Genomic DNA, 139345 nt, shown 5'->3' with positions numbered 1-139345 from the left:
TCCTTTTTTGAAGTGGATTTATTTTGAGAGAGAGACAGCACAAGTGGGGGAGAAGCAGAAAGAATCCCAAGCAGGCTTTGCACGGTCAGCGTGGAGTCCGATGTGGGGCTTGATGTGGGGTTCAATGTAGGGCTCAAACTCATGAACCTCGAGATCATGACATGAGCTGAAGTCGGATGTTTAACCAACTGAGCCACCCAGGCGACCTCCTTTGTTTTTAATACTGAATAATATTCCTGTGTGTGTGTGTGTGTGTGTGTGTGTGTGTGTGTGTGTGTGTGTGTAGAGAGAAGCATAGAAGGGGCTCAAAGCCAGGTATGGAATAAGTCTAAGGATTCTTACAGAAACTACCGAATTTGTATCTTTGAATTCAACAAAAACTTATGATTTTAGATTATGTTTTTCCATTAATATAGATGATGGTAAATTATTATCCCTTCTGACAAGTGAAGAGAAACATCTGGGAGGGAATTATAATACCTCCCAGAATACTTTAATTTTACAATGATAAGAAAATCAGTCATGGTATCATTTCTCACCCAAACTCACACAATGAGAAACCTACAGCAGAATCAAGGACAGACTCCAAACTTAATGCTATACATTAGTGCTGTAACTCATCACACACTAGTTCTCAAGTTGCCATTATTTTAACAGTACCTTGGTATATCACCTTTCTTCTATGGATCTCAGATTCTTGTTATTACTCACTGATATTCCTTACACATGCATAAAACAAAGGGGATAACAAAATTATTCATATTTCACCACGATCAAAGAGAGGCCACAGAGAGGTAAGATCTTCCGATTAAATGCAGATAAGCCCACAGGAAGAAAGCCTGGATGCACAGATTACCTAACAAGGGTGATGATCACTTATCATATTTTCTCAAACTAGATCAGCTTCCTCTTAAAAATTGAAAAGTAGGGGCGCCTAGGTGACTCGGTTGGGTTGAATGTCTGACTCTTGATTCCGGCTCAGGTCATGCATGATCCCAGGGTCATGGGATTAAGCCCTGCATCAGGCTCCACACTGAGCATGAAGCCTGTTTGGGATTCTCTCTCTCTCCCCTCCACTGTCCCCTCCCCTGCTTGCATGATCACACACATACTCTCTAAAAAAAAAAAAAAAAAAAATCAAAAATTAAAAAAATTTAAAGGTAGACTCAAGAGTTTAAGTGTGAATTCTTACAGAAGTGTATCTCACGAACAGTTAAATAACCTAAAGTTCTCCTTTAGCCTGAACACAGCCTACATTCAATCACCTAAAAGAAAACAACCAGTGTCTTGAAATTTTTTTCTCATGCCAATTTTGAAAATAGTCCACGTATAAATCACCAATAAAATGGCAGATAGAGTTCAGTTTCTTCTTGTGCACTAATTACAAATATGGGAACAGGAATTATATTATATAAATGTGACTGCAAATAAAAGAAAGTAACTGTCACAGACATGACTAGCTATGAAGCGTAGGGTATATTCACAGCCTCGAAACTGAAGAGGACACCAACTTCAATTTCCTAGGTCAATTTTCTCTTCTGCCAATTTACCACCTAAGCTTGGAAGAATTATGACTGTTTTGGTAAGAAAAAAGGCATATATAAAAGATAAAGATGGGGCGCCTGGGTGGCTCAGTCAGTTAAGCGTCTGACTTGGGCTCAGGTCATGTTCTCGCAGTCTGTGAGTTTGAGCCCCACATCAGGCTCTGTGTTGACAGCTCAGAGCCTGGAGCCTGCTTTGGACTCTGTCTCTCACTCTCTCTCTCTCTCTCTCGCTCTCTCTTTCTCTCTCTCTGGCCCTGCCCTGCTTGTACTCTGTCTCTCTCTCAAAAATAAATAAACATTAAAAAAAAAAAAAAAGATAATGTGTAAGTGATGAAAAATCAAGCTTGGAAGAGGAGCAAATCCTAAATGGGAAATTTAGAAAAACAACTATGTCAAAATGCCATTTTTAAAGATGTCTAGTCTGCTTTAAGTAATTCTACTATGGAGTACTGTTATAGCCTTCTGGAATGCTAACACTTTTTTATATTTAGTTCTTTAAAAGTTATTTAAGAAACTTCCATCTCGGTTGTCAGTGGCCAAATACAAAAATCTTTGCAACCTGAACACAGTAGGTTGCAAGGATATAGACTTACAGTCTCATCAACTGGCCTTTCCAGGCATCTCAGATGACTACTGCTATGGTTTACAGGTTCTGAAAAATCCACACTTCAACTACCAGTCAATCTGCTAAGTGGGTCTTCAATGGAAGAAAGCAGCCTTATATTTCCCTATTTCTCCTTCATTTATCATATAGTCTTAACGACTGTTTAAATTTTTTTACTTTGTTCCTTTGAGTGCTTCTTCAACTACATTCTGAAGGATATTGTGCTGCTTCTTACAAGACAAAGAAATTACACTGGGAAATTTACAAACTTCTAGAATTAGTTTTGATTTTTCCAGGTAAAGCTTGCTAGAAAATCAGAGTTTTTATTAACGACACAAATGAATTAAATCCTACCTTATTCTTACCACTAGATTTTCCTAGGTTTCCATCAAGTGCAACAGAACAAGCTTCATTCATTCATTCATTCATTCAGAGAGAGGGAGTGGGGGCGCCTGGGTGGCTTAATCGGTTAAGCGTCCCACTTCAGCTCAGGTCATGAACTCACGGTTCGTGGGTTTGAGCCCCATGTCGGGCTCTGTGCAGACAGCTCAGAGCCTGAGCCTGCTTTGGATTCTGTGTCTCCCTCCCTCTCTGCCCCTCCCCTGCTTGTGTTCTGTCTCTCTCTGTCTCTCAAAAATAAATAAATGTAAAAAAAAATTTTTTTTAGAGAGAGGGAGCGCACACACCAAGCAGGCTCCCTGCTGTCAGCACAAAGCCCAACACAGGGCTCGAACTCACAATGAGATCATAACCAGAGCCAAAGTCAAGAATTGGATGCTTAACCAAATAAGCTACCCAGGCGCCCCTAGAATAAACTTCTATTTTTTAAGTTAACAAGGATTCTTGAGGTTCTCATTATTTAAAAGGTTTACTGGTTCTAATAATAATTCTGTCAATTTCTCTATGAATTGTGATTGAATAGGAAATTCTGTCCACCTTTCCAAAACCTTCTTAGTAATATACCCTAGAGAATAGCCAGGAGACGATGATATTTATTTTAATGCCCCACCTCTTCTGTCTCAATGCCACCTTTCATTAGTTTGGAATCAGTTCTCCCACATATGAAATGAAATGCATAGCTTTAAAAAAAGTTCTTTCCTGGGGCGCCTGGGTGGCGCAGTCAGTTAAGCGTCCGACTTCAGCCAGGTCATGATCTCGCGGTCCGTGAGTTCGAGCCCCGCGTCAGGCTCTGGGCTGATGGCTCAGAGCCTGGAGCCTGTTTCCGATTCTGTGTCTCCCTCTCTCTCTGCCCCTCCCCCGTTCATGCTCTGTCTCTCTCTGTCCCAAAAATAAATAAATGTTGAAAAAAAAAATTAAAAAAAAAAAGTTCTTTCCTACTCATTACTGCCCTACAGAGTCTGAGGAATTCTACAGCTTTTCCAGGAAAAAACCCTCAATTTCATAAATTAAAAGAATAAAGCATTTGAGAACTGTGATTTTTTTTTTTTTAAAGAACACAAACAGGGGCGCCTGAATGGCTCAGTTGGTTAAGTGTCTGACTCTTGATTTTGGCTCAGGTCATCATCCTAGGGTTGTGGCACCAAGCCCCACATTAGGCAGTGTGCTGAGCACGGAGCCTGCTTGGGATTCTCTCTCTCTCCTTCTGCCCCTCTCCTCCACTCGCTCTAAAAAAAAATATATTAAAAAAAAATTAAAAATAAAAGACACAAATCTTCGATTACTAAGATCAACTATACATTCTTTGCTGATTCTAGATCATCTCTGAGCTAATGTCTTATTCACAAAATCTTGTATGTAGTTCCAAGGTTTACATGAATTCAGTTACTTAGAAAATTATGAAGCCACATGATGACTACTATGACATCTTACAGCCAACTTTCAAACTTTTCAATGGAATGGGACACTAAAATAGAATAAAAATTAAATACTTAGTTAAATCTTTACTTCTCAGTAGTGAGAAAAACTGTCATGAGTTTTATGTTTCTATTGGCTAATCTCTCCTTGCCTTTGGGGAAAGGGAAAAATAAATTGTGATGTGGCTAAAAGATGGATAGCCAGTAAAAACAGGGGAAAAAAGAAATCAAGGAATCTGGATAATCTAAAAACCAGAAAATCAGTTTGCAAATGAATCAAGTTGTATAAAATGCCTCTGTGTGAGTTGTTCACTTAAGTCTGAAGAAAAACATAGTTTTAGCTACTAAGGGCATATTTTCAGTCTCTCTTACAAGTCAAACCCTCATTTGTAGATTTCAATAAAATTTCTCTAATAAGATTATTAACTCCTAGTTGTTATACAATATATGCCATAGTTCTGGGTTTAAAGTAGATTGGATGAACTGAATGCAGTATTTTATTTATTTATTTCGGGGGGGGGTGGGCAGGGGAGGGTAGGGCAGAGAAAGGGAATCCCAAGCAGGCTTTGCACTGTCAGCACAGAGCTGGATGCGGGGCTCAAACTTACAAACTGCGAGATCATGACCTGAGCTGAAATCAAGAGTCAGATGCTTAATCGACTGAGACACCCAGTGCACTATTTTTTTTTTTAATGTTTATTTATTTACTTATTTTAAGTGTGAGAGGGACAGAGAGAGAGAGAAAGAGAGAGAGAGACAGAGAGAGAGAGAGAGACAGAGAGAGAGAGAGTCCTAAGTAGGCTCCACACTGCCAACGCAGAGCCCAATGCACAGCCTGTTCCTATCAACCTCAAGATCATGACCTGAGCTGAAATCAAGAGTTGGATGCTTAACTGACTGAGCCACCCAGGCGCCCCTGAACGCACTATTTTTTTTTTTAAAATTAGTTCCTACTCCTCACTGTTCTTCAGATTCTCAAGAATTCTACCAGCTACCTCAGGAAAGAAACTCAATTCCAGTAAGTCAATGAAATCAAAACATTTAAGAACTATGATATTTAAAAGTCAAAGAAATCTTCAATTACTAAGCTCAGTACAGACTAGCTGGTAGAATTGCTGAATCTGAAGGAGAGTGAGAAGGAAATTTTTTTTTTAAACTGTGTGTTTCATTTCATATATAGAACTAAAGTTTATTTTTTTTTTATTTATTTTGAGGGAATGCACATAAGCACAAGCTGGGGAGGGGCAGAGAAAGAGGGAAAGAGAGAATCCTAAGCAGGCTCCATGCTGTGAGGCAGAGCCTGATGCAGGGCTTGATGTCACAAACCATGAGATCATGACATGAGCCCAAATCAAGGGCCAGATACTTAACCAACTGAGCCAATCAGGCACCCCTAATTTCAGTCTAAAAAAATTTTTTTTTAAATTCATGTTTATTCTTGAGAGCGACAGAGAGAGCGCGCGCACAAGTGGCAGAGGGGCAGAGAGAGAGGGGCAACACAGACTCCAGGCTCTGAGCTGTCAGCACAGAGCCCGACCCGGGTTTGAACCCACAAACCATGAGATCGTGACCTAAGCCGAAGTCAGATATTTAATCAACTCAGCCACCCAGGCGCCCCTCTAATTTCAGTTTAGATCTGAGAGATATTCTTTTGTCACTGTAAAAGACTTTGCTTTGGATGTTCCTTCTAGCACCATAGAACAATGAATTATCTTCCCTTTCCAGCGCAGCCCATCCCCTGTGCTTCAAGGTACAGAAATGAACAAGTAACCCTAATTTCATGCTCTGTCTCCAACAAAACAATATCCTTTCTCCTAAAACCACAGCACTGCAAATCTGTCACTCTTTACTCATTAACCTTTATGCAAATAAGAATTAAATGTTTCTTCTTTCCTAAACCGCAAAAATTATGAATCAATTATCTACTTTGATTATAAATATTTCTATATCCACATAATTGTTATAATTACCACAAGGTAGACACTAGCTTTTAAGTGTTATACTTGTGAAGGTTTAAGACACACATTACCTACATAACACACTTGTTTAGGCCCATTCTGTCCTAATAAAACATCTTTAAAAAATACTTTATTGTGAAATATAACACATTTACAGTGCACACACACACACATGAAGTATCACAGCTTGATAATTTATCACAAACACTCAAATACTACTACCCAGGTTAGAGAAATAAAACTGCCAGTACCCCAGAAGTTTTCCTTATGTATCCTTCCATTATTGTCTCTCACCATTCACCAAAGGCATGATTCTCCAAACTTTTCTTCATAGCTGGTATCACCGAAGAAGACACACCTAAATATTATTGTATAGTTTTATCTATAAAAGGAATAATTCTGTATTTTATTTTTGGTGCCGCGGGTTGTTTCGCTCAACACTGTGTTTGTAAGATTCATGCATGTTTTTGCAAACAAATGTAGTTTGTTCATTTTCCTTGAATATTTATTTCATTGTATGATTATGCCATTGTTGATTTATCTATTCCGCTAAACAACTGATGGACAAAATGGTGAACAGTTCGGCTGTTTACTAGACAAATGATAGACAATTGGCTTGCTGCTAGTTTTTGGCCAATACAAATAATGCTGTTTTGAATATTCTTGTACAAACCTCCTGGGGACCTGGGAATGAATTGCTGTTGAATACTCAAAAACAGAACTAAGTCATAAGGTATGCACATCTTCAATTCTAGTATATATGTCAAACAGCTTCTCAAAGTAGCTGTACCAATTTAAACTTCCACTAGCAGTTTTTGAAAGTTTCTATTACTCCACAGACTCACATTCTTGGTATTGTTAATCTTTTTTTTAATTGTAGCCATTCCAGTACAAAGAGAAGTAGTATCTTGTTTCAATTTTCATTTCATTTCTTTTTAGTTTATTTTTATTTCTTTTATGTTTATTTATTTTTGAGAGAGAGACAAAGTACGAGTGGGGGAGGAGCAGAGAAAGAGAGGGAGACACAGAATCTGAGGCAGGTTCCGGGCTCCATGCTGTCAGCACAGAGCCCGATGTGGGGCTCGAACTCACAAACTGTGAGATCATGACCTGAGCCGAAGTCAGACATTTAACTGACTGAGACACCCAGGCGCCCCATCTTTTTTTGTTTTTAATATTTTTTAATGTTTAATTATTTTTGACAGGAGAAAGAGATGGGGGGGAAGGAGGGAAGGAGGGAGATAGGGCGAGCAGGGGAGGGGAAGAGAGGGGACAGGGGATCCAAGGCAGGCTCTGTGCTGACAGCACAGAGCCTGATGCAGTGCCTGAACCCACAAACCATGAGATCATGACCTGAGCTGAAGTCAGATGCTTAACCAACTGAGCCACCCAGGTGCCCCTCACTTATTTCTAAAAAGAATGAGTGCCCTCACATATGTTATTAGCCATTTTGTTATTCTCTCTCCTGACAATGCCTACTAATGCCCTGTATTTGGAGGAAGAATGGTCTTTTTCTCTGTATCATGTTTAAATGATTTAAACATGATACAAATTTCTTCTCCCATTCTGTGTCTTGCCTGTTAGCTCTCCTAAATGCCCCTTTCAATGAATAGTTCTTAATTTTAATGTAATAATGCATTGACATTCTTTCCCTTTATGATTGTTTCATTGATTTACTTATTTATTTTTTAAAAATTTTTTAACATTTATTTTTGAGACAGAGAGAGAGAGACAGCATGAACAGGGGAGGGCTAGAGAAAGAGGGAGACACAGAATCCGAAACAGGCTCCAGGCTCTGAGCTGTCAGCACAGAGCCCGACGCGGGGCTCGAACCCACGGACCGCAAGATCATGACCTGAGCCGAAGTCGGACGCTTAACCGACTGAGCCACCCAGGCGCCACTCATTTATTTATTTTTATTTTTCTGATTTCAGGAGAATTTAGTGATTCATCCCTTATATATAACACCCAGTGCTCATCCCAACAAATGCCCTCCTTAGTACCCAGTTAGCCCATTCCTCCACCAACACCCTTCCAGCAACCCTCAGTTTATTCTCTGTATGTAAGAGTCTCTTATGGTTTGCCTCCTTCTCTCTTTTTATCTTATTCTTCCTTTCCTTCCCTTATGTTCATCTATTTTGTTTCTTTTTTCTTTTTTAATGTTTATTTTTGAGAGAGAGAGGGATACACGCAGAATGCAAGCAGGGAAGGGGCAAAGTGAAAGGGAGATGTGGAATCTGAAGCAGGCTCTAGGCTGTCCAACAGAGCCTTATGTGGGGCTTGAACTCATAAACAATGAGATCATGACCTGAGCCAAAGTCGGACGCTTAACCGACTGAGCTACCCAGGTGCCCCTCATCTGTTCTGTTTCTTAAATTCCACATATGATTGAAATCATATGATATCTTTCTCTTACTGATTTATTTAACTTAGCATAATACATTCTAGCTCTACCCACATTGTTGCAAATGGCAAGATTTCATTCTCTTTGATCACTGAGTAATATTCCATTGTATATTTATACCAAATCTTTATCCATTCATCAGTCGATGTACATCTGGGGCTCTTTCCATAATTTGGCTATTGTTGAAAGTGCTGCTATAAACAATGGGGTGCATATGCCCCTTCAAATCTGTATTTTTGTATCCTTTGGATAAATACCTAGTGGTGCAATTGCTGGGTCACAGGGTAGCTCTATCTAATTTTTTTGAGGAACCTCCATACTGTTTCCTAGAGTGGCAGCACCAGTTTGCATTCCCACCCACAGGGCAAAAAGGTTCCCCTTTCTCTGCATCCTCGTCAACATCTGTCGTTTCCTGAGTTGTTCATTTTAGCAACTCTGACACGTGTGAGGTGGCATCTCATTCACTGTGGTTTTGATTTGTATCTCCCTGATGATGAGTGATGTTAAGCAGTTTTTCATGTATGTTAGCTATCTGGATGTCGTCTTTGGAAAAGTGTCTGTTCATGTTTTTTGCCCATTTCTTCATTGGATTGTTTTTTGGCTGCTGAGTTTGATAAGTTCTTTACAGATTTTGTATACTAACCCTTTATTTGATATGTCATTTGCAAATACCTTCTCTCATTCCATCAGTTGCCTTTTAGTTTGGTTCACTGTTTCCTTCGCTGTGCAGAAGCTTTTTACCTTGGTGAGGTCTTAATACTTCATTTTTGCTTTTGTTTCTCTTGTCTCTGGAGACATGTCTAGTAAGAAGTTGCTGCAGCCAAGGTCATAGAGGTTGTTGTCTCTTTTCTCCTGTAGGATTTTGATAGTTTCCTGTCTTACCTTTAGGTCTTTCATCCATTTTGAGTTTATTTTTGTGTATGGAGTAAGAAAGTGGTCTAGGTTCATTCTTCTGCATGTTGCCGTCCAGTTTTCCCAACACCATTTGCTGATAAGACTGTTATTTTTTTCCAGTATTGGATATTCTTTTCTGCTCTGTCAAAGATTAGTTGGCCATACATTTGTGGGTCCATTTCTGGGTTTTCTATTCTGTTTCATTGATTTATGTGTCTGTTTTTATGCCAGTTATGATTAGTGCTTTTCAGGTCTATTTAAAAACTCTTTCCCTGAGATAATGTTTGAGACTTGCTTCAAAATAATCCACTGAGGGGGCATCTGGGTGGCTCACTCGGTTGGGGGGTCCAACTTCAACCCAGCTCATGATCCCATGCTTTGTGGGTTCGGGCCCCACTTCAGGCTCTGTGCTGACAGCTCAGAGCCTGGAGCCTGCTTCGGATTCTGTGTCTCCCTCTCTATCTGCCCCTCCCCTGCTTGCACTCTGTCTGTCTCCCAAAAATAAATAAACATAAAAAAAAATCCACTGAGGATGGGTGGAAGTACAGACAAAAAAGATTGGCCATGTGTTAATTACTGTACCTGAGTCATGAGTATTTGGGAGTTCACTGTATTAGTCTACTTTTATAAGCTTAAAAATTTCAAAAACAAATTAAAAGAAAATAAATGTCACTAAAAAGTCCTGGAACTTTTAAGTGATTATAGCAAGGTTGCAGGATACAAGGTCAATATACAAAAGTCAACTGCTTTCTCATATAAAAGCAATAAACAAGTTTTTTGAATGTGAAATTAAAAACACAATACCATTTATGTTACCACCCCCCAAAGTAAAATACTTACATATAAAACTAACAAAGTATGCATAAGACATATATGAGGAAAACAATAAAATCCTGAGGAAAAAAAAGAAAGAACTAAATAAAAGGAGAGCTATTCTATCTTTGTAGACAGGAAGACTCAACATTGATAAGATGTCAGTTCCTTCCAACTTGGTCTATAGATTATATACAATCCCAATCAAAATGCCAGCAATTTATTTTGTGGATATTGATAAAATGATTCTAAAGTTTATATGGAGAGGCAAAAGACAGAATAGTCAACACAATATTGAAGGAGAATAATGCTGAAGATATGACACTACATAAATTCAAAACATATTATAAAGCTACAATAATCAGGGAGCCTGGGTGGCTCAGTCAGTTAAGTGTCTGACTTCAGCTCAGGTCATGATCTCATGGTTTGTGAGTTCGAACCCCAAATCGGGCTCCCTGCTGTCAGTACAGAGGCTGCTTGGGATCCTCTGTCCCCCTCTCTTTCTGCCCCTCCCCCACTCATGCTCTCTCTCAAAAATAAACATTAAAAAAACAAAGCTACAGTAATCAAAGCAGTATAGTATTGGTGAAAGAAAACAGACAAACAAACAATGGAACAGAATATAGAGAGCCAGAAATAGACCAACATAGATTTTTTTTTTTTTCCAACGTTTATTTATTAAGACAGAGAGAGACAGAGCATGAACGGGGGAGGGGCAGAGAGAGAGGGAGACACAGAATCGGAAACAGGCTCCAGGCTCTGAGCCATCAGCCCAGAGCCCGACGCGGGGCTCGAACTCCCGGACCGCGAGATCGTGACCTGGCTGAAGTCGGACGCTTAACCGACTGCGCCACCCAGGCGCCCCCCAACATAGATTTTTGACAAGGGAGCAAAGGCAATACATTGGACCTTAAGGAAGTCTTTTCAACATGGTGCTAGAACCACCAGACATCCATATGCAAAAAAAAAAAAAAAAAAAAAAAATCTAGACACACTTTACATTCTTTACAAATATTAACACCAAATGGATCACAGACCTAAGTGTAAACTGTAATACTATAAAACTAGAAGATAATATAAGAGAAAGTCTAGATAACCTTGGGTGTTGCAGTGACTTTTTAGATGCAACACCAAAGGCACAATCCATGAAAGGAATAATTGATAAGCTGGACTTCATTAAAATTAAAACTTTCTGATCTGCAGAAGACATTGTCAAGAGAATGAAAAGACAAGCCACAGACTGGGAGAAAATATTTGCAGAAGACATCTGATAAAGTGCTGTTACTCAAAATATACAAAGAACTCTTAAAACTCAACAATAAGAAACAATACAATTTAAACATGGGCCAAGGCCTTAAGAGACACCTCACCAAAGAAGATATACAGATGGCAAACAAGCCAGATGGCAAAGATGCTCCTCATCACAGGTCATGAAGGAAATATAGATTAAAACAAGATGCTACTACACATCTCTTAGAATGGTCCAAATCCAGAACACCGACAACACCAAATGCTGGCAAGGATGTGGAACAACAGGAACTCCCATTCATTGCTGGTAAAAATGCAAAATGGTACAGGCACTTTGGAAAACAGTTTGGCAGTTTCTTTAAAAACTTACCATGCAATCCAGCAATCAATCTTTTTGGTATTTACTCAAAGGAGCTGAAAACATGCCCACATAAAAACCTGTATATGGATGTTTATAGCAACTCTATTCAAAATTGCCCAAAATTCCAAGAGGTCCTTGGATAAACTATGATGGTGAATGGATAAACTATGATAGATTCAGACAAAAGAATATTATTCAGTGCTAAAAAGAAATTAGCTAACAAGTCATGAAAAGACATGAAACAACCTTAAATGCATATTACTAAGTGAAATAAGTCAATGTGAAAAGGCTACATCCTGTATGATTACAGCTATATGACATTCTGGAAAAGGCAAAACTAGAGTGACAGTAAAAGGATCAGTAGCTGTCAGGGGTTAAGTGGAATGAAAGATTAAAAAGCAGAGCACACCGGATTTTTAGAGCAGTGAAACTACTCTATATGACCCTGTAATAGTGGATACAGGTCATTATTCATTTGTCCAAATCCAAAGAATATACTACACCAAGAGAGAATCCTAATGTAAACTACAGACTTTAGGTGACAATGATGTGTCTATGTAAGTTTACCAATTGTAACATATGTGTCACTGTGGTGGAGGATATGGATAATGGGGGAGGGTATGTGTGGGGGTAGGAGGTATAGGGGAAATCTGTACCTTCTGCTAACTTTGCTGTAAACCTAAACCTTCTCTAAAACACATAATCTATTAAAACATTTAAAAAACACTATTGAGGAAAAAAGTTTAAAAAGGAAAGAGTCCTTCCTTTTCTGAGCCCATGAAGATACTCTTCTAAATTACATTTATAAGCTTTATTGTTTTACCTTTCACATTTAGATCTATAATCTAAACCCTGGAATTGATTTACAGGCATGAAGTAAGTAAGGAACAGAGTTGTATTTTTTCCATATGGATTTCCAAATGTCTCAGATCTAATTGAAACAAGATCATCTTTTCCTCAAGGCCTACAGTACTACTTTTCAAATAAAATCTCCATATATGAATAGCTCTGTTTCTGGGCTCTCTGTTTCATTTGTCCATATTTCCATCTTACTGGTAATACCATATTGTCTTTTTTTTTTTTTTTTAATTTCAAATTTTAGTTAGTTAACATACAGTGCAATATTGGTTTCAGGAGTAGAATTCAGTGATTCATCACTTACATACAATACCCAGTGCTCGGGGGAACCTTCCGACTTCAGCTGAGGTCATGATCTCACAGTTCTTAAGGTTCAAGCCTGTGCTGGGCTCTATACTGACAGCTCAAAGCCTGTAGCCTGCTTAGGATTCTGTGTCTCCCTCTCTCTCTGACCCATCCTACTTGCACACAGTCTCTCTCTCTCTCTCTCTCAAAAATAAACAAACATTTAAAAATTTTTTTTTTCAACATTTATTTTTGGGACAGAGAGAGACAGAGCATGAACGGGGGAGGGGCAGAGAGAGAGGGAGACACAGAATCAGAAACAGGCTCCAGGCTCTGAGCCATCAGCCCAGAGCCCGACGCGGGGCTCGAACTCCCGGACTGCGAGATCGTGACCTGGCTGAAGTCGGACGCTTAACCGACTGTGCCACCCAGGCGTCCCCAAAAAATAAACAAACATTTAAAAAAACAGACAAATTCCTAGAAACTCACACACTACCAAAACTGAAACAAGAAGAAAGAGAAAAGTTGAACAGACCTAAGACCAGCAAAGAAATTGAATCAGTAATTAAAAATCTCCCAACAAACAAGAATCCTGGGCCAGATGGCTTCCCAAGGGAATTCTACCAGACATTTAAAGAAGAGTTAATAGCTATTCTTCTCAAACTGTTCCAAAAAACTAGAAATGTAAGGAAAACTTCCAAATGCATTCCATGAGGCCAGTGTTACCTTGATTCCAAAACCAGACAAAGACCCCACTAAAAAGGAGAATTACAGGCCAATATTCCCTGATAAACCTGTATGTAAAAATTCTCAACAAGATACTAACAAATCAAATTCAACAGTACATTAAAAGAATTATTCACCATGATCAAGTGGGATTTATTCCTGGGCTGCAGGGCTGGTTCAATATCCACAAATCAATCAACATGATACACCACATAAATTTAAAAAATGGGTAAGAATCATATGATCCTGTCAAAAGATGCAGTAAAAACATGTGGCAAAATACAGCATCCATTCTTGATAAAAACTCTCAACAAAGTAGGGATATATGGGACATAACTCAACATCATAAAGGCCATATAAGAAAGGCCCACAGCTAATATCATCCTCAATGGAGACAAACTAAGGGCCTTTCCCTACAGTGAGGAACAAGATTAGGATGCCCACTCTCACCATTACTATTTAACAGTACTGAAGTCTTAGCCTCAACAATCAGACAACAAAAAGAAATAAAGGGCATACAAATTGGCAAGGAAGAAATCAAACTTTCACTATTTGCAGATGACATGATACTCTATGTAGAAAACCCAAAAGACCACCAAAAAATAGTTACAACTAATACATGAACCCAGCAAAGTTGCAGGATATAAAATCAACATGCAGATATCTGTTGCATTTCTAAACACCAATAATGAAGGAGCAGAAAAAAGAAATCAAGGAATTAATCCCATTTACAACTGCACAAAAAAAAAATATCTAGGAATAAACCTAACTAAAGAGGTAAAAGATCTGTACTCTGAAAACCATACTGTCTTAATTACTGTAGCTTTACAGTAAGTCTTAATTGGATTCAGTGAGTTCTCTGACCTTGCTGTTAAGAATTCTTCAGTTATTCTTGGCCCTTTGTATTATCATATAAATTTCAGAATCACTTTGTCAAGCTGCATAAAAAATAATGTTGGGGGAGGGGCATCTGGCTGGTTCAGTTGGAAAAGCATGCAACTCTTGATCTTGGGGTTGTGAGTTCAAGCTCCACACTGGATATAGAGATTAAGAAAAAAAGTAAACTCAATAAAAATAATGTTGGGGCCTTTATAAGGATTGCATTAAATCTATGAATCCATTTTGAAGGACAGTTATCTTCAAAATATTGAGGCTTCCAATCCATAAATATGGTATACCCTTCTATTTAAGTGTTCTTTCATTTCTTCCAATGATGCTTTATCATTTTTTAAAAATGTTTATTTTAGAGAGACAGAGAAACAGAATGCAAGCAGGGGAGGGACAGAGGGAGAGGGAAACACAGAATCCAAAGCAGGCTCCAGGCTCTGAGCTGTCAGCACAGAACCTGGTGCGGAGCTCAAACCCACAAACCGTGAGATCATGACCTGAGCCAAAGTCGGACACTTAACTGACTGAACCACCCAGGTGCCCCAATGCTTTATCATTTTTTAATAGTGTTCTTATACATCCTTTATTAAATTTATTTCCATGTTATACTTTTGGTACAAGTGTAATTGCATCTGTTTTTAAATTTCACTTTCTAATGATTTATTGCTGGTATAAACAGGTGTGATCGATTTTTGTGGGATGATTTTATACCCAGCAACACTGTTCAAATCACTAATTCTAGTAGTTTAAGCTCTTGTGGGCTTTCTACATAGGGTATCTACAAAAAACATAGAGCAATCATCAACATAATGGTGAATACTAAGACCTTTTCCTTTGAGACCAGAAAACAAAACAAAAATGCTTGCTTTGTTACTTTTTTTCCTTCCAACCTCACAGAGAAATAATTGACAAATATGATTATATATAAAGTATACAACGTGATGAGCTGATATACATGTGTACTGTTGGAATAAGTGACCAAGATCAAAACAATTAACACATTCATCACCTCACATAGTTAACTCTTCTGCTTCATTACTTCTAGACAACTGGAGGTCTAATAACTACAACAAAGCAGGAAAAAGAGACAAATATCATAAATACTGGAACCCCATTATTCATGGATCATTTTATTTAGTTTCTTCTACATTTTGGAGGGGATTTAATTTTCTGTTCTTTTCCTAATTTCCTTAGAACTTAGCTCATTGATTTGTAGCCTATCTTCCTTTCTAATATATACATTTAAAGCTAAAAAAAATTAAAATTCCCTCTACGCATGATTTTAGCTGCATGTTACAGGTTTTTGTATACAAATTTCTATTATTGCTCTGTTTAAAGCATTTTCTAATTTCATTTTGATTTCTGTTTTGATCCAACTGTTATTTAGGAGTATATTTCTTAATACTCAAATATTTGAAGATTTTCTAACTAACTTTTGGATGACTAGCTTAAATGCACTGTAGTAAAAAAACAAGCTGTATGATTTTCTCTAAAAATTGTGGCAATTTGCTTTATGGCCAGTAGAATTTTTGAAAATGTTCTAAATGCACTTATAAAATAATAAATATATATATACTAAGCTGTTGGATACAATTTGTTCTAATTATGATAATTATGTCACATGTGCTAGTATATCAAATATTTTATATCCTTATTAATCCCTCACCTGATTGTTTTATCATTTACTAAGAAATCTGTGTTAAAATATCCTACTATAATTGTGTATTTCTCCTTTTAATTCTGTCAATTTTTTTAAAACCTATTAGAATTATTTTTTCTGTTAAATCAAATGCTTTATCATTATGAAGTGTCCCTCCTTTATCTCTAATCATGCTTTTTTGCTTTAAAGTCTACATTGGCTGAATATTAATACATAAACATTCAGAACAGTTTTCTTTTGTTAGTCTCTAATTCTTTTTTTTATTCTGGTAAAAAAAAAAGGCATAGCATAAAACTTACATGTTCTTTCTTAACCATTTCTTCTTAACCATTTCTTAGTGTATACAGTTCAGTAGTGTTAAGTATATTCACATTATTGTACAACTAATCTCTAGAACTTTTTCACCTTACAAAACTAAAACTCTGTATCTATTAAATAACAACTCCCCATGTCCCTTAATTCCCCATAAGCCCAACTCCTAATAACTACCATTCTACTGTTTCTGTGACTTTGACTATTGACGATACCTTCTATAAGTGGAATCATGTAATATTTACATTTTTATGACTAGCTTATTTCACTTAGCATAATGTCCTTTTATTTTAAAGTTTATTTTGAAAGAGAGAGAGAGAGTGAATGGGGGAGAGACAGAGAGGGAGAAAGAGAATCCCAAGCAGGCTCTCAACACTGAGGCAGATTCAGGGCTCGATCTCCCAACCATGAGATCATGACCTGAGTCAAAATCAGGAATTGGCTGCTTAACTGACTAAGCCACCCAGACACTCCATGTTTTTAAGGTTCATCCATATTGTAGTATGTAGTGACTATTTTAATAGCTTCCCTGGAGATTATAACATCAATTTTTGACTTGCAAAATTCTAACACTAATTGGCAGTTTTACCCTCTTCTTTGAAAAAGCAAGGGAGCTTATGCACCTCCCAATTTATAGGCCATGGCTACTATGCATGCTAATTCTCTATGTATTTTTAAATCCTAATAAAACATTCTTAGTCTTTTATACATCAATCTTCAGACTTGACCATGTATTTGTGGTCTGCATTGCTATTCATGCCTTCTTGCATCTCCAACTTTCCAATTGGTCTTCTATCTCAGAGTACCTTTAAATTTTTTTCAATGGGGTGAGGACTTTTGGTTTTGTTTGTTTTGTTGCTTTTTAAAACTGTTTATTTCCACTTTATTCTAGAAGGATATTTTCACTGTATATGAGGTGTGTAGAGTTGCAGACTGGCAGTTATTTTTATTCAGATCTTTAAAGATATCATCCCACTCTCCTGACTTCTTTCTGTTGAGAAGTTAGCTCTAGGTCTGACTGTGATCCTTTCAAAATTGCATAGTTTTTCTCTAGCTGCTTTTAAGATTCTCTGTCTTTGCTCCCTCAAAATTTTATTATGATGTTCCTAGGTGGATTTCTTTATTATATTTATTCTGCTAGTGATTTCTAGCACTTCTTGAATCTGTGGCTTGATGGTTTTCATGAATTTTGGAACGTTATCAACAATATCTCCTCAAATACTCTACATTATTCTCTTTCTTCTGGGGTTCCCATTACATGTATGGCATACCTATCCCTGTAGCCTCTATGTTTTTTACTTCCTCTTCTGTATTTCCTAATCTTTTGAATTTCCATATCATTTAGTTTCTTCTAACTTATCCTGCAATTAATTCACTGACTCTTCTCAGATACTATCAATCTGTTTTTAAAACCATACATTGAGTTCTTAGTTTCAATTACTACATTTCCCAGCTCTAAAATATGCATTACAAAATAGTTTTCCAGTTGGCTGCTGAACTTCTCCAAGTTGTCTTTATTTCCTTGAACATTTTAAGAATTTTTTTTTAAGAACAGTTATTTTGTTTATTTTAGAAAGAGAGAGTGAGCACAAGTGGGGGACAGGGAAGGAGGGAGGGAGAGGGAGAGGGAGAGGGAGAGGGAGAGGGAGAGGGAGAGGGAGAGGGAGAGGGAGAGAGAATATCTTAAGCAGGCTCCACACTAGTGTGTAGCCCAACACAGGGCTCTATCTCACCACCCTGGGATCATCACTTGAGCCAAAATCAAGGTCAGATGCTCAACCAACTGGGCCACCCAGGCTCCCCAAGAATAGTTATTTTAAATCTGGTAACTACAATATTTGGATCTCCTGTGAATTTGTTCTATTGTCTAATGTTTCTTATTCCGTATTTATTGTTTCATCCTCTTATGTTCTAACTATTTTTTGTGTGTGTGTGTACTAAATAATCTATTTAAAAACCTGATAGTGAAAATAATCTGTGAGGATTTCCAGAGAGGATCTGTTTGCTTTGTACCAAGGCACCCAGTTACCTCAAACCAATTTCAGGTACTGAAATAATTTGAAACTAAGTTGCAATTCCTACAAAGGTGAGTCTATTTCCACTCATTTTTACTACTAGGACTCAGTCTCTTGGGGTCCTATGCCAGAGCAAAGGGTGGGGGGTCACAAGTCCCCGCTTACAATCCAGAAGGCCCTTAACATCAATCACTGTCCTCTTGGCTCCAGGAGTTTGTCACCATTGGCTTCTCAACTGCTCTATCCTCTTTGCATCACCCAGGTAATTGCCTGTTACTCTCCCTTCAAAATGTTTATCTTCCCTGTCTTTAGTCTAATGGATTCTTGCATGCACCAAACCAACTCTCTTGGACTAATTTTGAAAATGATACATTAGAAAAACTTGGGAAGATTTTTTTTTTGTAGGAAGCATATAAATGAGAAGTGTAAGAAAAAACTTAAATTGATTCTAAGAATAACCTATTTTTTTAATTGCCGAGGGTAGAAAGACAAACCACATTTACTTACTTCTTTCCCACCTTATTATTAGATATTTTAGATATATTAGATATTTTACTCCTAAAAGGAAGGGAAAAAGAAATACATGGCCAATTATTTCCAGATACCTTTTGTAGAACAGTCAGCTAGAGCCTAAAATAAAATGTCCTCTTTATTGAATTTCTAAAAAGAGATGACATTAGAAAAGTATATTAAGAGTGAGTAAATGACTTTCAACAAAAAGAACTGTGTTGGGGCGCCTGGGTGGCTCAGTCAGTTAGGCATTCACCTTTGGCTCAGGTCATGATCTCACAGTTCGTGAGCTCGAGCCCTGCGTCAGACTCAGTGCTGAAAGCCTGGAGCCTGCTTCAGATTCTGTCTCTCCCTCTCTCTCTCTGCTCCTCCCCTGCTTGTACTCTCTCTCTCTCTCTCTCAAAAATAAACATTAAAGAAAAAAAGTTTAAAAAATAATAATAAATTAAAAAAAAAAAAAAGAACCGTGGTTGAACCCAATGAACTAAAAGACCCAAAGACGTGCTTCGGTTCTGTATTAGTTTCCCATGGCTGCTATAACAAATTACCACAAACTTGGTGGCTCAAACAATGGAAATTTACTCTTTCATAGTTCTGAAGCCCACAAGTCCAAAATCAGTTTCACTGGACTGAAATCAAAGTAACGGCAAGGCCACACTCCTCTGAAGGCTCTAGAGAAGAATCTGTCCCTTGCCTTTTCCAACTGCTGGTGGGTATATAGGCATTCCTTGGCTTATGGCCATATCACTCCAATCTCTACCCTCATAGTTATAATGCCTTCTCTTCTATCTGAAATCTCCTTCTGTCTCCCTCTTATAAGGATACTTGTGATTGCATTTAGGCCTTGCTTGGATGATCCAGGATAAGCTCTCCATCTGAAGATCTTTAATCACATCTGCCAAGTCTTGGCCATCCATACAGGTAACACCCACAGCATTTAGGATATGGGTATCTTGGAAACGGGGGAAGAAGAATTATTCAGCCTACCATAGGTTCCTAGCTCTGTAGTTAATTAACATTATAAATTACTTCCAGATATGAAATATATACGTCATGGGAATGAAAGGTATAGCACAGAGAATATAGACAATAGTATTGTTAACAGTGTTGCAGGGTGACAGATGGTAGCTACACCTGTGGTGAGCACAGAGCTGTATAATTTCAAATCACCATGTTATACACCTAAAACTAACATAATAATGAGTGTCAACCATAATTCAATAAAAAATTTGTAATTAAAAATTTTAAGAAATAATTTATTTAAAAAAGAAAAAAATCTGAAATATTTTTAAAATTTTAACAAAATTTGTTTCTAGATAGTCTACAGTGTACTAAGGTACTGAGCCAGGTGTCAGAAAGACAAACAAGAATAAAACCCAGTTATTATCCCAACAGGCTCAGAGTTTAACAGTGAATGTTTATAGGTATAGCAGATGAAGTGGGAGGCAGAAAGAATAAAGAAGTCAGTTCCAATAGTTATTATGACTTCAGGGGCACCTGGGTGGCTCAGTTGGTTGAGCGTCGGACTTCGGCTCAGGTCCTGATCTCATGGTTTGTGAGTTCAACCCCCTCATCGGATTAGCTGCTGTCAGTGCAGAGCCCACTTAGAATCCTGTCTCTCTCTCTCTCTCTCTCTCAGAAATATGGTTTTAATTAAAAAAAAATAAAAATACAAATTCTATGACTTTATAGTTTGTAGTACTCACATTGACAGCACATATACTAAGACTGGAATGTTACAGAGAAGATTAGTGTGGCCTCCACACAAGTAAGACATGCAAATCCATGAAGTGGTCCATAAAAAAAAAAAATGTTAAAAATAAATAATAAAAATTTCAAGATAAAAAATAAAAGCAGTTTTTACCTCTTCTCTTTTTTTCTCTTTTTTGAGTTTATTTATTTTGAGAGAGAAAGCGCACGCAGGAGAGCAGAGAGAGAGGGAGAGAATCCCAAGCAGGCTCCACACTGTGACAGCACAGAGCCCCATGTGGGGCTTGAGCCCAAAAACTGTGAGATCATGACCTGAGCTAAAACCAAGAGTCAGTCGCTTAAATGACTGAGCCACGCAGATGCCCCTGTAGATCTTCTCTTGAAAAGGAAGTCCTCACATCCATTAGGGAAGCTATTTAAAAAGCAAACAGAACACAACATGTGTTGGAGAAGATGTAGGTAAACCAGAACCCTTGTGCACCGCTGATGGGAATGTAAAATGGTACCTCTGCTACAGAAAACAAAATGGCAGTTCCTCCCCAAATCACAGAATTACTGTAAATCCAGCAATTCCCTTCTGGCTATATACCCAAAAGAAGTGAGATCAGGGATTTCAAAAGATATCTGTACACCCAAGTTCACAGCAGCATTATTTACAATAGTCAGAAAGTGGAAACAACTCAAGTGCCCATCTACAGATAAGCAAACAAAATATAATACATACATACAATGGAATATTATTCAGCTTTAAAAAGGAAGGAAATTCTGACACGTTACAACATGGATTAACTCTGACATTATCCTTAGTGAAATAAGCCAGTCATAAAAGGACAAATACTATGTGATTCCATTTGTATGAGTTATCAAGAGTAGTCAAATTCACAGAGACAGAAAGCAGAAAGTAGGACGGTGGTTTCCAGGGACTAGGATAAGGAGAGTAGGGAGTTATTGTTTAATGGATACAGGGTTTCAGTTTTGTGAAATGAAAAACAGTTGGGGAGGGAAGAGGAAAGAGAGAGACATTTAGGCAGTTCTGTATAAAACAAAAAGTAGTAAAGCGGGGCACCTAGGTGGCTCAGTTGGTTAAGTGTTTGACTTTGGCCCAGGTCATGATCTCATGATTTGTGGGTTCAAGCCCTGCATCAGGCTCTGTCCTGACCACTTAGAGCCTGGAGCTTGCTTCAGAGTCTGTGCCTCTGTCTCTCTCTCTCTGCCCCTCCCCTGTTCACGTGTGTGTACGTGCTCTCTCTCTCTCTCTCTCAAAAATAAACAAACCTTAAAAAAACTTTTTGTAAGTAGTGAAACAATTAAGCAATATTATAGTACTGGGATAGAGAAATTAATTGTTCATGCATGATCAACTATGAAATTCAAGTCAGCTATTTTAATGTTTCAGAGGTTTAACTATCAAATGTGAAGGTGTTTTGTAGCTGAATAGTTTTACAAGTGGGAAAAGAGGAAGAGAGAGAAGCAAAGTTAAGTGTGAAATGAAGTCAACAAAAAAAGTACAATACTTGTGAATCTGCTCTTATCACTGTAACTTGATAAATACAGTCACACATGGACAGGCAAACATGATTTTTAGGTCTAGAAAAATATTAGCAAATGTGATTGTTTAAAAGAGTCTAATGTACCATCCCCAGAGATAGTGATTCAAAAAAAATTTTTTTTAATTTCCAGAATGATTCTGAGATACACTCAAGTTATTATAATCGTTCAGTCTTATCCTTCTTTAGTCTCTGAAGGCTATTTATAGAGAAAATTAGGATCATAAGTAATCTGTGGGATTCAGAACTAAACCTACTCCCAACCTTGGATTACCCCAGAGTTGGCTTTCTTTCATCTAGTGCTGGATTCAGACATCAGTCAGATGTAAAGGTAAAAACTATGCTTATTTATCTCACTATAACTTCATATTATGAACCTAACAGGTTCTCAAATATTTGCTATGGGTTCTACCCAAAAGTTCTTTTATTTAGCTCATGATTTTCAACATTTGGTTGCCCAACAAACAGTTCAAGTAATCCAAGGGTAAGGCCCACAAGAGATTTTTGGCAGAAGCATTTTTTACCTAATTAACTAGTAGGCCACATGAACTAGTAGGCCACTTAGGGTCTAAAGACCTGCCCACTGTTGCCACTATTTAATTCAGAGCTATTCAAACCATCAGGGATAAAGAACTAGTTGTTGTTTTTATTTTGTTAATCTCTAATCTTTGAGGACCAATGCTTTTATAAAACAATAAAACTGCGCTTGAGAGTGGTGTGAAGAGATTGGCAAGTCCTCTCCTGAAAACACAAGTATTAAACTGAACAGGACTGTCAACAACAACCATTTCAGGGCTCTAGAATTCAACCAAAGGCACATGACAAATTGAGAAATTGCTAGAGCCTTAAGTAAGAACAATGAAGTCTGTATGCTTCTTGCCTAGGACTGATCCCATTCACCTATCTCCAGCTTTGTGGAGAACAACGGCTTTACCAGAGCAGGGCTGGCCATAAAAATCTGCAGTTTTATTGCCAAAGAAGGCTAACTAGAGAGGAAGGCAAAACTCCACAGCTCTGTCAAGCTCAAGTAGAGAACTCAGCTGGAAATGAATAAAAATAACTCATTGCTTTGTTAGCCTGAAGCTGGAGTCTTGGTTGAGTGAGTGGTAAATAAGTAGGATAGTTAACAGGGAAATCCTGGAAAAAAACACAGAAAAGCTAGATTAGCTCTTTACACATTCCTAGCTAAATGAGAAACTACGCACATGCACAGGGAAACCCAGGAGGCCAGTGGAAAGTAAAAGTGAAAACAAACTTAAGAACTGCCTGAACTTTGAACATCCTCCTCAACCCATATGGTTCAGTCAGCAGAGGATCAGAGCTTATGCATTTGAGATGTTTAGCAAAACCTCATTCCAAATCACTGGCTGACCAATAAACACTGCAGATGCAGGGACAACCCCTATATAAATATATAAAATATTTATATATTTTATATATTTAAATATATAAATATATTTTATAAATATATAAAATATATAAATATATTTTAATATATAAAATATATTTATATATAATTTATATATATTTATTTAAATATAAAAAATAAAAATTAGAATTAAAAAAAATGTGCAGATACATTTGTGACTGTACACATGGGACAGGCAGAGAGGTAGATGCCTCAATTTATGTCCAAGCTAATTATTTTTAAAATACCCTCAAGAATATAAAGAATCCAGAGTTAATACATTACCTTAACTATCCACTTAAAAAAATAAATAAATAAAAAGCTAAGGGGCGTGAGTGGCTCAGTTGGTTGAGCGTCCAGCTTCAGGTCAGATCATGATCTCACAGTTTGTGAGTTCGAGCCTTGCATTGGACTCTGCGCTGACACCTCAGAGCCTGGAGCCTGCTTTGCATTCTGTGTCTCCCTCTCTCTCTGCCCCTCCCCCACTCACGCTGGCTAGCTCTCTCTCTCTCTCTCTCAAAAAAAAAAAAAAAAAAGTAAATAAACATTAAAAAAAAAAAGGCTAAAAGAGGGGCACCTGGGTGGACTCCATTGGTTAAGCGACCAACTTTGGCTCAGGTCATGATCTCACAGTTCGTGAGTTCAAGCCCCACATCAGGCTCTGCTGTCAGCACGGAGCCCACTTCGGACCCTCTGTCCCCCTCTCTCTCTGCCCCTCTCCCACATTCTCTCTTTCTCTCTCTCTCTCTCTCAGAAATAAACATTAAAAAAAAAATTTTACTCTTTAAAAGAGATTATTAAGAAAACAGAAAGACAAGACCACAGGCTGGGAGAATATATTCAAAAATCATGTACCTGATAAAGAACTTGTATCCATAATATATAACTCTTACAACACAATAATAGTAAGACCAACAACTCAACGAAAAAGTGAGTAATGAATTTGGACAGACATTTCACCAGAAAGATAACACAATAGCTAATAATCACATGAAATGATAGTCAACATCATTAATCACTAAGGAAACCCAAATCAAAACCATAACGAGATACCATTCCACACCCAGTAAAATAGCTATAATAAAAAAGACTGACCATACCAAGTGTTGGCAAGGATATGGCACATCTGAAATCCATATATATTTTTGGTGGGACTGTAAATGGTATGAGCCATTTCGGAAAACAGTTTGGGCACTTTTCTTTGAAAATTACACATTTTTACTCTTAGGTACGTCTCCATGAGAAATGTAAACATATGCCTATATAAAGACTTGTGAGCAAACTTTATAATTATTTATAATAGCTAAAACCAGAAATAATCCAAATGAATAATCAACAGCTGAATGGATAAACAAAATGTGATATAATCTGTGATATTGTAACATAATCGGAAATAAATATTTTTATCTTCATCCCCAGCTCGTGGCTAGAGCTCCTAAAACCTTTGTAATTTCCTAGGCAATAAAGGTGCTAGGACCATCTTTTGTTCTAATATTTGGTCTTTGACTTCAACTCCTGACACAGAACTCCTAATTCCCTTGGAATTTCCTGGGTGATAGAAGCGTCTTTTATTCTGTTTTTATTATATTTTTTTTAAAGAGAATTGTTCTGGGTTTTTTACGTTTTTGTTTTTAATTTTTTATTTTTAGAAGGGGAGAGCACACATGCGAGCAGGGCAGAGGGGCAGAGGGAGAATGAAAGAGAGAATCCCAAGCAGGCTCCACACCTGGCTCAGAGCCCAATGCAGGGCCCAATCCCACGACCCTGGGATCATAACCTGAGCCAAAACCAAGAGTCGGACGCTCAACTGACTGAGCCATCCAGGCGCCCCAGGGACATCTTTTACTTTAATGAAGCAACTTTGGTAGGTTCCTGAATAGCTTCAGTATGGGACTGGTCACCAGAAAGATCAAACCATGATTAGAAGCTTGGAACTTTCAGCCTCACACACTTTACTCCAGGAGCGAAGCAGAGCTAGAGCTAGAGTTAATAATCATGCACAGGTGATAAAGCCTCCATTAAAATCCCTAAAGTATGGTGATTTCAGGAGCTTCTGGGTTGGGGAACACATCCACATGCCGGGAGAGGGGCACACCCCAACTTCACAGGGACAGAAAAACTCCTGTGTTTGGGAACTTTCCAGACCCCACCTACGTAGCTCTTCACCTGGCTTTTCATCTGGCTGTTCATCTGTATCTTTTATCATATCCTCTGCCATCTAATAAACCAGTGAATATAAGTGTTTCCTGGATTCTGTGAGCTACTGAACCTGAGGAGTCGTGAAAACTGCTCATTTGCAGCCAGGTTGGACCAAAGTGTCAGTAACGTGGGGACCTTCTTGCCATTGGCATCTGAAGTAAGGGAATCTTGTGGGACTGAGGCCTTAACCTGTGGGATCAAACACTAACTCCTGGTAGGTGGTACCAGAACTTAATCGAATTGTAGGACATCTGCTAGTATCAGAGAATTGGTCAGTGTGGGAAAAACACCCATCATCTGGTTACAAAAGTGTTATGAGTAGCAGACTGTAAAAGAAAAAAGTTTTTCCTTTTCATAACTTTAATATTACTTAGTAGTAAAAAGGAACAAACTACTGATATAGTCAACAACTGATGAAACTCAAAAACACTACACTAGGTAAAAGAAGGCAGACACAAAACTATATTGTATTAATTTGTTTATATGAAATCTATAGAAAAAGTAAAACTCAAGAGACAAAGTAGATCAGTGTTTGCCTGGAACTGGGGTTGGGAGCAAGAACTGATTGTAAGCAGGTAATAAAGAACTTTCTGGGGTTAGAAAAATATTTTACAACAGGATTGTAGTGATAGCTGCAAAGCTGCATAAATTTACTGAAAAATAATCAAATTGCACATTTATAAAAGGTGATTTTTATGGTATTTAAATTATACCTCAATAAAACTGTTTTGATAAGGGCTTGGATGTTGCAGACTGTCAAATCACCATAAGTTTCTAGACACTCTCCATTTCTAAATATTTCTCCAATGCACAGAGAGATATCAGTCCGTACTCTGAGAAGCACTAATCTAACTGATTTCTGCCAGGATGGCTAAAAGGAACAATCAATAGTTGTAAGTGAAATTGACCTTAATTTAATTTAAGCCATTCCAAGTTTAACTCCACTAAATATTTCATTAAATAAGAAATTTACATGTATCACTGACAAAAGGAAAATGTTTTCATTCCACAATAGACCATGTTTCCATAACTCATTATAAAATGACACTTTGTGGAGCGCCTGGGTGGCTCAGTCGGTTAAGTGTCTGACTCTTGATTTCAGCTCAGGTCATGATCTCACGGTTCATGAGTTTGAGCCCTGTGTCAAGCTCTGCACTAACAGTGCAGAGTTTGCTTGGGATTCTCTCTCTTACGCCCCCTCTGTCCCTCCCCCCACCAAGAATAAATAAACTTTAAAAAATAATAAATAAAATGACTCTTTGTAAATGAGTATCACTAGAAAACAAAAACTACCATATTAGCTCTCTTTTTGATGTTTTAAAAGCTAAGTTTATAGAGTCAGTATAATTATTTGGACTAACAAAGCCCACAACAATCAAATTTTAAATATATAAATGAATACATGAAATAAAATTATATAAATATTTTGTACTTTTTTTATTCAAATAGATTATACATACAGATTTACTTCAGAGAAAGTCCTAACAACAAATAAGCTTTCTTTTGTTTCCAACTAAGTTTTAATTCAGGCTACGTTCAATCAAAATTTGTTAGCACTTAATACCTATGATATGGTCAAAAATCTAAATTCATTTTATAGTAATTAGATAGCAATTACAAAAAAGCAATGAATCTTTCTTCCAGTTCTGGAAAAACACAGACATGAATTAAACAAAGACTCTAGTTTTAACAAGGTCAAAGCAATCTGCTGAAGTTAACTTTTTAAGGAAAAATTAAATGCTAAACTTTTTAGAAGAAATTGTTTTATTTTAAAGTCTAGAGTCCTATTTTTACTATTGTATTTCTCATTTGTCGGAGGAAAACAGATACTCCATGTTTCCAGCATAACTAGGAAGAAAGCAAACTGAATCATGATGATTAAGAAGAAACAAACTTTGATTATAAAAACTTTTCAGTGGATAATCTCACTGCGTAAAACAGTTCAGTTTCCTTAGTAATCTAACCATTCCTTAGAACTCAGATTTCCTTTATATAGATTTACTATACAATGAAACTACAGCTTTCACAAACACAAGCAGCTCTGGTACATTATTTTCTTAGAAATAGGTTTTTGAACTACCAGGTCAAAATTAAGTTTAAAAGCATTTCCTTCATAGGGGTGCCTGGGTGGCTCAGTCAGTCGGTTAAGCATCTGACTTCGGCTTAAGTCACAATCTCACAGTTCGTAGGTTCAAGCCCCATGTCAGGCTCTGTGCTGACAACTCAGAGCTGGAACCTACTTCGGATTCTGTGTCTCCCTCTCTCTCTGCCCTTCCCCTGCTCTGTCTCTCAAAAATAAATAAACCCATTAAAATAAATAAAATTAAAAAATAAAAGCATTTCCTTCATATTCAACACATGACACTTGAATCTATAGCTTTGTTTTGAATTAAAGAACATTAAATTTAAAATTGGGGCGCCTGGATGGCTCAGTTGGTTAAGCGTCCGACTTCAGCTCAGGTCATGATCTCACAGTTCGTGGGTTCGAGCCCCACATTGGGCTCTGTTCTGACAGCTCGGAGCCTGGAGCCTGTTTCAGATTCTGTGTCTCCCTCTCTCTCTCTGCCCCTCTCCTGTTCATGCTCTGTCTCTGTCTCAAAAATAAAAAATAAACAGTAAAAAAAAAATTTTTTTTAATAAATAAATAAATTTAAAATTAAATTGAATGAGGCGGAAAAAAGCCAGGATAGCTACGGTCATTCTTTTAACAAATATATTCCAGTTATGTATAATAAATAGTTCTAGTGCTATTGTTAAATTTGTTCCTTTGCATTTTTCCAGCTCTTCTAAAAAAGTTGAAAAAGTGATTTTATGGAGTCTCTATTGTCTTTCCCCTTCTCATAACTATTCTTGGTATTTCTGATTCTCTGAATCTTATATTTTACTTTAGACAAGAAGCTAGAGTAATAATCCTGGAAGGAAAGCTAAAGAAGGAATCTAAAACTGGAAGCACTTACTCTTGCTTCATTTCCTGTCTCCAATGAAAGAATCAACTCATCAGATATAGAATATCCTGCAGTAAGTTATCTCCCACCATGCCCCCTAACATGTGTTCATACTCCAGAGAGTGCATTTCCTAGACGCAGTTGGCTTTCTGGCAAATATATCCCAATTTAATATAAAAGTAGAAAAGCAATTGTTATATGAGTTAATTCCCAAACTAGTAACACACAAAACTATACTCTAATATCTACAAATACTTAAAGAGACAACAGATTAAGTTGTGAATGTTGTATACTCTTCTAAAATTAATGGCAGTCAAGACAAGGAGATAAGTTATACCTATCAGTAGTATTGCATTGGGTGAGGGAAAATATGACCATTCAAAACACATTAAGAGAACCTTTTAAAAATATATATACCATTATTTCATAACTATGCTTTTAACAATTTATGCCCACATGTAATCTTACCCTTCTGGTTTTGTTTCCTAGACATTGTGATTTCTTTGATCTCAAAAAATACAGATGAAAAATATCCTTTTGCCTTGTCTGGGTTCTGACTGTAGTTCTCTCTGATTTAAAAGTAGGCAATGGAAGTCTGTAGTTGGAGATGATAAATACTAAATCCTGGTTATCTGAAATTCTGCTCACTAGCTGTTGATCTCCTTTCCTTCTCTTCTATCAACTTGTCAGGAAATATCATCGCAGACATTCATGTCTCTTTTTCCAGGGAGATTCTGGAGGGAAAACACACAAACACATTCACTGTTACAGTAACAGCCATCTGTACAAAATTTCTAACCGATACCACAGAATTTAGTTTGTATTTTTTCTAAAGAAAACTGGCTATTAAAAGTACTCTAGGAGCACTTAGGTGGCTCAGTTGGTAAAGCATCTGACTCTTGGTTTCAGCTCAGTTCATGATCTCACAGTTCATGAGTTCAAGCCCCACATCAGGCTCTGTGCTGAAATCGTGGAGCCTGCTTGGGATTCTGTCTCCCTCTCACTTTACCCTTAACCCTGCTCACTTTCTACTCGTTCTCTCAAAAACAAACATTAAAAAAAAAAAAAAAAAAAAAAAAGAATAGTACTCTAGAAAGAATGTAGCCATAAAAAGCAATATTTTAGTCTGTGAGAAACTTTAATCTTGGAGAAAGAGACAAACCAAAAAATAGACTCGTAACTATAGAAAACAAACTGATGGTTACCAGAGGGGAGGTGGGCATGGATAGGTGAAATAGGGGATGGGGATTAAGGAGCGCGCTTGTCATGAGCACTGGATGATGTATGGAATTGTTGAATCACTATATTGTACACCTGAAACTAATACAACACTGTATGTTAACTATACTGGAATTAAAGAAAAAGAAACTTTAATCTTAGAATCAGAACATCTCCTTAGTTCAGGAAAAAAAGTTGTCTAACTCTTATCTTTTGTATCTATCTCAAAAGTCTTATCCTCATCTCTGCTTCACAAACTAAAATATTATCTCTTGTCACTCCCTAAGACCTTTCTCATCACCTGCTCTTCCTGCCCAAATCAAGGATCTTTTTCTGCCTCTAGGATTTCCTCTATCTAACTTCTCTTCAGGCATCCCAGCTCAAATACAGCTGCAAGAAAACTGGGGAAGGGGGTGGGTGAATGGGGAAAGAACAAAGCAATTTTAATAAAAACTGAAACATCAAAATTTGGATTATTCCATAGTGCAAGAAGCTTCTATAAGTTGTAAAGATACAAAATGCTATTTTCTTCTGTATTACTTAACTTTAAAAAATACATGCCTAAGATTTTGGGGTAAAGAAAGCATGATGAGGATCAAAGAACTCTTACACCTAGACACATGATAGGAAAAACATTTTACATAATGCAACCCAAGAAGGAAATGAGAGCAACCCTCTGTGAAATACTCTCCAATGTGGAAGGAGGAGAAGGAAGGAATAAGTAGACAGCTGTGGTAAAGTTTAAAAAAATCCACCAAAAGTAAGAGCCTCTGTGGACACAGAGAACAGATTAGTGGTTACCTGCGGCAGAGGGGGTGGGAAAATGTGTGAAGGGGGTCAAAAGGTACAAATTTCTAGTTAAAAGATGCATAAGTCACAGGGAAGTAACATACAGCAAGATGACTAGTTCATACCATATTCCATATTTGAAAGTAGCTAGAAGAGTGGATCTTGAAAGTTCTTATCACAAGAAGAAAATTTTCGTACAGTGACAGATATTAACTGGACTAATTGTGGTGATCAATTTGCAATATATATAAGTACTGCGTTATTAGACTGTACACCTACAACTAGTATGTCATGTCACTTACATCCCAAGAGTAAGATTCTCTACAAACCACTATAGGACTTGAGGAAAGATAGGGTGAACCTCAGGAGCTTACTATCTTTCAGAGAATTGAGTCAAATTGGGAGAATCAGTCAAAGCCTGTGAAAGTACGTGGAATTTACCACTGGATAGAGTGGGCCTGAGAGAAAACATTTTATGAGATTTTAGAAGAAAGAACAGAATTTAGATCTACTGCAAAGGATTAAACTCTTCAATGGCAAGCTCTTCTTTACCCTCATGTCCTCAGCCTAAAGAAAAGAGGATGAAAGCAAAAGTCAACAACTAACTGTAGCTGATGAGCAGGGTTTGGTGGGGATAGGTCCCAAATAAGGTGGGAAACATATCAAAGATATTTTCATCCATACTCTGTAATTACAAACGAAAATTGTGAACACAGCTGTCCACATAAAACATAAAGAAGATAAAAAAAAACATAGTAACTATAAAATCTATAACAAAAGAGATAACAAGAGAGAGGAAATTACCATGCAGCAGAGGAAGAAACAAATCAGGGAAACAATATAACCCCCCAAAACCAAAAGCGGATTCTCCCTTGAATACTAAGTTGAATACTTCAAGAAATGGGATTCAATAAAATAAGAGCTAGAAAATAAATGATAAAAATAGAATGAGGGGTGCCTGGATGGCTCAGTCGGTTAAGTGTCCGACTTCGGCTCAGGTCATGATTTCACCGTTCATGGGTTCGAGCCCCATGTCAGGCTCTGTGCTGACGGGTCAGTCTGGAGCCTGCTTTGGATTCTGTGTCTCGCTGTCTCTCTGCCCCTCCCCTGCTCATGCTCTGTCTCTCAAAAATAAATAAACATTGAAAAAAATTTTTAAAAAAAGAATGAAAGAAAGTAGATTGCAAAACTAAAGAAAAACTAAAAATCAAAACAACACCATTATAGATCCAATAAGAAGTCAGAAACAGCAAGAAACAGAATAGTACAGATGAAAATCGGGGCGCCTGGCTGGTTTAGTCACAAGAACATGTGACTCCTGATCTCAGGGTCATGAGTTTGAGCCCCATGTTGGCTACAGGGATTCCTTAAATAAAACTTTCAAAAGTACAGATGAAAATAGAAAAAATGGAATGGAGCAAAGCCTTAAGAAGAAAAAAGAGATTGCAACTAGAAAACAATGTTAGAGGGGCTCCTGGGTGGCTCAGTTGGTTAAGCATCCGACTTCAGCTCAGGCAGGTCATGATCTCATGGTTCACGAGTTTGAGCCCTGTGTCGGGCTCTCTGCTGACAGTTCAGAGCCTGGAGCCTGCTTCAGATTTTGTGTCTTCCTCTCTCTCTGACCCTCCTCCACTCATGCTCTGTCTCTGTCTCTGTCTCTCTCAAAAATAAATAAATATTTAAAAATTAAAAAAAAGAAAAGAAAAGAATATTAGAGCACTAAAATGACCCAATCTAAGGATAATTAGGATCAATACAGGGACTACTCAGAAAATAAAGAACTCAATAAAGGAAACAAAAAAGCATTTACAGATAATATGCAAGAAAATTCCATTGAAATAAGGGATCTGAATCTGTCCACTCTCCACCTCCAATCTACCAGAAGAAATCCCATCTTTTCTACCTTTAAAATACATCACAATTGGAGCACCTGTGTGCTCAGTCAGTTAAACATCCGACTCTTGATTTCGGCTCAAGTCATGACCTCATGGTTTGTGAGTTCAAGCCCCACGTTGGGCTCTGTGCTGATAGCATGGAGCCTGCTTGGGATTCTCTCTCTCTTCCTTTCTCTCTGCCCCTCCCCTGATCAGGCTCTCTCTCTCTCTCTCAAATAGTTAAATTTAAAAATAAAATACACCAGAATTGAACCATTTCTCACTACCTCTCCTGCTATAGCCTCATCTAAGCCACAATCATTTCTCCCCTACACTGCTCTCATCAGGACTGTAACAGTCTCTTAACTGGCATCCCGAGTCTTCTATCATGCCACTCTCCAGCTTCCATTTCACTTTAGCTGCTTTTAAAATTTAAGACAAACTGTGTCTCAAATCTGCTGCTCAAAGCCCTCCAGCTGCTCCCCATTTCATTCAAAGTAAAAATCAGAGTCCTTACAGTAAGTAGCCTAAAAGGTCTTATCTGTTCTAGTACCCTGTCCCAATCCTCTCTTTATCTCTCTGACATAATTTCCTACTATTCTCTCCCTCCAGTACTCCATCTAGCCATACTGGCCTCTTTGTTGCCCCTTTTATATCCTAGATATGTTCTCACCTTCAGGCCCTTGAGGTTCTCCCTGTGTCAGGAATGTTCATCCCTAGATACCTATCTACATGAAATAGTTCCTCACCTCCTTCAGGTCTTTTCTCAAATGCTACCTTCTCTGTGGTTATTCATGAAAACCTACTGAACTTGGGGTAAGAAAAGCGAGAGTCCATGGCATTACTGCCTAAGGCTGTTCCCATTACCCCACATCAGTGGGAAAGTAGTTCTACCAAGGTGAGGAAAGCCATAAAAACTAGCAGCTTCACTCACAGAGAGGGCTGACTCCATTTGAGTCAAAGCACAGAACTCCACGCCCATCAGCATTGTCAGTAACAATGTGTATTCTTGGTGGCAAAGGGCCGAAGGATGCTGTCTTGGTTGGTACAAGCAATGGGCCAGCAGACTAGACAGAATTTAAAAGGGAAATCTGGAAACAAGACTATAAAGGATAAGTGCTCACATAGCCACACTAGAGAGACTAGAGAGGACCTACTAGGAGCCTGTACACACAGGAAGAAGAAACAGGAGAGGGCTCAGTGGAAAGTAAAAGTCTGAGCAGATTTTAAAAGGAGCTCCCTAACACACACAAAGATCTACTGGCACAGAGTGGTAGCCCTACTAGCTCACATGTGTTTAGCACAATCTTTGACAAATGGTTAACTGACCACTAAGCCATATGGATATAGGTGTGATTCCAGGAAAACACTCTTAAAAAAAATAAAAACAAAACAAAACAAAAACAACCCGAGCAGATATTACCAGCCACACACTGGGAAGAAACATTCCACAGATTTAGTCCTGACGATAAAACAAAAAAAAACTCCCAAAGGAAAAAACAAACCAGAATCCAAAGTTGCTACAATATATTATGTAAAATGTCTAGTTTCAACAAAAATTTATGAGACATGTAAAGATGCAGGAAAGTATGACCCAAACTGAAGAGGGAAATAAAACCTCTCATGGAACTGAAAATGTCCCTAAGTAGGACCAAATGCAAACTAAACAAAATCTTCCAACTACTTTAAAGAACTAAAGAAAAATATGAAGACAATGTCCCAAACAGGAAATATCAATAAAAAGATTGAATCATAAAAAAGAGACAAATAGAAACTCTAGAGATGAACACTGGAGTATAAGGGGGGAAAAAATCAGAAAACTTGATATCTAATCTGAAAAGAAAAGAATAAAGAAAATCAAAGCCCAGAGACCTATGGAACAACATCGAGTATAATATACACAACTTAGGAGTTCCAGAATTGGAGAGAAAGGACAGAAATAAGGACCAAAAACAATGCAAACTGATATATTTTTCAAAATTAATCTACAGACTCAAGAAGCTCAATGAACTACAACTACAATAAACACAGAGTTCCATACCTAGATATATAGTAAAACTGATGAAAGCCCAAAACAGAAAATCTTGAAAGAAGCAAGAAAAAACAAACTCATCATTTACCAGGAAACAACAATATAACTAGTTGCTGATTTCTCATTAGAAACAAGGAAAGTCAGAAGACAGTGAGTGAAATGACATATTCAAATGCTGAAAGAAAAAACTGTCAAGCAATAATTCTATATCTAGCAAAACCATCTTTTAAAAGTAAAGGTGGGCAATCAAGAAGAATGAAATCTTGCCATTTACAACAACGTGCATGGAACTAGAGTGTATTTGTTATGCTAAAGCAAAATAAGTCAGAGAAAGACAAATCATATGATTTCACTCATATAGGGAATTTAAGAAACAAAATAGATAAATATAGGGGAAGGGAAGCAAAAATTAGATAAAAACAGAGAGGAGACAAACCATAAGAGACTCCTAAATACAAAGAACAAACTGAGGGTTGCTGGTGAGGTGTTGGGTGGGGGGATGGGCTAAATGGGTGATGGGCATTAAGAATGACACTTGTTGAGATGAACACTGGGTGTTACATGTAAGTGATGAATCACTAAATTCTATTCCTGAAATCATTATTACACTATATGTTAACTTGGATTTTAAATAAATAAATAAATAAATAAATAAATAAAAAGTGAAGGTGGGAAGGGGTGCCTTGGGTGGCTCAGTCAGTTAAGTGTTAAGTGTTAAGTGTCTGACTTCAGGTCAGGTCATGATCTCACAGTTTGTGGGTTCGAGCCCTGAGTAGGGCTCTGAGCTGATAGCTCAGAGGCTGGACCTGCCTCTCTCCGCCCCTCCCCAACTTGTGTGCATGCTTACACCCTCTCCCTCTCTCTCAAAAGTAAATAAACATTTTTTAAAAATAAAAAAATAAAAGTGAAGCAAATGAGCACAAGAACAGGCAAAAACTATCTGGTGATAGCAATCAGAATAATGGTTACTTCTGGAGGGAGGGTGTCCCTTTGAGAACAAACATGAGGGAACTTTCTGAGAAGGCAAATGTTCTAGATCTTGATCCAGGTTGTCTTCACATGGGTGCATACATATGTAAAAATTCATTGAGCTTTATTTACTCTTAAGATTTGTGTATTTTACCATACATGAAACTCAAGAATCTAAAATTTCTCTTCTATAAAAACTAGAAGAAAAAAGCCAAAGAAAAAACCGACTGAGCCACCCAGGCGCCCTGGAATACCATATTATATTAATTAAAGTTTGAAATGTGGAGAAACTAGTAAAGAAAATTTTTAAATATTAAATCTGGATGTTTATATTAATTTGCTACTTCTTATCAGATAGTAAAGCAAATTCAAAATGGTCAGTCTTGGGGAGCTTGGGTGGCTCAGTTGGTTAAGCGACTGATTTTGGCTCAGGTCATGATCTCATGGTTTGTTGGTTTGAGCCCCGCATCGGGCTCTGTGCTGACAGCTCAGAGCCTGGAGCCTGCTTCAGATTCTGTCTCTCTCTCTCTCTGCCCTTCCCCCGCTCATGCTCTGTCTCTCTCTCTCTCTGTCAAAAATAAATAAACATTAAAAAAAATTAAAAGATACAAAACAGATGAACATAAGGGAAGGGAAGCAAAAATAATATAAAAACAGGGGCAGGCACAAAACATAAGAGACTCCTAAATATGGAGAACAAACAGAGGGTTGCTGGAGGGGTCATGGGAGGGGGGATGGGCTAAATGGGTAAGGGGCATTAAGGAATCTACTCCTGAAATCATTGTTGCACTATATGCTAACTAACTTGGATGTAAATTTAAAAAATAAATAAAATGGTAAAATAAATTATTTTTAAAAAGTGAAGGTGAGTATAAGTCTTTTTTTTTATTTTTTTTAATGTTTATTCACTTTTGAGAGAGAGAGAGAGAGAGAGAGAGAGAGAGAGAGAGAGAATGAGCAGGGGAGGGGCACAGAGAGGGAGACACAGAATCCGAAGCAGGCTCCAGGCTCTGAGCTGTCAGCACAGAGCCCTACACAGGGCTCGAACCCACAAACCGCGAGATCATGACCTGAGCTGAAGTCAGACACTTAATCGACTGAACTGTCCAGGTGCCCCCAAATCTGTTTTCTTAATAAATGTCTTTACTCATTGGCACTTTCTAATCAATACGCCACTCTAATTAAAAACTTTCCCATTATTGGGGCGCCTGGGTGGCGCAGTCGGTTAAGCGTCCGACTTCAGCCAGGTCACAATCTCGCGGTCCGTGAGTTTGAGCCCCGCGTCGGGCTCTGGGCTGATGGCTCAGAGCCTGGAGCCTGTTTCCGATTCTGTGTCTCCCTCTCTCTCTGCCCCTCCCCTGTTCATGCTCTGTCTCTCTCTGTCCCAAAAATAAATAAACGTTGAAAAAAAAAAAAAATTTAAAAAAAAAAACACTTTCCCATTATTATAAGGCCTAACCACCATAAGTTTTCTTTTGGAAAATGAAATTTTCATTTACAAAAACCAGTAAATTATGAAAAGCAATTTTTTTAATGTTTATTTTTGAGAGAGAGAGAGAGAGAGAGAGAGAGAGAGAGAGAGAGGGGGGGGAGGGGCAGAGAGAGAGGGAGACACAATCAGAAGCAGACTCTAGGCTCTGAGCTGTCAGCACAGAGCCCAAGGAGGGTCTTGAACCCAAACTGTAAGATCATGACCTGAGCGAAAGTCAGACGCTTAATAAACTGAGTCACCAAGGTGCCCCAAGAAAAACAGTAAATTCTTTTTTAAAAATTTTTTAACGTTTATTTATTTTTGAGAGAGAGAGACAGACGGAGTGAGAGAGGAGGAGGGGCAGAGAGGGAGACACAGAATCCAAAGCAGGCTCCAGGCTCTCAGCTGTCAGTACAGAGCCTGAAGTGGGCTTGACTCAGAAAGCGCGAGGTCATGACCTGAGCTGAAGTCAGACACTTAACCGACTGAGCCACCCAGGCGTCTCAAAATCAGTAAATTCTTTAAAAAAAATAAATAAATAGGGGTGTCTGGGTGACTCAGTTGGTTAAGTGTCTGACTTCAGCTCAGGTCATGATCTCACAGTTTTTGAGTTAGAGCCCTGCGTCAGGCTCTGTGCTGACAGCTCTGTCTGCTTCAGATTGTGTCTGTCTCTCTCTCTCTCTCTCTCTCTCTGCCCTTCCCCCGCTCATGCTCTCTCTGTCTCAAAAATAAATAAACACCAAAATAATAAATAAATAAATAAACAAACAAACAAACAAATAAATATCTCGATTTGGAACAACACAGAATTGGATATTGGAACAAAACAGGATTTCTGGAAATTTATTTTAAGTTTATTTATTTAAGTAATCCCTACACCCAATGTGGGGCTTGAACTCACAACTCCGAGATCAAGAGTCACATGTTCTTCCAACTGAGCCAGCCAGGCACCCCAAATTTCTGGAAATTTAAAATGCATTCTAGGGGCGCCTGGGTGGCTCAGTCGGTTAGGCATCCAACTTCGGCTCAGGTCATGATCTCACAGTTTGTGAGTTTGAGCCCCACATAGGGCTCTGTGCTGATAGCTCAGAGCCTGGAGCCTGCTTCAGATTCTGTGTCTCCCTCTCTCTCTGCCCCTCCCCTGCTCGTGCTCTGTCTGTGTGTGTCTCTCTCTGTCAAAAATAAATAAACATTAAAAATAAATTTAAAATAAAATAAAATGCATTCTAAGTGGAAAATCAGAAACCATGTGATACCACAACTTTTCTTTACTACTATTAAAAGACACAGGACCCTCCAAATTGCTTAACATTAGTCATCAGTGGCAGGTGTAAGTGTGGGAGTAGAGGGAACTCAAAAGGAGCAGAGTAGGAATACATATGTGTTTATCTCTTCCCATTTCACTGCTGGCTGGGTGGTTAGAGTTGTCTGTACCCTTTTCCTCATGCAGGTGGCTGTAACCCAAACCCAATCAAGCCAAATTATCCTCAGCTGTGTAAATTCTTCAATAATAGTTTTAAACAATACTGATCACTTCATCCTCACCCCCCTACACACGGAAATTCCATTCCTTCCGTCTCCCTAAAGCACAGATGTGCAAGCGGCTCAAGGGAATGGAGGCAACTATTAGGCAAAAACAAAACAAGGCAATTAAGAGCAACTTTATTCACTGATTTTAATCCTTAAAAGGAGATTCCATGCATATAGAAACAGGGATTTCTAATACCCCAACTTAAAAACTATATTAACTGATCAATTAATAAGTATTTAACGTGAATTATTATGTGCCCATACTTGAGATAAAAATTATGAAAGATGGACTATTGGGGCACCTGGGTGGATCAGTCAGTTAAGCATCCGACTTCAGCTCAGGTCATGATCTCACAGTTTGTGGGTTCGAGGCCCACATCAGGCTCTGTGCTGACAGCTCAGAGCCTGAAGCCTGCTTCAGATTCTGTGTCTCCCTCTCTCTCTGCCCCTCCCCTGCTCATGCTCTGTCTCTCTTTCTCTCTCTCTCGCAAACATAAAAAAATTAAAAAAAAAAACAACCAGAAACAACAAAAAAAGACAGACTGCAGTGCCTGGGTGGCTCAGTCGGTTGAGCATCCGACTTCAGCTCAGGTCATGATCTCAGTTTGTGGGTTCGAGCCCGCATCGGGCTCTGTGCTAACAGCTTGCTCAGAGCCTGCAGCCTGCTTCAGATTCTGTGTCTCCTTCTCTCTCTCTGCCCCTCCCCCGCTCATGCTCTGTCTCTCTCAAAAATAAATGTTAAAAAAAAAAAAAAGATGCACTATTATTCATCCTTAAAAAGGAAGGAAATTTGACACATGCTACAACATGCATAAGCCTTGCATTACAGTAAGTGAAATAAGTCAGCACAAAGAAACAAATATTGTGTGATTCTACTTATATAATATAAAATACTTAGATCAGTCAAATTCACAGAAAGAAGAATGATAGTTGTGGGGTGAGTATAATGGAGAATTAGTGCTTAATGGGTACAGTTTCAGTCGGAGATGATAAAGTTCTGGAGATGGATGGTGATGAGGGTTGCACAACAATGTGAATGTCCTTAATGTCACTGAAATATACATTTTAAAATGGTTAATATGGCCAATTTTATGTTATATGTATTTTACCATAATTTTTTAAAATTTTACTGCAATAAGAAAAAATATTATCAGAGAAAAAATTGGTTTCTTGACCCAGCCAATAATCTCTAGAAATACTGGTAAAGGAAAAAAAAACTAAAGTACAAATACCATTAGGAATTTAAAAGAAGAATCAGTATAGATCTCACAAACATTAAAAATGTAAGGCAAAAATACATACAATCTCATGTGAATTCATTTGAAAATTCAGGTAACAAATTTTTTTTAAGGTTTTTGAGTAATCTCTACACCCAACATGGGGCTTGAAATCATGACCCCAAGGATCAAGAGCTGCATGTTCTACCGACTGAGCCAGCCTGGTGTCCCAGGTAACAAATTTCTTGAAAACCAGACAGATACATGCAAAAAACAGAAAATCTAAATAGTCCTATAACTCAAAGTATTGAGATCCTAATTTAAAATACTCTCATACGGAAAAAAATCTCATCTCTCATCCACTGCTGGTAGGAGTGTAAACTGGTATAACTTCTTTGAAATACAGGCATTATTTTGTAAAGTAAAACATTTATCAACCCTATGATCCAGAAATTACATTCCAAAGTACCAAGAGAAATTCTTGCTCATGATACACCAGTAAACATGTGGAACTCACAACAGTAAGAAATAGAAACAGCCCACATGTCATCAATGGAAGAGTGAATCAATTTTGATGTATTCGCTAAATGAAGCAAGTCAATTAAAACTATGCAACAATATGGACATTAAAATTTTTTTAAAGAAAATCAATTCCCAGATTACAGCATGATCTTTTTTAAAAAATTCAAATATAATCAACACGAGACAATATATTATTAAGACACACATATATCTGATAAAATGACTGCAAAGATAGCACAAAGAGTAAAAAAACAAAAAAATTAGAACAGTATTTACCTTGAAAAGCAAGAGGACATTAGAAAGAAGAACATGTACAATATTATGAACATTCAATGTTAAACTTCTTAGGTTAAATGGTGGGGTTTTTTTTTTTAAGTTATTTATTTACTTAGAGAGAGAGAGGGAATGGGGGAGAGGCAGAGAAAGGGAGGGAGAGAGAGAGAGGATCCCAAGTAGGCCCACACTATCAGCACGGAGTCCGAAGCGGGGCTCCAACCCATGAACCATGAGATCATGACCTGAGCCAAAGTCAAGAGTTAGAGCTCAACTGACCAAGCCACCCAGGTGCCCCTACAATATTTTCAATAACCAAATACACACATAAACAAAATGATACAAATAAATACTAATAAAGTTTCTTAATTTAAAAGGCCACTGGGGAAATGAAGCCACTGGTTCTCACATATTGTTAAAGTATAAAAATCCATTTTGTAAAATCTACCAAGGCTAAACACGAGCATACCCTATGACCAGATGTCCCACTCATAAATGTATGCTCAACAAAAAATGCATGTATAAATGCACCAAAGACATGTACAAAAATGTTTAAAGCAGCATTATTTGTAACAGACCCAAACCAGAAACAAACCTAAACATACATCAATGACACACATCAATGAGAGAATGGATAAATTGTAATGTAGTCACAAAGTAGAACACTATATACCACAATGAAAAAGAACAAGCTACTGATATAACATGGATCAATTTCAAAAGCCATGCTAAGCAAAAAAAGTCAGATACAAAAGAGTACATGCTCTAGGATTCCATTTATATGAAGTTCATAAATGAGCAAAACTTCTAATATAGTGACAGAGGTCAGAAGAGTGATAGGAAAGAAATAGTAGTGGGAAAGAAACTGGTACTGTTTTATCATCATGATCTGAGTAATGGTTATATGGGTGTGTTCACTGTGTAAAAATTTAAGTTATACCCTTAAAGACTTTGCAGTTTGCTTTATATTACACATAGAAGTTTAACAAAAAGAAAAGAAAAAAAGGCATCCTTTTACCTCTTAACGTGACAAGTCAACTGATACTCTCCATCTCCTTTACAATGTACTAATACCCCTGGTTGAACACTGGTACATCTCTGCTCCCACTATACCACACCAAATCTGATCTATTTGTTTCCAAACCTACTTAATGTCAGTTTTGCCATAACTACAATTACATAATTATAATGAAATATTAAATACATTAACAAACTATGAATATTGAAAAAGTTGCTGTGAAAACTAAATTGAAGGTTCTGGAAGACTGATATAAATCGTTTGAAAAACTATCAAATTGGGGCGCCTGGGGTGGCTCAGTCGGTTAAGCGGCCGACTTCGGCTCAGGTCATGATCTCGCGGTCCGTGAGTTCGAGCCCCGCGTCGGGCCCTGTGCTGACAGCTCAGAGCCTGGAGCCTGTCTCAGATTCTGTGTCTCCCTCTCGCTGACCCTCCCCTGTTCATGCTCTGTCTCTGTCTCAAAAATAAATAAAACGTTAAAAAGAAAAGAAAAAAAAGAAAAACTATCAAATTAAGTGTGGATGAGACATATAAATAAGCTTGGAGAAAAATTAAAAATCTAGGAGGAGCCTATACTCATTGCTTCAAATCTCTAAGAATTCTCACTTCACATAGAAAAACTGTAATTGGAAGCTGCAAGCAATGCATCACAAGGTGTCATTAATGTCAAAAGGATGAAGAACTCTTAGCAGACTGATACTTAACACATCAAAAAATTGGTGTACATTTGTTTGTTTTAAGCTAAAATAAAATGCTTATGATATGTATGTATCATTTTTATTTCCTGCTTTAACCAACTTTTTCAAATAACAGTACACTATAGAAGATCAGATAGTGATGGATAAGAGGACTTCTATAATAAAAAAAAGTGCACAGATAACTTTGGGCAAACTACTACTACTACCTATTATTACATAAAGCAAAAATATTAACTATCAACAAGTCTACTTATTAAAATGGCAAAAAGAAAAATCTAATTGACCAAAGCTGGGACTACTGTTTTTAAAATATGCCTCTGCTGCTATATTAGCTATTATCATTAATCAAAAGGCCAGCATGGTTAATATTATGGAAGTCTTAGAAGAAAATGGCTGCTGAAAAGACCACCAGGGGCCCAAGAATCAAGGTCTGAGTATTACTGAACTGGAAAACAATGTTCTGAGTTCTCTTGATAGGAGAAATAGATAAGATGCTTTTGTTAAAACTTGCCTTGAAAGTTGTTAAAATAAAACACAAACAAAAATCAGACTTGAAAATTCCCTGAGCAGACAAAACCAGTCAGTCATATAAGCAGACCTTAATTTTTTTTTGTAAGACAAGCAAGGTTAACTTAACCTGGATCACTTCTTGGTTGTGCCCCTGAAAATCTTAAGCAAAACTTAAAACTGTTTCCCAAAATTGATATGATGTAGCCACTAACCAACTCCCTTGGAGAAAATTCTAATATTGCAACCAATCACTGTAAATAATAAACATTTACTGCCTTCACACTATATAAGCTGCTTTGTAACAAACAATATGCCTCTGAGCCTCATTCCATGTTTTGATCTGAGTGCTCCCAGTTTACAAGTTGTCTTTTTGGTATGTGCACAATAAACTTTTACTAATTACTACTCCGGTGATTTGTTGCTTTTACTTGTTTTTTATGAACTTTTGACAGTTAATGGGGTCAGCAGTGGGATCTTTAGCCAATGACTCCCTGTGACCGGTGAGCAAACCACATGCCAGTACCCACAGAGCACTGTGCACTCACTGCTTTTTTGCAGACTACAGAGCTCTTGGGTAAGTCTTTCTAGGATCTGAGCTCTACTCTTTGCATTCTGAGCTCTCCAAGTTTACTGTGCACACTTGCTTTCTGTCTCTGTTGAAGCTTCTTAGTAAGATACCCTTTAAGGGAAAAAAAAACGCATGATTCCTTGGGTTTTAGACAATGATAAACCTAGCAGGCTCCCGTAGGTTATTTGTTTCAGATATTCTAAAGGGTTCCAACTTGTCTAAATCTTCTTTTTCTTCTCCCTCCCTCTTACATGTATACCCACTATAGAACAGAATCTTGTGTCCTTCTGGAAAAATGGTTGGGCTTTACAAAGGATAATTTCGAATTGCAATGGCCACTTTGGGGAGCTATTTTTAAAAAAAGATGATCCCTCTTAAGGGTGCCCTTTAAAAGAGAGGATCCCAGGGGCACTTGGGTGTCTCAGCTGGTTAAATGTCTGACTCTTGATTTTACCTCCGGTCATGATCTCACAGTTTGTGGGATCTGCTTGGGATTCTCTCTCTTTATCTTTCTCTACCCCTCTCCTGCTCTCTCTCTCCCTCTCAAAAATAAGTAAGCTTTAAAAATAAATAAAAGAGGGGCGCCTGGGTGGCGCAGTCGGTTAAGCGTCCGACTTCAGCCAGGTCACGATCTCGCGGTCCGTGAGTTCGAGCCCCGCGTCGGGCTCTGGGCTGATGGCTCAGAGCCTGGAGCCTGTTTCCGATTCTGTGTCTCCCTCTCTCTCTGCCCCTCCCCTGTTCATGCTCTGTCTCTCTCTGTCCCAAAAATAAATAAACGTTGAAAAAAAAAAATTAAAAAAAAATAAATAAATAAATAAATAAAAGAGAATCTCAAATCTCTCAAAAACAAGGAAATGCATTCCTTGGTTTGCAGAGGCCTCCAGAAGACAGAATGACTCTAAAATAGTCTAAAAGATTCATTACAACAAGTCAATGAAAACTTATGACAAAAGCCCTGAGTCTAAAGATTTGAATGACCTTCCAATTAACCCATCTGTGCCTATCTTGATTCTCACAATCTATTTGATCTTTCGCCCTTTCCCTCAAACCTCCTAGGCTCCTAATGGTCTTGAGAGTAAAATCTTACCATGAACCAGTGGTCCAATCCAAAGCAGAATTTAAACCCTGGTTTGAAGCTGAGCTGCAAGCCATTATAAACCATTTTCCAGACCCAAAGAAGAATCAAACTAAATTTATAGGAAATTTTAAGATAATTCTTGGAGCTTATGACCTGGGCTCATGGATTTGTACCAATTCATTCACATGGTGCTAAGTTAAGGAGACACCCAAAGGTGGCTCCATGCAATAGGTTGGAAAGATCCTTCTAAAAACTTAGACGATCCCACCATGTATGCCTCAAAAGATGGAATAAAAAAGAGAGAGAAAATTAGGTCAACTGCTTCTTAAAGCTATACCCAGGGTTTTTCCTGTGAGAAATGATTGAGCCTTAATACAATCCTGTCACTAGAAAAGGAATAAATTAGTTGCAAACACTGGAATTCTTTTAGAAGAAATTTTTTTTTTTAATTTTTTTTTTTAATGCTTATTTATTTTTGAGACAGAGAGAGACAGAGCATGAACGGGGGAGGGTCAGAGAGAGAGGGAGACACAGAATCGGAAACAGGCTCCAGGCTCTGAGCAGGCAGCACAGAGCCCGACGCGGGGCTCGAACTCACAGACCGCGAGACCGTGACCTGGCTGAAGTCGGACGCTTAACCGACTGCGCCACCCAGGCGCCCCTAGAAGAAATATTTAGACAGCATCCTGGTCTTAGAGACCCTGACGCTAACTTCACCTGTCTGCTCATTTTATTAATGGGCTTCACCCTTGAGCTTAATGATTTATTAAGGAAACATAAATTAGAAGGGAAGATCCCTCTCCTTTCTGAGCCCCAACATTCTGCTGAGCATTTTGAAAGAGTTTTAGAACACAAAAAGTGTTAATCAAGCAAATAAACTCATGGCCCATGATTATAACAACTATAGAACTAACTTTAGAATTAACTTTGCCCCTGTTGACAAGCATATCTGTCAATACTGTAAACAGAAAGGACAACTATCTAAGAAGAGAGAACTCTCAACCTCCATTCAGATCTCCAGATAATAATCAACACTGATGAGGCTTTAAGGTACTGCCCAGTAAGCTACTCCCAGTAATTCCTATAAATCATTAGAGTAAAATGAAACCTGAAATAAATGGAGAAAAATGTACTGTGCCAGTAGACTCCTTCCACTTTAAACCTCCACCATGATACATCAAGAACTTCCTCGAAGTAATTAGGAGACCAAATATATTTTGTCTCTGGAGAAATAACCTTGGAATTTCCAGACTCAACAGACTCCAAAACATTATGTGTTCTATAAGCTCAAAATAATTGTCCTGAAGAGGCCAAACTCCATGATGAAGCAAATACTGTAGACCTCTCTGAAGCTTTTAATATCCTATGGACCTCTTCTTCCACAGATCTGGGAAAAATTCCAAAATTGCCCCCAATATTCCTTAAAACCCTAAGCCATACAAGGGCTCACCCCCATAACAGAAGATTTAATAAATCAAGGACTACTTATTCCCTGGTACCAGTCCTTCCAACACTCCTATCCTACCCCCAAAAAAAGCCCCACAGCCAAGGATGGAGATCTGTACAAGATCTTAGAGCTATAAATAAAACTGTCATTCCAAGGCTTCCTGTAGTACCCAACCAAACGCTCTATTGTCAGACATTCCAACCAATTTTGAATCGTTCATGGTTGTAGATCTGCCTTCTTTAGCATCCCAGTAGATAAGGAAAGTCAGTATTTGTTTGGAAAAATCAACAATATACTTAACATAGTTATGCCTCCAGGAACCATTGAGGACCCTTCACATTTCCCACAAGTTCTACATCAGGATTTAAGTACATTGTCATTTCCAAAAAATTCTATCCTGATTCAATATGTAGATGATTTACTTCTTTGCTCTTCATCCACACAAAACTGAAATTGACTCAAAACATCTACTGCAACAGCTAGCTTAAAAGGCCATAAGGCCTCCTGAGATAAACTTCAGTTTTCATAAGAAAAAGTACATTACCTTGGTTCTGATTTATCAGCAAAGGAATCTTTCTGTTTACAGAAAGAGTAAGTACCATCCAAAATTTCTTCAGATCTATAACAAAGAGACAACTTAGAGGCCTCCTTGGACTTGCAGGATACTGTCAATCCTGGGTCCTTTAGTTTTTCCTTATTGGCCTCTCCACCCTATGAACTGACTAAAAGGAACTCTCAGGAACCACTTCCTTAGGAAACAAAATATGAGGAAGCGTTTATTAAAATCAAACAAGCCTTACAAAATCCTTCTGCACTGGGTTCCCTGACTATATACCAAACATTTTACACTGTTCATGAACGTTGACACTGGGAGTCCTTACACAAGAACATGGAAGAAAAAAATAGACCTGCAAATTATAGTTTACAATTGGACCCAGCAGCCAGGGCACATTCAAATTGGTCACAGGCAGTTGCTGCAGCTGCTAAAATTGTAGAATCCTCTTCAGAACTTGTTCAAAGAAGTATTTTAAATCCGCAAGTTCCTCCTAATATACAAATTTTAACTGAGCGAACCCAGCATTTCTTAGCTAGTAGACTAACATGAGATTCTATTCCTGTCTCCTTCAAATCTGTGCATTCTTCCTTGCAACTCCTTAAATCTTGCTACCCTTCTACCCTTACCCCAAAAAGAAGAAAACTCATAATTGCACCAAATTGGTCTCTCAAAATCTGACTCCTAGATTAAATTTACAAGAAACTCCATTAACCAGTCCAGATTTAGTACTCTTAACATTGATGGCTCTTATGCCAAAAATTCTGAAGGGAAATATGAAGCTGGATATACTGCAACTGCTCAATATGAATTATTAGGAAGAGAAGTCCTTGGGGTGCCTGGGTGGCTCAGTGGATTAAGTGTCCAACTCTTGATCTCAGGGTCATGAATTTAAGCCCTGCACTGGACTCCACACTGGGTGTGAAGCATACTTTAAAAAAAAAGAAAGAGGAGTCTTTCCTCAATTTAACTCAGCCCAACCTGCAGAATTATTTGTCCTCAAATGAGCATGTAAACTAGCAAAAAGAAAAACTGCAAATATTTACAATGATAGGAGATATGCTTTTGGAGGAGTCCAAGATTTTATTTAGCATGCTCTGAAAACAGGATTTTTAACATCAAATGACACACCTATAAAAACAGGAACCTCAGGTTGCTGATTTCCTCTTGGCACTGTTATTACCCTCACAAATCGCATTATCAAAACTGAGGCTCGTACCCACTAATCAGACCCTGAATATCAGAGAAATGTTATGGCTAACTTTCATGCTAAAGCTGTTAATTCAAGAAATTCCTAATGTACCAAAACTCTATAATTTAAATAAATGTTCTAAAAAGATCCAAATCACATTATTCATGACAATTTGTGTAACAGACAAAAAATTGTGTCAGATAATAGAAAACAAAAGTGGCACCACAAAGGATGCAAGTTCCATGAAAAAAGAAAACCCTGGGAAGGCCCAAACGACTGTCCAGTGCTTCCTGAATCTCTCAAACAGCCACTCTTATGAGCACTGCACATGACTACCCACCATGGAATTGACAAAATGACCCAAATTATGAAAACTATTGGTGAGGTGACTGTTCTAAATCGGCACAACAGGTTTATAATCTGTGTTTAACCTGTCAGTCATATAACTCTATTAAAACTATTAAAGTAGCTTTGGGGAATTGCTCTCCCACCATCCAGACCATCAGAACATCTACAACTGGACTTCATTCAATTGCCTCCTTCTATGGGTTATCAATATGTACCTGTCATGACATGTCTATTTTCTAGATGGGTCAAAGCTTTCCATCGTTGGAAAGCTCATGCCACTACAGGAGGAAAGAATTCATTAGAAAATGTTTTCCATTATGGGGAATTCCAGGTAAAACTTCACGGCTTATGAGTTCAAGCCCTTATGTGGGGCTCTGTGCTGACAGCACAGAGCCTGCAGCCTGCTTCGGATTCTGTGTCTCCCTCCCTCTCTGCCCCTCCCCCACTCGCGTCTCTCACAACCAAATAAACATTTTAAAACACACACACACACACACACACACACACACACACACACACACAAAAGAAAGAAAAAAAAACCTTACTTTCAACAGGTCAAGGAAGCTCTTAAACACCCTCCACATGAGAGGACTTTGTACTCCATACTTTGGAACTTGGACAGTGGGTGTTTTGGAAGAGACATCAATGAAAAATAGCAACTGAACCTCAATGGAAACTTCTCCTACAGCAGTTAAATTACAGGGTATTGAACATGGGTCCATGACTCTCAACTAAATAGAGTTCCCCCAGACACTGGAACTTGTAAACCTACAGCTGCCTAAAAATGAAAGATTTCCAAGAAAAAGTCTTCCCCTGCAGCAAACAACAGTATGGTATAGATAGTTTCTGTCCCAAATCACAGAACATTCAGCAGAATTCCTCATTCACTTCTAGGACTTGATTTATAACAATTGTTGTATATTACTGTCTTGAAAATTAATTGTAAATATTTAAACTTAGGTTTCTCTTTGCATTGGAAATTTCCTCCACCCACAGTAAACACCCACTAAGGTCCACCATCCAACAAATACTTTCTTTTACTACTCAAAATGGTCATTGATTATGTTACCATTTAAATGCTCAGGAAGACTCCAATTAATATTAGAACCAGCTTCTATAAATGCTTGAATGATTAATTCAGGAAATGGCTTTATGAAAAGGTCTGATATCCTTCCCTTGGCCATTCAACTAATATTTATGGCCATTAATCTGACACTGGGAAGAAGCCTTAAAGGCCAAGGAATGGCCCATAACCGCTGTAAACTTCATTGCTGGTAACCCGTGCCTATGCATAGAGAACCTTCTTGATACTGGACTTGATTTGGGGCATGTTCCAGACTCACTCTGTAACCAAACCCTCTGGTTTGACTCAGATGAAGGAGATTAGACTCCTAAATATAATGACCCACATTTAAAATTAGAGAATGATGATACCTTTAATTATATTACCAAAGAAATTAATGAAGCTGTACCCTGGTTCAGTGAAAAATTGGTAGGCAAATGGAATGCCTCCATAACCCTACTATATAAATAACAGTTTCACTTACTGGACAGACAAATATTCAAGGCACCACTGGATAGGAAATCAATTGTTTATCAACAATAACATGACATATGGACTGCTAAGCCAACCAAATTCATAGGAATGTTTTTTGTTCCTATCTAAATTTAAGCTACAGCCATTCAAGATGGTAGTGTGCTGATGCCTACATGGCAAAGAATAACCATGATATCCACGTTACCCCTGACTGGTGGGTCATGGGATCCACCCTAACTCTCTCTTAATAATACTGAGTAATTCATCCTCTGTGGTAGTAACACAGTATACAGAGACTTCCCACCCAAATGGTCTGGATGGTATGGTTTACCATATTTTATACCCCAAATGACTAAAAAGGACTCTTTGAATTATATAAACTTAGGATTGTTTGTACATAAAGTAACTCCTCATAAGTTAGCTTCCCATGAACTTCCACATTTTATTATTCAAAAAAAGCTCTGGTTGGGGTGCCTGGGTGGCTCAGTTGGTTAGGCTTCCGACTTTGGCTCGGGTCATGATCTCAGAGTTTGTGAGATGGAGCCCTGCGTCGGTCTCTATGCTCACAGCACAGAGCCTGCTTCAGATCCTCTGTCCTTCTCTCTGCCTCTCCCCCACTTGTACTCTCTCTCTAACATAATTATTAAAAAACCCAAATAAACAAAAAAAGCTCTGGTTTTCATATGTTAGAGTGGTTTTTCCTCAAATGAGTTAATGAATTAGAAAAATCATGTATTTCTCCAACTATTTAAAAAATAAAAAACTATTAAATAAATGGTTTATCTCCAGTGGTACTGCAAAATGGAATAGGCCTTGATGCCTTGACTGCTCAACAAGGAGTTGCCTGTGCTACAACTGGGTAAAAAAAAAAATGTTGTTTCTATGTTGACCAATCAGGAATTATTATCCAAAATCTAAAGGATCTTAAATACCTGATAAAAATTTTTCATCAAATAAGTGACACCTCTTCCACAGATCTGTTCTTTTGTTAAACCTTGGCTCCAGGGGGCACTGGGTGGCCCAGTCAGTTGAGCGTTCGACTCCTGATTTTGGCTCAGATCATGATCCCAGGGTCATAGGATAGAGCCCCATGTCAGGTTCTGTGCTGAGCATGGAGCCTGCTTAAGATTCTCTCTTTCTCCCTCTTCCCCTCTCCGTGACTCATGCACATGAGCCCTCTCCTCTCTCTCTCTGGGAAAAAAAAAACAAAAACAAAAAACAAACCTTGGATCCTGGAAATTTTTCAATCCTTGACTATTTTCCTCCTTACAGTCATCATATTAACCTCCCTAGTGTGTTGCAAATGCCTCCAGTTCAAATGCCTGTCAGCAGCCACTTGTACACCAAATTAGTATCCAAAAGGATCAAGCAACTGGATGAAAACAAGAACAATATAAATGATGAAGACGGTGACTACATGGCCCTCCAGCCTGACAACTCATTTAATGGAAACAGTGAATATGTGACTCTCTGGCCTGACTACATCATCGCTGGCAACTGACAGTAACACTACTGGCTGGTCATGCTCTCAACCTGCTGAGAGAGTAACCAAAGAGGGTGGAACTGTCAAAATCAAACACAAATGGAGACCAGACTTGATTTCCTGAGCAGACAAAACCAGCCAGTCACACAAGCGAAGCTTAAGTTAGCTTATTTTGCAAAGACGAGCAAAGTTAACTTGACCCCTTCTTGGTAGTGCCTCTGCAAATCAAAAGCAAAAGTTAAATAGTTCCCCAAAATCAGTATGAAGTAACCACTAACCAATTCCCTTTCATTTGAAAAAATTCTAATACTGTAACCAATCACAATAAAGAATACTCATTGCCTTCATACTATGTGAGCTGCTTTGTAACAATAGATCTCTGAGCTTCAATTCCATGTTTCGGTATGAGTTTGCAAACTGTCTTTTTTGGAGTGTGCACAGTAAATTTTTACTAATTATTACCGATTTTACAGTTTTTTATGAACTTTTGACAGGCCTAAACTTTCTCTACAACACAGTATTTAAAATTTCTTCGTGGGGCGCCTGGGTGGCGCAGTCGGTTAAGCGTCCGACTTCAGCCAGGTCACGATCTCGCGGTCCCTGAGTTCGAGCCCCGCGTCAGGCTCTGGGCTGATGGCTCAGAGCCTGGAGCCTGTTTCCGATTCTGTGTCTCCCTCTCTCTCTGCCCCTCCCCCATTCATGCTCTGTCTCTCTCTGTCCCCAAAAAAATAAATAAACGTTGGAAAAAAAAAATTTTTTTTAATTTCTTTCCAGGGGCGCCTGGGTGGCTCAGTCGGTTGAGCGACCAACTTTGGCTCAGGTCATGATCTCATGGTCTGTGAGTTTGAGGCCGGCATCAGGCTCTGTGCTGACAGCTCAGAGCCTGGAGCCTGCTTCGGATTCTGTGTCTCCCTCTCTCTCTGTCCCTCCCCCACTCATGCTCTGCCTCTGTCAAAAATAAACAAACATTAAAAAAAATTAAAATTTATTTCCAAATCTGATACAAACCATGGGTTTTTCTCAGAAAAACAACAAAATGCACATCATACACAAGCATCCAGTTAGAATGAATTTAGGTACAATAGTTTCTTACCAGATTTCCTTAAAAACCTATTGATTTAAACTATTAGAGAGCTCTCAGTGATAGTACTCTAAAGCTTCTCATTGCATTCATTATTCAACAAATATTCATTGAAGGCCTCCTACATTTAAGCCTTGTGGGAGCTTGAGTGGGAGGGTGCTGTTTCAGATGCAGGAGAAAATTATGGAATATCAGAATGCAGGGGTTTAATGTGAGAGCAGGTGGTAAAAAAGTGGAGGCCAAATCCTGTATCTATTCAAATGTGAAGTTTGAAAATAAAGGAATGAAAGAAATAAGGTATTAGCCAGAGTTCTAGCAAGGCCAGGCAAAAGAGCTTTTCCCCCCCAAAATAGGGAATACTTTTTGAAAGACGAGATGATCACACATACTAGGGAGAAGGGTAATACTTGTACAAGTAAAAAATATCAGAAGTAAAATCAACCTTACGTTCAGATGCAATTAATCTATTTAATGCCTAATACGTGCTAGGAAATACACTAAGCAATTTCATACACGTTATCTTCTTTAATCCTCACGACAACCTTGTAAGATAGATAAACTTCTGAAACAAACAAAAAAAGACAAAAAGAAATACAGAGATGGAAGGAAGATGAGAGAGGTCATACCAAATGACTCTAATAATTTCAGTAATGGAAACAGGAGAAGAGAAAGAAGGAGGGCTTGACGGGAATAGACCAGAGCACTAACATTTACTGCCTACCATGTGTCAGGCACTGTTACATCTTTACATATAAATTCCATATAATCCTGTTTAGTATTTAGTATTCATTTAATTGAAGAATTTGAGATTGTGAGAGTGTCCCAAGATCTAACAGCTGGCAAGTGGTAGGGTGGTGATTCAAACCCAGGTCTACAAGACTACAAATGCTGTTTCTTTCCACTATACCACAATGCTGCTTCAAAATCAGGAATGTGCAAGGGAATAAAAGGATCATGAGGCTGCAAAGGTCCAGTTATAATTAGCATGAATAATGCCAATTCCATGCCCTCCCCTCCATGGGTTCAACTACCCAAGTAAAAAAGTATTTAGAATGGGAAGTTGCTAAGGTTGTAATAAATATGTGCTTTTTTCCCAACGATTTTTTTCCTTTATTTTAAGTAATCTCTACACCCAGGTTTGAGCAGGGCTCAAACTTACAACCCCAAGATTAAGAGTTGCATGCTCTACTGACTGAACCAGCCAGGTTCCCTAATATGTACTTTTAAGAACTAAAATAGGGCAGGCGAGTTCTAGTTTCCTTCAAATTCTTATTGTTCTTTATTTATTACCTACAAAATATTAGGCACTGGGTAGTCTTATAGGACTTGCTACCTAACCACTTGAAGCTACAATTTATGAATGATATTTGCTAGTATCATTATAGTCAAAATATTGTAGCACATATTTGACATTTGCGAAGACAGTAAATCTTAAAAGTTCTCCTCAAAGGAAAAACATTTTTTATTGTGTATGGTAATAGTGGGGAACTAGACTTATTGTGGTGACATTTTGTGGTGTATATAAATATCAATATCAAGGGGCGCCTGGGTGGCGCAGTCGGTTAAGCGTCCGACTTCAGCCAGGTCACGATCTCGCGGTCCGTGAGTTCGAGCCCCGCGTCAGGCTCTGGGCGGATGGCTTGGAGCCTGGAGCCTGTTTCCGATTCTGTGTCTCCCTCTCTCCCTGCCCCTCCCCCGTTCATGCTCTGTCTCTCTCTGTCCCAAAAATAAGTAAAAATGTTGAAAAAAAAATTTAAAAAAAAATAAATAAATAAATATCAATATCAAATCATTATGTTGTACACTTGAAACTAATATAATGTTATATGTCAATTATCTCTCAATTTTTTTTTTTAATTTTTTTTTCAACGTTTATTTATTTTTGGGACAGAGAGAGACAGAGCATGAACGGGGGAGGGGCAGAGAGAGAGAGGGAGACACAGAATGGGAAACAGGCTCCAGGCTCTGAGCCATCAGCCCAGAGCCTGACGCGGGGCTCGAACTCAGGGACCGCGAGATCGTGACCTGGCTGAAGTCGGACGCTTAACTGACTGCGCCACCCAGGCGCCCCTATCTCTCAATTTTTAAAAAGTCCAAAATTCAACACTAACCTAAGGAAGGGTTCTCATGTTGATCAAAATATCAGAAAATGCCAGCCTAAGAATAACTTTCCTTTCATTTTGAAAACTGATTTTAGTTACAAGGAATAAGAGTAAGGCCTAACACTAACAGACATAAAACTGTTGTCAAAAACCAGAATATAGGCCCACTTATTCTTGTCTTTTTATGACAAACTGCAAAAGACTAAAATGGATCAAAAAGATCACCAGGGATCTTCAATGGAAAACTAGGCATTGTGTAATGTACGCCTTTCCTAAATATCTGAGCCTATAGCATTTGCATCTTCCATGATCTTTGAGTTATTTTATAAATGTAAGTTGTAGATAACTGATAGCAATGCAAAGGATTCTTGTCCATATACATGCAAAAAAATTCTGTCCAGTGGAAGGAGGAATGATTTCCCTCATGTCCATGTAAAAAAAGCCAGTTTTACATCAATTTGTAAATTCACTTCAGCATTTTTTTTTAATGTTTTTACATTTTTTATTTTGAGTGAGAGAGAGAGAGAGTGCACACAGGTGGGGGAGGAACAGAGAGAGAGAGAATCCCAAGCAGCCCCAATGCGGGGCTCAAACTCAATGAACTGTGAGATCATGACTAGAGCCAAAATCAAGAATCAGACACTTAACAGATTGAGCCACCAGGTGCCCCCATTTCAGCATTCTTGATCATATATATACATACATATGTATGTATAGTATCTGAATTCTCCTTTAAACCACTTTTAACATCTTACAGGTTCTCCAATTAATTTAATTAAATGAAAACTTTTACATGTGTGCATTTTATACTCATGTGAAAATCATGATTTGCTTAATTTTTAATCCTTTAATAAGGAATTTCATAAAATATGCAGTAGATACAATGATAAATGAAAATTTTACTGCAAAAGCTTAAGGAAGGGAAACATCCTTTTCTACTCTGGTATATATATATTTAAGGCCAGATAAAACATACCTTGTCTCTTTTCAGTTCTGAAATTTTAAGACTCTAGGAACCAGTCATTGTTAAAGTTGGCCATTCTTGAAAGAGCCCATAACTGACAAAAAAATTATTTGAATGATATTCTCAACTGCCTTTTCCCCCTAATGCACAGTGTCAATGTAGCACTGTCTCAAGAAAAGAAACTTCATTATTTCAGAAATGCTTAGAATCTTTTGTCTGAACTACTTTTGTTAATTATAGTCACCAATAAAATAGATGATGCATTTTCATACTGAACTAAAAATCTACATTTGACAAATGCTTTTTCTAATCCAAAAGATTTTCTGCCAGTCAACATCTGTATAATCATAAGAATATTAACTACATCTGTGTTGTTTTCAAAATAATAATTGTCTTCTATTGGTGTGTGTAGCATTAAAAGACAGAATGATTAAATAAAAACTAATTTAACTTGAAAATATATATATATGTACACACACACACACATATATATATAGCTTAAAAAGACAAAACCAGAAATCAATATCCAAACTAAACATTAAATCTGCAACATGTTTTAAACTCATTAAACTGGTACATTAGGAAAAGGTCTGTCAATGCTCAGATCTGGCTTTCTAAGACCCAAATTAAAAATATCTTTACTACTACTAGCCTCAGTGGAATTACTGATTTCACAAAGCAGCTTTTTTCCTCACTCAGGATCAAACTAATTGCTGACACTCTGAGGAAAGAAAGAATAAAATCAACTTGTACCAAAATCTTTATACTCAGCATTCATTCAGATCCTTCCAAACTTCTCTCTTGGCTTATAACATGCCAGAAAAATATTGCTCTAGCAAGTAATTATTTTATCCAAAAACGAACAGGGCAATTTAGGTTGGAAATAATTTGCTGTCCATGTCATTCATAAATCCACACTACTGTATTATAATTCCTAAAATTAATGCATAATGCATACAGCATATCATGCATTAAATATTTTAAAAGTTTTCATCTAGTTGAAATTAGTTAGGTAATACTATCAGATTTAAAAGCATGAAAAGTTAACTTTTTCTTCTCCTCACCTCTGTTTCCAAACCAACAGGAACCTTTCAGGTAGTAATGTGTGTCAACTGGGAAAAAAAGAGAACGCAGACAAACAAGTGAAAGAGTTATAGAAGGCTAATCCCAAAAGGAGATGTTGCCTTTTCCAAGTTGCAACCTAACTTAAAGGGCTATAAGAAGTCTTCACCATTTTCAGGAGTTCAAGATAGGTACGTATTGGGGCGCCTGGGTGGCTCAGGCAGTTGAGTGTCCAACCCTTGGTTTCAGCTCAGGTCATGATCTCACTGTTCATGGGATTGACCCTATGTGTCCAGGCTCTCTTGGGATTCTCTCTCTCTCTCTCAAAATAAATAGATAAACTTAAAAAAAAGATAGATATGTATTGTCCTCCTTCTTAGGAATGTAACTCATTCCAAAACTTCTTGTTCTGACTCTTCTGAAGGTTCTTCTACTGCCACCAATTAGCATGTGTTTATAGGAGTCTATTAAAGCTTTGTAAAAGTATCTTTCAAATACCAAGTAAAAAAAAATAACTGAGTCATTTAAAATAAAAGCTTTTCCCCCCTACCCCAATTCAACAATGCATATAAATCTGGAAACCAAGAAATATAAAACAGGTAAATGATTAAGTACAGGCATTTCTTCTCCAGAAGTGGGAAGGCAGCTAATTCTATATAACTTCCTATTCACTAAGCTATCTTCTTCTTTCAGATCATCAGAGAATTTGGGTGAATCTCTCATAATGTACAAATCCAGAGAGAAAGGTAAAGAAAGATGTAAAAGGGGAAGAAAAAGAAAACAGAATGGAAAAAATACAAAAATGTAATGTTCACACTGCCTGTTCAATCATAAATACAGCAAAACATATTCACTGCTATGCTCCTTTCATCTAATGAAAAAAGGGAAAAAAACAAGACAATAACACATATCATAAAATACCTCAACTTTTCTATTTTACCTCCATAGCAAGATCACTATGCAAGGTGAGCAAAATCTTTTCAGATGGGGTCAGGCAGTAGAGCAGTTCTAGAGACCATTCCTTAATACTATTCTAAGTCTTTTATAACAGGGGCGCCTGGGTGGCTCAGTTGGTTAAACATCCAGCTTCAGCTCAGGTCATGATCTCACAGTCTGTGGGTTTGAGCCTTGTGTCAGGCTCTGTGCTGACAGCTCAGAGCCTGGAGCCTGTTTCAGATTCTGTGTCTCCCTCTCTCCCTGCCCCTTCCATGCCCCCTCAAAAATAAACAAACATTTAAAAAAATAATAAGTCTTTTATAACCTGATTTACCATCTGCTCTGGAGTCCTCAAGTTTAAAATTATTTCTATCACCTACCCACTTTTCAAGCGCTAAAAGTAAAGGCGGGGGAGGGCGCCTGGGAGGCTTAGTCAGTTAAGCGACTGACTTCAGCTCAGGTCATGATCTCATGGTTTGTTGGTTTGAGCCCCGCATCGGGCTCTGTGCTGACAGCTCAGAGCCTGGAGCCTGCTTCAGATCCTGTGCCTCCCTCTCTCTCTGCCCATCCCCTGCTCACGCTCTGTCTCTGTTCTCTCTCAAAAATAAATAAACATTAAAAGAAGAAAGAAAGAAAGAAAGAAAGAAAGAAAGAAAGAAAGAAAGAAAGAAAGAAAGAAAGAAAAGGCATCCAAATCAGCTTGGAGGAAGTCAAACTTTCACTCTTTGCAGACGACATGATATACTAATATGGAAAACCCACCATAGTGGAAAACATTCCACCAAAAAACAGCTAGAACTGATCCATGGATTCAGCAAAGTTCCAAGATGTAAAATCAATGCACAGACAGGGCACCTGGGTGGCTCAGTCGGTTAAGCATCCAACTCTTGGTTTCAGCTCAGGTCATGATCTCACAGTTTCATGGGTTTGAGCCCTATATTGGGCTCTGGGCCGGCAGTGCGGAGCCTGCTTGGGATTCTCTGTCTCCCACTCTCTGTCCCTCCCTCACTTGCACTATCTCTGTCTCTCTCAAAATAAACAAACTTAAAAAAAATTGTTTTAATCAATGTATGTAAATTTATTTCATTTCTATACACCAATAATGAAGCAGCAGAAAGAGAAATCAAGGAATTGATCCCAATTACAAGTGCACCAAAAACCATAAAATACCTAGGAATAAACATAACCAAAGAGGTGAAAAATCTATACACTGAAAACTAAAAAGCTTATGAAAGAAATTGAAGAATTTCTTCATACATACATACATACATACATATATATACATACAATGGAGTATTACTCACGATCAAAAAGAATGAAATCTTGCCATTTGCAACTACATGGATGGAACTGGAGTGTACTATGCTAAGTGAAATTAGTCAAAGAAAGATAAATATCATATGACTTCCCTCATAAGTGGAATTTAAGATACAAAACAGATGAACATAAGGGAAGGGAAGCAAAAATAATATAAAAACAGGGAGGGGGACAAAACATAAGGGACTTAAATATAGAGAACAAATTGAGGGTTGCTGGAAGGGTTGTGGGTGGAGGGATGGATTAAATGAGCAAGGGCCATTAAGGAGAGCACTTGCTGGGATGAGCACTGGGTGTTAAAAGTAGGGGATGAATCACTGGATTCTACTCCTGAAATCATTATTGCACTATATGCTAACTTGGATGCAAATTAAAAAAAATAGAAAATAGAAAATATAACCAATGAATTGAAAAGTATGGATAAGGAGATTTCCAGGCAGAATATTAATTGTCAACTAGTTTTTTTCAGCTAAGTATCATAAAGTACAGGTAGAGAAAAGTGAGAAAAAGAAGGAATTATATAATTTTCAATAAGAATATAGAGGAAATATAAAGGAGTCAGGTCTTCCTAGGTCCAAAAATAAAACTGTTTCTTCTTTTTGAGTGTTTATTTATTTTTGAGAGAGAAAGAGAGCCCACCTAGTGTGAGTAGGGGAGGGGCAGAGAGAGAGGGAGACAGAGGATCTGAAGTGGGCTTTGTGCTAACAGCAGAGAACCCAATGGTGGGCTTGAACTCATGAACTGTGAAATCATGACCTGGGCCAAAGGTGGACACTTAACCAACTGAGCCACCCAGGCACCCACAAAATAAAACGGTTTCTTACTTCCATATAGCAAACATTTCTCCAGTTAAGAAATGCCCTCTGAACAAAGATCAAATCCAAGGCAGTGTCAGGGAAACACAGACTAAAGATTAAACTTTTGTTTGGACCAAGGGTTGGCAAACTTTTTTTCTGTAAAGGGAAAGATAAATATTTTAGGCTTTGAGGGCCATATACAGTCTCTGTTGAACATTCTTCTTTTTTTTTTCACAACCTTTAAAAAGGTAAAAACAAATCTTAGCTCACTGGCAATAGTTTACCAACCCTAGTGTGGACTCCCAAGAGATTTAAGGTGTTGCCTTACAATTCCTTTCAAACAAAAGGCCTTCTAAGAATCTTAAAGGTTTTGTCCCACAAAAACCTTAAATGGAGCTGATTCAGGACATGCTACCCCAAAATAAGGTACCTCTGCATATTGAATATTTTAAGATGAAGAAGCTGGAGCAAATGGCAGAAACAGGAAGGTCACCCTGACCTTTCCTCTGCTCTTCTCCCCTTGAATAGATCATAAAATGCTCATGAGAGGTAGCCTCCCTATACCTGGAAGAAGAGAGCACTCCTATCTCTGAAGACAAAGGGACATAGAAAAGAATCCTAACGAATAAGCCTTGCTAAATTTCCTCCAGTTAACTACACTTACCTCATATTCTTTGTCCTATCACATTTCTCCACAACTGCCCAATCTTCATCAAACCTAGCATAAAAATACTCAGGTTTAAATCTTTCTTTAGGTTAAAAATAGAACTACCCTACGATCCAGCAATTACATACTAAGTACTTATCTAAAGAATACAAAAGTACTAATTCAAAGGGATACATGCATCCCAACGTTTATTTATAGCAGCATTATCTACAATAGCCAAACTATGGAACTAGCCTGTGTCCATCAACTGATGAACAAATAAAGACGAGAGAAAATATAATTTGTGTATATACGTACATATGTATATACACATATATACACACATATATACATACATACATGTATATATACATACACACACACAAGGGAATATTACTCAGCCATAAAAAAGAATGAAATTTTGCCATTTGCAACAAAGTGAATGAGCTAGAGAGTATTATGCTAAATAAAATAGGTCAGAAGTCAGGAGAGGAGAGAAATACCATATGATTTCACTCATATGTAGAATTTAAGAAACGAAACAAATAAGCACGGGGTGGGGGGGGGAGAGGGAGGCAAAGCAAGAAACAGACTCTTAACTATAGAGAACTGATAGTTACCAGAGATGGGATGGGTGGGAGGGATGGATTAAAAAGGTGATAGGGATTAAGAAGGGTATTTGTTGCAAAGAGGACCAGGTGCTGTATAGAAGTGTTCAATCACTAAATGGTACACCTGAAACTAATATTACACTGTGTGTAAACTAACTAGAATTTAAATTTAAACTTAAAAAATAAACATTTCTTCAGGTCTTCATTTTGTTATAAAGGCTTCCGGGTCACATAAAACTTATATTAAGTAAATGTGTATGCTTTTCTCCTTTTAATCTTTGTCAGTTTTTTTTTTTTTTTAACGTTTATTTACTTTTGAGACAGAGAGAGACAGAGCATGAACGGGGGAGGGTCAGAGAGAGGGAGACACAGAATCTGAAACAGGCTCCAGGCTCTGAGCTGTCAGCACAGAGCCCAACATGGAGCTCAAACTCAGGAGCCGTGAGATCATGACCTGAGCCGAAGTCGGACGCTTAACCAATCTGAGCCACCCAGGTGCCCCTGTCTTTGTCAGTTTAATTTTCAGACCCAGCCAGGGATCTTAAAAGGGTCAAGGAAACCTTTTTCCTCTTCTACAGAGCCTAAGGTAGAGAAAGGTTGATGTCAGTGTGTAAGTATGGCTTTTGTCTAACAGAGTGAACCCCTCAAAAAGATTCCTAGAGAATTTAAAATTCAGAAACAATGTCATTTGGACTAAAAAAGACAGTACAGGGGCGCCTGGGTGGCTCAGTCAGTTAAGCGTCCGACTTCAGCTCAGGTCATGATCTCAGGGTCCGTGAGTCTGAACCCCACGTCAGGCTCTGTGCTGACAGCTTGGAGCCTGGAGCCTGTTTCAAATTCTGTGTCTCCCTCTCCCTCTGTCCCTCCCCTGCTCGCTCGCTCTCTCTCTCTCAAAAATAAACAAACATTAAAAATAAAATAAAAAAGACAGTACAAAATGAAAAGAGGTTTTTGGGACACACACCCAATTCATGCTCAAATCACTATGGTTTAGGAAATGACTGAACTGCAAACAAAGGATACATTTTATAAAAAAGGAAGGAGAATTCAGAAGGCAAAACCAAGAGTATAGAGGATGATTCCTAGACAATAAAGCTGAGCCCTAATCACAGAAATGATAATATTGGCCTGGCTGGATTTCAGAATTGCTGTGGATCAGTGACTACTGTGTTCCTTACATTTTTCTTTATTTTTGAAAAGGAACGTCCACAGTGGTTATCTTATGCCGTCCACTGTTTCTTATTGGGTGGGCTAGATATGGGGAGAGATAACATACCTCTTTAGTTTGCAGGCCTTCAAAATGAAAGCAATGGTACTCAGGGAACCATACCCAAGGAGCTGTATCCAAACAGCCTTATCTGAACCTGGATCTGATTTAGATGACAGGATCCTAGACCTCAAGCCAGAGCCTGATGCTGTCCTAGATAAGACCCCCTTGAGAAGCAGTAAGTGTGTTTTGCACTTGGGAGGAATGTAAGTAAGTTGTGGCCAGAAGGACTGAGGTGCTTTGAAATATGTCTGCATTTTCTTGACACTCTTCCCAGAAAGAGGTGGGGTCTAATTCCCTTCCCTCTGAATATGGGTTGGCCTTAGTGATTCGCTTCTAACAAATAAAATGCAGTAGAAAGGACACTGATTCTGAATTTAGGTCATAAAAAACAATACGGCTCCCTTCTGGCGCTCTCTTATTTAGAACAAGTGCTTTTGGAGGCCTATGCTTCTATGTAAGAAGTCTGGCTACTATGAAGCCCCTAGGCTGAGACTACACAGAAATATAGAGACAGAGATGTCTGAGGAGCTATTTCAGCTCCTAGCTATTTGGACTTTCCCACCCAAGTGCCAGACATGTGAGTCTAGAAGGAAGCCTCTGAGATAACACAAGACCCATCACACTACAAATACATGAAAGAACTTGTGCAAGAATCACTTAGATCAGCCTAGTCAACACCCAGAACCTTGACACTTTTATGCCATGTTTGTAGTCATTTTGTTCCTTAGCAACAGATAACTGCAACAGCATGCCTGGAGACCCTAGCCTGCATGTTGGAAGGTCAAACTTAGCCTGCCTTTCTATATATACCAACCAAATGACCTCAGACAACATCTTTAGCTCATCCAACTCCTCCTCCTTCTTCCCCCTCCCCCAGACCCACTGAAATATTTGATTTGACCCTGGTAAAAAAATATTTTATGACTTAATACACACAATTACAATGTGATAATTATTATGTTTTAAATTGTACGCCAATCTAACTTTAAGTGTTACTTGAAACCACCTATATTTACACACATAGTCCATGCTTCTTACTAGCATATTATTTTAGTTATTTTACAAATACTTTTGAAATGATCAAGTAATGGTAGTCATACAACCTCCTCCGTAACTTAACACTAATTTATAGAGTCTTAAAATGTGGTTATACCTGCAACAGAACTAGAATAATTCTCACTAATATATAATAACCACTATTTCTAAGGTCTCTTTATTTTTAAATGTTATGATGTAAGTTCAGAGAAAATAAATCATCTGCATTTGAATATATACAATTCAATGTGTTTTAGATCACTGGCAGGGAATTTAATGTTCTAGCTCTTAGAAGAAAAAATGGAATTTGATGTTCACAGATTATAAACATGGTTAAGCTCATATTCCACTGAGAAACTAAAACAACTGAGCCAAGAACTAACTGGCTCCAGCAGAACGGAAGAAGTTACTCTGGAACAGGAAGAGCAAGGAGGCCTGAGGTGAAGATAACTTACTCTTAAAATTCTCCATTGTATAAGCATTCCCAAAGAGACATTTTAAGGAAAAAAGCCTTAATTGTCTATAGCTACCAAATAACTAAAACATCCTAAATTATTTAGCAGTTTAATTAACCTTTTCTCACTCTTTCCTAGACTGTCAAATGTTTGATTTAGTAAGCAAGCACTGAGAAGAAAAAGTCAAATATAATCACAATCAGTTTGAGAAGAAATTTGAAAAAAATAAGCATCCTGCATATTTTTTGTGATTCTTTGACCACTGAGTATTGAATACACACAAAGTTTGAGTAACTAAAAGGAAAGAGAAGGTCAGTATGCAAAAGTCTATTTAACCCACACGACATGGCTGATTTTTAAAAAAATTTTTTTTTTCCAACGTTTATTTATTTTTGGGACAGAGAGAGACAGAGCATGAACAGGGGAGGGGCAGAGAGAGAGGGAGACACAGAATCGGAAACAGGCTCCAGGCTCTGAGCCATCAGCCCAGAGCCTGACGCGGGGCTCGAACTCACAGACCGCAAGATCGTGACCTGGCTGAAGTCGGACGCTTAACCGACTGTGCCACCCAGGCGCCCCGACATGGCTGATTTTAATTATCAGCCTGGGTTTTGGGTCCTGATAGCAGAGTCATTTGAAAGAAAAAGTTTCTTTCTTACTCGTAGGCAAAAGCTTGGGCCCTATACAAATTGTGAAATAAATAATGGTCACTTCCCAAAGAGAATCCATAACTACTTAATTCTTCCTACCTCATGCAAAAGTCCCCGTTCTTCAGTAAAACTGTCTTTCACTGTCAGAAGGTACTGAAAAACACTAAATTCATTGAACACTTAAGAATGAATATTTGAGAGCCCCTAACCCTCCCATGAGATAAAAGATTATGAACAGTACAATGCAACATAGTGGAAAAAATTCTGGATTCCCCCCCCCAAAAATGCCTTTTAAGCTCTACATCAAAAAAAGGTGGCCTTCTACTTACCATTGTATCTCCCAGTACCTAGTACAGGGATAATAAACACATTAGTGAGCACTAAACACTTTACATAAATGAATAAATATTTTGCTTTTATCTCCCTTATAAGAAACTTGCATTTCAGTTCCACTCTACCAGTAACAAGCTACACAACCCTGGAAAAGTATTTGCTCTCTCAAGCTGTAAATTCCAATATACTGCACAACATAAAATGAGGTGAGGTGAAGACTGAGGAGGATTAGACAGTAAGCCTCAGGAGGACAACAACTCCATCTTATTCACCTCTGTAACCCAGTATCTAATAAAGTGGCTATGGTACATTCAAATATATATTGAATGAAGTTTCTTCTGGCTCTGATTCCAGAATTCTTTATTCATTTGCTTAGATTTGTTTTCTAAGCATATAGTATATAGTCCAACAGATTTAAGATTCCTTCTCTATACTCATTACCAGTGAAGGCCTTTTAAAACTAGAACACTTCTAAAATCTTCTCCACCTTGCCACACGGTGCTTTGCCTGACTGAAATTATTTATCCCCTGGATGCAGCTTTTAAAAAAGTAAGATCTGGAGGCACCTGGGTGGCTCAGTTGGTTAAGCATCCAACTTCAGCTCAGGTCATGAGCTCGTGGTTTGTGAGTTCAAGCCCCGCATCAGACTCTGTGCTGACAGCCCAGAGCCTGGAGCCTGCTTCAGATTCTGTGTCTCCCTCTCTCTCTGCCCCTCCCCCACTCACACACACACACACACACACACACACACACACACACACACTCTCTCTCTCTCTCTCTCTCAAAAATAAACAAACATTAAAAAATATAATAAATTGGGGCGCCTGGGTGGCGCAGTCGGTTAAGCGTCCGACTTCAGCCAGGTCACGATCTCGCAGTCCGTGAGTTCGAGCCCCGCGTCAGGCTCTGGGCTGATGGCTCGGAGCCTGGAGCCTGTTTCCGATTCTGTGTCTCCCTCTCTCTCTGACCCTCCCCCGTTCATGCTCTGTCTCTCTCTGTCCCAAAAATAAATAAACGTTGAAAAAAAAAAAAAACATTTAAAAAATATAATAAATAGGGGCACCTGGGTGGCTCAGTCGGTTGAGCGTCCAACTTCAGCTCAGGTCATGATCTTGCAGTCTGTGAGTTCGAGCCCCACGTCAGGCTCTGTGCTGACAGCTCGGAGCCTGGAGCCTGCTTCCCATTCTGTGTCTCCCTCTTTCTCTGCCCCTCCCCCACTCATGCTCTGTCTCTGTCTCTCTCTCTCTGTCAAAAATAAATAAACATTTTAAAAATATATATATAATAAAGAAATAAGTAAATAAAGTAAGATTTGAATAAAGACAGGATGCCAGAAGCAATGCAATTTTCCAGATTCTTCTGAGCTGGCTTTTGCAGTTTAATCTAATTGTGCTACTTAAAAACATTATTAGAAGTACCTGGAATAATAAGGTTAATCCATTTGAAATCCAAAAATGTATTCCACAGTCAAACACAAATGTATTATTATTCTATATGCCCATCCTTCAGCATAAGCGATTGAGAGCTATATACATTTAGTCAGGTTCACGTTTTTCATAGAATGCAACCAACAACTATCAGCAACTCATTATTTGGAGTTCTTTCTGTAGCACTATATAAAAGTTAATATTTAAATTTTTTAATTTTAATTTTATTGATTTTTGAGAGAGAGAGAGAGAGAGAGAGAGAGAAAGTGAGCACGCGTGCATGAGCTGGGGAGGGGCAGAGACAGAGAGGGGAAGAGAGGATCCAAAGCAGGCTCTGCGCTGACAGCAGCAAGCCCCATGTGGGGCTTGAACTCATAAACCAGGAGATCATGACCTGAACTGGAGATGGACGCTCAACCAACTGAGCCACCCAGGCACCCCTAAAAGCTAATATTTAAAAGGATCTTACGCCTTTGGAACGCTATCATCTCCAATTTAGGTGTATCCTTCAAAAAGTTGGCTCAACTCTGCTATCAGGTAGTAATGACTGCAATAAATTCAAGAACTTCAGCTTGAATAAATAATTATGGTTGGCATATTCCCAAATTATCCTCATTATTAAAGTCTAAAAAATAACTTTTGAAATATTAACCCATATCCTCACTAGCAATTTACAGTTTGTACCCAGACAATTAGCATTTACTTTATGTTCATTAAATCAACTATTATGTGCCAGATATTGTTCTAGCCCAACAGCCAGCAAATTTTTTCTATAAAGGGCCAGGCAGCAAATATTTTAGGCTTTACAGGCCATATGGTCTCTATCACAATACTCAACTCCGCTGCTGGAGCGTGAAAGCAGCCACAGAAGACACACTAATATATGAGCATGACTGTGTTCTAATTCAAGTCTACTTACAAAAACAGACAGCAGGCTGTTTTTGGCTTACCAACCTCTATTCCACACCTATGGGGAGACAGTAGTGAAACAAATTTTAAAAATTAATGTTAAGAGACACCTGGGCGGCTCAGTCAGTTGAGCCTCTGATTTTGGCTTAGGTCATGATTTCACAGTTGTAAGATCGAGCCCACATCAGGCTCCTCACTGAGTGTGAAGCCTGCTTGGGATTCTCTCTCTGCCTCTCTCTGCCCCTCCCGGGCTTGTATGTGCACACGAACACACACTCTCTCTCTCTCAAAATAAACACTTTTTAAAATTAAAATTAATTATTTACACATGCAAATGCATGCAGCCTATCACATACTGATAAATTCTACGGAGAAAAATAAAGCAGGGTAAAGGAGATAAAGAGAGCCAGGGCCTCACTGATATGGTGACATACGAGCCTTACACCTAAAAAAAGAGGAAAAGCCATGCTACCAACATAGGAAAAGCATTTCAAGGAGAGGTAATAGCAAGTATAAGGGCTTTAAAGAAGGAACAACTTGGCATCTTAGAAAAACAGTCACTGAGGCTGAAAGGACATGAGCAGAGGTCATAGGTAATTAGGCTAGAGAGGTAAACTGAGAACAGACTCTACAGTTTTTCAGGCCACTGTCAGAACTTTGTCTTTTACTCTGAGATGGAAAGTCACTGGAAGGTTTTGAGCAAAGGAGTGACAATCTAACTTGACTTACTTTTTAGAGGACCATTCTGGAGGTCTGCTGAGAACAGACTATACATAGACAAGGGCAGAAGCACGGAATCATTCAAAAAGCTAAATGTAATAATCAAAGAAAGAGAGAATGGCAGTTTGACTCTTAGTGGTAGCAGCAGAGATGGTGATCAGATTCAGTATGTATTCTGAAGGTAAAACACCATCAGATATGAGATGTTACAGACAGGCATCAAGGATGATTCCCATGTTTGAGGCTCGAGTAAGTGGAAGGATAGTCTCTATATCTTGATATGAGGATGACTGTGGGATGAAGCCTGGGGGAAACATTAGGTTTGAGATGCATGTTAGACATCCATGTAGAGATGTTAAGCAGGCAATAGGGTATATAAGTTTGAAGTTAACATACTTTTATGTTATGATTGTTCCCAGTATGTTTGAGCTCTCCAAGTGGTTATAAAGTCCTTAAGAACAAAAACACCACACTTTCACTTGACTCACAAGTATTATCCTCAAGACTATCTACTCCTAGTTTACACATAGTTCTAGTAAGATTAAATTTCTAGGTTCTGAATTCATGAAAGACAGAAGCAGCAAATTTAAAGTAGGGGGGAAGCAGCTGTAACAGAGATGACAAAGAAATAGAAATTACAAAACTAGAAATATCTAGCATTCTGAAATTATTTGCTATAGGAACAAACAGCTGTACATAAATGTAAGTCAGTAGTCCCTGAAGGCCTTTTGTTACAGCACAAAATATTTCTAATTATCTTTTGTTACATTTAGTGAAATTAATTTTTCAATCACATCATACATTTTTAAAATATTACTATTATAAATGGAAGAAATGGTGGGGCACCTAGCTGGCTCAGTAGAGCATGTGACTCTCAATCTCAGGGTTGTGGGTTCGAGCCCCACATTGGGTGTAGAGACTACTAAAAAATAAAATAAAATCTTGGGGCACCTGGGTGGCTCAATTGGTTAGGTGTCCAACTTCAGCTCAGGTCATGATCTCACGGTTCGTGGGTTTGAGCCCCGCGTCGGGCTCTGTGCTGACAGCTCAGAGCCTGGAGCCTGCTTCAGATTCTGTGTCTCCCTCTCTGCCCCTCCCCAACTAGCACTCTGTCTCTCAAAAAATAAAATAAAAACGTTAAAAAAAAAAAAAGTAAGTAAATAAGTAAGTAAAGTAAAGTAAAGTAAATAAATAAATAAATAAATAAATAAATAAATAAATAAATAAAATCTTAAAAGAAAAAAAAGGGGGGGCACCTGACTGGCTCAGTTGGAAAAGCATGCCACTCTTGATCTTGGTAGGGTCAGGAGTTCAAGCCCCACACAGGGTGTGGAGATTCCTTAAATAAATAAATAAACTTTTTAAAAAATTCAAAAATGAAGAAATGGTATGTAAAAGTGTTAATTATTTGAAAATTTCATGTATGCGTTATTCTCACAGGATTTGTTACAAGGGATCAAATGAAATTACATACATAAAAGTCATTTAATAAACATTTACTTTGGATTCACCCTGTGCTGGAAATGATGGATGTAAGAAAAAGCAAGCTGTCATTCAAGTTCAAGTCTCTTCCTGAGGGATGGAAATATAAACAATTATAACACAATGATCAGTGGAATGAACACAGACTCTGAATTAAGGTACCTGGGTTTGAATTTTGCCACCATTATTGGTTCACAGTTTGAAATGCTTATCATTCTTAACTTGACAGTCATTCAAAAACGGGTAGCAGGCCACAGTTGACCTATGAGCAGTAGTCTGCCAACCTCACACATACAAGAATACTGGCGGTGAATATGGTGATCAGAACAGATGATTCTGTTCCCTGGGTAAGATAAGGTTTGGAAGTTGGAGAGACACAGATAAATCAGCTATGTAACTCTCCTCTCTATTCTCTTTGCCTAGCTAACTGCAGCTCATCTTTCAGGTCTCTGTTCCCACATCACTAACTCCAGAACCTGCACTTTTCCCCCTTCCTATCCCTGAGACTAATCTGATGCTTTACCCTTTTTTTTTTTTTAATGTTTATTCATTTTTGAGAGAGAGACAGAAACAGAGAGAGAAGGGGAAAGAGGATCCAAAGCAGGTTCTGTGCTGATAGCAGAGAGCCCGATGCGGGGCTCAAACTCATGAACCGTGAGATCATGACCTGAGCAGAAGTTGGACACTTAACCAACTGAGCCACCCAGGTGCCCCCTGATGCTTTTACTACAGGATTCCAAAGAATCCTACTACAAAACATTCACATTAAATTGGAATTTCTTGTTTAATAGTCTTTCCTGCTAGATTGTAAATCCACGTAAGTGGGAACCTTTCTACATACTCAACGTGATATCCTGAGCATCTAGACCAGGGCCTGGTACATAGTAAGTGTTAGTTAATATCCACTGAAATGAACAAATCAAACAATAGCTGAGTCTCCCCATCCAGCCACAGCTTTTTCAGGAACCTGTGAAAACACAGATCCTTAAGCAGGTTCACTCCTTCCAGGCAGTACTTTACTCTCCCCAACCAGGACATAGGTCAAACTCTTTCTCTCTTAAAACTCCTGTTTCCTTGGCCAGATTTAAGGAATCTCAAGTTAACTCTCCCTGAAACCTCTTCCCTCTTTTCTCTTTCCAACCCTAATGGTGAGCCTCCCCAATTCCTTCTTGTAATCTTGCTGACGTTCCTCCAGCAAGCTAGAAACAGCATCATTTACCAGTTTCCAGAATAGCTAGGGTATTTAATAGGGCACTGAAAACATTTTGATGTTTCACTCTAAGTTTTCAGTAAGAAAGGGGAGAAAATAGAGGCAGGGAAGGTAAACAACAGAGAATAGAACAGGAAATTCTAACTTTTGACTAACTGCATTAACAGCTTCTTACTGTAAAACACCTTGGTCCCAGGAGTGGAGAGCAAGTAATAGAGCTGCAGCTCTTTCTGCCACTCCCCCAGCCTCTCTACCAGCACAGGCAGAAATGAAGAGACCCTTTACTCTAGAGCTTCTTCCCATACTCCTATCCCTCATGTGCTTATCCTACAATTTACCTGAGACATCAAGACTAATCTCATTACTAATCTCTTTATGCCACTTACCACAAGAATTCGAGGACTCTGATGTCATGCCAAATCCCCTAACCTCTCATCCCCATATGCCTAGGTACATCCCCTTTTGTGAACTGCTCCCCCTCTCTCCCATCCTTCCTCAATTCCTGCTCTAGCTGAAATCAAATTGCTGAGGCCATTGCTCTTTCTACAGTCTTATCCGTGGTTCCTCCTCTCCCACACTCCTTATACTACTGGGGCCTGAGCAGAAGAGTTAGGTATTCACCTTGTCCCTCACTTCTGCATCCAGATTATTCCTCTTTCTTCCTTCCTAAAAAAAGCCTCCTGTCAGACCATGCCACCACCTCCCACCCCACCGCTGCATTCATCTGGATATGCCTGAGCCACTTCTTAAGCCTCCGAGATTTTAGTTCCTATCTCACTGGACTGTCATAATTGCAAATGATTTAAATGCTCACCTAGATGACTGCTGTGTTATTTGGCTCTTTCATCTCCTTGATCTCCTCACATGCAACAACCCCACCCTCTACCCTACCATGGCCACTCACTCCCTCAGTCAATACCCTGTCCTAGAACTTGCCAACACAGTAACTACAGTCCCTCCATAATCTCTACTTCATCTGCACCCACCCTCCAATCACTATTTCCTATCTTTTCAGGTTGCTCCCTCTAGCACCCCAACTCCAACAATACTTTGACCTCACCAGGACTTATAAGTCATTGATCCCACTCCCCTCTCATGTCTTCATCTCCCACCTTAGCTTAGAGTTCAAAGTCCATTATAGCTTAGATTGAGGTCCATTTCCTTGCATGCACCTCAAGAGTCCTGACCCCTCCCTCACTTCATATTTCCCTGGCAAGAACACCCACCCCTATTAAATACAACTCCTTATCAAACAGCTAAACACTTTAGGACACTCAAAAGACAACTAGAAATTTGGAAACTGCCAGGAAACTGGATATTAAAGAATTATTAATTTTTTTTACATGGTAATAATATTTTTTGCAAGTGTCCATATCTCTTAGACATAAAATATGAAATATTTATGCATAAAATATGATGTCTGGGATTGCTTCAAAATAATATGGAAGGGTGGAAATAGGTAAGTGTACAGATAAAACAAGATTGGCTACTAGTTAATATCTGCTGAAACTGTGTACATGAGATGTACATCTGAGTACATGAGAGCTCTACTTTGTGTATTTAAAGTTTTCCCTAATAACATATTAAAAACAAAAATACAACTGTCTCACTAATCTGTGTCTATACCAATGCTGCTAAACATGGCTTTGAAATGAAAAGAACAAAAACACACACCCACATAACCATACCAAACAATCTCACTTAAACATTCACAATCACTAACTTCAAATGGTCTGTTGGCTCAACGTGACAATCCTATGACTTTTGCCTTATCCATTCGTTCTCCCACTCCCCTACAGGCCCATTTCATGTTATTTCCTCTCTCAAGTCACCAACACCTCCTCTCCATCTTCACTCCTGGCTGCTGCCCTTCCTTCAATTTCCCAGTGAAATAGGAAGCACTCACTAGCGCTACCCGCATCGGTTCCCATTTGCCTTGTCTTCCCTGTCCTTTACTGTGGCAGAGCTGACTGCTCCTGTCTAAGGCCAATGCCTCCACTTGGATACCAGATTCCAAGCCCATTCCCCATTGCCCAGCCATTCCCCATTCCCACCTCTGCATCAGCACTGTTTCCTTCTCTATGGATCCTCTCCATCAGCATTATATAAATACACTCTTATTTCTATTTTATTTTTATTTTTTTATTGAACCATAATTGACACATGACATTATATTCTTTCAGGTGTGCAATTATTTCTCTCATTTTAAAAGACAACTCTTTAACTCCAATTTCCCCTCCAGCTATGTATCCATTTCTCTGCTCTCCGTGACAGCAAAACTCCTAGAAGAAGCTGTCTATGCTCACTATCTCCAAATTCCTTTCCTCTTTTTCAAAATCACCCCAATGGGCTTATGGTCCCTGATTATTTCACCAAACCCTCTCCTGCCAAGATTAGCAACAACATGCAAATTTCTAAACGCAATGGTCAATGTTTAGTCTTCATGTTATTTACATATCTGCAATATTGGGCACATCACACATAGTCTTATTTTGTCTAAACGTTACCCTCTCCAAAACATCTGCTCAATGAGAAGAGAGACGTTTGTTTTGTTCACAGTTACCTCTCTAACACCACGAAAGAACAGTGTCTAGCACATTGTACCATATTTCACTGATTCAAAAATGCCTTTGCCCCCATATTTTAACATCTCTGAAATCCAGACACAACTAATGATATCTTTCAATTGTTATGTTTCTTCCAAGTACCTATGACACTACCAAATCAAAACACTCTTTAGTTAAAATCTCTGCTTGTGTTGTTTTTTTTTTTTAATGTTTACTTATTTTGAAGGAGAGAAAGAGAGAGAGAAGGAGAGAGAATCCCAAGCAGGCTCTTCGCTGTCAGTGCAGAGCCCGATGCAGGCTCTGATCCATGAAATCATGATCCCTGAAATCATGACCTGAGCAGAAATCAAGAGTCAGATGCTTAACCGACTGAGCCACACAGGTGCCCTACTGCTTGAGTTTTTGTACCACTTGAGTATCTAGTGGAGTTCAGACTGAGAACCAGTTCAAACCCCCAAGAAAGGTTTTACCCCTCCTATACAATGCCAGGGTTGAGACATGCCTTCTGTCACTTGCTGTGTGGTGGGTTTATTTCTCATTTACATTCTCATGTAGTTTCCCAGCTTTATGTGGAGTCTCTTACAAACTACCCATCTTGGGCCTATTTCCTTTTTTCAGTAGTACATAAAATAGTGGTGCATCATACAACTAATAGTACCAAAACAGCAATACAAGCATATTATTTACAGAATATGTAATACTCTGTACATAAATACAAAAAAAGTGTTAACTAAAAAGGCTAAAAGTGCCTCTGAGGAAAAGGATATAAAGGAGGAAAGGAACTTAAAAAAAAAAAAAATTTAGGGGGCACCTGGGTGGCTCAGTCAGTTAAGCATCCGACTCTTGATTTTGGCTTTGGTCATGATCTCACAGTTCATAAGTTCAAGCCTTGCGTCAGTCTCTGCACTGAAAGTGCAGAGCCTGCTTGGGATTCTCTCTCCCCCTCTCTGCCTCTCCCCTGCTCATGCTCACATTCTCTCTCTCTCTCAAAAAAAAAAAAAAAAAAAAATTGGGGCGCCTGGGTGGCGCAGTCGGTTAAGCGTCCGACTTCAGCCAGGTCACGATCTCGCGGTCCGTGAGTTCGAGCCCCGCGTCGGGCTCTGGGCTGATGGCTCAGAGCCTGGAGCCTGTTTCCGATTCTGTGTCTCCCTCTCTCTCGGCCCCTCCCCCGTTCATGCTCTGTCTCTCTCTGTCCCAAAAATAAATAAACGTTGAAAAAAAAATTAAGATTAAAAACTTTAAAATACAAAATACAAACTGAACTAGTGATAGGAAATTAGTGATTGTCTGGAGGAAAGGAAAGTGGAGGAGAGAGCATGACAAAGGAAACAAGAAAACTTGTGGAGTGATAGGTATGTTCATTATCTTGACTCTGGTGATAGTTTCACAGCACGTGTCAAAACTACTGTAAATGTATTAGTTTATTCTATGTCGATTACACTTCAAACATAACACCTATTGTTATAAAGTTCATTTATAAAAAACAAGGCAGAGAGAGCCAAAGATTAGAACAGTTGGCACTGTATACAATCACAAAGGATTAGTATCCAAATGTATTAAAAATACCTATCAGTCAGTTTAAAACAAAAACAAAAGCAAAAACAAACAACTCAATTGAAAAATAAGCCATAGGGGCGCCTGGGTGGCGCAGTCGGTTAAGCGTCCGACTTCAGCCAGGTCACGATCTCGCGGTCCGTGAGTTCGAGCCCCCCGTCGGGCTCTGGGCTGATGGCTCAGAGCCTGGAGCCTGCTTCCGATTCTGTGTCTCCCTCTCTCTCTGCGCCTCCCCCATTCATGCTCTGTCTCTCTCTGTCCCAAAAATAAATAAACGTTGAAAAAAAACATTTTTTTTTTAAAAAGAAAAAAAAAAAAAGAAAAGAAAAATAAGCCATAGCAATTAACAAATAATACAGGAGAGGAAACTTATGAGACAGTAAACAAACTGAAATATGCTCAAACTCGTAACAATGGAGGAAATGCAAATTAAAACATAAAACAGTATGACTCTTATAAGTTCAGCAAAAGTTACAAAGACTCAGTAAAATCCAGGATTGGCATAGAGCAAAATGAATTCTTATATACTACTGAGGGGTGTATAAACTGAAACAACTTCTTTGGAAAACATTTTGATACCTAGAAAGCTGAACCTGCACAAACCTTAAGACCAGAAACTCTACTCTCACTCATTAGCATAAGAAAACATATAGAAACTACACACTACATTATTTGTAATGGTTAAAAATTGATAAAAAGGGTAAAAATTATTGGCAACCTAAATGTTATTAACAGGTAAAAAAAATTTTTTAATGTACAGCCATATAACCAAACACAGAAAAATTAAGGCTACAATAAGGAACAAGAATCAAAAACCATCCTGAGCAAGAAAAACAAACTGCCTGAAGATAAGCACAATATGATGCTGCATTTATAAAGTTTAAAAATTAAAATACTGTTTTCTATTTATAAAATACTGTTTTATAATTTAATACTGTTTACTAAGAAGCCACAGAGAAGACACATTGTCATCTGACAAACCACTAAGAAAAAGCTCTGCCAGTTAAACTATAATCGGTTGTAAAAACACATCACAAATGCAAAGATTAAATGGGGTGCTGGAGAAATATGCATCTTAGAACCAATGAAATACTCTTCTGTACAGTTTGTGTACATATACATAGTGAAAATTTTAAAAGCATGCAAGGGATTAATTGTCACTGAATATGTTACAGTGGCTACCGCTGGGGAAGGAAGGAGGGCAACGTAATTTCCATGTTTTCTTAAAAACAAAAAATCGGATGTCTAAATTGTGGTCTTTACCACTTCTCAATAAAAGAAATCAGGGCTCCTTAGAGAAATGGCTGATTGTAGGTTTATAGAAGGAAATAAACAGATGAACCTGGGATATTTTCTTGTGTCTAAAAGCAAGAAACCTATAAACAACTATTGGAGACTTACTAAAAGAACAAAGAGCCGACTTAAATGGGTCCCAGTACACCAAAATAGGACAATGTGAACACCAGTAAGAATAATGTCTATAGTGCCTGCAACACATTAAATACATAAAAATCCACTGACTCATAATCATACTCTAAAACAAAAAACTCATTGGTCACTTTTGGACGTTAGTAGGGCACTAATTCATATTTCATTACTCTAAATACTGATGAAGAAAAAGAACCAAAGCATTTATTTCACCTCTTCTGTATAAACCATATTTCAGAGTAATCAAAGAGTTAACAAAGGAAAATTCTTCATTATAGAAGGATTCCAGCTCACAAATACAGAATAATAATAGCATCAGAAAATCACTATTTTGCAAGCCTTAATCAAAGAATGGATCTAGGCAAAAATCATCAGTGGCTGCAAAAACCATTAGATAAAAGGCTCATGGAAAACTTTTAGAAAAAGATGGATCATGTTGACAGAACCCAAAGCCACTGATCAAAAGGGAGAGGGAAGGATAGATGTTAGCAAGAATGGAAAAAATATTAATTGCTGAAGCTAGATGAGGATACATGGGAGTTCATTATATTCTTTCCACACATGTGTAATGTTGAAAATTTCCATAATAAAAAAGTCAGTTTGAAAAAAAGATATTAAGCAAACTGCAATAATTAAGATGAGACAAAGCACTGAGGTGAGCACACAGATGTTTCTATATTATTCTCTATTTTTAATCTGTGCATTTGAAATACTTCACAGGAAGCAAGATTTAAAGTAAAACTAAAATACCAAACAATAAAAACAGAGTGGGGTGGAGAGAAGGAATGTGATTTAAAGCATTCTAAGGTTCTTGTATTGCACAGGAAGGCAGAGATCACTGTGTATACGTGTTAAAAATTGAAGGATTAATTGCTAAAGAGAAATACAATGTTCAACTTGAAAAGAAAAACAGGATCTCTCTATATATGTGTAACAAGGCAAATAAGATGAAAAGTTTAAAAAAAAGTATAAACTAAAATGGCATACTTAAGTCTAGAAGTATCAGTAATCATACTAAATAAGATGAAACTTATCAAAAGATAGACTATCAAATTGTTTTCTTTTTAAATCCAACTATGTATAGGTTATCAACATATGCTTAAAGTAAAGTGAGCCAGAAAATCGGAAAATTAAAAGGAAAATTAAAATATATGCTACACAAATATTAATCTAAAGAAATCTCAATATTATTAATATTAATATCAGACACAATAAGATTTAAAGAAGCAAAACTCATTAACCACAGTCTTCAGGAGAGAGCCCACAGGATTCATCACAAGAAAACCCCTTATTTCTGGAGTAAGAAATCTCTCCCTGCCATGCACAGATATTTTAAAAGTGGGTCCAGGGCGCCTGGGTGGCTCAGTCGGTTGGGCATCTGACTCTTAATTTCAGCTCAGGTCATGATCTTGGTTCATGAGTTTGAGCGCTGCATTGGGCTCTGTGCTGACAGTGTGGAGCCTGTTGGGATTCTCTCTCTCCCTCTCTCTGGCCCCCCCTCAAACGCTCTCAAAAATAAACAAACTTTAAAAAATAATAACAAAAATAATAATAAAAAGTGGGTCCAAGTATTTGGAACAAAAATGTCCTTCCTGAGATCCTGCCATTTCCCACAACATGGATGAACTTAGAGGACATTATGCTAAGTGAAATAAGCCAGAAACAAACAAAACCCTGCATGATCTTACTTATACATGGAATCTAAAGAAGTCAAATACATAGAAGCAGGGGCACCTGGGTGGCTCAGTCAGTTAAGCATCCAATTTTGGCTCAGGTCATGATCTCAGAGGCTGTGGGTTTGAGCCCCACATTGGGCTCCACACTGACAGTGTGGAGCCTGCTTGGGATATTCTCTCTCTCTCTCTCTCTCTCTCTCTCTCTCTCTCTCTCTTTCTCTGTCCCTCTAACTTGTACTTTCTCTCAAAATAAATAAATTAACTTAAAAAAAATACATAGAACCAGAAAATAGAAGGTGGTTACCAGAAGCAGAAAAGTGGGGGAAATGGGACAGATGTTAGTCAAAGGGTACAAAGTTGCAGTAATACAGAATGAATAAGCTCAGAGATCTAATGTACAGCATGATGATTAGAGTCAATAACACCATACTGAATACCAGAAATTTGCTAAGAGAGATTCCAGGTACACACACACACACACACACACACACACACACACACACACAAGGTAATTATGTGAGAAAATATGTTAGTGACTATGGTAATCATTTCACTGTCTATATGTATATCAAAACATCATGATGGGGGCGCCTGGATGGCTCAGTCAGTTAAGCTCCCAACTCTGGATTACAGCTCAGGTCACAATCTCACAGTTCGTGGGTTCAAGGCCTGCATCAGGCTCTGAGCTGACAGTGCAGAGCCTACTTGGGATTCTCTGTCTCCCTCTCTTTCCGCCTCTCTTTCTCTCTCAAAAATAAACATTAAAAAAAAGAAGAAATGTAGAAATTTAAAAAATCATGATGAACACCTTAAATGTACACAATTTTTATTTTTAAAATGAATTAAAAATTTTAAATCAGCATGCTCTTCCCTAGGATCCAGAACTCCTTCCCCTTCCTTCCCTCCCAACACTCACACCCTCACCTCCAGAATCTGCCTGCTGTTTATCAGTCCTAACCTGTTCAGGTACTTTATCTCTGTTTATGCTGTCCATCAAAAGAAGCCCCAGACTTTCAGACCTCTCACCTCCCATATTCTAATCCCCACACAGTTGTACACATCCCCTGCTCTGTCCCCATGTGCCACACACCTCTCTACAAATTCTGAAACTCTTCCACTGTGCCCTATATTTTCAACTTCTACTCAACATTTCCCTCAACTTCTTATTCTAATTAAAAACTAGTTCTCCTCTGAGGCCATACTCCCTTTGCACCCCTTAAGTGGTGAAAGTTCTCCTTCCCACACCTTTCATACCACTGGACCTAGGAGTAAGGAAATTGCCCTCCTTGCTCCTCACTGATGCTTCCAAATCAGTCTCCTCTCTTCCCTACCTCCACTTTGAATATCATGTGAAAACTCTATTACCCATTACCTGGCTGTCATGGTTAATTTTATGTGTCAACTCAACTGGATCATGAGGTACCCGGATATCTGGGGTAAAGACCATACCTGGATGTGTCAGTGAGGGTGTTTTGGATGAGAATAACATACGAAGTGGCAGACTGAGTTAAGCAGATGGCCCTCCCCAATGTGGATGGGTATGAATAAAAATGGTAGAGGAAGAGAGAATTCATTCTCTGTCTCTGCCTGACTACTGAGTTGGACTACTGAGCTGAACTATCTATCAGTCTTCTGCCCTTGGACTGGAACTTACACCAAGGTGTTCCTGGTTCTCAGGCCTTTAATCTTGTACTGGAATTTACACCACCAACTTTCCTGGGTCTCCAGCTTACAGACCTCAGATCATGGGACTTCTCAGCTCCCATAATTATGTGAGCCAATCCTTATAATAAATCTGATTCTAGATATATACAGATACAAATGTAGATATATAGATATAGATGAGAAAAAGAAAGATCCTACAGGTTCTTTTTCTCTGGAGAACCCTAACACTGTGACTCTCCACAACACAGATCCTATCTTAAGTCTCAGTGATTTCACACAGATGATCTAATACTCCATCTCTCTGAATTCCTATTTCACATCTCTGAATCCCTTGATTCCAAGGATTTTGTCCTTCACCCATGCAGCCCAGGCATGATAACACCCCCATGATCTCAATTTTTATATCCTACTGTCTGACCACGACCTACTATTTTTATAGCTCTCTCACATACCCAAATTCCAACATCTTTTGATCTCAACGAGACCTTCAATTCATTGATTATATCATCTTTTCACCATCTTTTAGCCACTTCATGGCCTCCTTTCCTCCTCACCTGGTTTAAATTCTGTAATTTAAACCAGTATATTATCATAACCACACCCTTGCACCTATGCTCTATTCCCTTGACCCTCTCATGTTTTATTCCACTATCTTGATAAAAACCCATCCCTGGTTAAATTCACTCCAAACATAAACCCCTGCAGCTCAATGTGGCTGCAAGAACAAAAACATACTGACTAATCTCATTTTAAATTCACGACCACAAACCTCAAGGGGCCCTTAATGCCACCTGAAAATCTTACACTATTTCCCTGCTGTGGCCGGCCTTTCTCCCACTCGCCTGAACATTTCACACCTTCCCCCCTCCACAAACCTCCATCATTTCCTCCATATCCTCTCAGCTGAGTACTTGATTCCCAATTCATTGAGAATATTAAAACAATCAGAAGAAAACTTCCACAAACATCTACCACCAAATCAATCCACCTACTTGATGGACAGGTCTGAGATATATTTTGAAGATGAAATCAGTAAGATTTGGATACAGATCTGATGTGAGGTACGAGGAAGAGAAAATCAAAGATGACTTCTAAGTCTTTGCTCAAATATTACTTTCTCAACAAGGCCCTCCCTAACCACCCTTCAGTGTCTGTCTGTCTCTCTCTCTCTCTCTCTCTCTCTCTCTCTCTCACACACACACACACACACACACAGTCACATGTTCATAAAGTGTCCCTATCTCCTTCCTTGTTTTTTATTTGGGTGGGTTTTTTTTAATACCAATCATCAACAACCGAAATACTAAACATTCTACTTCTTTGCTTAACATCTGCCTTCCCCTACTAATATATAAGCTACACGCAGGCAAGGATTTTTAAGCTTAATTCACTCTTGTGTATCAGAGAGTAGACACTCAATAAAATTTTGTTAAAGAAATGAAATGTCTCTGGCATGAGCAAATGGATAAATGATGATGTCATCTACACAGAAAAAGAATACCTTTAGGGTGGGAAGAATCACAGTCTCTGTACAAAGGAGCTTGTAATTAATCTAGTGAGAGAAAGAATGAGACATACATTTCAACACATTAAGATTCTATAATTTGTTAAATCTGTGATAAAAGCAAAACTGAAGAATATTCTATGATTCCATTTTTATCAAAAGTGTATGCTTTTATATGTACATACATACTTGCACATACACACAGCAGATATATATATGTTTCTGCTCTACAAAAAAAATTCTGGAAGGAAAAATACCAAACTGTTAGCCTGTGAGGTAAAAAAGGTAATATGTATGGGGAATGAGACTGAAGAGGCAGCGAAGAGACTTTTGCTGTTCACTTTACATGTTTTACAACAGGCATATTACTTTTGTAATTTAAAGAAGAAGAGAAGGAAAACATTTTCTTCCCAAAAGGAAAAAATATATATATTTTACAGAGGATTAATACCCAGTGTAAAAAACTTCCATAAAACAAAAGAGAAACAATTTAAAAATGGACAAAGTATATAAAAAGGCAATTGACAAAGAAATATAGTCAATGGGGACACCCGGGTGGCTCAGTCAGTTCAGTGTCAGACTCTTGGTTTTGGCTCTGGTCATGATCTCACAGTTTGTGGGTTCAAGCCCCACGTTGGGCTCTGCACTGACAGTGCAGAGCCTGCTTCGGATTCTCTCTCTCTCCCTCTCTCTCTCTGTTCCTCCCCCCGCTGTCTCTCTCTCTCTCAAAATAAATAAACATTCTAAAAATTGTTTAAAAAAAAGAAATATAGTCAATGAAGATATACAACATATTCAGCCTTATGTTTAATCAGGGGAAAAATGCTTTAATTCATCAGGTAACAGCCAATGGTGTATGTGCATAAGCTCATTATCTACTTTTGGTGGGAATATAAACTGGAAACTCTTATTTTAAAGTAATTTAGTGAGCAGGGACACCTGGGTGGCTCAGTTAGTTAAGCGTCTGACTTCAGCTCAGGTCATGATCTCACAGTTTGTGAGTTGGAGCCCCGCATCAGGCTCTGTGCTGACAGCTCAGAGTCTGAAGCCCATAGTCTCCCTTTCTCTCTGCCACTCCCCCATTTGCATTGTCTCTCTCTCTCTCTCTCTCTCTCTCTCTCTCAAAAATAAATAGACATGAAAAAAACTGAAAGTAATTTAGTGAGCGAAAAAGTAAAAAATGCTATAATCTAAAGAATAAATTCCATGAGTCCATAATGATGCAAATAAATTAAATAAATAAATGGGGAATAAAGTACAAGTCTCCTTACAGAAAATTTCTAATTAATAAATGTAGGAATAATGAGAGAAATAGAAAATAACCATTAGAATGCCACAATAATAACTGGCATAGGAATGCTAAAATTAATAGGTGGAACTTTTATTTTTTTTTTAATGTTTTATTTATTTTTGAGACAGAGAGAGACATAGCATGAATGGGGGAGAGTCAGAGAGAGAAGAAGACACAGAATCTGAAGCAGGCTCCAGGCTCCACTCTGTTGAGTGTCTGACTCTTGATTGCGGTTCAGGTCATGATTTCGTGGTTCATGAGATCGAGCCACAGAGCCTGCTTGGGATTCTCTCTCTCTGCCCCTCCCCCTTCTTAAAAATAAGTAAATAAACTTAGGGGTGCCTGAGTGGCTCAGTCAGTTAAGCATATAGCTCTTGATTTCCGCTCAGGTCATGATCTTACAGTTCATGCCCCTTGTCAGGCTCTGTGTTGCTGGTGCAGAGCCTGCTTGGGATTCTCTCTCTCTCCCTCTCTCTCTCAAAATAAATAAGTAAACTTAAAAAAAAAATCAGACAAACCTATATTTAGGGATGTTCTAAAAAATATCTGACCAGTACTCTTCAAAGAGTCAAGACAGTGAAAAAGACAAGAAAAAAACAGAAACTGTCACAGATTGCAAGACTCTAAAGACACACGCTGGCTAACTGTAACACGGGATCTTGGGTTGGATCCTGGAACTTTTCAGGACATTAGTGGAAAAACTGGGGAGATCCAAATAGTTATATAATTTAATACTATTGTACCAATGTTAATTTCTTTGCGTTGATAAATGTACTGTGGTTATGAAAGATGTTAACATTAGGGAAAGCTGGGGGAAGAGTATATGGGAACTCTCTGTACTATCTTTACTCTTCTGCAAACCTAAAATTATTTCAAACTAAAAAGGTTTTTTTTTTAAAGCAGTTGGCATAATTCACCAGAACTTTTAGAAGAATATACCCTTTTATACCCTTTTACCCAGCATTTCACTTCTAGCAATCCAGAGAAACACTCACATAGGTCCAAAAAGAATTTTATAAAAAAGTGTTCACTGAAGCATTGTTAGAAAATTGCAAGGGATACACATACATATACACACACATAACACCTATATATATCCATCAACTGAGAAATGATTACATAAAATGGCATATGCATATTATGGAATAAACACCATGAAGAATAAAATGGATCTGCACATAACAATGTGAAAAAAAATCTCCAAGATATATTAAGAAGAGTAAGTTACAGGGGTGCCTGGGTGGCTCAGTCAGTTAAGCGTCTGACTCTTAATTTCAGCTTAGGGCATGATCTTGTGGTTCCTGAGTTTGAGACCCATGTGGGGCTCCAAGCTGACAGTGCAGAGCCTGCTTGGGAATCTCTCTCTCTCTCTCTCTCTCTCTCTCTCTCTCTCTCTCTCTCTGTGTGTGTGTGTGTGTGTGTGTGTGTCTGCCCCTTCCCTACGCTTGTTTTACTTCTGTACTGTTTAATTTTGTTTAAAATTTAACAAAGCTTTAAAATTTTCATGTGCATTTTTTAAAGTACACTATGACAAGTGCTATTATGAAAGTATGTAACAGATTTCAAAGCTCAAAAGGAGGGGTGTTTAGTCTGCCTGAGAGACTGCAGGAAGGAGAGTCACCAATGGATTTAGAAGGCATTCCAGGCAGAGTTTATGGAATGGGCAAAGGCACAGAAACATCACAAAAGGCAGGAGGGTTCAGAGCTGAAGCATATAGAACATAAAGCTTGGGAGTACAGGGGGAGAGTGACTTAGGAGGGATCTGAATAATCACCGGTCCCTGAAAGCCTACACTTCCCTTTGTTACCTTTCCCAAGAAAATAACCAAATTTAGACTTGCAGACAGCTTTCAGTATATTCTGCTTAAAACTACTGCCCCTCTCCAAATCATGACATAGTGAAATGAAATACTCCAAACCTGTCAGAGTATATTCATCAGTTCAAGATGGTACAATCCTGCCAGGAGGGTAATTCTAAACTAATTACTTTGATCTCCTATTCTCACCTATCTTCAACGTTTATTTATTTTTGGGACAGAGAGAGACAGAGCATGAACAGGGGAGGGGCAGAGAGAGAGGGAGACACAGAATCGGAAACAGGCTCCAGGCTCCGAGCCGTCAGCCCAGAGCCTGACGCGGGGCTCGAACTCACAGACCGCGAGATCGTGACCTGGCTGAAGTCGGACGCTTAACCGACTGCGCCACCCAGGCGCCCCAATTCTCACCTATCTTCTTTTGACCAGCCCATAAAGCCATGTTACAATAAACATAAAAATAATGATAATACATCAACCACATACAGGTATCCCTTGCTTTCCAAAAGTTCACCTTACACCACTTCACTTTTACAAAAGATCTACATTAGTACCTGTTTCCACTAACTGAAGGAAATCCAAAGAGGATTTTCACTTTCACAAAAAAGGCAAGGGGCACCTGGCTGGCTCAGTCAAAAGAGCATGCAACTCTTGATCTCGGGGGTCATGAGCTCGAGCCCCACATTGGGTGGTGCAGAGATTACTTAAATAAACTTCTAAAAAAGGCAAAAAGTGAAAATAGCTTTCAGTATTTATTTTGCAGCAAGCTCTTATAGAAGCTGCGCACACCCCACACACTGAGTGGTGCCCCCAAGCTCCCTCCCTGGGAACTACGCTCAGCATCTCAACATCAAAGTTGCCACAGCTTTGAACTGTGTCTGTGAGCATCTGTGCTTTATCTCAATTTATTTTGTGCATCCAATAGCAAGACATGTCCTAAGGTAGCAGAAAAGCCTAAGAGGTTATTTTTTGGGTCTGGGAATGCTCAAAAAATTGTCCATATAAATTAATGGTAAACATTTCTTCACTTTATGCCATTTAGACTTACAAAAAGTTTCATAGCTCTACTTTCAGATACCTGGGGAAACCCATACCAGTAAATATAAAAAGAAGGTTTCCCTGACCCAGTTTTCAAAAAGTTTTGATTGCAGCATTTACAACAAATGTCTCATAATAGGGAAGAATGAAGAAAGATGATCTAAATCCCAGATATAACTAAATGGCACTACTACTTTATAGTTCTTAGGAATAAATAAAACATTGATGATATTCTGATTCTTGCCAAAGACAAACTGATTTTTACATAAGTGTTTCTAATCTTAATTTGGGGACATCAATTAAAAGCAAAGTATCGACACTGACATAGTCAAAACTTTATTGACAACAAAGGTTTTGTTGCCTCTGCAGTCCTATTGCAAAAGCTAGGCAAAGTCCCCTTCCAATTAAGGCCCCAAGTAGCAAAAATACTTGTAACTATATTATTAGCTAAAAATATTTACTGAGGTGAATACTATGTGCACTCACTGAACTGTTTCATGCCCATTAAAATTCAATGATCAGAACTCAATAAAAAGACAATCCAATGAAAAACGGTGCAAAGGACTTAACAGACAGTTCTCCAAAAGATACACAAATGATCAATAAGCAAATGAAAGGATGTTCAACATCAGTAGTCACTAAGGAAATTCAAATAAAATTCATAATAAGGTATCCTTTCACAGCTAAGATGGCTACGATAAAAAAAAGAAAAGAAAAGAAAGAAAAAAAAGAAAGGAAGGAAGATTGCAACTGTTGACAAAGATGCAGAGAACTGGATCCCTCAAACACTGCTGCTAGGAATGTAAAATGGTGCAGCCACTGGGCTGTACCTCAAAAAGTTGGGCCTGTATGGCAGTTCCTCAAAAAGTTAATCATAAAAATTCTCTGTGACCCAGCAATTCCATTCTCCAGTACAAACCCAAAACAACTGAAGACAGATATGCAAACACTGGTGTATGGATGTTCATAACAGCATTATTCACAACAGCCAAAAAGTGAGAATGACACAACTGTCCATCAACAGATAAAAGGATAAACAAAACAGGGGCGCCTGGGTGGCTCAGTCGGTTAAGCGTCCGACTTCAGCTCAGGTCACGATCTCGCAGTCCGTGAGTTCGAGCCCCGCGTCAGGCTCTGGGCTGATGGCTCGGAGCCTGGAGCCTGCTTCTGATTCTGTGTCTCCCTCTCTCTCTGCCCCTCCCCCGTTCATGCTCTGTCTCTCTCTGTCTCAAAAATAAATGAAACGTTAAAAAAAAATTAAAAAAAAAAAAGGATAAACAAAACATGATACATCCATACAATGGAACTGTATTCAGCTATAAAAAGGAGCGAAGTACTGATACATGCTACAACATGGATAAAACTCAAAAACATCATGCTAAGTAAAAGAAGTCAAACACAAAAGGGCATATATTACCGTATTCCACTTATTTGAAATACCCAGAATAGGTAAATTCATAGAGACAGAAAGCCAATTGGTGGTTACCAATAGATACATCAAGGGGAAAATGAAGAGTGACTGCTTAATGGGTATGAGATCTCCTTTGGGGGTGATGTAAAAGTTCTGGAACTAATAGAGTGATGGTTGTACAAAACTGTGAATATACTAAATACCATTGAGCTGTACACTTTACAGGGTTAATTTTATGTTATGTGAATTTCACCTAAAAAAAATTTAATAGTCATGACAACTCTGTGGTAGGAATTACTACTTCACCAATTTTGCAAATTCAGAAACACAGGCTCAGAGAAATTAAAAGATGACCAAGTCCACAGAAGCAGTAGGTACAGGAACAGAGATTCAATGTGGGTTTGTGCACCAGACTTGTGATCTTTCTTTTTTTGATGTTGACAGAATGAAGCCCCTCTCCCCCAAAATTAATTTTATGCCCAGCTATCTATAATCCAATATATTAGCAACTTCTATGTGATACAAGAGGTTTACACTCTAACAGCTTCCCGATTTTAATAAAAAAATTAGAAGAAAAATAATACAGCACAGAAATATTATAAATATATTATCAGTATTAGCCTGATTATAATACTGATTATGATTATCAGTATTAGCCTGATTAGATTATAACTAACACCACTCAGTAGATCCACATTTCAGGCATCAAAAACTAAAGTTGCCAAGAAGTTTAATAATACACTTGAGGCTGGGGCACCTGGGTGGCTCAGTGGGCTGAGTGTCTGACTTTGGCTCAGGTCATGATCTCACGGTTCATGAGTTCAAGCCCCACATCAGGCTCTCTGCTGTCAGCCTGTCAGCACAGAGCCTGCTTCAGATTCTCTGTCCCTCTCTCTCTGCTCCTCCCCTACTTACACTCTACTCTCTCTCTCAAAAAATAAATAAAAATATTTTTTAAAATAATATGCTTGGGGCTATTTCATAACAGAAATAATTAGCCAGTAGAGTGTGAAAGGATCATGTGTTCTCAGCTTTACTGCCAAATCAAAAATGTAATCACATAAAAACTGAACATAATTCTAATCTTACTTAAATGTTAAGATTTCAGGCAACAAGTAATCAGCATGAAGATACCAAATACACTCCGTTTTAGGAGCTTTTTCTACCACTTCAGGTTAGATGCCTAAACAGATTTAGTAACCACTAATGTTGCGCTGTTTCCTATGCTCCCATATTACAGTAACATCACACAATAATATCTCGTAGTCTAACTTACAGGATCATAACATAATGGGCAGGCAGACAATGACAAACGTCAAATATCAACTTTTTAAAAACCAATATAAAATACAACATTTGTGTAGTGACAGAGATGAAAAAGATTACCCAACTAAGCCTTGTTTACAGCACTGTCAACCAGGAATTAGATAACCATCTCAAGAAACCTAGTGTGTACTGACCAGTAAGATTCAACAAAACATCAAGCTTGCATCTAAGCTATGGCTAATTTAGTCTGTGGTGGTTCTGTATCATCTGCCATTCAAGTACAATACTTTAGTTTCCTGCAATTTCATCTTACTTATAGATGTATTTGACTGTTTTCATCAAATGTGAGGGAGCTTCTCATGATGAGATGCTTATACTGAAGGCATGTGCAGGATATGCAGGTAGGCAATGAAGGCAATTTACTCTAACGACCAAGAGGATGACCAAACAAAATAAGCAGAAGAGTCACTGCCACGACACATTAATGCACATTTCAAATCAATGTAACAGAAGATAACCAGGAAGGGCCAGCAATGGGCTGACCACACTGACATGTAATCAGAGACAAAATGGGTAATTTAAAGACAAGTATTGCTCTACTACTGATGGCAGCCTTGAAACAACAGCAAATAATTTACTCCTGGACATATCACATGTACCCAAGAGAGGATCCTCAAGACTGCAACTTGTACACATTGGTCTTTCTAGTCTTTTACAGGTCAACGGGAAGTAATATCATTGGGCAGCATCTTCACTTACCTACCATGACTCCTCTAAATCATATAACGGGGGTGCCTGGGTGGCTCAGTCAGTTGGGCATCTGACTCCTGACTTTGGTTCAGGTCATGGTCTCACGGTTTGTGGTTCGAGCCCTGCATTGGGCTCCACACTGATAGTGCAGAGCCTGATTGAGATTCTCTATTTACTCCCCAAATAAATTATAAAATGTCCTCATCACAAATTTCCTTCTCCTCAGGCCCAATATCTTTTAGCCAATTTTAAACACACACATTCCACACTAGTAATCATGTTATTTTGCTAATTAAGTCATATAAAAAAAAAAATCCTCCTTCTTACCAGCAATCCAAGGTTGTTACATAGGGTTTGAACTAGTAAGAATCACGATGTAACCCCTAGCCACAAATTAGTCATAGGACAATGACTGTAGAAGTTGCCTTTAAGCTAATGGCTATATCCTCAAATCCTGCAGAATCTGTGTACCACTACGGTAGATTTGAACATGGCGAACAAAATGCTGGCTTCTAACCAAATCTTAATATCCAGTAACCTAAAGATAAGGTGTTTACAACTTTAAATTTTTAGAAATATAGGTGACTCTTGAACAACACAGGTTTGAACTACATGTGTCCACTTATACATGGATTTTTTTTGATACAGTACAGTACTGAAAGAATATTTTTTCTTCCTTATGGTCTTAATATTTTCTTTTCTCTAGCTACTTTACCATAAGAATACAATATATAATACATAGTTAAGGGTCTGGGAAGTCCAAAGTTATATACAAATTTTCCACTGCACAGGGGTCAGTGCCCCTAACTCCTCCTACACTGTTCAAGGGTCAACTGTATTTCAGAACCAACAGACCGCTTTTTATTTTTTAAATTTTTTTTTTAATGTTGATTCATTTGGGGGGGGGGAGGGGCCGAGAGAGAGGGAGACACAGAATCTGAAGCAGGCTCCATGCTCTGAACTGTCAGCACAGAGCCCGACGCAGGGCTCGAACTCAAGATCATGACCTGGCCAAAGTCAGACACTTAACCAACTGAGCCACCCGGGTGCCCCACAACAGACCACTTCTAAGTAAGTGTGGGCTCTTTTGTGAAGCTCCCAGAAAATGGCATAGGAGCCTAAAGTCCCTTTGTAAACAATAATCTCAAGAAGCAAGACGCAGGGATAATTAACCCCCTTGTGACATTTAGAAAAAATGAAATGGGAGGCTAGACCCATCCCTAAGAGAGAGTCCACTATCAGTCTGCAGCTATTTCAACTATATTTGGTACTATGTGAGAACTCAAAGAGAGAGAGAGAGAGATGGAGAAAAAAAATGACTTGAGCCAATTTTACTTCCTACATTACAGCTACCTTCTTGAAATATTTAAAGCATATAGCAGGCACTCAAACTTTTTTCAATGAATGAAGGGATGAACAAGTTAAACAGTAACCAGCAGCATGTAAAACATCTTTAGATGAAAAAAGCACCCTGGATTTCAAAGGCAGCGAAGAGAACTGAAAATGCTCTATACTACTGACCCATTTTTCAAACACACGTATAGATAATGGGTTTTTTAAATATTTTTTAAGTTTATTTATTTATTTTGAGAGCAAGAATATGGGGGAAGGGCAGAGAGAGAGGAAGAGTGAGAATCCCAGGCAGGCTCCATGCTAACAGCACGGGGCTCAATCTCACTGAGAGATGACTTGAGCCGAAATCAAGAGTAGGATGCTTAACTGACTGAGCCACCCACAGGCCCCACAGATAATGTTTTTAAGCGATTATCTACATTTACAGGTATGACTGGAAAGATCTATATATATATAACAAATGGTTCCTTCCACATTGGATATATTTCACACTTTACAACAGATATTCCCATTTTCCTCATCAGCTGAACTGTCTGAAAGATTTTCAAAAGTACTTTTATTGCTAAGTTGAAATGTATTTGAATGTGCTTGCCAGAAGTCATGATACATAAACATAAATAGGCAGAAGCTAAGAGAGAGCCGTGACAACTAGGTAAATCATTTCCTTTTGAATCATTTCCAGTACAAGTGTCCTACAAACAGTATAGAAAAAGTCAATAGAGAAAACATCATCCTTCAAACATAAGGCCAAGTGCTACCTTCGGGTGAACACAAATAAAATCACCATTTAAAAGTAATAACACTTCCTCAAAAAATGAAACAGAGAATTACCATACGACCCAGAAATCCCACTTCTAGCATATACCCAAAAGAACTGAAAGCAAGGACTGGAACAGATACTTGTACACCAATGCTCCTAGCGGCACTTTTTGCAATAGCCAAAAGGTGGAAATGACCTAAGTGTCTAAACGGATAAACAAAATGTGGTACACACATACAGTGGAATATTATTCAGTCCTAAAAAGGCATGAAATTCTGACACAAGCTCAAACATTGATGAAACCTGAAGACATTGTGCTGAGTGAAATAAGCCAGACATAGATGGACAAACACTATTATTCTACTACTTCCACTTGTATGAGACCCCTAGAGTAGTCCTATTCATAGAGACAGAAAGGGGAATGGCTGAGGGAAGAGAGGAATGGGAGTTGTTTGATAGGTACAAAGTTTCAGTTTGGGAAGATGAAAATGTTCTGAAGATGGATGGTTGTGACGGCTGCATAACAATGTAAGTGTACTTTATGCCACTGACCCATACACTTTAAATGGTTTAAGTGTAAATCTTACATAATCCATATTTTACCACAACTTTTTAAAGTAACTGAGCAAGAATGATGGTCACAGTTTTGTGTCAAAAACATCAAGAAAAGTGGTAAGAGTCTGTAACAAGCATGCTTCACTGTCATCCTCCACAGCCTAGATAACCTACCTGAAAGTCAAGACCTCGGAATAGGAGGGATGGACACACCATTTTCATGTTGCTACAGATTTACACTAAGCAGCTGAGGAAGCTGAATTATATTCTACAGGAGATCGTTTACTAAATAATGAGTGGGCTCTCCTTCCCAACAATTAAATCAGAAAAAAATCAAGCTCTTCCTTCTAGTCTCCAATGGAAGTAACAAGACTGAAATAATCAGTTGCACTCTTAACAAGAAGCACAGCAGATCCTAAAGAGTGACTTTAATTCCCAAGTTTAATTTTGGAACCACTACAATAGGAAACAGCAAGCAGCAATGATGATGATGATGATGATAATAATAATAACTTCCTTTACTGCTTTTATTAAGTGACTTTGTACACTAACCCTTCTGAGCCTCATCTCAAAAACAGGGATAATGTTTACATCTGCCTTATAAGGGTTGTTTGAAGATCTTATGAAGTAATATACATAAAACACTGAGTTCAGTGCCAAGAATACATATATGTTCAACCCTCCCCTCCTGCCATTCACTAGTATCTGTAGCCCTTTGCCACTCCTGGATCAGTCCCCAGGGGCTATGCTGATGTTTTTGGCCAGCAACCTATGGCTCCTCCCTCAGGACCCAGCTGTTTCTCTCAGTTCTACTTGTTTCACTCCTGGTTTCTAAGAGGATCCTGTCTATATTTAGAGATAATGCCAGTACCAACTGTGGACTCAACAGGTGCTTGGGAGGGCACTTGAGCTCTCTACAATTTTCAATTGTTTTCCAAAGTTAATTGGTTCTGACTACACAACTGGTTGTGTTGACTTCTACAAGGAAGAGCGCCACCTAGGCACAGTACTTCAGCAGTACACTAGACTAAACAAAATAATAAGCCTGTTCACAGGTCAAACCCTTAGCAAGATTAGCTTTAACAGGACCCCAGAAGACTTGTTAATTCACAAGAGCAATAAACATTTATAAAGTCTACAGATATAGCCCACTAACCCAATCTTCATCTAAATCACCATTATCAGGGGCGCCTGGGTGGCGCAGTCGGTTAAGCGTCCGACTTCAGCCAGGTCACGATCTCGCGGTCCGTGAGTTCGAGCCCCGCGTCGGGCTCTGGGCTGATGGCTCAGAGCCTGGAGCCTGTTTCCGATTCTGTGTCTCCCTCTCTCTCTGCCCCTCCCCCGTTCATGCTCTGTCTCTCTCTGTCCCAAAAATAAATAAACGTTGAAAAAAAAAAATTTTTTAAATCACCATTATCATATCAAACCCAAGATTCAACCAATTCATGCTGCTTGTACTACAACCAAGATTAGGAGGAGGAAGACAGGCAAGTAGAACCAGACAGCAAAGATCTAAAGAAGGCATCCAACAGAGTGTGAATGCAGCTTTATTTACTACCTCTGTGACCATAGCAAGTTATTTAACCTCTTAATTATAACACAGGAAATAACTGTGAGGATTCAATTAAATGAGATAATGCATGCAAAACAAACTTAGCACCTTGCCTCATCTACTGTAAGAGGTCAATAAAAAGCCACATTATCACTAATGAAGACACTCCTTGCTTTATTCAGTTTTTGTAAGATATAAGAAAAGTGACAACTGAGGTCATTATTTTGGACCTTTATAAACTAGTCTAATGCTACTATCCAAGACCTAGCTGAGAAATATAAATGGATAAATTCCCAGAAATCTTAGGTGAGTCAGCAAAACTTAATACCCAACAAAAAGATTAACATCAACTATTTATGAACACATAATGGTAATACAATTTCAAAATCGGCAATCTTGTATCTAGAACCATTCAATATTTGGTCTGGAAATCCAAGTATTAAGGAAATGCCAAGATTATGACCCAGAAATACTTTCCCACAGTATTTTCAAATCACCTTAATTCAAACTGGAAGGTAAAAGGCAGCCTGATAATTTGAAATCAGCATCAAGAATTTCTTGAGGCAGAACCCAAACTCTCCCAAGAGCATAAATCCAGTAGCAGATGGTATATGAACATTTCTCAGTGAGAAACTGCAATTCTAACAAAGTATAGATAACTTCGATTTTATCAATGCTATTCATCACCTTTGGGTCTAAATGAAAACAAACTCTTGGTTCTCTTTCCCCCAAACACCCTGAACTCTGCATTATCACTGACCTAATTCAAAGCAAGATGCTTATTTTTGGTGATATGTTCTCCTCTGCTTCATTAACCACAGGTAAATTACACACAGTAACCTGATGAACATAAGAGAAATAAATATTACAGGGATGGTTCATCGATGAAATGGACCATAAATAACCAAATTATTAAAAGAATAGCTTGTACTCAGCAGAGGGACATGCCTGAGAAAGACCCACCTTCCAAAAGAACCCAATCATCCTGGATGAATTAGGAGAAAGATGCCACTCTAGTCCACCTACCCTGTACTCTCAAACAAGATCTACCCTTCCACTTTAAATCAAGCCCAAAACCACATCTATTTTATTTCTCTGCCACCCTTTGCCTTATTTTCCATTCCGCCCCCCCCCCATTCCTTTCTATCTTTTTTCAAATCCCACTTTGCCCCCAAATCCTGAGGACCTCGGACACCCACGCAGATGACCTTACGCATACCCACTGCATTCCCAATTCATTGTACTTCTCAACCCAAACGACCCATTCTTTCATTCTTTTCGATCCCTCGTTGTTTCTTAAAATCCAATACCCCACACACGCTCACACCAGAGTCCCCCCTTACTCCATTGTTTCCCTGGCCTGTGCTCTGGAAACCCCCCAACTCGGACCCGTGTGCTTCGGCCTGCCCCACTGACCCCAGAAGGCTTTCACCGTCTGGGCACTCCGGGTCCCAAAGGGCTCACGTCCCCCTCCTGTCCATACCCCAACCCCCAACAACCACCCCCTCCGCCGTGCCCTCCCTCGAGCCCGCTCTCTGCACTTCTGTGTCCCCCTTTACACCCCACCAAACCCTCCACCCAGCACCCTCAGCCTCACCTACCCGGGGACCCCGCAGACGCCGCGTCCCCCCCAGTTCCGGGCTCTGCGTCCCGGACGCTCCGAGGTCTGAGAAGAGGAAAGGAGCTCCTCCGCCTCCTTCTCCTCCTCTTCTAGAGCGGCCGCCGTCGCCGCCTCGCTCCTCCCCCAGCTCTCCCAGAGCCGGACGCCGCCCCGCCCCCACCGCCCCTTTCCCAGCTTCGGCCGGGCGGCGGGCTGGGGATCGCAGCCGCGGCTGGGGGCCGGAGTGCCAGCGGATCCACACCGACCTCGCCGGGGCTCGCGCTGTTCGCCCCGCCCCGGAGCCCGCTCGGGCGCGTGCGCGCCAGCCAGCCAGCGCACAAGCGCGTGCTCGCGCCGGCGCGAACCCGACGCGCCGAGCTCGAGGCCGTTGCAGCCACCCGGCGCGCGAAAGCCGGGCGGGAGGCGGCCCGCGCGCCAGGGATCTGCGAGTGGAGAGGCGCCGGGCGGGAGGCGGGCTCCAGTCCGTCGGGTTACCGCTCCTCTCGAGACCCAGCCCTTCGCGCCTCGCACCGCCCGCCGGGTCGCGCGCCTCAGTTGAGGGTGCTCGGGCGTCGCCGGGAACTGGGAATAACGAGGAAGGGTAGGGATTGGAGGAGTGGGTCGGCAACAAACTAGATGAAAGTGGGGACGGGTAGTACTAGAGCACGTGCCCACGTGCAGAACAGCCCAGGCCCACAAAGAGCCAGGCGGCGTGGGGAGGGGGGTAACAGCGCGCTCTGGGAGTGAAGGACCGGAGCTGGAACTGCCGGAAAGAGCCGAAACTCCCCCGGAGATTGCCGAAGGCGGGCGCATCGAGAGGAACCGTGCGAGGGGCTTTATAATATCTAGGTTCCCGCGGGGACGCGCGCTCTCAGGCCGCGTTGCCTTTCGCTGCTCCCGACTCCGCCCCATGGCCTTCCAGCGCCTTCTCCTTTGCCTGCTTCCCGACTCAAGTTTGACTCCAAAAGGCCGTTTCAGAGTCCCTGACCTCAGGCAACTCCCGGACGTCCGGACTTCGCGGCCGCTCAGCTTCCTGGGAGTCCGTAGAGGCCGGTGCGGGATCGAGGGCAGGATAACCTCTGGACTTGAAGGTTCTCTACCACGTATGCCAGACGCTGCCCAAGCCCATTTCTGAGTCGGATCTCTGGTTTGCTCAGCCGTCTACATTCCTCCGTGCGGCTGTGGTCAGGCCGCCAGTGAATCTTTCTGTTAAATATCCTTCTGACTTCATGATCAGATTCCCAATCTCCCCAGGGCCAGAATCGTCTGTAGTATTTGTGCAACCTTCTACCCAGTGTCCTGAAAGTGTGAAGTACTCACCCCACAGTCAACTGGTCAGTGGTCGATTAGGAGCGGCCAGAGGCTGGGGATTTAGACAGCATTGAAAAGATTAATCAGGATCTGTCCCCATGTTCCTAGCTTTTGAGGCCAAAGCTTAAGGAACTCTGGACAGGCATCAGCGACAAACCTGGAACTGTATATGAGTATGTATAGCTAGACACCACAGGCACAGGTTTGTTTTCCAGATGTTCGTTACTGCAGTCGCAGTACCTGCAATGAAGTAGTGTATGTAATAGATCTTAGCCAGATCTCAGATACCCAGAAGTTATCTCGTCCTTTGTGTTTAACTTTGCGCGAGGTTAGAGGGTCAAAAATACCCCACAGCCCACTGACCCCTGGCTAATAAAGCCTGGTCTAATCCAATCGTATCACTTACAGATCTAAATAAGCAAAAGACTAGGTCATCCAGCTAGCAAGGGCATTATACATAGGTTGCTTACTATTGCATCTTTTCTCAAAATATTCAAATAGAAGCAAACTTTCCAAATATCTGCTTTTTTTTCATTCACTAAATTGAAATAAGTACCCAATGAGTGGTAAGCATTGTTCTAGGTTTTGGGTCACTTACAAAGAAGAATAAAAGCAAGATTATCCCCAAGGAGAGTATCCTATTGTAAAGGAGGATAAAAGCTATTAAATAATTAACTGTAATAGCATGTGAAAAGTGTCGAAACAAAAAGTGCAAAGTGTTGTAGGAACACAGGAATGAGTGACTAATTCTTCCACAATGTCCCTTCCTTCCCATACAGAGTAGAAATGGAATGCTATGACCTTGCTTAACGGGAAACTTCATGCTGCTGAAGAATGGTACCTGACCAAGAGAATCCAAGATCCCTTCCATAATGACAGATTTCACCTACCAAAAGTTGCCTAGAAAACTCTTCATTATAGGGCCTCTTGTTGCTGCAGAACCAATATTGTTTCTTTGGGAGGAAAATAAAGTCTACTTTTGGAAATCTCACAGTGTTAGGAAAGACATCTGATGCCTCTCCTAAGATAGCCAGTGGTCTAATGGGAGACAGTTTTTATATGCGGATATTCCATATGTAGATATATAGAAGGGAGGTGAGTTAAGGAGCATGCATAGGCCCAATCTATGAGAGCTGTCAAAGCATCACTGGAAACCTAACAATGTGAAGAATATCATATTTAACAGATCTCTAAGAGAGTTCTGAGTGTAGTTGAAAGTGTGGGTCACATAGAGCATACAACTTGCTAAGTGGAGTTTGCAAGAGGGGTACTGTAACTCATGGCCCACTTTCACCCTTTCTCCATGCCACATTCTATCTCTCCAAAAAGACATTGAATAAATGTTTCAAAAATATCTTTGGGACCTGAATTATAAAGATTAATTTTATCTTGGTTCTTTACATATATGTTTTCTATTGTGTATGCATAATAAAATGATCATCAACTGCTTTGAAATAATTGCAAAACTCCATGCTGTCAGTGCAGAGCCTGCTTGGGACTTTCTCCCTCTCTCTAAAAACAAACTTTTTAAAAAAGGAAAGAATTGCAAATTGTTTAAAGTCCATCTGCAAATTATACTGGAGGTACTGGAGGACAAGAAATGCTGTAATAAATTCGACATATAATACTTGTGACATTCTCTGAAGAAAACACAAAAACAACCAAATTTCTGAAATGATTAAAGTGACTGCTAAGGATTGCAAAAGATCATTTTGAAACAACATCCATATGTCTCAGTTCAGCCTTAACGGAATTAATTTATCCCAGGTTACCTAATGATCAAGTGGCAAAATTAGAACTAAGGATAAGTCATGACATAATCTTCATCTTGACAGATATATTTTGCAGATGTTAAAAAGACCTAATTTGACATGTTTTCAAATAGATCCTGGAAATCAAAATTTTTCTTATGTTTGTTTGAGTTGATATTTTGTATCTGAAGTGACTGATTGTCAGATTCCATATTTTTATTAGGAAAAAAAAGAGGCTGAATGTAGTCTGAGAAACAAAAATTTTCCTCATTATCTTGGAGACTTGATAATTAATGACTGTAATTAACATGATTTTCTTAGAAGTCTCTGCTAACTAAAGTTGAAACTACAAACCACTATAGGCAAGACGACCACCAGAGAATGTCTCATAAGGTGTACTTTTCTCTTTGATTGCCCCACCTCTAGTACCTAATAAGAGTATTCATGTGGGCAGACCAAACTTTGTGTCTTAGAAAATTAGCATCATGGAGTGCTAACTAGACCTGAAAAAACTATTCCAGTTGCAAATAAGTTTGGGAAACACTGGGTAAGATAAAGTTAAGCTAGTTTCTTTACATCCCAGAGCATTTAATTTGGTAATGTGCTTTGTTAACAATCGAATGAATGCACTATATAGTATGCAGCTTTCCCCCAAGGAAGCTTTTTTCCCTAAGAGACTTCTGCATGGGATTCATGTTTCTTTGAACATTCATTTTCTAAAGTTCTATTAAATGGGTTTGATTAGGTCAGCATTTCCCATTTTACAGATAACAAAACTGAGGTACAAAGACAGGAGTAACATAGCCAATTGTATATCAGATGTTTATAGGCTCAGTCGGTTGAGCTTCTGACTTCGGCTCAGGTCATGATCTCACACTCTGTGAGTTTGAGCCCCGCATCGGGCTCTGTGCTGACAGCTCAGAGCCTGGAGCTGCTTTGGACTCTGTGTCTCCCTCTCTCTCTGCCCCTCCCCCGTTCATGCTTTGTCTCAAAAATGAATAAACATTAAAAAAAAAAAAAAAGTGGCGTCCATTAGGAACTAAGCCAGCCAGATGCCGTGAATTTGCCCTTTAGTGACTGTTTCTATACGTAAGACCAATCAATAACTAATACTGCTTTACTATAAGTTTGTTAATGGAATTTCAGCATGCTCTTTCATTTATACAGCGTGTCACCATTTTTTTAAGTTTATTTATTTATTTTGAGAGAGAGGGAGAGGAAGAGGGAGAGGGAATCCCAAGAAGGCTCCACACTGTCAGTGCAGAACCCAATGTAGGGCTCAAATTCACGGAATGTGAGATCATGACCTGAGCTGAAGTCAGATGCTTAACTGACCGAGCCACCCAGGTATCCCAGTCTGTCACCATTTTTTAAAATTAATAATGACTAACCTCTGCAAAATGTTTTATTGTTTATAAAGCACTCTCAACATATGGTCTCATTTGATTGTCTCAACATCTCTGTGATGCAGGCATCATTATTCCCATATAACAAATGAGAAAACTGAGGCTTTAAATTGTTAAGTAACATGTCTGTTGTTTGCATTGTTAAATATCCTGTTATTTGCATGGGGAGAAGACAGTCGCTGCCCTCAAGGGGCTTTGGTATAGTTAAAGTGACAAGACTTACAAACATGAGACAGAGGATGATTATGTAGCAATATGTAGGAAAATGCTTGATAGAATAGTCCAAACTTCACAAGAATACTGAAGGAATTCAAGGGGGAAAGATTACTGGAGATGGAATTAATCAGTGAAGGTATCATTTAGGGATAAACCTTAAGCTGGATCGTAAAAGAAGAGTAGAGATTTGGATTAGCAGAGAGGAAAAAGAATTATAGGAAAGGAGAGTGACATCAGCAAAGGCATGAACATGAGAACAGGAAACACACTGATGGAAAAGAATTAGAGTTGATAGGGAGATGGGTCTAAAATGATCAGTCTTTTGGCTGTGCAAGAAAAGTCAACTGCTGAGAGGCCATGGGTTTCCAGTCACTGAATATAAATAATATGACACCATGTGCCCATATGGAACAGCTATTTGCTTTCCAATCCAAAAGCAGTAAATTTGCACTCTCTGCCATGGACCCCAGGAGTGAAAAGGAGAAAGTATCAACAGAAGCCAAGTCCAAACTGGTGGTTATGGGTATATTTCCCCCATATCCTTCCTGTTCCTTTCTTTATACTAATTCATCTGAAAGGTGAATGACCTATTGATGCTAGGAAAAATGCCCCTTCAGGTGGTGCTCACAAAGCCAGACTCTCATGCTAAGTCAGTCGCTGCCCAGCAGACGATCAATATTCCCCACATTTCCCAGTCCAGAAATGTGACTAAGGTATGGCACAGAATGGATTTAAAACGATTCCAACTTTCCCATACTGGGAACTGTTGAGACTTGTCAGTGAGGTTTAAACCAAGAAAATTTAAGGTCATACTTAAAGTTATAATAGTTTGCAAATAAGCAGATGGGCTAATGGAAAAGGTGGATGACAGGTGGGGAGAAGGAAAATAATTGGGAAGAAAAGAAAAATGAGAATAAAGAAAGAAACAAATTGGGGCACCTGCGTGGCTCAGTCGGTTGAACGACCGACTTCAGCTCAGGTCATGATCTCACAGTTTGTGAGTTCAAGCCCCGCATCAGGCTCACTGCTATCAGAGCAGAACCTGCTTTGGATCCTGTCTCCCTCACTCTCTGCCCCTCCCCCACTCGCAGGTGCACCCATTCTCTCTCTCAAAAGTAAATAAAACATTAAAAAAATTGAGCAACAAATTATTGAAATGAAATCTCATGCAGCAGAATCCTACATAAATTTTTCGCTTTTGTTGTTCAAAACCCACCTTAACAAAACAAATGAATAAAACCAGGTAGTTGAACATATTTCAATCTTTTACGGTGACCAAGAGAAAGATGGCAAGGAACATGAAGAGAAACCAAAAAATCAGCTTCTCAGGGTGTGAACATCAAAAGCCAAAGCAGTGGCATGAAACGTGTGTTCAAGCAAAGCTCTCACATGAGACAGACTGCCTCAGAGTCCCCCAGGAGATCAAATGACATCTAGGAAACACATTTCATTTAGAGATTGCCCTGAATAACACCCAGATCCAACTTCACAGTTGCTCTCTCTTTCCCAACAAAAGAGGAGGACTGAACTCTAGTAATAAACCTACTAAGGAGGTATCACTACCAGATCCAAAAAAAAAAAAAAAAAAAAAAATGTGAAGGGACATATTTGACCCTTGCGACAGCCTTAAGGCGCCATCTGCAGTTCTTAGCTAAGACTGCAATAAACCCAAAGCTCCTGCTGGCTTGTTAGGACCACCTACTGGTAAAGAAAAGAGAAAACAAAGAAATACTAAATTCAAGTCAGGGAGTCCTCAAAAACCTCCTGGGTCCTAGAGTAGATGCAAGCATAGCTTTAAGACGCAGTACCCAGGAAAAGATCTAAGGGCCTTCGTTGGCTATAAGCTCAATGAGCAACCAAAAAAGCTAATAAATTCTTAGACTGCTTGATTTCAAGGATGATATATTGTCCAGACCTTGAGAACTTAATAGCCCCACAGTACCCCGTTCTGTCTGAACACATCTGAGAATTGCATTTAGTTCTGGGCACAATTTAAGAGCAATATTGACAAGAGCCATAAAAATGTTCATACCCTTTGACCCAGTAATCCCACCCATGGGAATTTATTCTGAAATAATTCAAGAGAATAGATGAATTAGAAACATGAAGATATCGATGCAGCATTCTTTATAACAAAAAAATATATACATTAATAGCCTAAATGTCTCCCCAAAAGGGGAATATTATGCAGCATTAAAATATAATGATACGCTATTTGAAAAGTTAAAACAAAAAACATAGAATGATAATGCATGCTACAACATGGATGAATCTTGAAAACATTATGCTAAGTGAAAAAAGCCAGACACAAAAGGAGACATTGTATGATTCCATTTATATAACATGTCCAGGGTAGGAAAATCTATAGAGACAGAAAGTAGATTAGTGGTTGCCAAGGGCTGGGGGAGGGGAGAGTGGAGAGTGATTGCTAATGGTATGGGGTTTGTTTTAGGGAAGGCAAAAACGTCTGAAATTAGCTAGTGGTGATAGTTGCACAACCTTATGAATATACTAAAAATCATTAAACTGTATACAAGGATGAATTTTATGGGCATGTGAATTACATATCAATTAAATACATGTATGTCTTCATAGAAATATATACACATATATATACATCTTCATAATAATATATAAAATGCTTATGATTCAGTGAGGGGGGAAAAAGCAGTACAAAATTGTGTCCTTGATATGAGACAGTCGTGTAAAAATTAATTATGTACGTTTACAGATGAGGACTAAAAGGGAAAATGAATAGGTGGAAACAGCAAGGTGAATGTAGGTGAATTTTTTTATTTGGGGGGTGGGTGGGTAGCCATTATATTGTTCTTCGAGCAATTTAATATTTTCTTTTCTTCCCAAGACAGTGTCCACCAGAGGGCAGACAGAAGATGACAAACAGAATCATTTAGCACAAGCCTCAGCTGAAAAGTTAAGAACCCAGTATTCAGTGTGGAAAGCAATCTCAAAGGGCATGTAAGTCCAACTTCCTTGTATTACAAGGGACAGACTGCAGCCCAGAGTGGTAAAACGGCAGGCTGGTCCCCCAAGCGGTGGAGGTAGAAGCCTATGTCCGCACTTCTCCATCCGTCTCTTCCTACCAAACTACAGTGCTTCCTTAAACAAGGCAATGTTTCATCTAAAAAAGAGAAGATTTCGAAGGATATGAGATGAGGGCAGCTGCTTATCAAGGAAGGGTTTTTGTTGTTGTTGGGTTTTGTTCTTTGTAACAAGAGATGGCATATCTAGAAATTACAGGGAAGCAAATTTTAGTCCAATAGAAGAACTTAACGATTAAGGGTGTCCAAAAGGTGAAACAGGTAGCAGATTTCCAACTGAAGCCAATGCCAAAATGGAAATCTTTGAGGAAAGCTATTCTTCAGGTCCTGCACTGAGTGAGCACTTGGCATAGAGGCCTTCTCACTTCCCTTCCAACTCTTTAAAAGGCCCTATACATTTTTTATTTGTGGGAGTGGGAGAATATGAAATCATTGGATTTCATGAAATCTTCTTGGTTGGAGAATAAGGAAGACCTCACACTTGCTAATATCTTGGTTTATATAAATATAGAATTATTTTATAGTGAATTTCTACTTACAGCTGATTTTCGCTATATCAGGTGCTTTGGGAATCACATCCCCAGAAAAGTCTCTTCATGATAATAATGTCCCAGGGTTGTTAGCAAAGCAGAATTCCCTTCCAGAAGTTCTCAATTCCCATAATTTTGTGCCATTTTTTTTTCTTTTCAAAAAATGGCTGGGCTATACCACTATGAGATATACGAACAGATGTCCCTGGAATGAGTGGGGAAGGAGTGTAGGTAGTCTAATCCTGGTAAGGACTCAATTTCAGAACCCATTCATAGGCCAGGGAAAGAAGGAAGATGAAATCCAAATATGAGTCTTAATGAGTCTTTCCTACTAAGAGGTAATATTCCATAACATCTTTCTCACTTCTTACCACGTGCCTCAGCCCATACCTACAAAAATTTCTCCTGTGCAAAGTTTTAAACTAATCCACACTAAAGTAACCAATGTGGCTAAGAGGTGGACGGCAGATCACCATGCCATAGCATCTCAGAAAGTAGAAATACCTCTCTGTCCTGCATAGAAGGACTGAGACTCCAGATGTCAGGGAATAGCCTCCCTAATTGAAATGAATCTGCCAAAGGGTGACAAGAGAGTTCTGCAAGGACAATCTGCAAGTGAAAAGGGCCATCTTACAAGCAGTGAACTCCTTCCCATGAGATTCATCTTACCCTCGGAGTTGTCTCATTCTTAGGACTTCTGCTATCCCAACTGGCCCAGATGAGCTCTGACCCTTTTTAAAACTACAGCCTAACTGGGGTGCCTGGGTGGCGCAGTCGGTTAAGCGTCCGACTTCAGCCAGGTCACGATCTCGCGGTCCGTGAGTTCGAGCCCCGCATCGGGCTCTGGGCTGATGGCTCAGAGCCTGGAGCCTGTTTCCGATTCTGTGTCTCCCTCTCTCTCTGCCCCTCCCCTGTTCATGCTCTGTCTCTCTCTGTCCCAAAAATAAATAAACGTTGAAAAAAAAAATTAAAAAAAAAAAACAAAACAAAACTACAGCCTAAGAACAGCCAAATCCAAACCACTTCCCCGGTTCCCCATGAACAGCTAAAAAAAGGCTGGAATTTTTCCTTTTAAGTTGATTTATTTATTTTGAGAAAGAGAGAGACAGACAGAGAGACTGAGAGTGTGACCAAGGAAGGGCAGGGAGAGAGGGAGGGAGAGAGAATCCCAAGCAGGCTCCTTGCTGTCCGTGCAGAGCCTGACATGGGGCTTGATCCTATGAACCATGCGATCATGACCTGAGCCAAAAATCAAGAGTCAGACACTTAACTGACTGAGCCAACCAGGTACCCCTGGAATTTTTCTTAATTATAAAACAAGAGAGAGAGAGTCTAGGAAAGAGGAGGTGAGGAAGAGGGACCATTTATACTCTACCACCACAACACAATCCATCATTCCTATTTACTACTTTCTAATCCTTATTTGTAAGCATTCATACGGTGATTTGCAAGAAACCAAAAGGAATTTTTTTAATAGAAAATACACTAATACACTCTAGGAAAATTCAGCCTTACACGTAGAACCTTCATTCCATACCAATTAACTCCCCTAGACACCCAAGCCTTGTTTCCTTACATGGCTGAAAGGGGGAAAGGGTTATATTAAAGTTATATTTGCTCACTCTACATATGCTAGTTTCCTTATCCCAGCAACCCTTTAAGAGTACATACTATTATCTCAATTTTAGGGGAAACTAAGGCTCTCAGAGACTAAAGAAACCTAGGATCACACAGCTAGAAAATCATGGAACCACGTTAAAATCCTAATCCTAATCCTTCTGATTCTAAAACTCATGTTTAAAGTTGAAAGACAAGCCATAGACTGGGGGAGAATATCTACGACACATACGACAAAGAGTTAAGGTTCCTTACAAGCGAGGATACCAACAAAATAGATTTCACAAAGACAGGTAGGAGATAATTTATTTTTTTGGAGATAATATTTTTTTAAAAGCAGAAAATACTTATGTTCAGGCTTTCACTAAAGAGGACATGCAAGTACCCAACAAAATTTGAAAAGATGCTGACCTTTACTATGAGTCAGGGAAAGGCAAATTAAAGTCGTCAGATACTATTCCTCACCCATCATCTTGGCAAAAATTTAGAAGAGTGATAACAGTCCATTCCAATTCCAAGGAAAGGGCCACTTCCTTACACTGCTGGAGGAGTATAAATTACCAGAATATTTTCCAGAAGTAACCTGATACAGTATCAATGAAAATTTTAAATACACATTCTGTTTGACCTTATATTATCACTTATTGGAATCCAGCCTCAAAAAAACAAAAAGCACCAGTACACACATTTAAAGATATTTATTGTAGCATTGCTCATGTTGAAACAATAGAAACTGCTCCTGAATAGTTCTTTTTTTTTTTTTTTTAATTTATTTTTGAGAGACAGAGAAAGTGTGAGTGGGGGCAGAGCAGGGAAAGGGAGACAGGATCTGAAGCGGGCTCTGTGCTGACAGCAGAGAGCCTGATGTGGGGCTTGAACTCACGAACTGTGGGATCGTGACCTAAGCCAATGTTGGATGCTTAACCGACTAAGCCACCCAGGTGCCCCAATAGTTCCTATTTTCATAAATTAAAGTGTAGCCATATTTTTGTAACAAAAGTTCATAACAAAATTTGAGAATAGTAAAATATTTTCCAAATTAAGTAAAGCCCCTAATCACTCTTTTGTTCCTTTTCCCTAATAGACTATTTTTAATATATTTACATTGTGCAGAAGTAGTACTAGATATCATGTTAATAAGTGACTAATCAATGGTCTATGAAAATACCTCATTAAAATTCCATGTGATGATTTCACAGATTCTAAGTATTTTTCAAAAGAAACATATCAATTTTTGGCAACTTTACAAAGGTGTAAAAGTTAATTTGGCCTTGAAATCATGGTATATAAATTCACTGGTAGGAACACCTGGGTGGCTCAGTTGGTTGAGCATCTGCCTTTTGATTTCAGCTCAGGTCATGATCTGGAGGGTTCATGAGATCGAGCCCTGCGCTGGACCCTGTGCTGATAGCATAGAGCCTGCTTGGAATTCTCTCTCTCTCTCTCTCTCTCTCTCTCTCTCTCTCTCTCTCCCCCTCTTTCTCTGCCCCTCCCCCTGCTCATGCTCTCTCTCTTTCTCTCTCTCAAAATAAATAAACTTTAAAAAATTCATTAGCAAAAACTGTTCAAGTTTTGTTTTATATGAATACAAAGAAAAACACATCTACAAATTTCATTCCTCGCAGTTGGTCAGATGAGACCAGATTTTATTTTAATCTGCAAAGAGTATTAGCCAAAATAATAATAATTCTACCTTAAAATATATGTGTGTGTGTGTGTGTGTGTGTGTGTGTGTGTGTGTAGATAGATAGATAGATAGATAGATAGATAGATAGATATCACTCAGAGTTAATTTCCCGAAAAAAAAGTTCGAGGGATCACACAAACACAAAAGAAGAGCAAGAAAACTGGAGTAAAAGTATATAAGTTTAACATCATGTTCCGGTTCTCCAGTCTTCCTATCCGTCCTAGACGTTTCTTCCACACTTGGCTAGTTACATGGAAATTAAATAAGACCCTGTTGAGATACTCAAGCACTGGTTCCCTCGGTTTCCCCAAAGCCCTCATAAAGGCACATGAAATATAAAATCATAAATTTTCCCATGAGTCCCCATCAAACAATGTCATCTGCCCCTTCTCCAATGTTCCAGTGTACTCCACTTATAATTCTTATGACACTTAGATCAAAACGCTGAAGGAGATGAACTTGGATATCTGTGTATGTTATATCCCCCACCAGACTGTAAGCTCCTAGGCAGCAGAGTATGTAGTTCAGGGTCAGGGGGAGACCTGAGAATTCAGCCAGTCCAACCACCCAAGCAAAATCTCAGGGCTCTCTACAATACTTCACCAAGCAGAAAAGTTTGCGATAGCGGTACTACCCCCACTCCACGGCAGCTTGTTCCTTCTTGGAAAAGTGGATCTCCTAGAAAGCTCTCCTATAAATAGAATTAAGATATTTTTCTGCAATTTTTCTCATTTAACCCCTCTCTTACCCATTGGTAATCTACATATCAAATCCCTATTGCCACAGGACAGCTTGTGAAATATGAGAACCTTCATATTTTTCCTTCAATCTCCTAACTCAGTACTTTGCATATGAAAGAAAGAAAGAAAAAAAGAAAGAAAGAAAGAAAGAAAGAAAGAAAGAAAGAAAGAAAGAAAAAGAGAGAAAGAGAGAAAGAGAAAAGAAATTGTTAAACAATCTTCTTCCATCGCTCATCAATGTACCAGGGTGGGCAAGGTTGTATATTCTCTAAAAGATATTTTATTGGTTTTATAACATGCCTTTAATTTCACTATCTAGTTTTAGGAAGAACTTATCAGGAATACAATAACCGACAATTGAGAAATTCAAAATAGAAACGTTATTCCACTACAATAGCTTTCTCACTCCTTTAAGGTTTTCTCATCTCCACTGAAAACAGACCAGTTCTTCAATGCTGTTGGGATGACCTGTGTGGGCAAAGCTGGGTTGGGACAAGCTGCTCAGCTCTGCCAGGAAGAGTCCACCCTCAAGGGGCAATTTCTTCTCACCTCCAGGATCCCTTGGGCTTTCTGGGCTGACTCAGGGCTTCATATGCAGCCTGGATCTCCAGGAAGTGCCTCTGAGCCTCCTCTGTCTGGTGTCGGTTGTGATCAGGGTGCCAGATCTTCACTAGCTCCCGGTATCTTCGATGTATTTCTTCATTTGTTGCCCCCTCTGAGACACTCAAAACCTTAGGGAAGCAGAAGGTGAAAATTAGAATTCCATACGTTTCAGAGAACCTGGGTCTCTCCCCACTTCCTTGCTAAATCAGGCTGTGCTATCTCTGGAGTCGGCTTTTACTTGCCTGAGAGAAAGGCCCAGAACCTCAGATTAGAATTCCAGCCTTTTTTCTTTTTTTTTTTTTTTGAGTTTATTTATTTATTTTGAGAGAGACAGAGACAGTGCAAGTGGAGGAGGGGCAGAGAGCGAGGGAGAGAGAGAACCCCAAGGTGACTCCATGTCATCAGCACAGAGCCCAATGCAGGGCTTGAACCCATGAAACAGCGAGACCATGACCTGAGCCGAAACCAAGAGTCAGACGCTTAACCGACTGAGCCACCCAGGTGCCCCTAGAATTCCAGCCTTTTGAAACATGGGCTAGCTCTGGATCTGATGGCAACAACCAAGCTTTGCTTTGAACCACAGCTGCCCGTTTTCTAACCTGGGACTTCACCATCCTCACAAGATCTCTTCCTTGAAAGAGAAATAAGCATATATGTCCACCAAAGACATGTACAAGAATGTTCACAGCAGCTTTATTTAGAATGGCCCCAAATTGGAACTAACCTAAATGTTCATTAACAATAGGAATGGATAGATACCGTGTAGTATATTTATACAATGGGATACTACACAACAATGGAAACAATTTATAAATGTTACAGTACTTATTCATAGTGCATGCAACAGTATGAATAAATCTCACGAACATACTGTTGAATGAAAGAAATCAGACATGGGGTGCCTGGCTGTCTCAGGCATGTGACTCTTGATCTCAGGGTTGTGAGTTCAAGTCCACGCTAGGTGTGGAGCCTACTTTAAAAAAATAAAATCAAAATAAGTTAATTTAAAAAGGAAAAAAGTCAGGGGCGCCTGGGTGGCTCAGTCGGTTGAGCATCCGACTTCAGTTCAGGTCATGATCTCGCGGTCCGTGAGTTCGAGCCCCGCGTCGGGCTCTGTGCTGACAGCTCAGAGCCTGGAGCCTGTTTCGGATTCTGTGTCTCCCTCTCTCTCTGACCCTCCCCCGTTCATGCTCTGTCTCTCTCTGTCTCAAAAATAAATAAATGTTAAAAAAAATAATAATAAATAAAAAATAAATAAAAAGGAAAAAAGTCAGACATAAAAGTATATACCGAATGATTCCATTTGTGTGAAGTTCAAGAATGGACAAAACTAATCTACGGTAATAGAAGTCAGAATAGAGATTCTTCCAAGGAAAGGAGTCTAGAGCGAGAAGGGACACAAGGGAAACTTCTTGGTGCTGGATATATTCTATACCTTGGTTTGAGTGGTGGTTACATAGATGTGTACATAAAATGCATCATCAGCATACGGCCCAACACAGGGCTTGATCTCACCACTGTGAGATCACGACCTGAGTCACTATCAAGAGTCAGATGCTTAATTGACTGAGCCACCCAGGCACCATATATGTTATATGTTACTTTATATATGTTACACCTCAGTAAAAAGTAAACAATATATACCTATCTTTTCCCACTCACTGTTAGTGACCCTGTACCTTCACCCATTGCACACAGAAGCCCAAAGAAAGCCAGACACCCTTCTAGGGCCCAACCCAGCAGACATGAAAACATATACTCCCATATACGGGGCATCAGTTCCAGTAAGGCTTAGCCTAACTCTCAGAGCTGTCCCAGACAGGAATGAGAGGGAACAAAGACTTACCTGGTAAGCCAGCTGACGCTTCTCATCCTGAAAACTGTTAACAAACTCATAGAGCTTCTCCCACTCACGGAAGGAGTTGTTGCTGAAACCAGGATCCCCCACCAGCAGCCTCCAGATCCGGTAAGGCAGAAGGAAGACAGACTCTGTGATGCGGCCAAGGAGGGGGAAGAAGCTGAACCAACTCAAAAAGGAGCCAAGGGTCTCTGCCACATAGCTAAGGGTGGCTGCTGTGTTGCAGAAGGTGCTATAGGCTAGTGGGCCTGTGAAAGCAAGGTAAGCCAAGCCCAGACGGTAGAGCCGGACACTGAGTGTTTCTGACCCAACTGAAGTCTTATAGCGGCGATGCTTCTGGGCTGTGATGCTGGCAGCCAAGCTGATGGGAAGGATGGCTACGGGGCGGCCGTAGAAGATAGGGGAAATAAGAAATGCTGCCCCTAGCGTATTCTTAAAGTCTGAGGTCTGGTTGCCAACAGCAGCCACAAGCAAGACCCCTAAGCCAACTGCCAGTGGGAGGCCCACAATATAGAAGTTGGCCATGAAAGAAAGGCTAATGAGAGCCACCAGGCCAAAATAGATGCCCACTATCACCTGGGCAACAAAGCGAATGAAACTGAGAGGGGGTGTCCTCCCTACTGAGCTCTGCCTCTGCCTCTGGGGTCTGTTGGCCTGAGCTACAAAGCTCGGGAGCTTCCAGAATTCCCAGAGCCAGCCCAGCCCGCCACCCCCCAGGGTAAGCATCCAGAGCAGTGCATGAGTGTCCCTTCCCAGGTACAGGTGGTGGAGCCCAGCAGGGCCTCCTACAGCCCAAAGGGCATAGGTCACCAAGAGCCCTTTGGCCATCCTTTAGGTAAAGGGTGTCAGATCAAGTCCAGTGGCACCTGACATACTGCCCAGAGTGCAGAAATCTGGGGTCATCTGTGAGAAACATGGCTGTCATGGTCCCAGACCCTAGGAGATGAAAAAAGCAGTCATAAGACTATATCCAGGCCCCTAAGAGTAACCATTTCTCCTTCCAATAATAAGCGCAGATCTTCCTGAGTGTCCCTGAAATGCGGGTTCTCCCATACCCTTTGGTCTGGCTCCTCATTTCTGTTTGTTTGTTTTTTAAGTTTATTTTCGAGAGAGAAAGAGAGAGACGGAGAGCACACAAGCAGGGGAGGGACAGAGAGGGAGGGAGACACAGAATCCAAAGCAGGCTCCAGGCTCTGAGCTGTCAGCACAAAGCCGGATGCGGGGCTCCAACCCACAAATCACCAGACCATGACCTGAGCCGAAATCGGTGGCTTAACCCACTGAACCACCCAGGCGCCCTTCATTTCTGTTTTTTATAAGCATAGCCAACTCCAAATTTAAGGGAGAAAAATGTTTTAAATGCTTTCAGTTGGTTTAGAACTCAGCACATGGACAGAAAAGCAGAAGCTTAAATTTCGGACCACTCGTTCCTGGAATGATTCATGGGAGAATGGAGTGAACAGGAGTGAACAGAATGCCCTTCTAAAGTTCCCACACATTTTGAAAGTCCCCTGGCATCCCTAGCCCTCCGCAGACTCGCACTATGGCCGCCCTCAGACACATGGCCAAGGTTCCTCTCCAGCCTTCCCATCTCTCCAGGCCACGAAATCTTCCCACAAGTCAAATTTGAAAGAGGTCCTGAAGTCCCTCCACTTAAACAGTTCTGTTAAACTAACGTTTTGACCTAAACCCTGGCACTCCATAGTTCAACCACCTCCTTCCAGGGCAGACTTGGAGTCTCTCCAAAGAGGCCGGTTGAACCCCCAGAATACCAAGCCAGATGCCAACGTGTGCCTGCCAGCATCTCCCCCCTAGTAGGCCTCAAGACCACCAGCCAGTTACTCGCTAGTCCCAGGGTGGACTGCCGTACCTGGGTACCCCGGCTCCCAGACCCCGTCAGACCAGTCATTTCCTTTGGATACAGAGTCAAAATGGCCCCTGTCACTCCGCTCTCACTTCCATCCAAATGGACTTTGTCTTTCTGTGTTTGCTGTGTCACGGAAGTGGGGCCGTCCGGGTCAGGCCCCTCCCTAAGCACCCCCCCCCCAACACACACACACCCTGTCCCCTTGGGATCACCTTTCAGCCTCGGCTCCTCTCGCCCGCCCTGTCGGGTAAACCCGGTGTGAGGCTCTCAGGGCGAATCCAGCCTACCCAGGCTGGCGCAGCGCCCCACTCCAGACCGAGCGCGCTTGCACCGCTGCACCACCGTCGCCAGGTGGCGCTGCCGCTCACGGAAGGGCGGGGCCGGGCGGGTCTCCAGACTCACCTTGTCCAGTTGCCGGGGCAAAGCAGCCCCGAGTGGTTCGCTATAAACGCAAAAATAGGCCTTTGATCGCCCCTTTCCATCCCTACAAATGAGGGGGTTACTTGTCCCTCTCAGGGTGCACGCTCTTCCTAACTCCGTTGTTTTTCAAGACGGCCTTGGATGGCTCCACTTCCAATTCCTCTAAGGCCGACTCACCCACGGACTGACTGCAGAGGACCCCCAGCCCGAGTGTGCCTCATTTGCCCCGCCCCCAGGCCTGCTAGTCAGGGGAATTACGTCTAGACCTGAGCCTGAACCTGAGGGGCCTCCAGACCTAGTGGGAGCCCGAGCCTGCTGTATCCTGAAGGCTATGGGCGAGAGGCAGAAACACTAGCAAAAAGGGATATGCGTCCCACCCAGAGAGCAGAGCGAGAGCGAAGCCGCAGCACCAGAGTCGTCTGCCTTCCTCCCACCTCGACGCTGGGAAAGAGCTGGGATGCAAGATGCCTTCGCTTCAATGCCCTGGGCTCCAATCCTGGCTCTGCTACGTGACCTTGGCCAAGTCACGTAGTTTCTTGGGCCTGTTTCCTCCTCTGTAGAGGAAAGGCTTGGCTCTCCAAAGTCCCCGGTCTTGACCTGGGGGTGGGGTGGGCCTGGTGGCCCTCACACTGCCAGCCCCTCAGCCTTTATCCCGGCCCGGGGAGGGAACATGGCTCTCCTAAGGCGCCTTAAGGCTCACCGAGGGGCCAGGGCTGGGAGGGGCCCCAAAGCGACGCGGGAGCTGCCAGCTGGGGGGCGGGGGCGGACAGGGCGCTGAATAATGAATGAGACCTAATTGGGCCCGCACTGAGAGGCGGCGCGCTAAGCTCGGCAAACAGCTCGGGCGGCGGCGGCCGCCGCTGGACAAACAAACTCGCTCCCGGCGCTGGAAGCGGGGTGGGGGAAGCAGCGGCGGAACGCAGAGGGAAGGGGCTGGCCGCCTGGCCGCCTGGCCGCGCGCAGCCTGCTCTGAGGCCGGAGGAACCCAGGGCTGCTGGGCTGAGCTGACCTCCCAGAGAGTGGCGGTCGGGGAGGGTGCTCAGGGTTCCAGCTCAGGAAGCGAGGGCTGGGCGGGGAGAGAGCGGATTGTGCGGTGGGAGCCAGGGGCCCAAGGGCGACAGGAGTGCGCGGAAAAGATGGAGAAACGAGTGGGGGGCGGAGAAGAGAGGGAGAAGTGAGCGGAGAAAAAGCACATCGAGGGAGGGGCGGTCGGGGGTGGGGGCGGGAGAGGAGCCGTTACCGAGAGGAAAGGGAAGAGCGATGGAGGAACAAGCGAAGGGAGGCGCGAGGGGCCGGGAGAAGAATTGGAGAAGAGTCAAGGAGAGGATGGGAGGTGACCGGAATGAGAACGAGAGGGCGGCGGGGCGGGCAGGAGGCGCCCCTGCCTCCGCCTCGCCCCGCCGCGCTCCCGCCCTAGCGCTCTCTCCAGCCGCCCGCACTCACTTTGTCACAATTACGGGGCCGTCACTCGGCCCGGATTGTTTTCCCCAAATTGTTGTTCTATAAACTGGCGGGGGGGTGGGGAGTGGGGGGATCTGACAAGCTGAAGCGGGAGGGGAGGGTCTCAACTGCGGTGGGGGACGTGGCGGAGTATTTACCCACGAAAGGACCGGGGCGGGCGGGTGAATCCGGGGACCCACGCGGGAAGTCTGGTTGGCGTCCCAGCCTCGTTGCTGATCCCGCTTTTAACCTTCCTGGCCCTTCTCAGCCTCGGCTGCCTCAGTTTCTCCAAAAGAGAACTGTGAGGATTGGAGGGTAGGGGCCGCGGAGGCCGTTGCAGGTGGGGCCCAAACTTCCCTGCTTATCCATTCTGTTTTGTTCTTTATACCCTGGTCATAGCGGGAGGGGGTCTATCTCAGCTCAGCCGTCCCCAGAGCTCCTCTCACCCCCGCTGGGTGGCCAGACTCCCACCCCCCCTAAGTCTAGGCCACCCCTTGCCCCGCGCGCGCCCTCCAGCCCCAGGCTCCGCGCCGCCGGGTGCCCCACACCACCTTGTCCCTCAATAGCGCAAACATCTGTTGCGCGCCCACTGTGAGCCAGAGCCGCCCCAGCCTTCCTCCCCCCACTCCTCTCCCCCGCCACCCGCCCCTGCCGGCCCGCCCGGCATGTCGGCTTCGTGACAGCCGCCGCCGAAGCCCAGGCCCCGCGGGAGCGGCCTGAGAGGAGCCGCCGCATGGCTGGCTCCGACACCGGCCTCCCCGGCGGCTCCAGGGGCAACGGAGGGTGGCGGCCGCTGAAGCGAGACGGAGCCGGCCCGCAGAGTTGGCAGAGCTGGGCCGGGAGGGGGGAGAGCCCCTGGGCTGGCTTGTCTCCCGGTCTCTGAGGCCAGTGGGTCTCCTCATTCCATTGCCCTAGGGTCGGCCCGGGCCGGGACCCCGCCTGGCTCCGCTTGCCGGGGACGCGGTTGGCGCCCGTGCCCCCTCCCCCAGTCCGGGTGATTTACACGCGGACTCCGCGCAGCGGCCGCTTCCCAATCAGGAATATCGACCCCGGGCGGGGCCCCCGGGCCGCATCGATCCCTCTAAGGCTCGGGATTTAAAAATGTCAAATTTGCCTTTTCCAGGCGGGCGGAGGGGGCGGGGGAGGGGCTGGAGGAGGGCGGCGGGGCGGCGAGGCGGGGGGGCGGGGGGACCGCGGGGCATCGACCAGGTGCTTGTGCCCTGAATGAGAAGCGACCTGGTCGTGGCCAGGCCCTGACACTGTGTGGCCATCCTTGGGTTTCAGTCGCCTCTAGATGGGGGCAGGAAGGAATCCCTGCTCTCTTTCCCATTCCCATGGACCTCAACTTGCACTGGCGTATTCCCAAAGAGAGAACCCCTAGAGGAACAAAGACATAACCCAAAATGTAGGAAGACAAATTTGGAGGAGATCCCTAAACATGGACGCAAGGAGAGGTACAGAGACAAAGATATAAAGGCTCCAAGAGACACCCTGGCTATGAGGAAGAGCAAGGCGAAGGGAAGGTGGCTGAGAGCCAGCGAACAAAGCAGGCAACCAGAGATCCAGAGTCACCCCCAACTCTGCCCTATAGACCTAGGAGATTCAGGGCTGGGAAGAAAGTTCGGCTTGACCTTTTAGTGTGTTTGAGAGTGGGGGAGGACAAAGCCAGGTGAAGAAAGAGAGTTATTGGGGTAAGGAATCAGACTATAATTAGCATTACTCTCCCAAGGTATCAACTAGTAACTGGACCTAAGGTCCAAAAGGTAAGGGTCCCAAGGGCCACTAGCCCAGGCCCCAAAGAGATGGGCTCTCTTGGAGGTCTGATGATCTGACCTGTGCCTGAGACCCACCTTCTCCTCTCTGACCGCCTGGGAACCCAGATGGGCAGGAGAGCACACCCTGTATGTGATGAAGATTGTGTATATGTAGGAGTGTGGACTACAGAAAACTCTAGTAGTGACCACTTCCTTCCCCAGGACTCAGCAAATGGGTCTCCAAGCTTTGCAAAAAGCATCCACTACTTTCAGAAAGCTTGGGGAACAGGTGACATTTTGGGTGGAAATGGTGGAAAGGAGCAGTTGTCCAGACCAGCATCCTCACAGTTAACATCTATCCCCCCCACCCCCAGCAGCATACCTCAGCTGTCACTGTGCACACTGCCATTTCCTACAGAACTGGAGAGAGAGAGAGCTGACAGCAAGTAGGGGGGGGGGGAGCACAGACATGAAGGAAGAGGCTGCAGCTGATCCTCAGACAACACACACCACCACTGACAAAATCAGGTCGACACATTCCTAACGCTGACCCACGCTGTCACTGACTTACACGTGTGATCCACACTCATCCATCCCTGTCACACACGCCATCTCTGTGTGCACAGACATGCACAATGCCTCCCAGGTCAAGCTGAAGCGCCCAGTCTTAAGGCCTGTCCACACACTCTATTGATATTAGACCTTAAATCGCCTAACCCAAAGAGAGGGCTTAGGTCCCGGCCCCCCGGCCGCCAAATTCTAAAACCAGAGCCAGCTCCAACAGCTGTGAGCCAGAGCTCAAGAAGTCAAGTACCAAGATAGAGGCAAAGAACCGGGAGCTGACCCAGCGGTGGGGCTATTAAACGCCTCCCTTACTCTCCCTCCTGCCACTGGCCTCTTTCCCCGCACGTCCACTAGCTGCTCGCCGGCCCGCCGTCCGCCTGTCAGTCGAGTAATGAATGCGCGCTCCGGGCCCCGGGCCCCCCCGGAGTCGTTCATCACTGCCAGCCACCGCCCACCTCTCTGCCGCCCGCCGTGAGGGCTAAGCGGCCCAGGCGACGAGAGCCCCTCTCCCCCCACCTCGACCACTAATTGTCAGATTGAGATGTTGATTTGTCAGCTGGGAGCTAGAGCCAAAGAATCCGCAGTAAAACCCGGACTCCTTGAACTTCCTCTTGGCTCCGTGCGGGTTCTCCCAGCCTTGGAGCTTTTCTGGATTTCATGTGGATGGGTTGGATTTTGCGTGAGAGATCGGGGAATAGAAGCACAGTATCACTCTATTCCAATAGGAGGCGCACCAGGTTACAGACCCTCAGTTTCCCTAGGAAAGCTCCTCTTGGGCGCAGTTCCACCTGTATAGACCAGAGGCCGTTAGGACTTCGTCCCCCAGTCTCCCAGCAGGGGGCGCCTGGGCCACCACCCTCTTCTGCAGCTAGATCCCTGCTTCCGCACTGGAAGCCCCCAAGGCAGCGGTCCTCCAGTCCGCCTTCAGGTCACGCCGGGGGCCATATCCTGCTCGCTCGCGCTCTCTCTCTCTCTCTCTCTCTCTCTCTCTCTCTCTCTCTCTCTCTCTCTCTCTCTCCTGCAGGTGCCTCCGGCCTCCCGCAGTCCTCCGTTTTCCCGCAGGAGGCGTCCCTGTTGCTGGTCCGCTCTCTCCTAGCCCTAGGCGCCTAGGCTGCAGTCCCACCCCCGCCCTCTCCCCAGCCCGGGCCCCGGAGCTCCCCGGGCGGCCGGCTGAGTGACGGGCGGCCGGTGATTATGCGGAGGGGGGAGCGGGGTGCGCCGCGGGCGGCAGCGCTGACCCTTCACATTTCCGATCCGCCGGGACCCTCATCCATCCGAAGCTGCTCTTTGTCTGGCCGCCTAATTGCCGGCGGACAGGATGGATGGCGGGACCGACAGCCGCGGAATCCCTAATAAAGGCCGCGGCCGCCGGGGAGGGAGCGCGGAAAGGAGGGGGAGCAAGAAGGAAAGGATGGAAGGAGGTGGGAGGAAGCACCGGGCCGCGGCTGCCGGCTCAGAGGCGCTGCGCGCGGCGCACACGGGAGCCGGGCCCGCCTAGGGCGCAGGACCAGGCGTCCCGGGTCGACCCGGTTCTGGGCGCGCTGGATATGGGGCTCGTTACGTCTCCTGCTTGTTGGAGAAGAGGAAAGAGCTAGGTGCCACCAACAGAAAGAGCATCCTAGGGCCGACCCGCTTAGCCTTGCCCTCGAGGCTTCGAGCTTGGCGCTGCCTCCTGGGCTCCCGGCTCTCGCCAGCTGGCGCCCCTCCTTCGGCCCCCCGCAAACCCCTCCTCTGCTCACCTGTCGGTTTCCCAGCGCGGATCCAATATCCCGGCGGAGAAATGAGGGGTCTGACAGCTGTCTGTGCGGCCGCTCGCCACATTTCATTAACTGGAAGCTGGAGCCGGCGGAGGGTGGGGGCCAGGGAGAGCAAAAGGAGGTGGAGAGGAAGGCTAGGGCGAGGAGACGCACCTGGCCAGGGGTCAAGGGCTGAGGAAGTAAGTCAGCAGCGCGATCTGGCCTGACAAACACCTTGCAAACAATCACTACCCCTCCCTGTGGGAGTCAGCGCGGCCCTTTGAGCCCAAGGCTGTACAGAGCTGCGGTGCCGGTGCCGGAGGGGAATGGAAGCCCTAGGCCGGATGGCACACTGATCCTCTCTCCTTGTGGCCGAGGCCTGTGGAGCAATGGGGCAAAGGGTGCGCAGCATCTTGGGCCATGACTGTTTCCCCACCCATGGTGGGAGGAGAGCGGTCCTCAGCCCTCCTGGCCAGCTTTCCTCTCATTCACCTCTTGATAACATTTTCCTCCGATTTGTTTGGTTTCTTTCTCCATCCCTTTTCTCTGCCCACTCCTCTTCCTTCTGAACAACTCCTCTCCGCTGCTAACTTCTGCCAACCGTTAGCTAACAATTGAGCACCTGTTGGGTGTCAGGCTCCACAGCGCTGGGGTGAGGGATCAGGGACACTGAGCCAACCGCCGGCCCCACACACATAGGTCTCCCCTGAGACTCGTTCAAATCTCGCCCCCCACTCCTGTCCTGCTTCTTTCACCCTTCCACTGCCTCCGGTGCCATTTCTCTACTCCGGGGCACAGAGATCAAAACTCGAGTCCTAGGCCTGCCACTTACAGGGTGATACAGGACAAGCCATGGTCTCCTTTCTGGGACCAGTTTCCTCATCTGTAAAATGGAGACAAATATATCCACCACTCAGGGGTGCTTCGAGGACGTAGTAAGAACTTGCATATAAAAGCCCTACAATACAGTATTATTTCCCTTTCCATGTTATCCCCTGTCCCCTCAGGTGTGCAAAGTTCTTTTCTCTTCATACCAGGCGTCTGGTACCAGGCAACCCAGGCTGCTTCCAGCTCTGCATAATCTTAGATGTGGGAACAGGAAGCCAGAATGTTTGTGAGGGGATGGGGGCCACGCTATGAATTACCCTGAAAAGTGAGGAAGGAGAGAGTGCAAGGAAACAAAAGTGCTTTCTTAGATCTTAATGTGACGTCAGCCAGCTGGTTCCTCTCCTCTTACAAACGAGGAAACTGAGGCCTGTGGAGGTTACACTGCAAGTGACAGGGACAGGTCACACTGCTAGGATCTTTCCTCCCATGAGCCCCCTATTGCTCATCTCCTCACTCTTCTTCTTCCCCTGAGTGGGCCTGGGTCAGTGACAAGGAGTGTGGGAGAAGGAACAAAAAGAGAGAACCTTCAAGGAGCCAGGACCTTTCCACTAGACTTCATAAAATTTTAACACGAAAACTTCCTCAGAGTAGAAGGCACATATCACATGCAAATCATATGCTAATCACATGCTAATCCAAAGTCTGGTCCTCAGAACTCTGACACACACCTGGCTGTAAGCTCTGGGGGAAATTCTTGGGAGACCCCTGGGTTCCAGGGCAAGAGAGACAAGAGATGTGTTCCATTTAGGCTCAGGTTATGGAGTTAGGATTCATTTTAGGATTGAAGAGGAGTCAAGTGTATAATTTGGGATTAGGATCAGGGTTAGTGCAGAGTCAAGGATGGAGGTTAAGGTAAGATTCAGATTGGGCTGTGCTTTTATTTTATTTATTTTGAAGTAAGCTCTATGCCCAATGTGGGGCTTGAACTCATGGCCCCAAGATCAAGAGTCACATGCTCCACCGACTGAGCCAGGCAGGCGCTCCTGGGCTGTGCTTTTACATAGAGGAGTCTAGGGGACTCTTTAAAGGCCTCCTCTCTCCTCCCATTCCCCCATCAGACTCATCCTCACCTCCACAGCCCTTGCTATGTCCTGTAGCAGACCCTTCTCTGCCTACTTCCCACTCCCAACCACACCACCTTCTTGGGGCCTCCCAGTTTGGCTGCCTGAGGAGCTCTGGATAAATTGTCCCAGATCCCAGCCTGGGCCTTGGCATTTCCTCTTGAGCCCAGACACTTGGCTCCTGGCCCCCGGAGCACCGGCCGGCCTTGACCCTACCCAGGTCCCTCCTCGGCCGAATGTGACAGCTGCAGGGGAAGCAATAAGGACCTGGTGAGCTGGCAGCTTCATTCCAGAGCGTGGGGAAAGAGCAACAGAACATGAATAAATTCATGGAGCTGGCCCCTCGGCTCCCTGTGAGCCAAGCCTGCTCCCCCCACCACACAGACCCGCTGCCGCCTGCAGCCCTGCTGGTCACCGCAGCTCACAGCCTGGGCTGGGGACGGGAGGAGAAGGGACGCTCCAGAGAGAAGAGGGCTGGGACCTGAAAGGGGCTGAGGTGAGGGGCTCAAAAAGAGGGCCTTGGTGAGTAGGAGAGTGGGGTGGGGAGTGGGGCTGAGCAGTGAGGGCTTCTGGTCAGTGGAGGGAGGGCAGGAGAGGAGGGAGGAGGAAGGAGAGGGTGGCGGGACCTGGGGACGAAGGGGCCTGAAGATCAGGCAGGGTAGGCCAGCGTGAGCCCTGGCCTGCTCTCTCCTCTCTGATCCATCCATCATCCAGCCTGGGGGAGCAGTTTCGGAATTAGACATGCACGGGGCCGACATGGCCCTCAGCCCCCCGAGGAAGACAAATGGCGACAAAGACCTTGAATAAAATTTGTATTTATGGTTGGAGGAGGAGGCCCCTCCCCCACTGACTGCCAATCCTTTCTCTCCCAACCCTTTCAAGCATGTAGGGGCCTCTCTCGACACTGGCCCAGCCTCAGCAACCTCTTTCTTCCTGCACCATTATGGGATGGGAGGTGCAGGGAAGGGGTACGGAAAATGAGATGAGGGAATCATCTTTTGCCCAATAATCATGCCCTGGTGTGCCCTGTGCCTTCCATTTTCACAACTTATTCCTATATATCACAGTCCCGGCCTATCCTAGTCAATAAGAGGTCCTTTGCAGCTGCACACCTCCAGGGTCTCCAAACATCCTCACTTTTGCCCCTTTTCCAAACTTCTGGCCCTGGAGTCCCTTGTGAGCAAGAAATTTCCCCCAGAGGTGCCAAACCCTAAAGAAGGATGAAGCCACTGGCTTTTTTCATGGACCCTGACCCCTCACAGAGAGGGATGTATCAAAGCTTGGGACCCCTCTTGGTCACTCGGAATGACAGAAACAGTCACCTTTCACAGGAGGGCGCCCAGCATTTAATCTGCATTTTAGTTGTGTTAATTTGCATCACCAACTTCAAATCCCTTCCTCAAACATTTGCTACGTGGGGACCAGCTTCTTTGGGTTTCCATCAAAACACAGACTTTTAGGAAGGGAAAAGAGGCAGAGATGCTGGGGCTGGACAAGGTCTGGGACCAGGGCAGGGGTGGTGCTGGGCTGGGCTGGGCAGGGCAGGACAAGTGAGCCGATAGCTGCTTTCTGACTCTTTCTCCCCAGCAGGTTCTCTACTCTTCAGTCCTAAGGAGAGATGGCATTCGTGGGGTCCCACATGTAGAGACTAAGAGGAAGCCAAATACAGAAACCTCCCTTCAACCAGCCCTCATACACACACACACACAAAGACAACACACAATCCACAATCCCACTCACCCAGGAACACACCAGACCAGGGTCCCATGGCCCGACCGCACTTGCCAGCATACTGTCACAATGCACAGACCCAGAGCATACCACTCTGTTGGAAAAACCGCCCCGCCCCCGCATCTTCCCCACAGTTGATATGTCACATTGGAGTCCGAACACGGACCTGGGTGTCTCTCCGCAGCGCGCCATTTACATTTCTCTCTCGATCTGTCAACCTGTCTCAGCCCTTGTCTCTCTCTCTCTATCTCTGTCTCTCCCCTCTCCCCCTCCTGGGCCTGTCAGTTAGTCTCTTTTCGAAGCTTTGTCTCTGTCTCTGCGTCTCTAGCTGGCTTTCTGTCTCTTTGATGTCTCTGTCGCTCCTTCTCTGCTTTCCTGTCGGTTTCCTGCTCACTCCCCCAGACTGATCTGTTTTCTCTCTCTCTCCCTCACCCTCTGCTCTGCTCTGCCCTCCCCCCACCCCCACCCACCAACACTGGGGGTCGAGGGTGGAGGTGGCTGGAAATTTGCCTTTTCCAGTTCAGGCCAACGTGTACTCATTGAACCCTTTACCAAATGTTATTGGGTCACGGGCACTGAGGGGCGTGGGGTGGCGAATTTCTTTTATTCACCCTTCTTGTATGTTTGTGGGCTTTTCTTTTCTTTTGGTGGAGGGCGCTTTTTAGCTCTGGAATCCACCTCTGTCTTTTTTTCTGCGTGTATATAGACCCCTTTTTTATCCCATATCTATTTCTGGCTTCCTCTGGAATCCAGGAATACCGAACTCTGGGTGCGGTGAAAGTAAGGATAGGGTGGGGGCAGCGAACCCCTGCAGAATCCGCTCAGAACCAGGCAGGCACCGAGAAGCTGGGGGGACGCGGGTGGGGGCCTTTGCCTGCCCCGCCCCCGCGCTTCCCACTCTGGGCGCCAGGGGTCGCTCCGCCCCGGGCCGCTTATAGAGGCTCCCGCCGCGCAGCGGCTCACACCACCCGCACTGCCGCCCCGGGAGGGAGGGGAGGAAGGTTAGGGACGCAGAGAGGGAGAGCTCTAGCTGGGGAGAAACGCGGGGCCAGGCTCTAGCAGGGTCTGGGGCCGTGGCTGGGGTAGAGAGGCGCGTCAGTGCTCTCCAAGAACCAGAGCGCAAACCTCCACGGAGGTCGCGTCCGGTGGGCGCCACCCGCAGCGCAGAGCCCGGGACGTCCAGAGAGCGGAGAGTGGTCCCCTGCTCCGGCCAGGAGCGATCCGTCTGGGTAGCCGGGGACCTAGGCGCCGCCATCCTTGAGAAGGCAGCTGTCCGGAAAGCAGGCATCCTAGATCTGTAAGAAACCAGCCGTCCGAGAAGCCGCTGATTTCAGGCGCCCGGGGACGTTAGGCTGCACAGGAGGGTAATAGAGGACCGCGGGTTTTGAACCGTCGGGAGGCCCCTGGCCCAACTTACGGGGCGGGTGGGGGGGGAACCTCCGCCTTGACGGAAGGTTTGGGGAACGGCACCGCTGAGGCGGGAGCCCGCAGGGGCGGGGGGGCCGGGCGCAGCCGTCGGGGGGGTCCCGACCCAAGCCCGAGCCCGGCCACCGCCTCCGGGGCCCGCGGAGAGCCCCGGGCCTCCGCCGCCATTGCGCCAAAGAGTGAGGAGGATCTGCTGGCCCTGGCCGCGTCGCGGCTGAGCCGCCGCAAGCGGGTGGCGGGCGCGGCCGTCGGGGTGGCCATGGTGCTGCTGCTGCTGGTGGCCATTCCGCTGCTGGTGCACAGCTCCCGCGGGCCGGCGCACTATGAGATGCTGGGTCGCTGCCGCATGGTGTGCGACCCACACGGGCCTCGAGGCCCTGGACCCGACGGCGCGCCCTCCTCTGTGCCCCCCTTCCCTCCCGGCGCCAAGGGAGAGGTGGGCAGGCGCGGGAAGGCAGGTCTGCGAGGGCCACCGGGACCCCCAGGTCCCAGAGGGCCTCCAGGAGAGCCGGGCAGGCCAGGTCCACCAGGTCCTCCCGGCCCAGGCCCTGGCGGGGTGGCGCCCCCTGCCGGCTACGTGCCTCGCATTGCCTTCTACGCGGGTCTGCGGCGGCCACACGAAGGTTATGAGGTGCTGCGCTTCGACGACGTGGTGACCAACGTGGGAAACGCTTACGAGGCGGCCAGCGGCAAGTTCACCTGCCCCATGCCAGGTGTCTACTTCTTCGCTTACCATGTGCTCATGCGCGGCGGTGACGGCACCAGCATGTGGGCCGACCTGATGAAGAATGGACAGGTGAGATGCCCCCACCCCAGGCCCAGAGGCGACAGGGTAGCTTTCTAGATCTCCCTGCACTCATTACATTGGAGGGCTGCATTCAAACCCCTCTCCCAACAACGTCATTGAGTCTAGAAACGCAGGGCTGCCAAGAACTTATGAATCCTTTCATCTAGCCAAAGAGGAATTAGCGGCCAAACAAAGGAAATGACCTGCCCAGGGTCTCAACGAGCATTAGGAATGGTGTCAGAATCAGAACTCGGGACACAAAGCTTAATGTCTCTACAGCTGCTATTTCACACTCTAACTATATAGGCAACCCTACACCAAACTTGTTTAGTGTCTTTCCCTGCCAGTTATCCTGTCTTTGGTCACCCTCTCTCCTGAGACAGGTCTTCTGGCTTTTGGGTTTCTCAGCCTCACCATGGTCGAGTTACCTGGAGTCTGGCTCCTTCAAATTAGAATGGAATCCGGATCTCTGGCCATGGGCTGTCAGCAGCTGTTCTCATGTGGGGGCATTTAGCTTGGATTTTTGAGTAGAACATAAAAAAGAACGCATTCGCCCAGGGCCTGGGACCAATTCTACAGCTGGCCTTACCCTAATACTAATACTGAGTCAGTAGGCAGAGGTGGAAATGATGTGGCAGCTCAGGGGCCAGCCAGGCGGCATGACAGAAGGGATTTGGAGGGGGAAGAGGCAAAGGGCAGATCAAGCAGAAGCTTTGGCCCTGGGCCTGGTTCTGTAGGTCCCACATCTTCCCTGGCAACCTTTGGCCTCCAGGTTCTGCTACTCCCTGCCCCTGTGGTCAGAGTCGGGGTCACTGCCACCTTGGCTTGGGAGAATAGCTCCAAGGACTCAGCTGGAGGGCCGGGACACACACAGAGGGAATGAGAAGCCGCAGGGGTGGGGGTTGGGGAGGTGCCTGGGCCCCACAAATCGCAGGAGGTAAGACTGGGGCTGAGCGGTGACCTCCGAATGCCCCGCACCATGGGGTGGTGTTGACCGTGGTGCATCAGGCCTGCTGGTCTTGGTGTCCGAACCCAGGTCCTGCTACGGCTGCCGGCTGCCGCACCCTCCAGCTCCAGGACTAGCAGGCACTGCATTGGGGTCTCCTCCCAGCAGGGTCACCCCAGGAACCCAAGAAAAGAGAGTGTGTATGTGTGTCTGTATGGGAGTGAGGGCTGTATGTGTGTAAGGGAGCGAGAGCGTGTGTGCGTGATGTGAGGTTCTGTGGGTGCAGGGTGCCAAGGTGTGAAAATAGAGCAGCGTCTATGTGCATGTGGCACTGAGTAGGTGTGTGTGGTCTATGCAGGGTGTCGGTGAGCAGTTGGAGGGGGCAAGTGTCTATCTAGAGTGTGCCGGTTTCTGAGGGAGCGGGGGCCCGCGGCTCCCACTCTGTATTCTGTGGCGCGGGCGCTGCGGCCCTGGGGACGGTAAATAGTGATTAGAATAATGATGAATAATTAATGAGTTAATAACCAGCCCCCGCGGGACGGGAAGAGGGGGGCTGGGGAAGGGGCTGGGCGCCGGAGGCGACCAGCAGCGAGGCCAGAGGGAAGGAGGGGTTACCTGTTGGGGCAGAAGGTGACCCCCCATGTCATGGCGCCGGTGGGGGCCAGAAGGGGAAAGGGCACCCAGAGGCGAGAATGCATCATTGCACCTTCCCATGGCCCGCACCCTTGCTTGCATACATACAGACACACCTGTGCCCTATCACTGAGGGGAGGGAATCCAAGTTTAGGAGGTCAGAGCAGGTTCAGAATGTTAGAAATTATCCTACAGCCTAATTTTATTGTTTAAATAATAGCAAACCCTATATAGCGCTATCTAGGTGCTAAGTACTATTCTAACACACTTCACACGTAGTAACTCACTTAATCCTAATAACCTTATGAGGTAGGCTCTATTATTACCTCCCATCTTATAATTCACGTTGACGACCAGAGCAGGCGTGAAATTTGGCCGAGTCGCACAGCTGGTAAATGGCAGTGCCTGGGAAGCTCAGCGATCTCCTGCCTCCTCCTTGTCCTCCCCAGCCCCTGCAGCCTGCTACCCTCGCGCCGCCTTCACAGGCCCAGCTGCGCCTACTCCGCCCGACGCTTCTCTCCACCCTCAGCTCCGCACGGGGCGTGAGTGGGTTGTTCTGTTCTCCCCCGCTAGGTCCGGGCCAGCGCCATTGCTCAGGACGCGGACCAGAACTACGACTACGCCAGCAACAGCGTCATCCTGCACCTGGATGTGGGCGACGAAGTCTTCATCAAGCTGGACGGCGGGAAGGTGCACGGCGGTAACACCAACAAGTACAGCACCTTCTCTGGCTTCATCATCTACCCGGATTGAGCAGGGCCCCATCCCCCGCGCCCCCGCTCGCCCTTCGCCTCCGCTCCCCGCCTCACCCACCTTCAGCCGGTCCCACCCAAGGCGCCATCCTATCCTTCGAGAGCCTGGCGGTGGGGCAGACCCTCCCGCTCCCGGAGGCGGCCGTGCTGGGCGGACTCTTGGCGCTCCGGGGACGCTCCGAGGTCTAAGTGGCCGGGGAGAGGAGGAAGCCGGGCTAAGGAGGATCAGAGCGGCTCGGGAAGGGACCGCCGGCTTCGCAGTGCGCGCCTGTCAAAGCTGATCCGAGAGGGGCGGAGGTCGGGCCCTCTCTTCTGCTAGGAGCTGGGGAACAGCTTCACCACCCGGAGCTGCAAGCAGAAAGGAAGCCCCGGCATTTGGTGGTGGTGGTGTGTGTGCGGGGATGGAGAGCAGAAACAGGAGCCCATCTAGGTGGGAGGACAGGAAACGTTTGGAGGGGTCAGGCTCGTCCTCTGTCACAACTTTCTCTCCTTCCCTCATCCCCATTTTCAGGCTCCAGGCACCGGTCTTGGCAGCCTTCCTGTGAACTGGAGGAAGGAGTGAATTCTTTCCTAGCATTTAAAACTCATTCTGTACAGTCCCCATTTCACCCCCATTCCACCTAGGCCCTGGGGCTACAGCTGCTGTTGCCTCTTCCAATAAAGCAAAGTTGGAGAATGTGTGTGCCTCTTAACTTGGTGCACAGTGTGGGGAAAAATGGCTGACCCTTTCCCTCACTCCTTTCAAGGACTCTCGCCCTACCACTCTCTGCCAGAGGTAAAGGTTTACTTATTCCTGGCAAGGTCTGTCTCTGGTGGAAAAGAGGAGGGCTTCTTCTGCTCGGATATGGGAAGGGAGGAGTATCAGCTTCAGGAGAGCTTGGAGACCTTGTACTGTAGGGAGACACCAGCCAGAATGACACTAACAAGGGAGGATTCCAGAGATATGGATCTGGTCCTTCTGCTTTCGGCCTGATGCAGGTAGACTTATAAGAGGAGCGCTAGGAGTTGGGGAGTTGCTGATGGCTCCTAGGAGTGGCATTGATCTCAAGAAGCAAAAAGAACAGGTCCCCAAAGGCCCACATTTGCCCCCCCCCCCTCTGGTCCCTACCACCACACACACACACACACACACACACACACTCATAGAGCTTGCTGAGGGGTGGGGATGGGCAGGAGCAGTCTGCCTTTAGGATAGCTCTTAGGTGAGGGAGCCTGGGGGAGCCCAGAGCCTGCCTCTAAGCTGGAGGACACTGCCACCGTGTGGGCAATTGGAAAGCAACAGTCGTAGCTGGCCTAGGTCAGCCGGGAGGGAAACAGACATTTGGACACTTTAGAAACTTTATTGAGGCGCCTGGGTGGCTCAGTTGGTTGAGCGTCTGACCCGTGGTTTTGGCTCAGGTCATGATCTCTCAGGTTTGTGGAAGGCCCCCGAGTCAGGCTCTGAGCTGAAAGCCCTGGGTCTGCTTGGGATTTTCTCTCTCTCTCTCCGCCCCTTCTCTGCTCTCTCTCAAAATAAGTAAATGAACATTTAAAATAAAAAAAGGGGCACCTGGGTGGCTCAGTCGGTTGAACGTCCGACTTCGGCTCAGGTCATGATCTCACGGCTCGTGAGTTCGAGCCCCGCGTCGGGTTCTGTGCTGACAGCTCAGAGCCTGGAGTCTGCTTCGGATTCTGTGTCCCTCTCTCGCTGTGCCCCTCCCTCACTCATGCTGTCTCTCTTTCTCTCAAGAATAAAACATTAAAAAAATAAAATAAAAAAAGAAACTTTATTGAAGGATAATAAATAAGGGCTAAAAGGAAGGCGCATGGCAGGACAGGATGTGGACGCATCATGGTAGAGAGTCCTGTGGGGCAGCAGAACCAACTGGAATAAAACACTGGAGAGAGAGACCTTGTCACAGCCCAGCCATCCTTGAACTGTAGCCAACCATTCCCCACTGACCACTGTAAAGAAGCAGAGGCTTCCCCGCCCCCCTGCCTTCCCTCTCCCCACACCACCCTACTTTCCACAGGCTTGCTGTGCAGGCACAGCTTGGCTGTGAATGGGAGGCTCACCAGGGCATCCTGCCATTCAAGTAATGTGGCCACAGGGTTGGTGCAGACCCGGGTGGGGCCTGAGGGTGGGGCTCGGCTGGTGTAGAAGGCACATTCATCATCCAGGCGGGCCTCGTGGAAGCAGTGGATGGCAGTCAAACATGCTTTGAGGCGCTGCCTCAGAGCCAGGGTTCGAGGGGCCAGGTTGCTGGGGCCTGAGGGCCGAGGGCCACAGAGACTTGAGGGCAGGCTCTAAACTCCCGTCATATCCAGCGCTTCCCCACTCCCCCACCAAGGGCCAAGAGCAGCACACAGCTCGAGGCGCAACTCTTCCCTTCTTCCCAAAAGAGCACCAGGCTGGGGCAGGGTAGGTGGGGAAATGCAAGCAATGGGACCAGCTGGTGCAAGGTGGGGGCCCGCTCCCAGTAAGAGATGAGGACCTCCTTTGTTCACAAGCCCTTCCAGCCAACTCCTTACCTGCCTGGCCTGTTGGGGGCCTCAGTGACCGGAGTGAGTGAATAGGGGGGCTGGCACAGAGTGGGCGTTGGGAGGAGAAGATCAGGTTGGTGGTGGCTGGCGCCCACGGACTGCAGCAGGGCCGTGGGCTGGACTCTGGACTTCTAGGTTCCAGGAAGCAGGCCTCTGATGCCCCAGGCTCTATCCTAGGGGAGGGCTCTAGGAGTCCAGTCTGCCCGTGGGAGTCTGCCTGAAGGGGTCCAGGCTCTACTGGAGGGCAGGGCTCTGATACCTCAGGCTGTTCCTGGACAGGGGATTCTGGTATCCCAGGCTCCCTGCTATGGCTGGACTCTGGGGGCCCTGGCTCTGTTGCAGGGCAGGGCTGAGCTATCTCCAGCTTTGTTCCTGGGCAGGGCTGTGGTTCCCCACACTCCTCTGGGAGGCAGGGCTTTGGTAGCCCAGGGTTCTGTAACAGTCCGGGAGGGTGTAAGTCCCCTGAATTCTTCTCTGGGGCATTGAGAGTTCTAGACATCTCAGCCAGCAGGGGCTGAAGTTCAACCATATCCAGAGAGGAGCCTCCATTCAGGGGGACACACTTGCCCCCTGTGAGCCCTTCTACCTCCTGTCGCAACAGCTGCTGCAGGATACTGATGCGCTGTGAGTGGGAGAAGAGTACCCAGGGTGATGTCAGTGTGTGGGTTCAAGTCTCCACCCACACTGTCCTGTTCCCATACTTCCCTCTCCTGCATCCCCTTCCCTGCTGTGTCATGGCCAATCAGGCATCAAAGCTATTGCCCACAGACCCACCTGCATCTTCAGCTCCTGGAGCTTGGGGGTTGTGCCAGGGTGGGGTCCATGAGGAGCTGCCACGGCGGGTTTCCCAGGACCCTCATGCAAACTCACGCAGCTCTCCTGGTCAAATAACCGGATTGCAATCTGCTCCTGCCACAGGGGAGGAGAGGGGCTGTGTGAGGAAGCCAGGCTGGGGCAGGAAGACCAGGTTCCACAAAGGGGTCCACAAAGAAGGAATCAGGTTAGTTGAGAGGCCCTAAACAGAGATTAGGAGGGGCAGCAGAGGAGCAGGGAGAGTTGGAGAGGTGGTAGCTTTTCCAGAGAGCCCACGTGCCTGAAACTGCTGGGCTCAGGCCAACAGGACACAGAGCAGGATCTCAGCATGGAAAGCCTTCAGATACTTACCCAGGGCAGGGCAGGGTCTTCAGGGCAAGACTGAGGGGAGAGGCCACTCAAACACTGGGCCTGAGACAGAAGTGAGACATCATAGCTCTCTCTGTACCCATCCATTCCCTTCCTCCCCTGCCCTGGCCTATGCCAGCTACCCGCCCCCACTCTCTCCGCTCTCCCTTACCTGCTGAACTCTGGGGGCCGACAGGATGGGTGTGAACTGGGTTTTGGGGCGAACGGCAAGACGCCGCAAAACTGAATACGAGGTCTGGGGAGAGAGGAGAATGGTTAAGCAGGAACAAAACCTAGACTGAGCAGGGATCCCAGCCAGGTTGTTCTGCCCTCGCCCAGCCCCCAGGAGTTGTGGATACAAACTGGAGCTGAGGTGCGAGGCGAGGGTACACGCTGAGCCTGTCCAAAGGGTGACGGATGGGCGATGGAAGGTGGCACCACACGGCCAGGGGAGGGTATCAGGTGGGAGGCACGGCCGTCCTGTGGGGAGGAATGAGGTGGAAGAGGGATCACTCCCCCTTTGCATTCCTATGTCTTCTCATTACAGCAGCAAGTACTATTCTATTAAGACCTAATCAAATCCTGTCTCTCCCTTGTTCATCACCCCTCTCCATGGCTTTCCACTCAATCCAAGCAAAAGCCAAGGCCTCACACTGGTTTATAAATCCTTACCCGATGGAATCTTGCCATCACCCTAACCTCACTTCCTGTCATCCTCCTTACTCTGCTTCTGCCTGGCTGGAGTCCTCTTAAACACACGAGGCACCTTCCCTCTTCAGGGCCTTTGCATCTGTGGTTCTTCTGGCCTGGAACATCCTTCTCCCAGATATGTGCATGGTTCACTCCCCCAGCTCCTTTCGGTCTTCACTAAAATTTCATCTTCTCAATGTGATTGCCCAGACCAATCTATTTGAAATTGCCATACCCTCCTCCCCTACATCCACAACCCCTTCAGTGCCCGCTTTTTTTTTTTTTTTAACCTTATCACCACCGCCTGACATGTTACATATTTTACATATGGGTCTATTTTTTGTCTCCCCCTTCTAGAATATAAACTTATTGACTACTGTGTATCCAGAACCTAGAGTACTGTGGAGTGAATGAATGTCAGGTCTGTCTCATTCTCAGCACTGATCTGATGGTGTCACAAATATATACCGGACTGTGACCTCTCAGCCCCAAGCTCCTGACACCTGGTAAACAGAGGCTAGTCCCCCTCTGGAGAGGCCTTGGGCCCACGGGGCAAACACAGACTCAGCTAGCATCCCGAGGCCCACCCACAATCCTCAGGGCTGGCTGCTGCCAGAGAATTCCCCCAAACATCTCCCCCGCCTCTCCCCATCCCAGAAGGGACCCATCTCACCCTGGTGTGGGTTATCTCTCTTAATGGTACCCGCTGGGCCAGACCTAGGGGGCCCCCTCCTCCTTCATCAGAGTGAGTAACAACTTCATGTTCTCCTTCAGGGAGAGAGGGAGCTATGAGGAGACAGGAAATTTGCTGTAGTGTCTAGAACAGACACCGATGTCTCGCATAGGGTTTTGCAACCTCCAAAGAGGGTGTGCGGGTTTGGACAGCCCCCACTGTACCATCAGAGGTGGGGAGGCATCCAGCACCCCCTTGGAGCCCAGCACTATCTCAGTAATCACTTATTAATCTGAACACCCTGAGTGGGCTAGGGGTGTGATGATGGCTCTTAGGGCTGAGGACAGAATAGTGAGTGGAAGGTAAATCTCATAGGATGTGGCAGAGAGAGGGCTGAAGTGGGGACCACCTCCTTTTACCCAAGGGCAACTGGGCAACCTCTAGCATATCAAGGTCCCTTCCTTTCTGGTTCCTTCTGATGTGGCCTTCCCCTCTCTCCACCACCCCCCACCCTGACCTGCTGAACTTTCTCCCGTCTTGCTCCCGATTGCACACAGCCCGTCTGCCCCTGTTTTCTCCCCATGGCCACACAAACTCACCAGGCTGAACTGAGGTCTCTAGGAGTAATCCTGAGGTCTGGCTCACTGAAGTCCTGATGACAATAAGGACAGCAGCTAGCAGTCACTGAGTACCAAGTATGAGCTGGGCACTTTGCTAAGTGCTTTACAAACATCATCTCATTTAATTCTTCGCACAACCACCTCTAATGATACAAACATTATCCATATTTGACCGATTAAAAAAAAACTGAAGCTTGGTGGTTAGGGCAAGCTTACACAATTAGTAAATGCTGAATCAACCCCAAATTCCATTTATTGCCATCATCTATGCTGTAGCCACTAAGCAAAAGAGATATAGCATTTCTCATTTCTGTTCCTTCTTCCCCCACCACCCAAAAAAAAACTCGTGTCATACTAAAGCCTGGCTATGGAGGCTAAACCCTATTCCAAGGGTTCACCCTAAGCAGCCACAAGTTTCCCTCTTCCCTTCTGGGTTGGTGGGAAGTCCTAAAGCTACTGGAAGACGCTAGCTCTGAGGGACCCCTGTATCAGACATTGGATCATTCTTTTCTAAATGATCCTTTCTTCCTCACCGGCTGCTGCCACCTGTCCCTCTTCTTAGCTCCTGGAAACTGGGGTGCGCAGAGGGGTGAAAGGAACGTCCTGAAGGTGGAATCTGACCCATGGGAGAAAGAGAAAAAAACAGGGTCAGAGGTGGACCTCAAAACTTCAAGCCTCCACCAAGCCCCATCAGCCTCCACAACCCTCTGGTTCATCATGAGGTATCTTCTCTCCTAAAGCTCAGCTTTGTCCCAGGAAAGAGCTCCCAGAAGCACTGAGTATCAGCCCCTCAAGGGCACTCACCAGAGCCTCTAGCCTCTGGGGACACAAGGTCCTGCCGCGGGGTCCTGGTCCCTCCAGCCTCGAGAAGCAGGAAGCCCTGGCAGGGTCCAGTCGGTGGGTGGGAGTTCTAGGGGCTAAATATGCAGAGGCCCGGGCACCCTGAGACCACAAAAGAGGCTGTCAGCACAGGCTCAGGAGTCCGTCCTCAGTCCACACCAGCCTGATTTTCTCATATCCTGTCTTATTACCTGGCCTCTACGGATGGTGCCTCCCTGGCTCCCTCGAACCAGTACTCTCTGAGCCAGACTGGGCTGGCGCCCCAGGCGACAGCTCTTCACCCCCTCACCTGACAGGATGGTGGCCAGGGCTGCAGGGTCAGCCACAAACTCTACGGTCCCTGGAGCCTCTGCAAGAGAAGGAAAAGTGAAAAGGAACCAGAAGGAGGAAGGCTAAGGGGCCACGGACCCGAGTGTAGTTACCTAGAGGTACAAGAGGGAGCTGAAGAGACTCATATTATTGAACTCAGTTCAGCAAAATTCATAGAACTTTACTTTATGTAAGATACTATTCTAGGCACTGGAGCTCAGAGACGAATGAGAAAGCCCAGCCTCCATCCTCCAGAAGTTACCATCAAACTACAGAGAGGTAACAGACTCAAGCCAAAGTATGGACATGTTATAAAAGAAGTACTACAAAGTACGAGAACACAGAGCAATTGGTTGTGACTGAGGAAGCTGGAAAAGGCTTTAGAAGAGATGACCTTTTGCTGAAAGAAGGAGAGGGCTTCTAAGAGTAGAGAGTTTTCCAGGAGCAGGTTCCAAGACTCTTACAGTAAGCAGATCAGGGTAGTGGAAAGTTCACAAAGGCCGTTCCCCCACCTCCACACAAGGAGACTGTGTTTTCAATCCTACAACAGGTACCTGTCTGGGGAGGGGGCCTAGGCCCCACATTTTGTCCCCCAGGGCTAGGCCTCAGTTCCTCCAAGGGGTTCCGGAGCTGAGTGCTCTCCAGTGATCTTTCTGATTTCTCCGTTTGATGTGTGACTTTTGGCGTGGGGCCGGCTGAGTCGACGGGGCGTTGAATACTGAGCTTCTGCACCAGTCTCTAAGGGAGAGGGGGACAAAAAGCTGGGGTTCAGCTTCGGAGTGCATTGCTGGTATGTGCTGCCTCCTCGTAGCTACTGTCTTCACCCACCAGGCCCTTCTTACCTTTGGATCTTGGTTCTCCTGGTCCAGGACGTGGGGTTTGACTGTAGGGAGAGGCTGGCGTCTCTGAGAACGTACGGGAATCTTGCTAGGAGTAGGAGATACACCCCTGAGGAGAGGTTCCTTTGTGGCTTGGAGGGTGGTCATGACGGCTACAACTGAGATGGGGAGGAAAGGATCTGGGATCAAAGGTCAGTCAGCCAGTTCGGCGCATCAGTTCTGACATTCCTGAAGCTCCCACCTCCTCCCAAACCCATGAGCCCTGAAGACCGATGCTTCCAAGGCCACTGTTCTGGGTGCCACCTCCAGACATCCCGAGCCTACTCTTTCACCCCAGGACCCGGAGCTGCCTCTCCTCCCTATGAGCCCCGCAGTCCCCATTCCGTCCAAGATCTCCATGCCGCACCCACCTCGGAACCACTCTGGCTCACTCACACTGCCTCCGCTTTTTCCTGACTCTGGCTTCTACGGCGCTCCTTCCCCAGTTTGTAAAATACGCCGAGCGCCTGATTGGCTCTTCTGCGCTCCCGCGGAGGCGCGTGACACCTGGCTGAGCAGTCCAATCCACAGGCTTCGGAGGCGGGGCCAGAAGAAGGACTAGCTGTCGAGCCGCTTTCTGGCCTGGAAAAAAGCTGACCCGACTCAGTCAGCCAATCCGAGAGCGGAGCGCAGGATGGGAGGCGGGATAAGAGAAAGGAGGAGGGCGTTCTGAGGCCGGGGAAGGCGTGGCACTCCAAGTCGGGGCTGCAACGGGCACTGCGAACTCTCGCGATATCTCGGGACTGCTGTGACAAGTACGGTTCTCGGGGCTTTGCGGGAGGGGCGGTCCCTCCGGAAAGGGGCTAACGGTGTAGGAGGCTGGCCCGACCCCCCAGAGGCCACTCTGACCGAGAGCAGCGTTAACCTTTGGGGACGCAGTTCCAGACACGTATAGGAAACATCTGCGCGTTGTATCTGGGATGGGAAAGCGCTTCCAAACCGACAGAGAAGGCTGGATGGAATAGAACGGAGCCTAACAACAATAAAAATTAAAATAAACCATCTTTTCCTCGCAGGAGCCTCACGACCCGGCGAGGTGTGGTCTCCATTTCACAGATAAGAGATAAGACTCAAACAGTGTCACTGGAACCCATTCAACACAACAGGCCTGGAGGACTGGGAGAGGGGTGTCACCGGCCTGTTAATAGCAGGCAGGGGTGTGAAACAGAGAACCAAGAATACCCTGGTGAGAATGGAGTGGTGACCTCTAATGGAAGACGGGGAAATGGGCGATGGTTTCAAGTGTGCAGGACTCTTCTCCCTGACTACAGTGGTTTCTGTTACTCAAGCCAGGAACCAGGAGTTATTTTTGGACTCCTTTCCTTACTCTTACAATCTCTTGCTCACTCTTACTATTTTTCATATCTTTGCAATTCATTTTTCTTCTTCATCGCCACCACCTTAATCCACCCTAATCTCACCTAAAGGATTGCAAGAGTCTCATACCCTCCATTCTCTCTTGCTCTCCACTTTCATGCATTCACCACACAGCAGCTAGAGTCATCTTTCAAAATTGCAATTCTGGTCACGTTATCACTGTGCCTTGACCGTTCCTCATTCACAGTCCCCATCTTGTACCACTCTCCCCCTTGTTCTCTGCTTTCCAACTTCCCAACTTCATTGCCTCTTTCAGTTCTTCAAACTAGTCATGTTCCTTCTAGTCTCCCTGTCTGCAATGCCTTTTTTGCTTCCACTTGGCCTATTTGTGCCTCCAAATTGATATTCACTGTTACTTCCGTATAGAGGCCTTCCTCGAACCCCTCTATTCACAATCCACCCTCATTCTAAAAAGATTCCCTGGTTATGTGCTCTCAGAGAACAGCGTTTGTTTCCTCAGAGCATGCATCTTAGTTGGTAATTGATTTTTCATCAGTATGAACATACTCTATTGTGTTTATTAAACTTGGTCCCCTGCTAGACCACCATGAGGGTGGTGACCTTTTATTTTTGGCTTACCATCATATTTTCAATGCCTTGCATTGTGCCTGGCTTGTAAAGTGCTCAATATTTGTTGAATGAGTCAACGGATGGATGAATAATTGATCAAATGAATGCATGGAGTGACAGGGAAGACCTCTAAGAAGTAATATTTGAATTTCCTCTTGAAAAAGAGAGAAGGCAGGACACCTGGCTGGCTCAGTGGGTAGACCATGCAACTCTTGATCTTGGGGTTGTGAGTTCGAACCCCATGTTGAGTGTGGAGATTACTTACAAATAAAATTTTAAAAAACTAAAAAATAAAAGAAGTCTATCCTAGGCACTCGGAACAGTACCTGCAAAGGAAAAAATAAAACATGAAAGAATATGGTGTGTTCAGAGAATGGCGAGCTCTTAGGGGTAGATGGAATGTAGGAACAGAAAATAAAACTAGAAAGGTAGTCTGAGTTGAGGGAAAGAGAAGGTCACTTTATTCCACTGGCAGGCACTGTGAATGAGCCAGATTCTAACCACAAGATCCGCAGGGATGGCTGCTAACAAGCATCGTGCACCTACCATGCGTAAAGCCCTTTTTCAGGTGTTTGGGAAACAGGGAGGAATAAGGCTGAAGTTTGGAAGATGGGGAGGCACCAGGATGGAGGCTGGCTGCATAGTGGCTTTACGTGATTTTAAGGTAGTCAGCACAGCGCAGGTGTCGCCCTCAGCTTCACAAACCTGGAAATGGGACAGATTGTCAGGCCACCCAGAGTAGATCTAGAGACTGATTCACACTAATCAAATTCATAAGAGAAACTGAGTGATTTATCAAGAGGGTATACCTTCCAATGACCAAAATATTATGCCTGCTTGTCAGGGCATCGCCTTCACAGACTCAAAGTACAAGGGAGACTGATTTTTATATCAGAGAAGTCTTTAAAAGAGCCGATGTCCAGAATATCTGCCAAGCCTGTCAGAGCATCCAACCTGTTTTCTACACAGCGGCCAGAGTGACCTGCTTCTGTTTGCCTTTGCTGGGCATTGTGCACGGGAAGGTACAAGCCACCTCTCTGGTTTTGTTCTATCCCTCCCCACCCCTTATTCCCTATCTGCTTTCTTAGTCCTCTGCCCCATAAACACTAATTGATCTTGGGGTTGTGAGTTCAAACCCCATGTTGAGTGTGGAGGTTACTTAAAAATAAAATTTAAAAAAACTAAATGTTGTTTTAACTCTAATGTGCTTGGTAGAATTTTTTTTTTTCAATTTTAGTAAATGTGCTGCCAAAGAGAGCCCTTAACAGAAGTTCTTAACTGTGAATGTGTGCTTATAAAACATGTACAGTTGGGGGCGCCTGGGTGGCTCAGTTGGTTGAGCGTCCGACTTCGGCTCAGGTCATGGTCTCGCAGTTTGTGAGTTCGAGCCCCGCTTCGGGCTCTGTGCTAACAAACAGCTCAGGGCCTGGAGCCTGCTTCGGATTCTGTGTGTGTCTCTCTCTCCCCCTCCCCTGCTTATGCTCTGCCTCTCTCTGTCTCTCAAGGATGAATAAATGTTAAAAAAAGAAACATGTACAGTTGTATATTAGTTTCCTGTTGCTGCTGTAACAAATTGCTGCAAATTTAGTGGCTTAAAACAATACCCATTTGTTCTCTTACGGGTCTGGAGGTCAGAAGTCTAAAATCAAGGTGTTGGCACAGCTCCATTCCTTCTGGAGACTTCAGGGGAGAGTCTATTTCTTGCCTTTCCCAGCTTCTAGGGGCTGCCAGCATTCCTTAGCTTGTGGCCTCCTCTTCCAGGACTCTATCCTCTGCGTCTGTCATCACATCTACTACTCAGTGTGATCTGCTTCTCTCTTATGAGGACCCTTGTGATAACACTGGGCGACCCATATAATCCAGGATAACATCCCTGTCTCAAGGTCCTTAACCACATCTGCAAAATCCTTTTTGCCATATAAGGTAACACTCACAGATTCAGAGGATTGAGACGTGGAGATCTTTGGGAGTGCGTCATTATTCAACCTACTACAGTTCGTTTAGTGTCTGTGTTTTTAATTTGTATAAGTGGCATTACCATATGGTTTTGTTTTTACTTTTTTTTTTTCAGCCAGCTCTGTTTCTAGGATCCATCCTTATTGCTGTATTTAATACAGTCCTTTGCTTATAATAGTTGCATGGAATTCCATGGTAGGCGTCCCTCATACTTTGCTTATCTATTCCCCACATCTATGAACAATGCTAAAGAATTATTCTCTTAAGTGGTCCCCCATGAACCTGTTCAAGGATTTCTCTGGGACAAATATCCCAGAGTGGAATTTCTGGGTCAGAAGGCTTATGCAAGCTTAACTCCGCTAAATACCACCAGATTATTTTCCCAAAGGTTTGTAACTATTTACACTCTTAATATTACTTGAAGTTTTACCATCTCTCTCCTTTCCAACCCTTCATGTTATACAACTTTCTAATATTTGCAGTTCTAATGGGTATTAGGTGGACTTTTGGTTATTTTCTTTCTTTCTTTCTTTCTTTCTTTCTTTCTTTCTTTCTTTCTTTCTTTCTTTCTTTCTTTCTTTCTTTCTTTTGAATGTTTATGTATTTTTGAGAGAGAGAGAGAAAGCACATGCGAGCAGGGGAGGGGCAGAGAGAGGATCCAAAGTGGACTCTGTGTTGACAACAGAGAGCCCAATGTGGGGCTCAAACCCACACACTGTGAGAACATGACCTGAGATGAAGTCAGACGCTTAACTGACTGAGCCACCCAGACGCCCCTGGTTATTCACAATTGCATTTTTCTAATTACCGGTGAGTTTGAGTGTTGCTTCATATTCTTGTTAGCCAACAGTGCTTCTCTCTCTCCCTGAAATGCCTGTACGTGTCTCTTGTGCATTTTTTTTTGTCATCTTTCCTGTCTTGAGTCTTGCTGATTTCTAAGATTTTACTGTATATTCTGCATAGTAATCCCATGTCCACTTTACACGTTGCAAATATTTCATTTAGGCCTCCAGAGAAATAAAATTGATTTTCTTTTTTTCTTTCTTTCTTTTGTAAGTCATCTGTATGCCCAATGGGGGGCTCACACTGATGACCCCAAAATCAAGAGTCACATGCTCTACGCACTGAGCCAGCCAGGTGCCCCTATAATTGCTTTTCTTTTTAATTTAATTTTATTTTTTAATGTTCATTTATTTTTGAGAGACTTAGAGCACAAGTGGGGGAGGAGCACAGAGAGAGAGGGAGACACAGAATCTGAAGCAGGCCCCAGGCTCTGAGCTGTCAGCACAGAGCCCCAGGCAGGGCTTGAACCCGTGAACCCCAACATCATGACCTGAGCCCAAGTCGGACACTTAACCAACCGAGCCACCCAGGTGCCCCTATACTTGATTTTCTATCTGGCAGTTTTAATTAGCTCTTTCCTTGGTTTTCCCGGTTTTTCTACTGATTCTCTTGGGTTTTCTATAGAGATAATTATGTCTTCTGCAAATAAACAAAAGTTACGGGATGGGGGTCATGATCTCATGGTCTGTGAGTTCGAGCCCTGCATAGGGCTCTGTGCTGACAACTCAGAGCCTGAAGCCTGCTTCGGATTCTGTGTCTCCCTCTCTCTGATCGCGCTCTGTCTCTCTCTCAAAAATAAACAAACATTAAAAAATAAAAAAAAATAAAAAAAATAAAAACAGTTACAGGGGCGTTTGGGTGGCTCAGCTGGTTAAGTGTCTGACTTCAGCTCAGGTCATGATCTCACCGTTCATGAGTTCAAGCCCAGTGTGGGGCTCTGTGCTGACAGTTTGTAACCTGGAGCCTGCTTCTGATTCTGTGTCTCTGTCTCTCTCTGCCCCTCCCCAGCTCACACACACTCTGTCTCAAAAATAAATGAACATTAAAAAAAAAAAAATTACATCCGTTCTCTTTCAGTCTTTACACCTTGCTGGGTTTTTTGTTATTCTTGTTTTGTTTGATTTCTTTTCTTACATTATTGTTACATCATTACAGAACTCCCAATATTATATTAACACAGTAGCAATGCCAGGGGAAACCTTGACCTGGGAAACCATCTAAAGTTTCTCCAAAGAGTAACCTTTTTTTCACCTTTTTTTTTTTCCTGGTGAAACAGTCTCAAACTCAGAGAAAATTTGCATGGGTAGCACCCAAAACTTTTTTTTCAACCATTTGAGAGTAAGTTGCCAATATGTTGCCCCACATCTCCCCCCAGTGCTTTGATGTACATTTCCTGCTAATAAGGACATTCTCCTCCATAACCACAACACAACCATCAAAATCAGGAAAAGAATGCTGATACTTTCCTGCCATCTAACCTTCAGACCCCATTCGAGTTCCACCGCTTTTCTAAATGATATCTTTTTTTTTTTTTTTCAACGTTTATTTATTTTTGGGACAGAGAGAGACAGAGCATGAACGGGGGAGGGGCAGAGAGAGAGGGAGACACAGAATCGGAAACAGGCTCCAGGCTCTGAGCCATCAGCCCAGAGCCCGACGCGGGGCTGGAACTCACGGACCGCGAGATCGTGACCTGGCTGAAGTCGGACGCTTAACCGACTGCGCCACCCAGGCGCCCCCTAAATGATATCTTTTATAGCAAAAGGATCCAGCCCAGAATCATGTGTTGTATTTAGTTGTCATGTTTCTTTAGTCTCCTTCAGTCTGGAACAATCCTTCATTCTTGAATTTCATGCCCTTGACACTTTTGAGCATTACAGGTCTGTTCTTTGCAGAATGTCCCTCAATTTGGGTTTGTCTGATGTTTCCTCGTGATTAGACCCAGGGTATGCATCCCCGGCAGGACTGTTGGGGAAATGATGCTGTTTTCTTCCTGCCTTTTTCTATCAGGTGGTACCCATCTCCATTTGCCCTGTTACTCTGATTATTTCATTAAATTAATGCCAGGTTTCTCTGCTGTAAATATCACTCTTTCCCCTTGTAATTTTTATTGGGGGGGGGGGAAGTACGTTGAGATTATGTAAATATTCCATTCCTCATCAAACTTTCACTTTACTGAATTACATCAATATGGACTCATACTTTTCTATTATATTCAGTGGATTATTACCCAATTACCAATATGGTTCATTCTTGTACTCAGGTTGACTCTGGTTTGGTCAGCTGAGGTCCTTTCAAGTTG

The 139345-nt window shown here is 42.4% G+C and overlaps 4 protein-coding genes, 1 long non-coding RNA gene and 1 other non-coding gene across 9 annotated transcripts; 2 read left to right on the top strand and 4 right to left on the bottom strand.

The window, feature by feature from the left end:
- The first annotated feature begins 20592 nt into the window (after nt 1–20592).
- LOC115519573 lies at nt 20593–20699 on the top strand. Its single transcript, XR_003970573.1, has one exon. It is a non-coding gene; the product is annotated as a U6 spliceosomal RNA (small nuclear RNA).
- A 7745-nt stretch (nt 20700–28444) lies between these two features.
- LOC115518698 (translation initiation factor IF-2-like) lies at nt 28445–104183 on the bottom strand. The gene is made up of 3 exons (XM_030322255.1): nt 104177–104183; nt 93823–94403; nt 28445–29437 (listed from the first exon to the last, which is right to left on the bottom strand). Exons 1-3 carry the CDS (start codon nt 104181–104183, stop codon nt 29390–29392), a joined length of 636 nt encoding a protein of 211 aa, XP_030178115.1. The 3' UTR covers nt 28445–29389.
- LOC115518934 lies at nt 56225–64149 on the bottom strand. The gene is made up of 3 exons (XR_004343883.1): nt 64056–64149; nt 59954–60007; nt 56225–56289 (listed from the first exon to the last, which is right to left on the bottom strand). It is a non-coding gene; the product is annotated as an uncharacterized LOC115518934 (long non-coding RNA).
- Nucleotides 104184–105463: 1280 nt separating the features above from the next.
- DNAJC22 (DnaJ heat shock protein family (Hsp40) member C22) lies at nt 105464–110748 on the bottom strand. Of its 4 annotated transcripts, none has more exons than XM_030322884.2 (4): nt 110470–110560; nt 108588–109535; nt 106688–106869; nt 105464–106089 (listed from the first exon to the last, which is right to left on the bottom strand). In XM_030322884.2, the coding sequence occupies exons 2-4, from the start codon at nt 109425–109427 to the stop codon at nt 106077–106079; spliced, it is 1035 nt and encodes a 344-aa protein (XP_030178744.1). In that variant the 5' UTR covers nt 109428–109535; nt 110470–110560; the 3' UTR covers nt 105464–106076. The 4 variants fall into 4 exon arrangements, with proteins under 4 accessions (XP_030178744.1, XP_030178743.1, XP_030178742.1 ...); XM_030322883.1 differs by lacking the exons at nt 105464–106089; nt 110470–110560 and adding exons at nt 106399–106606; nt 110679–110748; XM_030322882.1 differs by lacking the exon at nt 105464–106089 and adding an exon at nt 106399–106606.
- A 10996-nt stretch (nt 110749–121744) lies between these two features.
- C1QL4 (complement C1q like 4) lies at nt 121745–124697 on the top strand. The gene is made up of 2 exons (XM_030322363.1): nt 121745–122281; nt 124425–124697. Exons 1-2 carry the CDS (start codon nt 121745–121747, stop codon nt 124602–124604), a joined length of 717 nt encoding a protein of 238 aa, XP_030178223.1. The 3' UTR covers nt 124605–124697.
- A 1653-nt stretch (nt 124698–126350) lies between these two features.
- Nucleotides 126351–132746, bottom strand: LOC115518933 (trophinin associated protein). Its single transcript, XM_030322526.1, has 15 exons — nt 132669–132746; nt 132262–132416; nt 131974–132157; nt 131302–131459; nt 131075–131212; nt 130804–130886; nt 130250–130302; nt 129651–129763; nt 128651–128767; nt 128460–128543; nt 128291–128350; nt 127901–128035; nt 127115–127748; nt 126659–126852; nt 126351–126480 (listed from the first exon to the last, which is right to left on the bottom strand). Exons 2-15 carry the CDS (start codon nt 132403–132405, stop codon nt 126433–126435), a joined length of 2145 nt encoding a protein of 714 aa, XP_030178386.1. The 5' UTR covers nt 132406–132416; nt 132669–132746; the 3' UTR covers nt 126351–126432.
- Between the last annotated feature and the right edge of the window lie 6599 nt (nt 132747–139345).

Source organism: Lynx canadensis, chromosome B4, assembly GCF_007474595.2.
Source record: "Lynx canadensis isolate LIC74 chromosome B4, mLynCan4.pri.v2, whole genome shotgun sequence".
Classification (NCBI taxonomy): Eukaryota; Metazoa; Chordata; class Mammalia; order Carnivora; family Felidae; genus Lynx; species Lynx canadensis.
The sequence above is the reverse complement of the archived record's forward strand: the minus strand, read 5'-3'. Positions and strand labels throughout refer to the sequence as shown.

Bases quoted from the DNA above. Each gene is read 5' to 3' on its own strand.
- LOC115518933 (XM_030322526.1), bottom strand. From the start codon at position 132,405: ATGACCACCCTCCAAGCCACAAAGGAACCTCTCCTCAGGGGTGTATCT. The intron at 131,460-131,973 runs GTACCTGTTGTA...CTTCTCTTGCAG, and splicing joins TAGGCCCCCTCCCCAGACAG to AGGCTCCAGGGACCGTAGAG. The intron at 129,764-130,249 runs GTGAGTTTGTGT...GTCTCCTCATAG, and splicing joins AGAGACCTCAGTTCAGCCTG to CTCCCTCTCTCCCTGAAGGA.
- C1QL4 (XM_030322363.1), top strand. From the start codon at position 121,745: ATGGTGCTGCTGCTGCTGGTGGCCATTCCGCTGCTGGTGCACAGCTCC. The intron at 122,282-124,424 runs GTGAGATGCCCC...CTCCCCCGCTAG, and splicing joins ACCTGATGAAGAATGGACAG to GTCCGGGCCAGCGCCATTGC.
- DNAJC22 (XM_030322883.1), bottom strand. From the start codon at position 109,427: ATGGCCAAAGGGCTCTTGGTGACCTATGCCCTTTGGGCTGTAGGAGGC. The intron at 106,870-108,587 runs GTAAGTCTTTGT...TGCTTCCCTAAG, and splicing joins AGCGTCAGCTGGCTTACCAG to GTTTTGAGTGTCTCAGAGGG.
- LOC115518698 (XM_030322255.1), bottom strand. The intron at 29,438-93,822 runs GTAGGTGAGGCT...TTTTCCCTCCAG, and splicing joins GGCGTCTGCGGGGTCCCCGG to AATCTCCCTGGAAAAAGAGA.